Below are 144,179 nucleotides of genomic sequence, written 5' to 3' on the forward strand. Positions count from 1 at the left end.
CTAAACAACAATTAGTATGATGTATGTGTTTTTCTACACCCCAGCTGCAAGTCACTCCAGCGTGTTTATAATCCTCCTCACCAGTCTTCTGCTATTATCCACGTTGGTTCTTCACATCACAATAAAAACATTGTGCTAGCAGGAGCTAGGGAGGGGAGGGAAGAGCTTGAACAGTTTGCAAATGTGAAGGAAACAAACGGAATCCCACATTCCAGTATCTCCCCAGAGTTACAGACTGCTAAAAAGTGGAATTGAAGACTACCAGGTAAAATTTAAGATTAATATCCAGTGTTCCAAATCAGGCCCTATTTGATGGAATTCTGCTTTTGTGGTAGAGTCTCTCAGGACATCAGGCTCTTAACAAGTGCAAATCAAGGTGTGCAGCCAGTTATCTTACCAATTTATCTGGCCAGTCTGTTCACTGAATTGTTGTTAAATATTTGCTGTCTTCTGTCCTAAGGGCCACCTGTTTTCCAAAAGACATACCAGGATCACAGCTTGATGCTAGCAAGATGTTCCAAGCAGGATGAGGAAACACCTGTTGAAAGGGTACTGCTAAGGCACTCTACAAGAATTAATAGATGACATGAGACCTGGTTTATCCAAAGAAGAAAAAGTCCAACAAAGAAGAGCAACAACCAGAATAACTTTTGAGAAAGGCATTTCAGTTTATTGTCAAGACACTTCCCTCTTTTCTCAGCAAGTATTTTAGATAATTTCTAACATGGACTTCCAGTTCAAAGAGGTCACAATTTCCCAGACCCTGGTGATCATTTGAGAGAGGAAGTCTGTGGCACAGAAAGTAAATTTTTAGATTCTTTGTTCCCAAAATCCAACATGGCTCCACATGAGATTGTCACATCATCAAGAAACTCATCCCATGAATTTGATGACTAATTTGTTGCAGTCAATCCCGGACTTCAAAGCTGCACTTCAAAAAAAAAACTTTTATGTTACACAGCTTGCTTGCCTTGGGTTGTGCTTAACAGTCGAAAACCAGAGTACTGCTTGTGGTTTTTTAAACTCAGAAATAGTCTAACTACTTTCCATGTTTCCACATGCCCCAATCTTAAATTCTGACAAATTTTGCAAGAAAATGCATCAGTAAATGGAGAAATCAGGCTTAATGTTCTGTGTTGGAATAAATAAAGGGCAGTCTCTTGAATATTACATTGAGGTACTTTTTTTTCTCTGTGTATCTCATCACAAGAGACCTTTCTGAGAAATTTGTTTGATCTTTGCCCTAGAAGATCCAAGTGTGCTGTGTATGGGAATATGCCAACCTCATTTGGGATCACCAGTGGTTTGATACTGTCTATCCATGGCCTTAAGCTACCTTAGACTCAAACTTGGACTTCTGTGCAACTCTGCATGACCTCTGCTCACAGCCACGTGCTCCCTGTGCATGCATTTTCCTTCGGATCTCCTTTCTGTAATGTACTTTTGTAAGGCTCTATAAAAATGTAAATACATTAAAATCATTATCATTTCCTAGTCTCTGACTGCTGTACTGGCTCTATAAACCTGGCCTTTGCTTTTTAAGTCTTTTGGACTACACTGCAGCTCCCAGTTGGCATAGCAATTTGCAAAATCACCATTTCCAGGCAGCACATTACAACACCCACATTAAGGCAAGAAGGATGGGACCATCTCTTACTAAGGCAGCTTCTCAGCTGGTGATGCTGCACTTGGCACTGAATTCTTGTGTCATTGGAATGCTCTTCCCCTGTTTTAAACCGACCTAGAAATCAGGGGTTTCCCCCAAATTTAACTCCCAAAGGCAGGAATTTGTGTCCATTTTCTGCAACCCAGTGTGAAGAGACTGCTGGAAATAGCCTGTAATTTCTTCTGGAAAAAGTACATTGAACAGATACTTCAGTTTTAAAAAAGAAAAAAATAGTGTACTACCAAGATGCACATGAACAACATTCCTCTTCAGATAGCAGATAGTTAATTTAGTTTCTTCTATTTCTTGTTTCCAGGATATAATCTTGTGGTGTTTTAGAATTTGTTTGTTTTCTGGAGATTTTTGTTTTGTTTTGGGTTTGGGTTTTTTTTCATAATTTATGTATTTTTTTCCTCACAAATTAGTTTTTACCATCTAAACACAGAACTTAAATTTTTGCTGTTTGCTTTCTAGAGGAAGTGAAAATGCAGAAATTTCTGCTAACTTATGCATCCTGACAATTTTTATTTTTTTTCCTTCAGCAGCTAACAATTCTGGTTTTATACTGAAGGCTGATGCACAAATAGACCAGTGTGCTACAGACAGAAGCAACTCAGCTACACTGGGACTGGACTTTCTTCTCTATATACCTCCCCACATGCTTATACACACACATTTGGATTCACTATTAACAGATAATTTCCTACTAAAATCAATGACATTTTCCATTAGCATTGTTGGGAGAAGCATTGATTGGCCCTTAAAAGGTTGGCTGCACATTATGTGAAAGAACCCAACTGCAAAGAGCTAAATTTGCAACACAAAATGTACTCAACATTCTGCTATGGAAGCACTATCAAGGCTTCTACCCAGTTTTTCAGGATAATATATGACACAGCACATCTTTATCCAAAATTTCTGCATTTTACTCTGTTGAGTGTTTATTAATTCACACCAGTTATAACCACAGTCACAATCCAGCACTGAGTAGTTGCCAGATTTTCATGCTGTACTCTGATTTGATAACACCCCTTTAGAACCAATAAAGTTATCAATTTTGCCCGAAGATTTTTCTCGTCTTAACCATGCAAGAAATAATTTCCAAAAGTTATTCAGAAAATTAAGTGTAAGGGGGGAATTCACACAGCTACTAAGGGCATTATAAAGCTATTGTGCTCCTTTTTGTGAGTACTGAAGTTATTTTAAATAAAACAGATAAAATGATTCCTCATTGCCACTGTAAGTTACGTAACACTTTGTTTTACCATTGAAGCCCATCCTTTTAATTCTCTCCTGGAAAAGCAAACAGTGCATCATTTTTAATCACTCAAATGTACTGTGGCAATGGCTTTGTTTCAACAGTGACTGCTGCTATAAATGACTTTTCCAAAACTTTGTGGTATCCAAAGAATACCTAACAAGATCTATTTGCTTGCAGTGGTATTAACACATCCATCTGTGTGCATGCATGAGTGGCCTCTCTTTGCTTCAGGAAATGACTCAAGGTTTAGCAAGTTACCCCAATGCAAGTGTCTGGAGACCTGTACCCAGTACATTGGAAGCACTGGATGCAGAGTTATTAGTAGAAAGTAGACAAGATCAACCTGAGCTTTGATCTTCCCCATCCCCTTTATTCTTTCCAGACTTCAGGCACAGTAGTTCTATAGAATCCTCCCAAAAGCTGTGCTTGAGCCACCTACCCAGTGATTGCTGAGGCCTCCCAGAGCAGTCCTCACTCCCGCCTATTACTGCTTCTCTAAGCTCACACAATTTTGTTCATTTTCCTCTTCTAAATTGTTAGGGGTTTTGGGTTTTTCCCCCCACATTTGACTGACTTCAGCCTTCTACACCCTTTGAATTAGGATGAAACACACAGGCTACAATTTTTCTTTCTCCTTGCTGTGGCTATTCCATTGTTCCTTTGCCTTTTTCTCTCTTCTGTACTTGCTGAAACTTCTTTATCATCTAGAATCTCCACTAGCCTGCCCACCCCATACCTTAATCTGTGCATTCACTGTACTTCTCAGTAATCTCCTTGCTTCACCTTTTCTGCCAGTACCTTCTTTCAGGCCGAGCCTTATGCAGGAACCAGCGTCCCAGTCCTGGCTTCTCAAAGTCCCGTCTTCATCGAATCCACTTCTTATCCAAATCTTTTAACTGATATCCAGCAGCCTTCCAAACCTCCTCTCACCAAGCTATTGCTCCTTGCATAACCTCCATCATTTCAATTAAGGTAGTAAGTTCTCCTTTCCAGTGTACAAACAGCAGTGAAGGCTTGTAAATGCCCCAGGGCCTTGTGAATGTATTAACAGAGTAACTGGAGGGCTCTGATTCACAGCGTTACTGGGGCTGCCTACATCTGACAGCAGAACGTTGAACATAAAGGAACAAAACATGAAATGAGTTAATATAGGGCAGAATTTAGAAAAAGACTGAAGCTGAAAACCATTCCCAGTGAAACAGACACCAGAAATTATTCTCTCATCTAGCTTCAATAAAGATTCTTGTTTTACATGCAAACTGTAGACCAGCTGTAAACTCCAAACAAGCTCTGTGACACTATGATGCATTAAGCATCAGGATGACAAGTCTGCTTTTCCTCTTCAGCTCAACCAAGTTTGCATATGCGCCCTCCTCTCCTCCTGCTCTGGATGTCTTTAGAAGAAGTTTGCTAAATTTAATCTACAGTTGTAGACCAATAAAACCTCAACTGCAAAACCTCCCTATGGGGGAATACTACTGTCTAAGAAACTTTGAAGTTTTAAGTGTGACAAAAAAATTAACCAGTTCTGCCTGTGGGGAGATGACATGGTGACACCTCTGTAAGAAAGTTACATTGGCTACCAAAGTAAATGGTATAAGCACCATTAAACATATTTCAGCACACCTAAGGTATTTCACTGCACCTTGTATTGTGTAAAATGTAGCCCTGTAATAACATCAGTAGGGCTGCATAAACACTGCCTTCTGCATGTTAGCCAAAACATGAGCTTCAGCCCAAGTTCACCAGATGTGGGTTTTAGAGGAGCATCAAGGCTGTCTGTGGCCAGAGAGGAAATTCAGCCTACATTCAGTTTCAAGTTTAATCTCATCTCCCTGCACTGACACCGTGCATTTAAGCCAGGCTTTCCCAAGAGCTCCCCACATAGCCGATAAACACAACTGGCAGCATCAGCTGTTCATCACCAGGGAACAAGCTGGCCAAGCTCACCCATACAGGCACTTGATGCAAAGGGCTGCAGAAGCTGCAGGCACCAGAGCTACAATTTTGCCCAGTGCATTCATTTTTCACTTAGATGATTCATCTTAGATTTCATCTGTAAACAATAAACAAAGCCTGAGTGTTATTTATGACACACTACCATGTCAGGATGGTGGCACGAGGACTGGTTAGCATTTAGCATGGCTTTCTAAGGGACAGCACCTGCTGTGAAAAGGACTTGGTCCTTTCATGTTTCATGAGATCAGCTGAGCAAGACAGACCAAAGCAACACTGGCAAGATGTTTAGTGCAAAACATTCTGCCACTGCTATCTCTTTGTAACAGAATATAGTTCAATACTAACAACATCTGAAACAATCTGCTTTATCCAATTAGGGTTTATTTTAATTTTTAAAAATTGAATGGTTCTTTCAATATAGTTATCATATGAAAATGGTAGAAAGTTTGCTGCGCACCAGTTGATACCACCCTCGTTCCACTGAGTGCAGCTAGATTCAACTTGTCCATTTCACTTCGCACTCACTCTGCTTATAATCTGGTTCTCCAAGAGTTTTAGTTTTCTGGGACAGGTTGCAAGTAGTACAGAAGTAATAGAAACATCCACACAATACTGGAAAATTCTTAGGATTATTTAAATTTTTTTAGTCTCAAAACTGAGATACCAAAATGGGATGGATGTGTGAGTACACTTTAGTTGTGTCTAATGTGAATTAGTAAATTTTGCAATGAAAACTGGAAATTAGTAGCTGGATGCATGGATGATGGCATTCAGTGGGTTGCCATACACTGTGGGACACATCTTTTGAAGGAGATTTTAATCGACTCAAAAGACAATATGGCAACTGGCAGGCTTTTACTTTATTGAAGCGAAGTCACAGCATTTTCAGCACTATTCCCCTCTTGTGAAGGGAAGAGTTAAACGAAGGCCCCTGAAATTTACATAACTAACAAGTAAAGGATTGAAGAAAGAGATTACAAGCATATTTCTCTAAAATAAATAATCTACAAAGAGTGCTTTTTCTTCTTAAAAGCAATCTAAAAATGTAAAAATTCTACGGTAAGGAGATCAAAAGATATTTTAACAACTTTCAATATTTACAAACAATACAAAAACTGCGCATGCCATCAAATGATGCAAAATTCGTATTAAAAATTAAAAGCTTCATTCCTACCAAGAACCAAAAACTCCAGCCAATATTTCAGTTTTAATTAATGTCTTCTTTACAATTGGAAAAACGTTAAATGTTCTTATTATCTGTAAAATATACAATAAAAACGAACCTCACTAAATTATTAAGGTTAAAAAAGAAGAGCAATACTGCAGGCAAATCAAAAAGGAAAGTAACTGAAACTTATTCTTTGGTAACAAAAAGTTAGCAAGTATCTGTATTTCAAGTGATGCAAAGTAATAGTCTCCCCATTCTGACAAATGAAAGACAGATTTCCAGCAAAACACAATTCCCAAGTTTCAGTTTTGAAAGACCGGCTCCACCTACAGCTTTGTAGTGCAAGTCAAATTTCTCTTTCTAATTCAGAAACACAGCCGTCCTGGTTCCGGCCAGGACAGGGTTCATTTTCTGCAGCAGCCAGGAGGGACTGTGGCCAGGACACAGAGGTTGTTCTACACCACCTCACAACACTGCTGGGAACAAGGAAGAGGGGCAGCAGGTCACACCTTAACAGGTTCTGTCACCTGTGAGCCATTCACCTTTTTCGTGTACACTCTAAGTCTTGTTGATGTTACTGCCCATTTTCTTACTTCACTGCTGTTTCCAGTAAATTTTTCTTTTATCAGCCCCCATCCTTCACCTTTTGTGCCTCCAGTTCTCCTCCCCAGCCACCCGCAGAGGTAAGAGGAGAGGGGAATGAGTGAAAGGGTACATGGTTTGGAGTGTTTTGGTGGGAACACTAAATTGGGGACTACCGTTCCTAAACCATGACAGTAACCCTTCCAAATTCTGGCTTCATTCATCTCCCACTTTCCTGATGTCTGCTTGCACCCTCCACACACATCCAGCTATTCTAGTTCTCTAAGGGAATACTCCAGTCAAGGAAGCAATTCACCTGGAAATATGTGTTTCACCAAGTGAAGGTGTGTGGCTGCATAGCAGCTAGTAGTGTGTTATAAAATCAGCTCCCTTTTCCACCTTAACTACATAGTTCATTTTCCCTCAGGAAAAAGAATTAAAAGTACAGTACCCTGGACCAATCCATAACCTGGTGAGCTCACTGCTCAAGCAGGACACACTTCATCAAACGCTGGGCCATGCCCCTCTAAGGAGCCATGTAACCCCAGCACCAACCCTGCTACCTTCTCTCAGAGGTGAATGTGCCTCATTGTGCCTCCCTCTGCTTAACTAATGCACTATGCTGCATCACTACAATGCTTTTGAACCAAACCTCCAGCTTGTACCACAGGAGCCTTCCCATTTCAGGCTTATTCCTAAATTTTGCTTGCACAATTGCAGTCTCAAGAAAAAGAAAAACTTCACACCCCTACAGACTCTGAGAAAACTTCCCCACCCCACCCCACAAAAGGACTTCTAAGGCTTTACACAAAAAATTCAACTGTTAACATTCTTCAAGCCACAGACCACTCATTCAAAGCAAGTGCTCCCCACCCCAACCCAACCATGCAGAACCATCATCGCTTTAGCATTTAAACACACACATACAGTTCGTGGAATAAATGCTCAGCAAAGTAACCTTGTCCTGGTCTGGGCTTTCTTCTGGAATCTAGTCCCTGTGATTTTCTAGACTAATATCCAAAGCCTTTTGTCACACTGCCTTTTAACTTTCTTCAGCTGAAGAGTTTAGATACTTCCTTGAAGCACCTGGTTGAGTCATTAAGTCTACATGGGCTGGATCCAAGGTCTCCTTGCAGCCTGCCTCCTCAGCATACGGGAAGTCATTCACGTCCATTTCATCACTGTTAAACATATCAAGCTGCCCCTCTTGCTGCTCTTCCAAAGTCCTCCGGACCCTGCCCTCGGACTGTTCCACCACTTCCCCATCTCCTTCACTAATGACAGTCATGGGGCTGCTCTGGATGCGGTTGCGGACGTTGTACTTGCTGCTGGCAGCAGACGGGGGTGTCCGTGACCGGCCATACCTTGTGCCAGAGAACGACATGCTCCTTGGCATCAGGCCCTCACTCTTGGCCCACTCCTCCTGGGCCCGTTTGCTCTTGCTGGGCGAGCAGCTGGCAGGGCTGTCGGAAAGGTCCGGGGGGGCGTCCGTCTTTGGCCGGTGGAACCGCGGGTCCGTGTTCTTCAACATCTCTGCTGCGGACATACGGGAACTGGTGTCACAGCGACTCCCTTTCTTCAGCAGCAGGGCTTTGAAGTTGTCATTGCTGGTGCTGCTCTTGCGAATGCTTCTCTGGATAGATCCAGCTTGTTTGAGGGTAGCTAGGTTTGGGGAAGCACCAGTGGGAGTTACGGGGGGCGACGGAGAATGGTTGCGGGTACGGTCATCTTCAGAATCTTTACGGCCAAGGACTTTCCTTTTGGATCTGAGTTTGAAACACACACACAAAAAAAGAGGATGACACAAAAATGAAAATTTTTACCTCCCCTAATTAAACTCAGTTTAGAGGGATGACAATGAATTTAAGCTAAAGCAGAGACAGGGAAAAGGCAGAAGTGATCTAAATCTAAAGCATGAGTAAGAACACCACCAGAACTGTACAGGCACTAATGCAGGTATTGGAGGGATAAGGTAAGTTTATTACTCTTTTTCTGCATATCTGGAACAATGAAACTACTAAAACTGGCAATACTGATGTTCAAAACACTTTAGTAAATTTAGTGAATCGGGTTTTCTGGAGTCAGTATTTAACTGCTCAGACTAATGTGCCATGAAGATTTATATTCCATGCTGTTTTTCTGTCAATTTGGGGACTTGATTCAAAATATGTCATCTAGAGCATATGGTTTGTTTTGTTTCATTTTACAATTTGACACTCTCTGGAGAATTAGAGTTGTAGTTTAGTGCACTTTCCTTCAGAAAAAAGGACACAGCAAAGCACTGCTGCTGAAGATGGAGAAAAGGGAGCCACATGTAACAACTCTACATTAAATTACTGAAAAACCCCCTCCCTAATCCAAATATTATATAAATAGAGAAAAACCTTTCCAGCTCCTCTCAATATGCACAGACAAAATTCACAGTTATGTTGGTGCTCTGTCATTGCAACTTTCAACTAAATGAAAAAGAGACCAACTTCCTGACAAGAAAGTTATCTTTCCAAATGAAAGAGCGGAGCGTTTGTCTATTTAGATGCGAAGTGCAGGGACAACACAAAAAAAAAAAAAAAAATTAAGAGATAACCATGGAACTGGGAATATGTGGAAACTGGACTTTTACTGCCTCATTTTCACATTTCTAGAAATCTTAAAGAAATGTACATGCCTGGCAGCTGTAATACAGCTGCTTTGTTTCTTTGCTGACTGAGCAAGAATTAATTAAAATGGATTGTATAAAGCCTAATTTTAAATATGGTATTTTGGCAGAAGTTTAAAACAAGCCAACAGATTTCTTAGAGATATAAAATTATCATCCTATAAACTTCGTATTAATTTTTATCAAGCATGTGTTCAACCCAGACCATTCCCTTTGTAAAACAGATTTCTACTTAATGTGATCTTTAGCTTTACTTTCTTAAAAGCCTTGAGATTTAGCCAAGGCAAGCTCAAATGTATTCATGCATCACAGCCTACTGATAATTAAAAAACTCCTCAAAAAAAAGAAGCAGGACCCATCAGCTGAGTAGGTGGCAGCAACAAACACTGCTATAGGCTGTGCCAAGACTTTGGAGCAATCCTTCCCCTAAGTGGTGAAGTTTATGCATAGCTCACTTGTGATGCCCCCACAGGCAGCTGTACCAGCATGTTATTTTCAGCAGCTGCTGCTGCCTCCACCTGTCCTTCTGGAATAAGAATGTAATCCCAATGTCCATTCAGCGTGAGGGTGAATGCACACAGAGGAGCCTCATCTAGATTTAACTGTGGGTTAGCACTGTAGGCAGCAGATGATTTCGGTGCTTGGATGCTCTGCGAGTCTGTGTGTGAACACTTGTGTGCATTTGTTACAGAGAAAAGATTTTCCTTCATTAGGATTTTGGCTGCCTATGGATATCTTTAAACACTGCAGAGCTGGGATTGTACTGTTACCAATCCCCAAAATAAATTGGAAAAAAAAATCAGTTGCAAAGATCTGCATTGAAAGACTGTTATCTTAGCTTGGAGTGATCTGGTAAGACTGTGAATGCAGCACAGAGCAGTCAGTTTGCTGTCAGCACCTAGCCAGCTTTTCTCAATATGTATGAATTATGGAAGAAACTTGAAATTAAGAACCAAATTTGGTTTTGGTGGCTTTTCAGACACATATAGGGTGCATGTTCAAACAAAACTATGACTTAAAACTTCAGACTGCTCTTCCTGGTCTTAATGCATATACCACTAAATTTCTTATCTTGCTCCAAATTATATATATTCAAAAGTGCCAATTACTGAAGTAATATCTCTTAGAAACAGTGGGGGAAAACCAAAACCTTTTTTATTAATTAGCAACCAAGGAAGAAAGTGGCTCAAGTCCAAAGCCAGCAAAAGCAAGATCATAACAAAAAAATGTGTCAAGCAGTTCTAATTATGTCACATCCAGTTCCTTTGTCCATTTTCCCAAAAACTCATGAATTACAGATATGTGCATATACACAGAATTCACTCTCTATCTGCATACATAAAGGAGAATGGCTACTGGCCAGAATACCTCATTCTAAAGCCAGATTTGACATAGTTCTAGAGAGTGCCATGCAACATGAATGCAACAGACCGTTTTCAGAATGACTCATACAGGCCAAGTTCTAAGGGCTAACAGTAAATTATAAAATTCAGTATCATATATATGTCGTTTTTGTAATGTCTGGAAAAGACTTGTTTCAAAAATTGAACAAAAAATAGTATTTGCATACAAAATGCTGCAGCCTCTCAGCCGCTCTCTTCCCCTCCCTCATTCCCGATGCACAGACGTGCAGACTGACTGAGCACCTGGATAATTCCCCACTCCCAGGCAGAGAGGCGGTCCCTCTGCGGCTTGCAGCGCGCGGCGCAGCCACGCGATGGCGCTGGCGCCACGCCCAGCCCGGGCGGCTCCGGGAGCGCCGCTTCAAGGGACCCGCGCTCCGGGCTCTGCCTTTGGGCGTTCCTGTCCTTGGGGCCCTCTTGGGCTTTCTGCTTTCTGAGCACCTAACGTGAACAGCACATAAATCTAGCTGCCATTCGGCATGATTTTGTTTTCAAGGGAAATGAATAATGCCATTAACAATAGAGCCAGTATTGCACACTCCATTCATGAACCAGTTTGACACAAAATACCCGACCTCAGGCTGGATTATGGCAAACTATAATCCAGCGTTTGCCATATGTTTTGCCATATGACTGACATGTTGTGTTACTTGCCAGTTTCAGCCACGCTTGCCATGAAGCATTAGCGTTGAGCCTCTGTCCCAAACTGCACCATATAAGCAGCGAAGAGAGTAAAAAGAGATGGAGAAGAACAAGAATGAAAACAAAAAGATACACAGAAAAAGTAACAGTAGAGTTAATATGGCAGATTGAGAACAGTACAATAAATACTAGACATAAATTGATATTTTAAAGGGCAAGGTATTTATAATATAATCTACATCTATTTAATCTGGTTGGGTTTAGTTCAGAATGGATTAAATACATTTATAAAACAATAATATGCAAGTCCTTTTCCTCATCTTTTTCACATATATCCTTAGTAGAAAGTTGATAAATATGTGCTTTCTATTAAAGCCATGACTATTGTAATTGGGTGTTCAAAAAAGTGTTAAATTCATTTCTGAGAGACCTACCGGACCTGACAGTACAGGAAGGGCAGTTTCTACAGTACCTGTGAATGGCTGCAAAAAGATCCTCAGTAGTCCTTGGTCTTGCTGGTGTTGCCACTCCGTCTGTCTCTTCCCCATAACTACTGCTTGGCAGGAATGAAGTACTGGCTGTGTCTGATTCAAACACCTCCACTATGCAAAGAGAACGAACAACACAGTCAGTCTGTGTGCGAACCCCACGGGCACATAGTCCTGAAACCAGCCCTTGCTGCCTCCAGGGAGAAGCATCCGATGGACTGAGTGCAGCGCTGTCATTATTGTGATTTCAGATCAACGCTTGCTTAGGGAACTGCAGTGCATGAAATACATGCCTGTGCTTGCTCACGCGTAACAGGAGGAGAACAGTAACAAAAGAAAATTTGTAGCATTTCCACTAAAATGCAAAGCCAGTATTAACAAATTAACTGTTTTCATAGCATGCTTTAATGCTAGCATGGTTAAATAAAGCATCATTTTCTTTCCGTGTCTGCAACAATGAGAAGTCAGAAAGGAATTGCATGAAATGCCATACAGTATTAATCAGATCCCTACAACTTTCTTTTTTTGTTTTAGTTGTAACAATCACAAGAAGATCTACCCTCTACAGAATGCCACCTCAATCCTAGGATCCCCACCTTCTTCAAAATAGCTACGGCTGCATCTGAATTAGTCAGAGAAAAGAGACTCACCACTTTCGTTCTCTTGAGATGCGTGCCCGTCAGTGTTACTGCCACTGTCTTGGCTGCTGCCTGAACTGCTTCCTTCATCAAAAGCAGACTGCTCCTCCTGCCTGGGTTCCTCTTGAACTGGTGATGCAGCAGGCTGTACCACAAAGGCATTCGCTCCCACTGTCTCAGAGAAGGTGAATCCAGCAGCTCCTCCCTCAGGAACCAGGCTGCCAGAGTCCATCTCGCTAGAACCGAGTCCATCTGTAAGACAATTTCTCGCCTCCTCAGAGGGTGCAAGCACAGCGTCTCTCTTAGTTGGGCTTCTGGCAGTATCACCCACTTCAGCTGCTTTCTCCACTGTAAGGTCTAACTGTGGAGGTGGTACCAGAAGGAACAGTTTGGGTTTCTTTGAAATAGGAGGTGGTTTCTTGCTTGGCAATACACCCTGAGTCTTGTCAGGAGATGCTGGTGACCCCTGAAGTGACATGCCAGAAGGGAAGTCTTCACTCTGCACTGAGGACTCAGGTGTGTCATCAGTGGCTGACCCCAGAGCATCATCTTCAGAAGATTTCTTTGCACCTACTGCACTCATAGGCTTTTGATCACTGTCAAGTACAGGTGTGTTATCAGAGAGAATGAGAGGAGAACCCCGAGACAGTGTCTGAACTGCATTTTTAAATGAGGTGCCTTGAGTTTTCGTTTCCTCATCACCTAAGTTGGTACTGAGTTTTAGTGAGAGAGATGGCTTTAGCAAAGACTGTGATGATGAATTTACAGTACCCTTTTCCTGAGAGGTGGTTTCAGAAGCAGATTCAGTTGATGATTCACCTTCTGTCGATTTTTTCACAGACCTCAACTGCACCATTTGCAGTGCTTTGGTGGTTACTAATGGCATCACAGGTCTGGATGAATCTTGCCTGTTGAGTGGCTGTTTCACTGGACTGTAGCAAGAATCCTCCTGGTTGCGTTTCTTAAAAGAATACTGTGGGTGTATTGCTGCACCTTTTGTTATTTTGGGATCAAGCGGTGGTGCTGGTGGTGGGACAGCCAAGGGGAAAGAAGGAGGAGTAGGAACAGGGGAAGAGAATGAACTGATGGACGCTTCTTGTGGAAACCATGGGACAGTCTGGGCAAAGGTAGAACTTACACCAGCTTCTGGCGGAGGAGGGGGGAATGTGGGAGAGGTCGACAATGGTGACAGATCCATTACTTCTGCTGGAGGAGGAGGAGAAGGAGGAGAAAGCTCAGGGCAATGCTGACATGCTGGAAGAGGAGGTGGTGGAGGAGGTGCACCAGAATCCACAGGAGGGCTCAGGGCGGGGTCCAGTTTCTTCACACTCACACTCCCTTCAGTAGATGTATTTGAAGAAAGAGAAGTGGACGACGAAGACATGGAGACTGATGACAGAAGAGAGGACTTCCTTTCAGGCACTTTAGGCTTCAGCTTGGATTTCCCATTTCCTGATGATGCAGACTTTACAAGTACAGGCACTGGAGTAAGCGCAGTGGGTGTATTGGACTGGCTGGAGTACCCACTCGATGGCGATGTGACTCGGTGGGATTTCTCCGGAGAAGTACTCTTTGGTTTGGCCAGTCCACTGGGCACTTGTGGCACAGAAGCCCTTGAGCCATCACTGAAGTGGCTGATGCTGTAATCGCTGAGAGCAGACGAAGTACTGGCAGAATGGGTCACTGGAGATTTCACCTGGTCATCTGCCACCGCAGCATAGTCGCTGTAGTAACCCCACTGGTCAGCATACTCCGACTTGATGCTACTTGTTTCACTCTGGGAAGGAGTGACTGTGCAGATGGAGTACAGGTTTGGAGCAGTGGTGGACATCATGCTGCTACTCGCACTGACCGAGCTCTGGCTGCGTGAGCGCAACACCCAGGGATCCTCATAATCACTGCAGGGGCTCTGGGAAGGGGAGCTGCCATTTTTGCACTTGAGATTCAGCTGCAGAGAATGCTGGAGAGTGGCAATGAGGGTTTCATCAAGTATCTGTCCATTGGATTGGGCTTTTTTCTTAGGCATCCTTCTGAGTGAGTCTGTTCTGGATGGCGGCAAAGGTGGCTTCTTTGCCTTTTTCAGTGAGATGTTTCTTGCAAGGGATTTGTCGCCTTGGCCTGAGTGGTCATCCTGAAGTTTCTTCTCCTTTCCTTCAAAGACATTTATCACGCTGTCTCTGGGGTTCTCAAAACCATTAGTACTGTTGCATGGCATGTCTGCCTTCAGTCCAGAGTCCATATGCATGGAGCCATAATAGCCATCATGGTCCACAGAATACAGGGAAGCAGAATCATCCCTGACTGATGTCCTCTCCAGGCTACTGCTGCTCAGGTTGCTACGGGGCGTGGCACAGCCTGGTGGTGTACAAACCACCTTGCGTGAAGGGGTCTCACTGCTCTCTGAAGACTTGTACAACCAGTGCTCTGTGCTACTCACTGCTGCCTGTGCTCGCTCCCCAGAATAGCTGGATTCGCTCCGACCATCGCTGTCCTGGGAAGGGCTTGCTAAAGCAGCGGTGTTCCTACAGCTGTAGCTCATGCTCTGCGACCCAGCCTCTGCATTCCCAGGAGTGCTTAGAGAGACAGCGGAGTCACCGAGAGAAAGCATCATGACAGTGTTAGATGGGATGGTATCTGAAGTCTGTGAGTGACGTGTGGAGCTACTCTCACTCCAGTTACCACTTGAAGAATGGTGATCTTCTTTCCCACTTACTGCACTGCTGGCAGCAGGATTGTCTCTTGGATTTGGAAAGGCAGTGGAGCTTGACATTTTACTATCCAATGATCCAACACTCTGGGCAGCATGAATAAGGATAACTTCCGAGGAGGATGACAGTGTTGCATTGGGTATGATGCTTGTTGAGTAAGTGGCATGAGGAGAGACCACACATGCTGGGCTTGAGGACTTCTCGCTGTCACAGCTTCTCACCTCTTGGGACTTTGGTCTTGACAGGGTCCCTATTGTGGGATTACTCCTCAGATGCACAACACTATCATCCACTTGCAATTTACTTATCTGGTGGGGTAAAGTGCCAGCAATGTCGTCTGTCTGTCTCGACATCATGCTCTGTGTCTGATCTAGGGACTGCAGAGACACTCTCGCACCAACCCGAGGCAAGCTGTGAAAACCCATGTCACTATTTTGGCGAGAAGCAAATATAACTGCAGCAGAATCACTCATCACCGACATGTTTCCAGATGAGCTGGAGAACTGAGACATCTGGGCTGCAATGCCTTGTCCTTTCTGTGCTCGTATTCTTCTCATTGAAGGTGGCACAACTTTAACTTCCTCTGTCTGGCAGCTGGTGTCCTTGGTTTCAGAGCGCTGCATGGCAGAACGATAGCTGTCTAGTCTCCCTAGCGTGGAACAGTGATCTGGGACATACATGGAATGCCCTCGGAAATCACTTTGGCCAGTACCAACTGCTGGAGTCAAAAATAAAATAATTATTTCCTGAAGCGCAAATTCACATTTATCTTCTCATTCATTTAAAAAATATAGCAACCTAGCAAACTGCTCCATCCCCATGCTCCTGCAGGTTTATGCCCCCTGAAGAAGAATCTGAAACAATGGATTTTGCAGAGGCATCATCTGTTTTCTGCATTTCTCTTCCCTTTTTCCTTATTACCAGGAACCTTCTGCTTACAGAATCATCTGTGTTCCAGCCGCACATTCGACACATGAAATCCTCTGTTTATGACATGGTAATAATTTCCATAGTAATCAGTTGTGTCAGAAACCAAGTAGTACTGTTTGACTTCCAGTAGGCAACGCAGCAGGAACAGACAAAAGCTTGAGAAATGTGAAGTGTATTCCCATGCTAATGCCTCATGCAATAAAGAAAAGGGGAAGGAAATCTGGAGACTAATATGAATAAAAGGATCTACTTTTTACCAGCATTACACTTCAGAAAAAAATATTTCAGGAGACACAGATAGCTCTCCAAGTCCTGCAATTTGTCTGAAAGAATGCTAATACATGGAAAGATGCATTGTTTTACCACAAGTAATACATACGCTATAACAGCAGTCATTATCCAACACTGCAAAGAAAACCATTAGGTAACATTTCTCCATACAAGTACTTTCTGTTTATCATAAGGAAAACTGATAAGAAATGAGGAAAAGAAACAGCTGGTGTTGATGGTTGTCTCATCCTCAGCACCATCAGGAAATAAAAAAAAAAACCCTTTTTCTAAAAGAAGGAATGATCACATATCGACATAACTCCCCCCAACGCCCAACTTTGAAGACAATGGAAAATCAATTTTAGTTCAATATATAGTTATCACTGGGTCAACAGGAAGGATTTTAGGGCTGTTTTAAATTTACAGTTTTATTGGTAGCTGGCTTTTAAAATCACAAACCAAAGGACTGTTTTAAAATTAGTCTGTGTAAGGCTGTTGCTTTTGAATTCAGTTGCATTGCTGTATAAATAGCAAGAGTGAGGCAAGCATGCTGCTGGAGATGCTGGTAAGGATGCTACACATATGTCACTGTGGGGGAGAACTGGTTATTTCAAGTCTCTGCCTTAGTGAGTCTCAGGAGCAATAAAGTAGCATGCCTGAAAGGAATGTTCTCCTTTCATATTTACTATATGAAACTGCATTGGGAGGATAGGTATTCTTATCATGCAGCTTTAAAAACACCACTTAAAAGGACATTTAATCATCTTCATTCTTGGCAGGCAAAAGAGGCATTTAGGGTAAGGAAAAGAGGGCTCTGAAAAGGCTACCGTTAAAGCAGCACACACAAAAAAGATTGTTTACTTCTTTTCCTCAGGCATGTAAGTAGTCTTTCAGCAGCTTGAAGCCTAGTTAGCTTGCTTTGTGAAAATTCTCTTGCTCTCACAAAAAATGCAGCCTCTTTCTGCTTCTGGTAGATGCTTGCTGCAAAGCTAGATACTCAAGATCCTGGCAAATGTCTTGGATAATCTAATATGAGATACTGTCAGAACAGATGGACTACTGCAGCCAACCAAGAGAGAGATTTGCATATTCTGTATACAGTTATTAAGAACCGTACAGTAAGAAAAATAATCATCCTTTCCAGGTGTATTTTTTCTATGGAATCAGTGCATCCCTTTGGTTAAGACAAAGAAAAACATCAAAATAGACATTACAAATGTTTCTGGAACCATGACATAACCAATTTTAACTGTTGGTCAATTAAAAATATCTGGTAACAAAAATCTGCATGCCAAGATACGTAAATAACGAAAGAGATGGGATATTTTTCTTCTTCTGCCACTGTGAAAACACACACACACACACACACACACACACACACACACACACACGCAGATGAGATAAAAGGATTGGTGGAGAATAAAGCTGTCAGCATCACAGCAAGTATCTAATACTGTCACACACTGACCTGTGGCTGAGAGCATTTTTATGTGTTATGTCTATACTGTATTCACAGAGGAAGCTAAATGCACCCTCTTTCACAAGTAGTGTAATGCAGATGGGTGTTTTATGTCTGTTCAAAATGTTACTGCTAGAGAAGGTAAATGGCGAAGTGAATCAATGCTGGACTTGCTAACCTCACCTTCCCCTTCCAAAACAAGGAGAGTTAGAATCATTTATTGGGACATACTGTTCACAGCAAATGCACAGTGATATCTGAAAAAGAAAATTAATGGCACTGAATAAAAAAGCCACTGAATAGAGGAGGCCACTGATGGCTATACCAAAATGCCTGGTGCAGCAGCTCCTGCCCCTTCCCTTGGGACACACCCCAACAGAGCCTGGGCACTGCTGGCTGCCCCAGTCAGAGCAGCACACTAACAAGAGGGCAGCATCAACAACGAGCTGCAGGATGCTGCTGAGAACCAGTGCTTACCCTGGGTTTCTTACCAGAATAGATGTCATTTATGGTCCAGCCTAATATGCTATGGGAAACTGCATAAATTAAGTCAACAGCAGCAAAGGTTCCCAACCTCAATACTGCAGGGAAGCCCACTGCAGGGAAGCCCATCAGGGCAAGTCTTTGCACTGGTGTGAAGACTGGTCTCTTCCAGTTTGAATGATTCAGAGCCCAAATAAACATAGGATTATGGAGGGCAAGACTGCCCAGCTTCAGACATATAAACTACAGGGCTACATCCTTCAAGTGTTCCATGGGCTATGGTCAGGGAAGGAATTTTCCATTCTTGTTACTATTACAGGAACATAACTTTGAGGTTTCAAATTGTGGGTTTTTTTTAGAAAAGTAGCATATTCTGAAACTCTATCAGCTTTGGTTTTGGCTTTACATGTATGCACAATCTCATGCAAAGCTGTGAGGATTTACTCTTTTTATAGTTCTGTTTTCTGAAGAGGGACAACAGAAATCTGCAGGGAAAATGGTTCAAAAAACCAACCAGAGGAACATTTAAGACTCAGGTATACTGGTAAAATGCTGAGGTGTTTATGATTTTGGTAAAATTCAGAGGAGGGTAGCAAGGAGTATTTTATTTGCAACTTACAAATGCACTGTAAAACCCTCAATCACTTCCAGAGTAATACTGGAAAGTAAGGACTTTCAAACCCCCTTAAAATCTTTGTTGGTACTACAGATAGAAGACAATCCCATTCTAAGGGACAGCTCAAACCTCTGACTAAGTACACTGATAATGCTAGGTTTGTCAGAAAATACCTACTTTAATAGCAATCAAAAGATAGAAGATATCTGCAACACCAAAATCCTTGAACAGAATGAGATCTCGTAAAGAATACCATCTGTAAGTCCATCTAGTTGCAGGGACAATGTGTGAGCAGACAGCAGCAAAAAATGCTGCAGAACCAGACATCAGGTTACAGATGCTGAACATTATGAAGTCAGAAGCAGCTGCAAACTGGGTGCATGATAGATGTGGCTGAAAGTAACAATTATCCTGTCTGCCTTTTGCATTATTCTGTGTCCAGCAGCACTGCAGTCAGTGCTATGTCCACCATAGGAGACCTGTAACTATGCTCTTTTCTTTTTCATTACCCTATTACGCTGCAGCAAATCTCTCCTAATTAGGGCAAATGCTCTTCACTCATGTGCATGTTTAGTGCAGGCTCCAGCAGCTAGTAAAGAACGCCCACTCTGTGGATTCTGGTAGTCACTGGTGTTTCTCATTAGTGAGGACAGGGATCAAGAATGACGAATTTGGCAAATTTGATGGGGAAGAAAGTGTGTCTGCATATAATCCCTGGGGCCTAGCTACTAGCAGCCCTGCTGTGACTCCAGCTGATCTGGTGGCACCAGCAGTTTGTTGCAGAGAATCACATGAAAGGTCCTCTGCATTGAAATGAGAGTGGAAAACTGAGGGTTTGAAAAGATAAACAGCGTGTGTTGGTGTCACAAAGCAGATGCCTGTTTCAACGAGAACAAAGAAGTTCTCTTCTGACTAACCATTTCTGATGTAAGCACTTGTCTCTTAAGCCACAGGCACATTCCTAAGGTGTGTTGCTCCCACTGCCTCCTCATGCCCCACCTAGCAATCCTCCTGCAAACCTGGTAAACTGGCTAGAGTCACTGTGCAGGCATCACAGTTCAGTGTTACAAAAAAACCCCCAGAGATTCTTATTTTGTTTTACTCTAGCAATTAGAAACTGAGTGATTTTAACAGATACTCAACAAGAAACAGACAAGTACACTGGGCTTAGGGCAATTTTAAGGAATTTTCACTGTGCTCCATGAAGCATCTGCAATCTCTCATGGGGGAAGAAAAATATTGCAGTGAGTGAATCCTGTGAAACTTTTCAGTACTGCCAGCTAAAAAAATTCCTGAATACTTGCCCATATCATTGCCACCCTGAGAGGGAGAATTCTGATGTAAATATCAGGAATTCAAGTTTTCTTGATTCTGTTAATTTCTCTAACCCAACAGCCTCTGGTGAAGTTTATATTCTTGGCATCTGTGTTTTTCATCCTCCCAATATCAAAAAGCAGATTATACCTGCTTTCTAACATCTGATATATAGGCAGGTAGTGAGTGCTGGAAACGTACAATCATGAAAAACTACAGGTGGAAACCCAGTGTTAGTCAAAAGGCACAGTAACTTTGAAACAGAGATATTCTCTCCAAAGACTGCTGAAGTTCCAAACAGAAGCAGGTGCAGAATTACTTGGCTGGAACAGCTGTGTATTTGTGTGGTATTTGTGTAGGACCAGTGGGTATCTGGGACTTTTGTTACCCATGGGACCTGTAACTTGAGTGACTGCTAGCCCTGGAGGGAACTAATTGGAGAAGAGTATCAATTAAGACCGTTTTTAATAGAACAGCTGAGTTTCCAAAGATCAGAAGGACTCATTTGCCCCCAGGTTGCTGAGATGGAATTGCTCCCTCTCAGTCATGTCAACGGAGATCTTCAACAGTCCCAAATGACAGCTGAGACACCAACTGAGGTGAGGTACCACGAGGAGTCTGAGCTGCACAGCAAGAAAGCAAATGAAGGACTGACACTTAATGTGTCAGTCGTTTCCATCCCAATGACTGACATGAGATCCTACAGGTGAGAGTGAGCTACTGAAAAAGTGAGGTAGGAAAATAAGCTGAAAAAACTGTATGAGGTCATTCTGACCCTTTGAACCTTTAGGTCAAGAAGGGGAAAATAAAGTACATAGGGCAAGAAAATCACAGAACCAAAAAGACTATGAATTGCATCTGTAAGATGTAAAAAAAGGATTGGATCTGTAAGATAGAAAAAAAAATTTAAGTAATCCAAAGGAAGTACACAAAAAGCATAAAATTAGAAGACATTTTTGGAAACCAAGAGGACAGAAACTTTGTTGGAATAAAAAAAACCATCAAAATGCCTGTCAGAAGAGGGAGGAAAAAAAAGGTGGAAAAATTGAAGATGTTTTCCTGTCCTCTGTTTTGGTGAGGAATGTTTATTAGGAACTGTGGTGGAACTGACAGTGAGGTCTGAGACCTGCTCTTCCTGCAAGACAGAGAAGGAGTCTGGGACACCTGAAGCTGCCCACTGGTGTCTGGGACTGCACTGGTGCAGAGCTCTGCAGAAACACTCACAACCAGGTAACTTGGAACTTCCACAAAAACAAAGTCAGTCTGAGCCAAACCCTAGAGCACTGACACAAAGAAGGGACCATAGAAAGGTGGAAACAATTTTGCTGCCTTTACTTCATCTGGAGAGTTGGAATGCGTGAAGGGAGCTGATGATAACCAGCTAACAAGAGCCAACAAATGAGCAAGGCCAGTAACAGGTTCTTCCAGAGAGGTGCTCATCTCTACCAAACTTCTGTTTGGGAATCATCTTGTCTGAGGAAAGAATACAGGTTTGCATATAAGGTACCATCTGAAGAAGACATCTAGAGACAATGGATAATGGCAACAGAGCAGAGAAACCAAGAGCACTTGAAGTAAAACGTCTCAAAGTTTCTTGCTCCTTCTGCTGTTTTGACCCAACACTGACTCCATTAAATATGTATGTAATATTTATGTTCTGTAAGACAAGGAAGGTAATTCAGAAGTATGCAGAACTAATTCTTCTTCATTGCTGTGTTTGGCAGAGAGAAGAATGCTTTGCCTTCTCCTGTTACTTTGGTGTCTCTGCTAAATAGTATTGAAAGGGTGCTGCAGTTAAAAAGCAACTTCAAAAAGGAACTGCCACCTCTAAACTGGTAGACACTTCACATTCTTACTACGTCTCAGAATCCCATCTATCACGTTGCATTTTATTAATGCAGAATTTTCCAGTCTGCACAGAGAGTCTGGTTCATCACAGGAAGACACCTGTGAAAACACAAGAGCATTTCAATGCTAAAAAGCAGGAATGTTTAAAGATACTTTGAGCACATGGGTGAAGTTAATGTTTCCTTTCAGTATGTCTGGCTAAGTTCTATGAGGGCACCACATCCAGTGAGCTCAGGCCAGCAGCCAGTGCAGGCTTTCTCTTCTGCTTGGTCTCCTGTTCCAAGGACCCAAAGCAGCCAAGGGAGAACCCCAGCAGCTTGGCCTCACAAAAGTTCTTCCAGGCTCTCTCACAAGAAATGAAAATAGTCCAAGCCTGGTTGAAGCTTTGAGATTCTCTCAAGTTTCTGTTCCCTTCTGAAGGATAAACAAGAGGTTACAAGAATCTGCTGTATATGTTGATTATTTAGCCTGCACGCAGCAACTCTAGTGTACCAAGGGATTTTAATCTTTGTGCAAATATTATAGCCATTCACAGCAATGCTTTAGGGGAGAAACAAAGAGATTTATTCAGCTGAAACCACAGGGAGAATGTCAATAGGCATAATGCAATTGCTTGATTTGGAGTTCAGTCCGGATACTTGTTCCGATCAAATGAACTGTGGAATGTCTTAAAACAACTCCTTGTTTGTTTTGGGACAGCGTAAGAGAAATAGGGAACAGACTGCTACAGAAATATTTGCGGAGTGACAGAGGAGAAAAGGCAGAAAGTGCACTGAACAGGGATGGGGAGACTTGCAGCTATTCCCAGCCCTGCCAGCAGCCTGGTGGCTGAAGGTTGCTTCACTGCAGCATGTCTGGTTTCCCCAGGTGTAAGATGAAGACACTATCACTCTTTTCTAGTTCACCTTCTGTCTTGTGACGGAAACCAATATGCTAAGAGGATGGATACTGCTGTCACAGAGTTCTCCTGGCATACAATTTGCTCCCTGGAAGAGATACAACCATGGAAGTAACATGGAGCTCCTCAGACAAGTTATGCCCTAAGGCAGATGGCTAAAGCCCTATGTGCCTGCAGGTTAGGGGCAAGGGAACCATCCAGAGAGACCTACTACAGTGGGATACTGCCAGTCCACAATTTAAAATAGGAGCCAAGGAAAACTTTCAAGCAGTGCAACATGAAATGCGCTCAGCACAGACATGAAAGATGAAAATCAAGGTAAAACTTGTCACCTTTAGTGAACAGATTGGCAAAGGTCATAAACTTCTTTGAAGGTATTAATTGAAGAATTCTTTTTACGATAGATGCCAACTGCATTCTCAGTTTACTCCACCAAATACAACTACAGTCAATGTTTTCAAGTATGAAACATCTTTTTTGAAGTGTTCACAAATGTAACCTTAACATTTTGTAAATGCTTTCTTGAAGCAGAGGATTCCCATGGCAGGAAACTGTTTCTTTACAGATGCTGAAGGAGCACAGTTCCACTCACAAATTTCTCTGCACGTAGTTGTCTCTTTCTTGGCTTTCTCTGTGCCTAACCCTCTAGCTCATTTCAAACCCATCCAAACAAGCCACAGATTTTTGCTTCTGTTTCTGAAAAATCCAGAAAAATAACCAAGAACTGAAAACATAATCAAAAAAGAAAGAGCTGCAACATGCAAGGTGGTACAACTTACTGAAATCATCAATATGTGAGATGATTTCACATGTAAAGCACCAAAATTAAGTTCTGCCAGACTATTTTAAAACATATTCTTCCTCTACGGAGAGAAAAAAAAGGCAGGGAAGAATATTTTTATCTGTGAAGTTATAATCTGGGAAGAACTGAAATAATTTTTTAAAAAATAAAATAACATAATTTAAATCAAAGAATTCTGCAATAAGTGTCTGAAAGATCTGCCAAAATTCAGATTGCTTCATCAGCTTTGAATTCACATCTGCTACCAAGTGGGAAGGAGATAAGTCACATTTACACTACCTCAGGCAGTCCTCCTTCTTAATAAGCGCAACTTACCTGGGTTTATTAGCTTTTCCATATATTCTAAAGGAAGTTCCCTTTCCTTTAGAATATATGGAATAGCTAATAAACCCAGGTAAGTTACTACCAATCATGTAACACTGACACTTAAGGGGTTGCCAACGCTGAACTGGAAAAAAGGTTTTTCACTCTTGATGCAATCCTTGGCAGGTTCAGGGAGGCATCCATGAATTGATTTACTCCACTAAGTAATTACTCATAAGCCAATAGGTCTGCCCACTTTAGTTTTGCTTTGGTGAACATCCTGGAGAAGATGACCAAATATGAAGGAAAGGATTAAAGTCCAGACACCTTATATCCCTGCAGATTTTCATTGTACCAGTACACCATTTTCCAAACACCTTGTTCCCTTTAACAGATGGAAGTGAACAGATTAAAGGTCCCAGCTTCCCAATGCAAGAGGTGGTAAGGAGGCACACACATATTTGGAACTGAAATAGGCTATCAGACTGTATTTGGTTTCATGAGCACTGGTGATGATATTAGTCGAGTAATGATAAGCAGTGACAATGAACAGTGGATGGAATACAGTTCTGATGAGCCATACCTAGCTCCTTTTGTATGTTGTCAGGGATTCCTGTAATAGTCTTTCTCCTTTTGACTTTCTTCGGCCGTCTTACCACCGTGTCTGTGTAAATTAGAGACCGCCGAATGCTGGCCTGGCGGTCGAAATTCTCCCCTAATACATGGTAGAACAAGCAAAGCAACATTACTTCCAAGCACACTGACATCATGCACTTTCTTCCACTAGTTTTGTTGTAGAAATGGAAAAAAAGGCATTAATAAATGGTGTTAGCTTGGTCTTACAATGAAGGTTTACACTGAAGGAAGATACAGCACACTGTCACAGTAAGGCTTTAGACAAAAATATCCATTACACAATACTGGATGTTTTAAAAGGAATTTTGACCTCCTGAGCCCAATTCATATTTGGTGAGAGCAGCTCTAATTCCACAAGCAAAGAGAATCCTTGCTTTTATTTGGCCCTTCATAGCTTTTTCTGTGGTTTTTTATTAATTTATTTTTAAGTAATGAGCTGCAGAAAAAGCAAATCTGCTCATGAAAATGAAGGATCACAATGGTTTATGCAGGAACAGACACTGCTATTGGCAACAGCTATTACGATGCCTTTGCACAGCTCCATCATTAATTCGCATGAGGCCCTTTTTTTCATTCCAAGTTCCTCTGAACCTGTCAAGTGTACTGCATTTCTGGTGTTGATCTTTTAGCACGAATACAAATAAGAACTACAGAGCACACAGAGATCAAACTGATCTCGTGGACTCATAAATATTTCAGGGTGAAAGCTGCTTAAAATTGAAACTTTACAGATGATTGTAAAAATATACAATGCCAAGAGCTAAAAAACGTAAGCGCACTTTGCCAGACAAAGCCTTATGATGACCATGTGCTGTATCATAATGGGACCCAGAAGCACCACTATCATAAAGAAGCTTTTCTTTAGGAATTCACTTTTGTTTAGAGGTTTATAATTTGGCCATTTCACTAGCAGTAAGATAAAGATTGTACTATAGATCGTGAGCTAATTCTCTACCACTTCTAAAACTTTAACAGCTACCCCCTGTAGGTCACATGTAAGTTCCCTTTTTACAAGTTTAAGCATTTTAAAGCACTGCTCAATGTCCTTTAGATGATCCATTTAAAACTTAAAGGCAGGAAAACCTTGATATACATTGCACATGTTTTTTTCCATTTTATACTTTTTTTTGAAAGTTGATGACCAAATTATTTACCTCTAAAAAGTGATTTATGCACGATAACTAATACATCATAAAAATTACCCCTGGCTGACTGCACATCAGTACGATGTGTGTCGTGCAAGTAGCATAGAAAACCTCATTACCTCTATAACAGCTAAAGACACAGTCATTTATTGAAGTACAGCATGTGGACTTGTGAAAATGCAAGGAAAAAAATGCAGCATTTTCATTTACCATGTTGTAAATATAAAGACTCTGACTCTGTTTGACCAGAGCCTTGACCACGGGCCGCACTCTACTTTTGCTGAGTAGAATCCTTGCAGTTACAAAATGCCAGTTTTGTCCAACTTTTGGATTGACTGAAGTCAGATTAAGGTAGGAGGGGAAGCCCATGGGAACTATAAAATTGAGAGCTATGGATCCCACTGGCTTAGAAGTCCTGAAATATTGAGACAGACTATCCACTGTCTTGGGCAGCACCACTATTAGGATGTTAGGACCCGTATAGGCAAAAGTCAGGACATTAGGCTATCCTGTCCTGCAGGATGATAAAAATAATTCTAACCACGTTATATAAATCCAACAGATTTGAAGCAGAAAGTTTTGCATCTCTGAACATATCTTTATCAACTCAAAGGCTGACAATCATGCCCAAGATGGTGCGTTACAAGAAAATTGTAATGTAGCTTTGAATAAAGCCTTGGAATAAAACATAAGTGGTAAGCAGAGGGTGCAAACAATGAGAGAGTCTTTCACATGAAGGCTCAGACAGCACAAACAGGATGACCGTGGAGAAATATTACTGTGCCAAATGATCCACAGTAACTTGTTCCAAATGAGCTACCTAGAAGCTAACTCAACCAATCCATCTTTAATGGCTTTTAATACACAAAGGCCATGATACAAATCTGGAGAATTTCAAAATAGCAACTTCAGTGAAATCCAACAAGCAAAATCAGAATGTCTCAGTCTTTTTTTCTTTCTTCACTGTCATCTTTTTCATTTTAGAAAATATCAGTATCAAGAGTAAATTTATTTTACAGATTTAAGAATATTTTTCTCCTTCTCTTACAGGTTTGTAATAAATCATCTAGGTATTCCTTATAAACTTTATTCAGTTGTCTCTCATGCAGTATACTCAGTTTCCCAGTTTCCTTGGATACACAGAAAATTTTTAAGTATGCACTTAAATCTCACTGAAGTCAATCAAGCTGGACTCAAGTAAATGCTTAAATATTTTGCAGGATCCAGCCTGGCACTGATCACCTCCACCATTACCAGACTCCTCCATCTGGAAAGAAAGTTAGTTCCAGAAAGCCCATGAGAAGAGACACCATTATATATACGTATGTATCTTTTAACCCACAGGATATGTAAATTTAAAGACTGGCCACCACAGAAAACTTCAGCCCAACCCCTTCCAGAATAAAGCTCAGCCCAGGCACTCCAAGACCAAAACTGCTTCCAAATCTGCATGTCTAGTCAGCAGCTTGTAAGCCTAATGCAATGCCCCTGCACCTTCAGGCTATCCAACAGATTTTTATGACTACTGTATTAGTTGCAATCTGTTCACCAAAGAGCCCTGAAAGCTGAACTCATGGAGCATTTATTGCACAGCCACGTGAGAGGCCTTTGTAGCAGAATCACCGCTAATGCACTGCTGAAAACGTTATCAATTGCCAGCAGCCTCTTCAGAGGTTAACCTTTTATTTCATGCCAGGAGTAATAAAACAGAAGTTTTTTGACCTCTCTTCTGGGAGAGTAAGAAAGAGAGTGTGTGAAGGAAAAAGCCAAATCAAAACAAAAATCCTCAGTGGTTTGTTCTGTGTTATGTTGAACAAACGTCACCGGATTTCTTGTCAGTTTTTTTCCTGCCTCGTGCAGTAACATAAGGAACTTCACAAAACAAAATTACACGGTGAGTGGGAGAGAAGAGGAGGGGAGCAGATTGTGACTTTTTATAAGGAACAAGGACAGCAGCTTTTTCTGTATGTTGTGTGTGCCTCACAAGCTTGCCTTGTTTCACAGTAGCAATACAATTATTTCAAGGAATGGTGGATCCTGGAGACCAGATCACATGATGCAAAAGCCATCTTTCCTTTAATGCCCTCCCTTTCTATCTCTTCCAATTACCATGTTTAAAAGGGAGTAAGTGCTCAATCACACACTCCAGGAAAAGTGAGATATAATATGCATGTGCATCATTTCTATCACAAAAGTTGAGAATTGCTGAGTTTCCTGAGTCCTGGCTAAACAATCCAGCGGACACAAGCTTTGCTACACCAATCAAATTATGCAGGTTGAAGTCACAAGCATAATTTATCCAAACAAGGTAATGTTCCACATGATGCTGAATTAATTCTGAGTCATTTGATCCCTTTACCTAATTTTTCTTCTCATCTATTGACTTCTCCTATATCTTCCGCAGTATGCAGGGTCATTAAATCAAACAACAGATTACTGTTTCTCTAAGTAAACTTGTTCCTGCTGTCACAGTATCTAAGCCCTACTCAAGCTTATTGATTATGTCAGATTATCTGTTGTTCCCGTAACTTGGCCTTCTGCATCTGTACCCTAAATTCCAGATAATACCAACTGGCCTAGTAACATTTCAGGATTGCATGTATTTTCCTTTTATTAGTTTTCCAGAGGTGGGGTATTCATAATTTCATGTTGTCTTCATCTGTTTACTTCAAATACTTTCTACTATTTAAGGAATAATTTGTTATTGGTTTCTCAGAGCTTGCTGATGTTTGCTACAGCTGTCCTGTTCCTATAATACTAGAATATTTAAATACTATTAAATAATACTAATTAAAATACTAGTTTATAAAAATACAGGTGAAAAAAGCATTGGTAGTCATGAAGGGAAAGAGAACCCAATTTACTTTCAAAACAAAACCAAACATTGCAAGCTATTGATTGTCAGAGTAAGCATGGAGTCAGAGCACGCCATATGGCATTTGAAATAAACTGGATATTGAATATCATCCTGGCTTTGGCAGGAAAGCAGTCAGTTATTTGAATTAACTAATAAGTGACAATCTTGATACTATGCAGAAAAAAAGAGGTTATTAAACTGAAGTGATAATTCCATCTTTGACAGAAATTCTATTTTACGCATAATGAAGTATCTATTCAGCATTAGGCTTTAAGGTAATTTAACTTCCACAGAGTGAGAGTTCTGCAACTGTAAAATCAAAGAGCATTTTCAAAATGAAGAGTTAATACACAGTTCATAACAAGAAGATGTGGACTATGGTCATGGAAGTGGAATGTCTTACACAGAGTATTACTCAAAGTGCTACCATCATTAATGTTTGCTGTTCTAACCCTACTCTCCCTTGACACCTAAAACTTTTGTTGTTGATAAAAATTAGACCCTAGAGCTTTTTTTCTTGATTTTTGTAACATTTAGTCTTTGGAAAACAGAAGTTCCTGACTACCCTCCTTAAATAAAATTCCTAGAAGAAAATCTTACAATATCATCAACAGTGGATGAACATGATTTTCAATTACATATCCTCAGTGCAGTCCACAGCAAAACACTGCTATTTATCAGCCATCTTCTTGCACTTTGTGAATATTTAATGCTGTTTCAAGCCCATATATTTTAACTATCTCCATTATTGACAATTTCAAGGGATTTTGATATTTTCTACTTAAGTTCAGATTTAGACTATTAAATACAAAATGGTCTGCATAGAAAGGTGTGGTAAGTAATTTAAAATTCACGCATTGAATAAATGAGTGTCGAAAGACTAGCCAACTGTACGGATCCCCTTTCATCTCTGCCCTCCCTCATCAGTGTAATGCAATTACTGAAATTAAAAGCCTACCAGTCACATTAATAGGAACCACATCTGTTTGGATGGCTTGTGCTTGTTGTCGCATTTTCTCTTCTGGCGTTGGCAGTGGAAGAGACTTAGTCCAGTTGGTTTGGGTGTTGATATCCGGTAACTCATTTGTAGCTGGACTTTTAGGCCTTTTGATGGTGGTAATAAGCTTTTCTTCTTCAGGGGGAGAGACAGGACACTACAAACAGAAATATACACAACACTGTGAGTTTACTACTAAAAAAATTAGGTAGGACTGTGGTATTACTAAGGTGTTGCTGCTGCAGTCAGCACTGATTGCTTGTGGAGCAAAACACACCCTCACAAATACCACACTTTGACCTACATAAAGAGAAGTTTTAAACATACACAAAAAATGCACAATAAAACATCTATTTTGCATTTTTTCAAGCCATTTGATTAGTCTAAGGAATATACACCAATGAAGGAGAAAGGAGTGGTGTTGCACATAGCAAAGCACAGTAACTAATTACACCTTACACACTGACACTGCAGCGATTAACCCCTCTCTCCCTGCACCAAGGTTTGCCTTCCCTTCCCCTCTCACTTCCCCATGCCCTGTTAGAAGATGAGATTTGAGCACTGCTTTGTTCCAGCTGCACTAGGTTGTATGAATGTGTAAGGTCTCAGCAAGAATCCTGTTACCAAAAGACAGATTTTAGCTGAGCTCAGTAAAAGAACCAATCAGCACACTCCACAGAATCATCACCCATGGATCAGTGAGGTAAGCAAGTAATTTTGCTTTAGTCTTGGAGAAACTCATGCCACAGTTCAAGGCGTTACTCATTTTTCAGGGGTAAAGCACTAAATGTTATTTGTAGCCACAGAGCAATAATTTTAGAAGTCAGTTCTTTTCAAAGTGGCACTTTGAGCTGCACTCAATTCCATGAAGTGTTTTATTTAGAAAAAAAAAAAGAAACAAACCACAAAACCAAAAAAAAGAAACAAACCACAAAAATAAAAATCTTTCTGCACGAGAAAAACAGGCTGCAGCAGCTTGTGCAAATCCCTCCACCAAAGTTGTAAGCCAAAAAAACCATTTCCCTTCGGGGAGCAAATCTGTTTTCATTACTAGGTCTTTGCCTGCATGACAACAATGGCAAAGAAAGTCATGGAGCAGCTTTTTACTGACTGGACAGTACTTGTCCATCACTGGGGCTTCTAGCAGGTGGTCACAAACCCAAGTGAACCCGAGAGAAGCAGCAAGGCACTCCAGGGAAACCCAGAAATAGGAGAGGAAGGAAAACCTGGAGGAAAACCAACCACAGTCTCCTTCTGCCCCCAGACAAAACAAAAAAGAGAACATGGAAGAGGAGTTGCACAGCATTTGCAGCACTAGCAGAGATTTCCCTGCAACCTGCCAACTCCTCTGCTTCAGGGGAGTTTGCTTTGAGACCTTCCTCCCTACCACCAGACCAGAATTATATCCCTCTTTTCTGTATTACTCACTCCCTCTGGAAAGTCAAATACTACTCAGAACAGGGTTGTCAGTAGTGGGCCACTGCCTCTTCCCCCCTCACTGCTGCACAGGCATGGAAGGAAACATCACAGCTATTTATAACAGATGGATTTTTTATTCTTGTGGGTGTTCAGAATAAGTGATCTGTTTTCTCTTGCAGCTGACTGCTATACAAAAGACATGCCCAAACACTGTGCTGCAACCTCTGTTTATCATTTCTGATTTTAATTTTCTTCCTGTTACTATGAGGAGTTCCCACTCCTCTATATTTATAAATAAATAACCATTTATTTATTCTGTTATGCTTTGACTCTATATTCTTTAGGACAGAGTCCAACACTTTATTAAATAGGAAATAAAAATAAAAGCCACTTCCAGGCAAAAAGTAAGAGAAAAGTAGAAACTGTTCAAGCAACACTAAAAAAACATTTCAGGCAATGAAACCATTATTAATATTATTCTGTGGTTTGGAACCACACTTCAAAACATGGGAGCTTTTCTTCAAGGAAATAAGAAATTTCTGACAGCCCTGAATTTTCTTCCTAGAGAGGCTGTGGAAGGGACAGATACTGCTCTGTAGGTAAGGGCTCAGCCCAGTGAAAGCCCTGGCAGTTCTATCAATACAACCTTCTTGGAGGACACCAGTACTTTTTCAGGCCTCTGCTGTTTCTAAAAGGCTCTAAACCCAAGTAATAATATGATGTGCTCATCTCTTTTCGAGAGTGTGTCCATACACTGTTTACATACGTACATATATAGTGTGGGCACATATATATGTACTTACAAACACAAGGACTTTCCCACCTCAAATTACCCAGATTCATAAACTCCTTCATTAACTTAAGAAATTTGGGACAGGAATGCCATTGAAGAAGGGAAAGCTGCCTCCATGCCATGCTTCCCCCCGTCAGGTTTAAAAAGTGATAAGAGATAAAGGGTTTGTAAGGAACATGGCAGGGGGGTGAGAGCCCATCTGCCACAGCCAGCATGTGTATATACTCAAAGGAGTAAGCTAGGGTTGAGGCAAAGAAGTGTTGCTTTCCCTGGTCCACAATGGGCTGTTGTCCACCTGAATCAGAGAGCCCAAGAGAGACGCCTCAAGCATAATTTTGCAGTTTGTCTGGGGCAAGGATGAGCACCAGTGACCTTCAAATACACTGCTTGCTTGATACTGTCAGCATCAGTGTCACCTTCAGACTGCACTTCAGTGCCAGGTCTCAGCTGTCATGCAGCAGTCTCCAAGGGCTACTCCAGTCCATTAAGTGGCAGAGATACTGGTTACAAAGCCATGTTTCCTTTCCAAAGAAATTACCCAAGCCAAGCAGAACAGGTTTTTTATTATAGTACAGGAACAGAAAAACTGAAGAAGTGAAGCATCTGCTACAAGGGAATCCTATTTTTTCAAAGAATGTGAAACATCAATCAGAAATTTTGTAGAATTAGAAGCTGAGAAAATTTGGGACAGATGGAGGAAGACAGACAGAAATAAGTCAGGTTATATGAGCACATAACCAATGAAAAGCAACTGAAAACTCAGTGGTGCAGTTGAGTTCAAAGCAGTGTCAGTGAGAACAACCTACTGACACAGGACACACACACATACTTCTACAAAATAATTCAGTAGAAGAGATAGAAGTGGTTTTGGGTGTAGGAATAAGTGTTCATATTTCTACTGTAGGTACATTTTCCATGGATCCTGAAGAAACATGACTGTCTCTACTTTTATCCTTTCTTCCAAAGTACTCTCAGTGATAATGGTATAGGCATGACAAAGTGTTATTACACATAGAGGAAGGCAGCAACTCATCTTTCAGCCTTCTTCAGACAGAAATTATTCACCTCTTTAATCAGGATGAAAATGAGATTCACATATTTTTAGCAAATATTCCCAGATTTACAGCACGGAAGCTTGCTGGAAGATGCAGTGAATTGCTCCTGTGTGACAGGAATGTCTTCTCTAGTCAGGTCTGCTACACTGGAAGTAGAACCAGGCATAGCTGATCATAAACTCTATGTTCATAAACTGTCCCATTTTAAAGCATCTCTGAGTCATAATAATTTTACTGCTAGTCTTAATGCCCAAATCCCTGGAATGCGTTGTTACACTCATCTCCACAGGAAAATCTGTTAGAATCCATTCTTTTTCATGGACATGGTAAGGGGTAAAGGTAGGATGTGAATGCAGCAGCTTTGGACCTTGCAGTGTTTCCACAAACATGCACCGGGGGGAAAAAGCATGAACCTTCACATGGGAGTTAAAATAAGAATCCAGGAGGAATTTAGGCCTATAAATATCCTATAGACAAGCTATATATGGGGCTCAGTGAGCTGGAGCCTCTCCGACGCCTTGTTGACATATTGTCCCCCAGCCAACTCAGCTGCTGAGATACAACAAAAGTTTCACTATCTCAGCACTTTCATGCTATTTGAGAGGTCCCAGATGACAAATGAGTTTATGCTATGTATCTTGCAGCACTCTCTGCCTAAATAATCTGTTTATTTTAAATCCTTTTTATATAACAGGCGTTTATACTACAGTATCTAAAAAAAATGGAACCTCCAGGAGAACTTAATCCATACAAATTTTACTTTTCAGCAAAGAGACTTCAAACTTCTATCATGCCATTTATCCTACTGTCTACTAAAATCACTTCTAAAATCATAATTTATCAGAAAAACAAAATAAATGAAAAAAAATCAGTTTTGCAGACAGCAGCCATACGAGTTCAGCTGTCTATTCTATTTGCCAACATCCTATTTCTGCCTCCTGTGTTTTACTAGGCTTGATGGCTTCAAGAGCCATTTTTCCAACACCAAGGGATCCAGACAACCAATAACAGGGAAAAGAAACCCAAGACCCAAACCTAGCCAACTGAGAATGGCACTTCACATGCCTAATTCCACCCATGGGGTTTCACACTGTCTCATGGAACACTGCCACATTATAAATTTACACGAATTTACACTTTAGATGAATTAGTCATTAGACTCTATTTGGTGTCCTCTAGACCAAGGTCACCAGTCTAGTTCCCTCAGTTTTCACAGACAATTCCATTTTGTTACTTCTACACACAGATCTCCAGTTGCACTAGCCAGCACTGCTATCCCTACTAAATTCTTCACTTCATAACCTTCATTGTGTCTCGTTAAGGAAAGAAGTTTTTTGTCAGTGAAATTACTGACTACCAAAACAATTATCACTGATAAAATGTTCTTTTCTTCTTCCTCTACTCTGTTGTAATGGGATAAAAGCCACAAGAAGATCTGTACTGTTTGGAGCTCTAAAATCGTATCTAGTATTTGCCTTAAGATAAAGACCAATGAATTGTATCAAGGTAAAATTTAAATCTGAGGACACACAGAGCAGATACATTTTCCCTGAATATTCTCTCAGCATTGGATAGAGTCCTTGCTCTGCAAGAAAGTACCCAGCTATTTCTAAACTTATGTAAACTTTCAGCATCCACAATTTACCCCTTACCATGCACAGTCTGAGTATGCGAAGAATTGCCCTCTTTTCTTTGTTCAAAATTTTCTGTACTCACTTCCTTATGCTTTGGCATTTCATGTATTATGAGCAGCTGTTTCAGCTCAGTAAATGGCACAGTATTTTAAAAAACCAAGCCCCTGTAAATGGTATAAAATACATGTGCTGCTTATAAGAGCAGTGCCATGCAACTGCAGCAGAGGGGCAGAGAGGCCACCTGAGGACACACCATCACCCAGAGGCATCTTCAGCTCTGCCAGACCTTACACCTCAGGGCTTTTTAGGCATTCCCACCTCCAAAACTGAAGTGCCCAACTTTACCTCCTCTTAGCAGCATATAGAGTTTTGCATTAGACTTCCTCAAATCAATACAGTTAGTGTACTTGCTTTCACTTAAGATACTAAACAGTTTTGTTCAGATATTGGAGAGATAACTAACAGTTCAGATGATCACAGTGGTAAAAAATATACTCTCACCCCATCGACACCCCCTCCCCCCCAATAAAGGAAGCGTTTCTTCACCCAAAGCATAACTATCAAAGCAAAGTTCATAAGCCAAATGACATGATGTAGGGAAAAACACCATGAGTTTTGGGTGCACAAACATTCTCATAAATGTAATAAAGAAATTATATATGCAATACTGCATGCTTGGGAGCAGGTATTCTCTGTAGTTCACATTTATCATTCAAGAAAGACACATTCCTCCAAATTAGTAGAGTTTTTCCTTGGCTAATTAAAAGCCAATGAAGCAGCCAATTAAATAAAACACAATGTCCATTTGGGGAGGGGTTTCAAAGGAGACAAATGTTAATAGACAAAAAAGGGAATAAAAAACTCTGCGAACCAAGTAAATACAGGATACTGTACTGCAGACAAAAAGGAGTACAGAGGAACACAGAAGAAGCAAACCCGGAATGGGATTCTTCTTTTTTTAATTGTTTTTTTTTTCTAAGCAGAAAAAACCAGCAGGTAACGACTCAAGGCTAAGAGCAGAAAAAGATTGCATATATGCTAAATACTACAGGTAACATCAAGCTGCAGGTATGGCAGCTGGATGGTCCCACTTGTGCGTAAAGTACCTTGTTTTTCCAGGGAACCAAGTTACAGCAGGCGCTAATGCAAGACTGAGAGATGCAGTCTAACAGACTAGACTGTTGAGTGAGGCAAAAAGAAACAAAGAGAATGAGTGGTAAAAAGGGAAGAAAAAAGAGTAAGAAAAAAAACACACAAAAGACAAATACAGTTAATATACACATGCATACATTTCAGAACATAAGGAGAAGCGGAGTTTGAACGTGACATTCCGAAACATCCTTCACACTGGTAAAACAGAGTCATACTGAAAGACAGGAATAGCTCCCAAGTTGTGTCACCAACATGTAAGATACAAGAAAGGAGAAGACTGGTCACAGTATTGAGATGTAAAATCCAGGTAAACCAATTTAATCACCAACAAACTCAATTAGGATCAGTACTACAGTGGAGCTTGGCCTGTGCTCCATTAATCTAACTTGTAAGAATCAACATTAAAAGGGCAGATCCAAACACTTTATTTTATATCAACTTCCACTCAGAGACTACAGCTTTCTATGTTTTTTAATTTTGTTCATTCATTTTTGAGTTGGGCCTGCTTCTCCTTAGTGGTTTTCCTTTGGAACGGCACATGTTCTGCTTATCTTATTTGCTAAGACATTGCTAGACATTGCTGAACCAACGTCCTTGGTGGCGTGACTATTACCCTCTGCTGACAGACATCCACCTCCACAAAACCTGAAAATGCTTGTGGATCGACACCTAACAATGGTTCCATATTGTCTCCATTGTAGACAAATAAGCAGAATATCTGGCTATGGTTTTTATTTTTAGAAGCAGACTAAAAATAACAGGGAAAGCTGGTTTCCTTTGTGATATCACCCACTCTTTTTTGCTGTAAGTTGGCAATTATATCAACCAAGAAGTTTGTGAACAGTAAAGAGGTATCCATCCACACACATTATTTCGCTGTTCTCAAATTTCAATTATTAAATACTGCATACACAGAATTTAAATGTTGGCTTTTTTTGCTTTGAATAGACAACAAAGCTTTCATCTAGTGATAAGGAGTTCACATTTTGAATCACAGGATTTTTGGCGACCCCAGTTCCACACTGTTACTGAAGAACTCTCCTGACAGCTGAAATATGACCCCCTCAAGGCATAAGACTTAGTAGAATTACTTGGCTCTTTACCAGTAGGATAATAATTCAAGATCAGAAATTTGTTGTCGTAAACATTCTAAAGAAAGTAAACAATCTTCTAAAGAAAGATTAAACATTTACAGCATTAGAAAAAATAAAGTGCCAATTAAACAGAGATACTGGTCAAAAAATTCTACAAAAGAAAGTTATACAATATTAATGGAGAATCACGCTACAATTTACAAGAAATTTATATCTTTGTGAGCTGGAAATAAGAGTGGCAGGGTTAAGGCTAGGTTCTCAGATAATCAGTAACAGCCAAGACTGTCAGTTTGCCAGCTATCTTTCTCCACAGCTCTGAATCATCCTTTCAGCTACAATATTTAAAGGAACCTATTCCAATTTGAAATGGAAGTGCTATCCTATATTTAAAGCATACTTAGTTGCATTAATTTTCTCCAGAATGCACAGAAATTGTTAGTAACACATTATGTTAACACTCAAAAAACCCTTAACCAAGAAAGGATGACAGCTCTCAGTCTCCAAGAATCCCAACCCATGCTTATATATTTTCATGCAAATTGTTTAAAGAAAAGTGTATTTATATTTTTAAATGTTACTTTCGTTTTACATGTGCAGATGGTTATATGCTGCACAGCACTGGCCAGGACAAGTCGATGGCATGTATGTAAGCTTTTATGTGCAGTACATTAATAGCAACAAACAAGGTGTTAATACTTTCCCCATTGGAAATCATAATTCCAATGATCTCAGCACGGTTTTGCAAATTACCATTATAATGTATTCCACAGTATGAATGTGCTTTACATTCTCGGCTCACTGCCACTACATACCACACACAGCTAAACAAGATGCTCTGACATTCCCTGCCAATACCAGATAAAATGCAATCACCACCTGGACAAGAGACTCTACATATTCCACAATACCTCTTATTATGTGACTAAAACCCATGCAGGATAAAACTCAAAACACTGTACCTATTAAAGTGCATTTTCAGGGTCTGCACATTTTGCTGATAAAAGTTATTTGGTCCATACTACCAGAGGGACATATGGTTTAGTAACAATTCAAAGAAATTAAACTGTGTTACAATCAAGGATATCCTCCCACTCTTGAAGCAAGAGCTGTTTTTGGCTAAGTATTCTAGAATATCTATCTTGAAAATGCTAGGAGCTCTGGCATTTCAGTTTTAGGCAGGCACACACCCCAGCAGTAACATCCTAAACCACTACACCACAGTCAGCTTTTCCTTCAGAGCCTACAGGCACAACAGACAAAGGCAGGAGAGCAGAACTTTTCTTCTTCAGAACAGTAACACAACTTACTAGTTCTGTAATTGAAATCCATATAAATTGATGTACAAAGCAATATGGCTTCATAACTTCCTTAAAACTTGTGATCAACTGTTCCTTCTCTTTATTTTATTTATTTCTAGATTCTAAGAGTTGAGATGTGGGGATATAAGCATGAAAATCATGAAGAAAACTCAAAGAAAGGCAATAAACCCAACTTAGTGGACAATCTTCATTTTCTGGATGCCTTTACCAAACAGCTGTGATGCATTAGGACAAAGCCCCTACCTAAATGAATAACCACCTCCATTAGCAATTCGAAGTGTGCACTTATCCAGGTTAAAATTCAAGTATGCTGATGGCTGCTGAATAGCTCTTCCTGCAACTTAGCAGCTACCCTTGCTGGGGTCTTCCCTCCAGAACATTACCAAACCCCTTCTTTCACACTCTGAACATGCCAGTGGGAGCTGTGTATCACTGCATGGGTAAAACTGGGAGTTTTGAGACACTATGAAAGTCAGATGAACTACTGTCACGGCAATTCAAAGAAATAAAACATCTTTGTGATCCTCTAAAAATCCTGCCTTAGCTGAGCAGTGTTATGGCAGGCAATTAAACTGCACCACACAAGTATTTTTCCAGCGCTTTTCCCCTTACCATTACCTTTTGTTCAATTTCTTCATAATCATCCTGGTAACTTCCACAGATTGCACTGGAGGATGAGGAGAAGGTGGGGCCCTGAGAGTAATACTGCGAGCTCCGGTAGCCATCCCGCCGCAGCTTGTCACACTCTGCCAAAAGGAAGAGAAACAGGAGGTTAAATGACAGCAAGAGCCATTACTGCTTATGCTTGGTGTTCAATGGCTTATAAGTACTGAATGTTTTTCTGAAAAGGTTTACCATGCATTAACATTGCCTGCCCCAAGCGACAGAACCCAAGGGCGCGTCCCTCATATTTGTTCCTATGTTTCCTCCTCCCTCACATGTGTGACATACGTAAGCCCACACAGAGCGTATTAACCCAGGCGATGGCAAGTGCTTCGGAAAGAAGGGGGAAAGAGATTTCTTTATTTATTTAAGTGAGGCCTGGCTCAGTGTCTTGACAGATGGCAGCATCTCTCAGGATGGGAGACGGATGCATGCGAGTAACTCCAGGGGTCTCATCTGCCAGGCCGGTAGACATCCATTATGTGCCTTACACTTGAAATGATGATGATGTTGCTCACTGCTCAAGCACCATCTGCTAAATAACTTTGGCACTGACCACTTGTCTTGTCTTCCTGTCCGTGAAAGAGACCATTTACTGTGATTTTGGAGAGAGGAATGCAAATCACTGGGATCTCAAAATCTTGTGTTGCTGCAGAGCACACGCAGTTCAATACTACAGAGTTTCTAAAGTTCAGAAAGCATTCAGAGCAGACATGCATCCCCACTCACAACAGCCAAAATTTCAGTCAGCATAGCATCCCCCTCACCAAGTTTTCCACAATCATCCTCCTGTCTCCTAATTGATATTCAGTGTGATTGTGCTAAAGAATAACAGACGCCAGAGCATAAGGAAAAATTAAATGTTCAAGATGCAGCAACTAAACTAATTCGACCAGTTAGCTTTACACTTTCAAATACAGATATCTGAATCTGCTGAAAGATTATGAAAGCAAGAGAAAAATTAAGTATTTGGTGTATTTCCATTTAATGAACTGAAATTTCTGCACAATACATAGGCATTATCACAACACAAAGCACTTCTATCATCACTAGCTGGAGAAGGCCTTTCTGTGATTATATTATCTGTCTGCCTATCCTGATCTTCTGAATACTCCTTAAAATAGAAAAGATGCAGTGCTTATACCAAGGGCAAGGTTTTAGAGAGGCTTTTGCCTGGCAAATGATTAGGTGGAGTTACAATGTGCAGCTCCAGCATACATGTCCTCTGTTATGCCCAGATGCTTCTGAGACTGAGGTCTGGAGGACTTGTGCTGACAGGTTAACTGACCTACAGCAACCACAGATCTGTGAGGATCAACAAGGACTCTCCTGTATCTGCACATGGACACTGAGGAGGCAAGCTTACACTCGGACAACCAGCCACTTCCATTGGTGCAGGACATATGTCCTTGCCTATGTATCCCTAATGTGCCCAAAAGGGCAGTATGGCAGGAACCTTTCCTTCTCTCTCAATTCAAGGACCAACAGCAGCAGTGTGGGTTTTGAGATCCAAATCAATGGCTGTAACTCAGGATCAGAGGGCTGGAAACCCTGTTTACACCTGTTCCACATGTGTGAGCATGCTAACATTGTGCACATCTGGCAAACTGTTGCTGTACTTCAGGAGGGGGCTGAAAAATGACTGTCAGCAACCACAGCAAAGCAAATTCCTCCACCGCTGTTCCAAATCTGGTACTGGATCCAGCCAGATCCGGCACATAACACTCACAGATGTGAGCACCCTGATGGGTTGTTTGTTGGTTTCAGCTACAAATGAACAGGCTAAGCGGACTGTGGCAGAGCAAGACAGCCCAAAGACTTGCATCAACTTGTAGCACGGTTAACACGCAAAGTTGTCAACTTAGACACTGCAACTTTTACCTTCAGAGGAATCATTAATCACTGCCAACAAACGTGAATACAACCTAAGGGGTGCACAAGAATGCAGTTATTTTTCCTCACATTTTTGGACTAAGGCTTAGGGTCTTTGCTGGCCACTCCTGAGACTCTCTGACATCAGACATCATGGCATGCCCCCAAAAAAATCCTGTGGTGGTCTGACCTGGGCTAGATGCCAGATGCCTGCCAAAACTGCTCTATCACTCTTTTCCTCTGAAGAGAGCTGGGCAGGAGAGAGAAAATATAATAAAAGACTCATGAGCTGAGAAAAGGACAGGGAGAGATCACTCACCAGCTAAAACCACAGGCAAAACAGTCTTGATTTAGGAGACTTAGTTGAATTTATTACCAATCAAAATAAGAGCATGATAATGAGAAGTAAAGCAAATCTGAAAAAAACCACTCCACCCACTCCTCCCCTCATTCCCACGCTTAACTTTTTTCCTAATTTTCTACCTCCTCCCCACTCAGCAGTGCAGGGAGATGGGGAATAGGGGTTATGGTCAGTTGATCATGTTGTTCCTGCTGCTACTTCCTCCTCAGGGAGGTAATTCTCCTGCTTCAGTGTGGAGTTCCTCCCTTGGGAGACAGTCCTCTAAAAACTCTCCAATGTGAGCCCTTCCCATGAGCTACAATTCTTTACAAACTGCTCCAGCACTGGTTCTCCCATGGTGCAGTCCTTCAGGAACAGTCTGCTTCAGTGGGGGTTCCCCACAGGGTCAGAAGTCCTGCAGCAGATCTGCTCTTGCTTGGGCTTCTCTATCCATGGATTCCCAGGGCCTGTAAGGAGCCTGATCCAGTGTGGGCTTCCCATGGAGTCACAGTGGTCACAGGACTCTTCCAGAGGCGGCAGGCTCTTCTGGAGCATGATAGATGAATGCTCTAGTATTAACTGCTTGACCTTATTTATTTTCCTAACCAAGAAGGTGAAGATGATGAATAGTGCACCTCACGAAGCCCAGAAAACTCCAAAAACTTAAGGAAATCAATGCTAAAGGTCTCAAGTCCATCAGAAGTTCAAGTGGACTGCCAATAACAACCTGTCAGCTTATCAAGCTCACAAATCCCACTGCCCACAACACAAAATCCATGTAACTTCAGAAGTTATTGCAGCAACATTGCTGATGAAGCCAAAACTGCCAAAAACTGCTAGGTGCAACCAAGAAAAAGGTGGTTTGCCCCTAAGAACAGCTTTTCTAGTTATGTACTGTAACTGTACATATTGCAGCACAGTAGGAAACACACTGTGGATGGCACCCAAGGCCAACAAACCTCACCAGAGGCTTTAGGCAGACATGGTTTACTTCATGTTGCAACAGCCTACAAGTGCAACACAAGGTCACACATTGCACCTGACTGAAGGTACTGTCGCTGCCAAACCAAGGGTGGCAAATGCTGTCTAAAAACTGTTCTAGCTAGAGGCTCCTCCCCTCCATCTCCTTACTCTTATTAGAGGTGCACACGGTGTTCTGTAAGCAATGAGGTTCATATTTTTCAGATATAGGGGTTTTCTTTTTGTTAAAAAAAAAAACAATGAAGAAGCTAGAAATACTTACTCTAGGAAATACTCCAGATACTTGGAAAGCCTCCCTTCTTCCCAAAGGAGCAATACATTGTGCTAGTCTGACAGCCCGAAACAGAGAAGAGCGCTATACACTAAGTGAAAAAGTTCTTACAGTTATGCATGTTATTTCAGAGATGTCTGTACTGAAGCTGACAAGGTAACAGAAGGATCCATCCAGTTCCAGTTATTAAAAATCTCCATTTTAAAGAATGACAATACATTAGCACCAGTTGAATCGGGGACACACACTCTCTTGGCTGCCATTTCCCACATTATACAACACTCAAAACCGTGCGCAGCGTTTCCATATTTCCACCGAAGAACTGCCAGGTGGAATCCCAGGACACTGCATCAGGCAGGACACAAACACCTGCTCCTGAGGGTGTGCTCACCAGCCCAAATCTGCAGCACATGCTGCAGGAAAGCTCCAAGTCATCATTTTCACATGAATCTGATCTGAAATTGCAACAATATGATTATGCCCCAGATGAAGCAATTTTGCTCACACAAAAATTAATTCCAGGTAAATCAGGAAAGTGTTAGTGCCTTGGCAATTGCAGTTGGTGGCTGCACAGGGTACTGCCACAACTCGAAAGTCTGAAGCTACCTCCCTCCCTTTCATCTCCTGACTGATTGCTTCTGGAGCTAAGTGCACAGGGACATTGCTTGTCACCTTCTGCTGCCGGGCAAGTGCTTTTCTGGCTGGGTAAAACCATACATTAGTTCTTGTTTTCCTTCTATACTAGTAATACATTAAATTTCAGAACCTCCTCTGTATTAGAAGTATTGCTCAAAAATTACTGCCATTAGATCATATAGTAATTTCTTTCCACTTACGTGGTACAAGTGAAACCCTTCCTAAAAAATGAAATATTTCCTGAAAATTTTCCTTGTGTTTTGCTGTTCACAGGGTGGTTTTTGCTAAGCATGAAGAAAGTGCATGGGAAATGCAGTCGAAGCCCTTTTAAGGGCCCCTTCATCACTTCCACAGTTATTAGAACAGGCTTTGGGAGACACAACCAAAGCAAATGTGTTAAAGCTGTCAGCGGCCAATACAATCATGCCCAAGTCTCTGCTATATACGCAGATACTAATATATTTCCTTAGGATGGCAGTATTGCAGCCTTTGCTAAATCTTGGCATCAGACAGAAGCGTGCTGGGGAATGTCCTGTGCTCATCTCTGCTCTCTTCCCTCCTGCTAAATAAGCTGGGGAACAGGCAGGTACCTGCCGCAGCAAACTGAGAGCAAAGCCTCCACCAGCCATATGCAATTCTGCACCAGAGTTTTGAGCCATGGCACTGAATTCAGCACTGTTGTGAATAACTCCACCTCTCCATATAAAAGCTTACAGCCTTTGTGACATACTGTCAGGCCAAGTGCATGAAAATACCTCCGAGGCCTCTCAGCCCAGATCTATTACATACTAGGAACTTGTATGTGTCCCTGAGTCAGTAACACACACAAGTCTCAAACACAGAGGCAATTTCCTGCTTTTCCAACAACTGAAATCATATTCTTGCATGGTAATTTGAGGCACAAATCACAGGAGTGAACAGAAGGCACAGCACTGATACCTCAGTAATTCGTCTGACATGGAATTACCATGGTAAAGCAGGATTAATGTTTACCTTGTCAGACCTACACGCCACACCGTGCCACGACAGATGGAAGGCTGGGTTTGCTGGGAGGGGACTGGATGCACTGGCTCTTTTCCTCTCCTTTAACCAACTTTGGTAACATTTTGTACCTACTGAGCTTCCTACCCATAAAACTTGTTGCCATATCTTGAGTTTTTATGAAGGAAAATGCATTACCCTGTCAGAAGCAGAACTGGTCAGAGCGACATGGATTCAGTTATTTTCAGAAGTTGGGCTTTGTATTTTCCTTATTGTAAATGAACTGTGCAAAAGTGTTATTTATAACAAGTCTCTTCCTAAAACAATTATTTTGCCTGTCAGTGTTAGTGTGCCCCATATGTACCTGTCTGCAGGGAGAAAAGTCTCCAGGTGCCGGCTTCCACAGCTAGAGCCCGTCTGAGCCTGAGACCTCTCCCTAAGGCAAAGCCCCAGCAAGAGCACAGAGCCACAGCTTCATGCCACCATCCTGGACCAGTCCTTCACATCTCAGGCCTGAAAATGCACCCATCACTCATTAAATTAGCCCTAATGAGATTACTCTGATTACTCCTGTAAGCAAACACTGCTCACATGACTGCTGCAGGATCAGGCCTTAAGCTCTGTAGCTATCTACATCCACATGTACACACTCAGGAACACTCTCACAGGCATATATTGAAGAGGCTAATATTAAAACACTAAAATCCACATTTTTAAATACTTATTAGTAACCAGCAAAGGCACTAGTTAAAGAATTTAAGTACCATGATATTGACTAGTATAAACTTAGAAACTTGGCATCAAAGTTATTCAGACATCTTAATAGCTCCAATTAGTTTCAAATAACTACCCATCCAATTGCATGGGTCAAGCAATGAAAAGACAGGAAAATCATATCCTGGAAACATCTAATTTGTCCTGTAGGCAAGAACAGGACCTGGAGCTCAAGACTAACTGCTAAAATCCAAAGAGATTAAAATAACTCGTAAGTTGGACCAGGAGCAGATGCACTGCCTGCCTGGCTTAGCTGCTGAACAAAAACTCCTAGGTACAGACGTAGAAAGGGGAAAGACCAGCACACGCATCAATTACTTTTATATCACCTCTTGCTGTCTCCTTGTCAGCAAGAAGGGACATGTGACAAGCTGACAGCTTCATCTGCATGCTTAAAAAACTATCTCAGCTGAAGTCTGGGTGACTTCTTGGCAGAGCCTTTCATGTTGTAACTTGTATTTTTCTTTTTCTTTTTTCTTTTTCTTACAGTGGAGAGGCTATTAACTGCTCAAGTCATCTAAACTGTCAACTAGAGAAATAAATCTGCTGACTACTATATTAAAACACATTTATCCATTCACTGCACATATCACTGGAAAACCACTCTACTCCCCAGGATCAGAAACCTTTTTTTTTTCAGTCTTCAAACACTGTAGTTAAATTCTTCTGTAAATATCCCCAAACCATGTTCCTCCCTAATTCACAACTACAAACACTGTCTTACAAGTAGCCTTTCAAAATTTCACCTAAAACCAGACAAACTGTAGTACAGTATACATTTGTCTTGTAAACTCAAACTGTTTAAAATTACCTCTTACTTTACAGGTGACACTGCATGTTAATAATGAAAGTATCAATACTTTTGGTTTTAAAAGAAATTACTTTCACGACTGGTAAGTAACTGCATATAATTTTAATTTACTTGCTAGAGACTTTGAATTTGTTTTTCCAGTTGAGTTGAGACAACTAAAATCTTGTGGGCTTGTGACAGACAGGTGTGGGTGTCGAAGACCAGGATTTCTGAGCCAGCATTGCTGCATCTGAGCAAATCACGTTGGGTTAGATCCAGTCAAGGACTTACTTCCTGCAGTCAGACAAGGCATGAGATAAATTTCACGTATGTGCCTTCTAAATTCAGAGTCCAAACAGGTATGAATACCCAGAAAAGCGTCTCAGGATAAAGCCAACTAAGGAAGAACTTGAGATGCCTTAACTCTCATCATCACGATGCCAGTAATGGCTGGTGCTGGGTCCAATGCTGCAAGGCCTTCTCATGAGGGGCAAGAGAACCCAAAAGGGCTCTATGGATGATATGCTTTTGCAAGTTAAAAGTATTTTTCATTTACATACAAATTTAAGTTTTTTACAGATGAGGTGGGCACAGGCTAATCTCCAGCTTCCTAATGGTCTCAGAACACTAAGCAAAAGGCTGTCCCCTGTAAAAGCCAGAGTGGTGCTTTGTTTGGGACTGTCGTATGGTGTGGCGCTTAGTACCAACACACACCCTGAGCACTGAACCAGGACCTCTTCAAAGGGCATGGCTGCCTTTCTGCTTACTCACAGCACTGTGGTAAGATGTGGATAAAACCAAGGTAACATTCGACTATGCAGTTAAATGGGGAATTTCAGGGAGGTAACTTTTCAAGATAAAGAGCTTGTTGAGAATTATTATGCCTGGGATTGTAATTAAAACAGACAGCTTAGTTCAAAGGTTTCTTTGGTTAGTAAATCTAACTGAAATTACTACCTTTCACTCTGTGCCTCTTTATGGTTCCCTCATTTGTAAACTGGGGTTAAGAATGCAGAGTTCTCTGTGTGTAGATGAGAGAGGCTATATAAAATCTCAGCTGTACAAAGGCAATCTTGTTTCTCACAAATATCTCAAGTTAAACATGACTTCAAAAAAAGCAGCTCAATTTAACTCCAATACAGCACCTATTTTTGTCCCTGGATCTAAATATGCAGCAGACAGCTTGCCTCTACCACTTTACATTCCTCCCAAAAATTCACTCAGCTTGGATCATGTCCCATTTTCTTTAAATGTATAAATCCCCATATCATCTGCAGAACTTGACTATCACAGAGACTGCTTCTATATCAAAGCTTTAAAATATGTTGTAAAGCCACAGCAATGATGCACTTGTGCAACCACTGAACTGTAACCAATGCTGACTGCAAAGCAAGTTCATGAACTTCAGCTGTGATATATTCAGGGCACCATTTTGTTCAGACTCCCAGTTAAATGGGTCAGGGATTTCAAGAGATGGAGTACTGTTGCCACCCAGCTGAAAAAACTCCTGCTCAACAGCTCAATTAGGTGCTCTGGCTAGTACCAGCCTTTGTCAATCCAGCCAACTTCCTTATTATTCCCACCCTTTGCCCCAGAATGCTGTTTTATACTGATATTTCTGTATCTTTTATCAGAAAAGCCCAAAACAAATCCAGAGACTGAACACCGATACCAACATATTTCTTCCACAAGCACCATTTCAAGTGGCAAGCGGCCAAACAAACAGAAAGATTGCCAGCAAAACTTAGTTGTTTTCTTCAAAGATGTCTTACTTGATGAGTAAGAACTTGAAAGATCCATGAGACTTTTTAAAAGACTATTTTGCATATTCTCTCTCATGAGTAAGTAGCCATGCCCAGCCACACAGGTAGCTTTTAAGGACAGATGCTGTCCAGAGATACCCAGAAACAAAGATGTCCTGGGCTCCAGCGGGATGAAGGTAATGCGAACACAGGGCTGCTGGACTGTGACAGAGAAGAATGTTACACAGTGACTTTCCAAGAAGTCTTACTGAAAGTGAACAAATGTATTAATGTTAGGTCTATTTCCCCACACACACAAATGTTGGGAAGCATGTCCTGCCATGTAACTGGAGGCCTGTGGGGCCGGGAATCCCACCCTTCCAAGTAGCTTCAGGGCTCAGCTGTGCAAACACTTAAAGCAGCACAAGGATGGGGCATGGAAGTGCAACATTACAGGAAAGTAATTGCACAGATTTATTTTTCAAGGGTCTAAATCAGATGCAAGTGTTTAAGAAGGATCCAAATTAAAATGAACTCTTAAATGTCAAAATACTATTAACAGGGTCAAGTAAATGCAAACACGTTGATCTTTCCCTTCTTTCTTGGAGCTTTTAAAAAACAAATACATTTAATACCAACCTTTAATTCCCCAGGTGATCTGTATGATTTAGCGATAGAGAAACCCTTTCTAATGGCACCAAAATGCAACAGCCATGACAAATTATATTTGTTAACAAGCTGTCACTAGGGAGTGCTCAAAATAATTATCACTGTTTGTCTCGAGTTAATTTGAATTTCTGCAAGTGCCTTATACGACTGCATTTAGTGGTGACAAGATGTCTGAAGTGTAACAGTGTATTTGCTTCCTTTTCTATCTTTGATGCTTGCATTAAAATAACACTCCCTGCTTTTTCTCTAGTGTTTTTTATGGATATTTGCTGTTTCTTAGACAACTGAACAGAGCAAATGTAAAAATATGAAGGAATTTTTCACTGTTTTTTCTCCTAGGACATTTTAAATGTAAAGCTATCTCAAACACTGGCAACAAGCACATAACATCCTAAATCTAAGAGAGTAAGGAGGAAGAAAAGCAAAAAGGAAAACAACTGAAAGTTCAATATTCCTTGTCATGGAAGTTGCTTTACCTAGTACTTAAATAACTGCTACAGAGAGTTAACAGCTTCAATTTATTCTTTTTACTAAAGGCATGGATCTAAAATGGGTTCAACAATCCGTCAGGTATAGCTGCCTAAAAAACACATTCATCTAGTTTAGGAAAAAACCCTGTATTATTTTGAAACAAATGTTATCTTCTTTAAGCCCTTTCACTGGAATTGCTTTCACTGCTCATGTGTATCATGCAATCTACATACAACCACTCTTTATGTTTTTACACTCAGCACTGCACTATATAAACGAAACCTAAAAACAGGCCACCTAGATGCTTCCAAGTAGCTCAATTTTGCAGCACAAGACCAGCTTTCACACACATGCAGCGCAGCCTCTTGGTCTAGTTCTGTTTTGTTTCATTTGAGTATTTCCTTTTTGAAATTCCTTATTAGAAAGGGCAGTTGGAGTATGGAACTTGGCCAAAACCATCAACAGATGTGCAGTGAATTAATTCAGTAACAGTAAAAAAAGCAGGATACATGAGCAGAAGCTCTGATAGTAACTTGACAACTGAAACCAAAATAATGAAAAATAGGTTGATTTCTATTTTTTTTATTTTATAGCTCCACGGCCTTTCAGGAACATATGGTCTATTCCTAGCCTTTAATGGCCTTGTACTTCATTAAAGTTTCCAGTTGGTAGGGAGTTTACATCTTGACATCTCTCTGAACCTGAACCAGAGCTATTATCAATATGAAGCGGTTTCTCCTTATTTTGCAGCTCTTTAATGAAACATAAGATTATTTTAAGTCCATAATCTTCTCAGGAGGATTATCGACTAGTAGGTCTGACCCTAATATTGCTCATCTGAACAGTGATCTGCCAGATGCACTGAGAAAACAAAGGCTAAATACATACCTGTCTGGAGGGTCTTGAAGAAAGACATAATAGAGGCTTTATGACTAACTACTTAAATCCTGTTTTATTTGACAATGCTAACCAGATGTCTTCTGGAAAACAAATCAAGTGTTTCAATCACTGCTGCTTAAATACATTCCTTGAATTTGGCCAACAAAGCTAAACAGAAGCTAGAGTCAGCCTAATCCAGCTCTTCTGAAGATGAGATAATAAATGAATCATCGCAGGCATTGGAACAACGAGCCCTATATTATGTACATAGCCTGAATCAACACAATTACCCTGGGGGGAGGGCACAAAGTACAGGCAGTTGTGCGGGAAGTTTCAGCAGTTACAGACTGAAAAGGGGTATGAAAGTCAGAGTGTGGACTGTTCCCACTACTTACAGCAACACCTTCCTCAGTACATACCCGACACCTTGTTATCTGCTGGAAAGGACAACCAGTCTGGGCAAAGACCAGCAAGTGTGTGACAAGACGAGTTGCCCTCATCTGCAACTTCAACAGTGCAGAGAGTGTCCACAACACTCTTCAGGAGCTGGATATCTCCTAACAGCCTGGTATCTTTTCAGTCTAGCTGTGTCTGACCTTTAACATTAATACAGTTATTCCATCCCTGTCCTTTATGCCTGTTGTCTCACACCTCATGAAAAAATGACAACACACAGCAGTGGAGATTGCATTCCCCCATTTATTTTTTTTTAATCAAAAGTGCTCTACATTGCTAATTGCAGGAACTGGAAGAAAAGTGCCCCTTGGAAATTCCACTATACATGCCCTGCTCTGGTTCCCATCATTGCAACTGACATATATCCACAATTGAGGGAGAATTTAGAAGAGTTCAAAAATAATAGGAACTCAGAGTTCAGGTACATGATAAGAATTCTTTTTTCTCTTCCTTCTCTCCATCGTAGCTTGCAAGATTATCCAAAGCCAATGCATTCCAGATTAAACTTTAGGCTTTCCTTTTAGGACATTGGACCTCCACCTGTAACACACTTGTTACAACTTGTGTTGTCACAAACCTGCTCAGAAGGCAAACAGGCTCACTTAAAATACACCCCAAGCAGTTAAGTAAAGCAACACTGAGAACAGCGCTGCGTCTCCTCCCCATCTTCATGCTTCATGCCTTATTGCTGGTCAATTTTAGAGTCTAACACACTTCACAAAATGAGGATTAGTCTCAATTTACTTTTACTGCCAAATATTTGTGTCATTGCTATGTACTGCAGCTGTTCTATCTGCGTCTACCGTAAGACCACTGCACTTCAGAGAGTTCCTCAGATACTGGTTCCTCAAACAGGACCATGCAAGGAGCCAGATCTGTCAATGCAGGGATGGGAGCTGTTTTACAGTGCTACCCTCCCCACTGAACCTCTCAGCCTTATGGACCAAGAATACCACAGAAAAAACACTGCAGTATGTAGCACTGGGCCCTTCAGCACAAACAACAGCCTGCCTTAAGAAACAATGCCAGACAACAGCCTGTCTTAACAAACAATGGCACTCTGAACATCAAACTCACAGCTCTGCTACTGCCCAGACCAGACTCTCAGGGCTAGTCCAGACACTCAGCAAACATTAGCAACATGAGACTGGCCAAGTCTAGTAGTCCTTCAGCCTTGGAGCAGAGCACACAGCAAGAAACAGGATTGATTTGAGGATCCTGGCCCCATGCAGAGCCTCAGCTCTTCCTTCCCATCTGTCGTCTTCATCTCCTGTTTTCATGACTTCCTAGGACACAACAGTGACACAAAGCACAGAGTCACGTTAAGACTCCTCAGTGGTTAATACTGTTTTGTTTCTGTCTGAACACCTGTATTTTGGGAGACACCTTTCATGAAGTGTCTGTGAAAACTTTAGAAAGAGGCCATATAGGACAGGGTTTCAGGAAAGGCCAGCCAGAGCAGCTTGGCCCTGAGGGTAAGAAAACATGCACCTTGCATGCACGTGTCACTCCATTTGCGTCAGCAGGCACTCCAAGGTCCTGGCTCCTTCCCCAAAGAAAACGAGGGTCTGCTTTATCCAATGCAAACAAAACACTAAGAAGAAATACTGTATCTATCACCACAACCCAAGAACTGCATAAAACATTTAAATGCAATGGTACCATGACTGCAAAGTGCAGCTGAAGTTACTCTTCCTCCCTAGACATCACAGTAAGCCACAGAGACCTTTCATTTAAAATGAAGTAACACAGCCTGGATTTAATATATCAAGCCATTGGTTTTAGTCAATAACAACCCCAAATTTCACTACAGGTTACACATAGGTTATATGTCTCAAGAATAGACAGACTAGCCTCACAAACTTTCCAGTTCCAGGCACTTCATTTTCTAATTCAGGTTATTGGACAATACTGCATTTTAAAACTTCAGAGGGCAGCAGAGCACCTGCATGCCTAAAATAGCTTTACCTCAGTTATGAACACATTTGAATGAAAGATCTCACCACTTACACTTGAAAGTAGCTTCATAAAGGAAAAGCACAGTATTTCCCCTTAATTTCAAAAGGATAAAAGCCTAGTTCATAGGTAAAAACCTAAAATATCTCTCTATGCAACATCTACTATCACATACAGCATCCATTTCCATAGTGTTGATAAGCAGGGGACATACCAATATATAATATACAAAGTAAAATAATCAGCTGCACAAAAATTAATTAAGATCTCTTCCTCCTACAAACACAACACTGCTTCCTGAAAAAGTATGCAGAGATCAGCACATGGTGTACTTAATTCTCTCAAGACACATTAAATACTAATTATTTTAATATCTCTAACTTTTTATCCTTAAACCAATTTAAGTAGCAACATTAGCTTCTGCTTCTTAAGTGGTACTTAGAAGTTTATTCTAAGTAACAGACAACTTCTTATTTATTCCCATAGATTTTTTTTTATTAGGCCCACATTGTAAAGAATTTGCTATTAAAATCATACCAGAACAGTTTGCCCTTGCACTGTCTTAAAAGCTAGCCAGGATTCCATCTGGTTACCATTAGATGGGTGAAAATATCTTGATAGAAATACTTTGCTTGAATTATCTTGAAAGATTTTATACACTTGATACTTTAACAGGTGATTTAAATTGCTCTACATGTGAATTACTATTTGTTACCTAAGTTTTATACCTTTTCCATTTACAGGGGAGCCACGTGTGTAGAAACAAAAAGTCTTCAATCAAGCTGCTATAGCTGCTATCTACCAACAGCATCAGCTCTCCTAATGTGAACAAGAACAGGACTGGAAAGCTTTCAAATCTGTCTTTTGATGGTCTGAACAATAGCTGCTAACTTAGTCCTCATGACTTTGTTATCAGGTTCAAGGGGACCACCAGAGGTTCTTTCTTCCTTTCCAACCTCCTCTAAAGACAGGATTAAATATACACAAATGATTTTTAGAGTAGTGCTTGTTTGACCTATTCTTAAAAACTTTAAATTATTTCATAACCCCAAAAATGTACCGGGGGGTATTTAAATACCTTTGCCCTCATATTTCTCCATTGCTGTACATGCTTCATTTCTGACAGCATAAAGCAAAAACTATATTTGCTTTAGTTCTACTTCCTTCCAGTTTCCCTTTGCTGTCACCATTTTTTGGAGACAGAAGTGATTCATCCCACTTTCCGCACAGAATACAGTGCCTTTTGTCATCCAGTGTCATTCTTTCCCTACTACCCCATACAGCATGTCAGGTCACACACAGCTGTCCTACTGCTCCAGGTTTACCTCAGCCAAAGAATCTGAAACACCAAAAGGATGGCAAACTGCAAGCTTTATCATGAGGCCAAGACAAGCAGAACTGAAGTCCCCATGCTAGCCCAATGGTGCTTCTTGTAAGACTACTTCAAGCTCTTCTGCCTTATGGTCACATAATTCCTTTCTACCTATTAAAGAAGCTTTAGAAAACTTTTGTTTTTTCTAAAGAAACAGGTGGAAAATCAGTTCAGCAGTTCTCAAAATTATGTCACAATTCTGACAGTGCTTTTACACTGAATGAAACTCTGCTCTGGATACAGAACTTTTAACTCAAATCTCCAAGGCACCAGTGCCTTCCTGATTTCACACTGCTGGTTGAAGCAACAGCACAGTAAAATGGATAAAACTTTACTCAGTGCCTCTCTTAACACTGCTGATGCTGTAGCTTCTCAGGACAGTTCCAGGCAACAGCAAGGAGTTATTTTAAAACTGCACTTAGGGAAAAAAAAACCAAAACATGGCTCAAGGAAAGAGCTTGAGGTTAAACAAATAAGTAAATAAATAAATAACAGAGTTGCATTCACTAAGTCAGCAGTTTGATGTCTGATGAAGGTATCATCAGTTTCTCCTCTCAGTTACTATCCTGAAAGCAGGTACACAAGCCAGGCTATTTAACACAAATGGCTAACTAGCAAACTGTAGTAGTAATCAATAGCTTCTTTTTTATAATGAGCTGCACCTCCAGAGAAAAATTCCACCAGACCAAAACAACGCCAGGTGTGTAAGAAGGGGAAGCAGCATAAATTACTTAGTTACAGACAAATATGTTAGATATAAATGTGTTTAAACAGAACATGAAACTGCAATAGTTACATTTCTGATAAAACTCAAGAAAATCAGTGCATTTTAGCCTGTGCAGGTTTTTGGGTTTTTTTTTTAACAGTCCAAAACAGAGAACAGGAAAAAATATTAGAATGAGTGGTTAAAGTTCACAAAAAGCTAACCACCATCAGTATTCTTTTTAATCTAAAGCAGGCAAATATTTTTATTTTGTAAAGGACTGATAAATATTTTCATTTTGCAAAGGACTGGTAAGCGTGCCTGCAAGAGAACAATAAATGTTTCAAGGCTAAGGAACTGCACAAATGTATTAAACCAGTAATAAGTATAGAGGGCACACAGGCTATCTGCTGATCCATGCAGGAGACAGTAACACTGGCTGTCAAGACTTCCCTATTAAATGACAACAAAAAGCACCTAGTAAGAGACAGTGAAAATCAATTAACTGGGGAAATGGCAAGAGAACTCAAATATGGCTGTCAAACACTTCTCTATTCAGACATACAAAATCAAGCTTTCTTCAAGTCTAAAAAGCAGAAATGTCATGTTAATCAAATAAAAAAATACAGTATTCTTTTAAATCAGGTTAACTTTTCAAGGTATCAAGTACCTGCAGTTCCTGTTGAAACAAAAAGGGACTTGAACAAGTTGGGTCTTTGCAGGGTAACCCCCTTTGTTAAACAGCCAGTGTAAAGAAAAATCTAGGTAACCGTTTCCAGAACACGAACATTATTCTGTTATTTTAAACTTTATGTCTGGCCCAGGGACAGACATTCTGCAGGCCTCCTTGCTGGCTGCACGTCTTTGTTCTCATGGCTGCACTGACACAACACAATGCCTAGCACAACAGACTGCATAGGTACAGCCCCAGCAAAGGTACTAGGGGTAAAATCTGCACCTTAAAAACATGCTGAACACTTCTGCAAGCAAGCATTTTTATTACTGAAGGAGTCCTTGTGAGTGCCCTGTTCCCCATTTCCCTTTTCTGCCCTCAGCACCTTTTCCAGCTTCTCACAAGCAGCCACAACCCTGGAAACAACACTGTGCAACAACAAAAGAAATCACCAAACGAAACACCTCTGATGTGTTTTTTCTCCACAAATGGACTAATTCAGGACTTAGTGAAATTGAAGGTATCATTTTGGAAACACTCCAGAGACTAAACAGATAGGCCAAGAGACACTTTTCTGTTTTAGAGAGCTCTGTCAGATAACACACTTACTCACGCTCTTCATAGGAAAGTAATTTTCCCCTGTCCCTTCATCTGAGCAGGAAAACCTCATTAATGTTCTACATGTGATACAGAAAAACAAGTAATTCTTGCGAAGCCTGCAATTTGGATATGTTTGCAAAGACTGGCAAAAAGTATTATTCTTTTAGGACGTGTCTGTGTCAGTAGCAGCGTCTTACCTCTCAGCACTGACTTGAGGTTCAGCTTGGCTTGTCTGTGCAGGTCCTCCACACAAGGTGGTCTTGAGGAGGGTAGGAAGACATTTTCCTGCTGATGCCACGGAGCAGTGTAGTGCACAGTCCATCTACTCTCTTCATCTAGGTTGGAAACAGCTGCAGAGAGACATAATAGTAAGAAAATGAGATGTTATTGCAGATAGCTGCAATATCACAAAATCCCACATGTAAGTTTGCCCCTTGTCATCTAAAAATGAAAGAGGCACTGTTTGCCACCACAGACCCATCAAAACACTCCTTAGAACCTCACTTCCACGACAGTTAAACCCCTCCCCTTAAATTTCTGTAGGAAACACCTTTTGCTCTTCCCATTTTTATACTTGCTGTTTTATTCACTCTAAACTTGAAACTCTGTTTTCCCCCCCTCTAGCTCCCACTCTTCAAAAAGGAATCAGTTTTCCACTCCCTGATCATGGCAGGTGCTGTGCAGTGCAGAATAGCTTGGCTCAAAGGTGCCCCTGGGAATATGACAGCCTTCATGAAAGATGACAACAGGTTCATTTTTATTGGGAAACAACCTTGTCTGACCTCCTGCTTCCTCACACCAGAAACAAGATTCCAATGAAGCAAATAAATTTGCTATGTTCCTTTGTCATGAGTGGAAAGCAGATAAAAACAAAAGCAACTCCGTGGACAAATACTGCTCAGAGCACAACAGCACTGAAGAGGGCTATCTCTGGCCACCTCTTTGCACTCAATACAAACGTGAAAATAAAACACAGACCTTGTTCAAGCTCAGAAAATCTAGCAATGAAACAGCCAAAGCACACACTGCCAAGCTTTGTTTATCATTTATGCTTCCCAAGAGACAGCCACTGCATCTTGTTTCAAGTTTATCATCAATAAAAACTTAAACAGTTGAATAGCCTTATCCCTCTACCCTGCTGTAAACAGAAGAAGGGCAGGTGGGGGTCATATTTTATGATCCCCCAGGCACCCTTTGGCCTTCAGTCAGTATGCTGCACATCCTTGCTTTTTAGCTCTCCAAAGCAGAAAAAGCCACTACAGATGTGTTGCCTTCCAAGCACCTGCCCTGCTGCCACAGCTCCATTGCCCCCAGCCTCACTGTCAGCTCTGCATCTCCCTATGCCCCCTTTGCTGCTGCACTGCCTGGGGCATCACTTTGTGGTTTGTCTGATGCCCTTGCGGTAGCAGAGGTGGCATGTAAAACTGAGAAGCAAAAAGGATGCAACAGCCTCCTGTCATCTGAAAAATTACCCTTTCCTTAACACTACTGTGTATCTGCTGGGATCATTTCAGATGGAAACAACTGGGATTCGTAAGGAAAATAAGCTCTGCCTCTCGCTTCAAAACAGCTACAGCCTCATCCTCAATGTCTGTTCTTTCCTAAAAGGACTTGAGGTGGAGGGGGAGGTTCTTAACTTCTTCCCTCTTAGTTTCAGACCTCGAAATGTCTGAAAATGGGTATCCTCATGTCTGTGTCTTGGTCTTGCATCCCACCCCCTTCTCGCAAGACATACTGGTTTCAACAAGGCAAATACACACTCAGCCTGTGCCCACTCTCCCCGTTCTTGCTCACCAGCGGTCAAATCTAAACTACAAAAAACGGGGAAGTCATCACATACCTGGTTAGAGCATCAATCACCCCCATCTAACAGACAACGTGACACCTAAAGTCAGTGAAAGACGCCCACGCCATTCCCTGGCTGAGCCGGCGGGTGGGGAGCGGGTAAGGTTGCAGGAGGAAGAGGAGGAGGGAAACACCTGCCGCCAAGCCCATTGTCTGGCTGCAGCCCTGCCGCAGCAAAATTAAGGTTTACTGCTCGTCAGATCGATAATGGTCATCAAAATTAGTCAAGAGAAGGGGTGCGCACATTTGCCAACCTCTCTCTCTGGTGTGATTTGTCTGTCCTTCATGGCTTAAAGGAAGATCAACATGATTTTAAAAGCCACCCTGAAACCAGAACATCTTTAAAAACAAAACCTGGCTCAGAACAAACTTTACATAGATACCTCAGTGATACAAGCCGACAGCTGCACAAGCGGAGACAGATGTCTGACAAACCATCAGGACACCAGCACACACCGGCACACCCTGCCTTGTCACCGAACTGCCCATTTCCCACCGAGAACTTTGGCTCCTTCAGTATCACCGTGACAAAGCACTTCCAAGGCCACTGAGTCCTAAAGCAGAGGTCCTAAAGACCCTCACAAGGCTGCTTCCATACACTCCACAACGATAAACGATTAAAAGAGTGAGAAAAGCTTAAAAAGAGGCTGCAGGAAGGAGAAGTGAAGCCGACGGGACCTGCGCTTTCCTTCAGAACTGGGCTGCCTTCTGAAAGCACAGTGAGCACACAGAACTATACTTACTCTTTCTCTTGAAAAGTTTCATGAGAGATTTAAGTTTTGTGTTGATGAAAACCACCATTTTCAAGGTGCTGAACTGCGATCCTGAAGTTGAAATCCCATAGAAAGGAGGAGTTGCAGAAAGGTGATTGCCAGACTTGAACCTGTTCAAACTCTGTACACCAAATCTCTCTTCTCCACGTTTCTCCCCTCTGCCTTTTCTTTTTCTGAAATCACTTTAAATATGTCCAGATCTTTCTGACAGACGAAATAATTTACAATTCTTTAGCCTGAGTTTCTCCTCCTCGAATGTGCGCTCGAAACAGCCACTTCCAACAGGAGGAAAAAGCACCCCAGCTGTTATTCTCCTTTGCGCAGGACGAAAAAGGTTTTCTTGCTGTCCACAGTAGTTACTCCGCTCTTGTTCCCCTCCTTTCCTGCGCTCTCCAAGTTAGGCTGCTCCAGAAAGTGCCGAGCCGGCAGGTGCCTGCTCTCCCTGCCATGCCTCCAGCCGGCTGTGCCGGCGGAGCAGCAGGAGCTCCCGGCACCTTCCCTGCCCCCGCCCTCTCCCGCCGCACCTCCCCGGCGGCCCCGGCCTCCTTCCAGTTGCAAATGAGTGCTGCATTTTCGTGCTAATCAGGATGCTCCGCTTTCCCACCGCTCCCATCCTTCCCCCATCTCCCCCCAGCCACCCCTTTTTTTATTTTCACCCTCTTGCTCCCACTTTATTAAGGATCTAGAGCTGCGCCTTAGCTGGCTGCAACACGCAGTCTCGGCTCTGCACTGCCTCCCCTTCCAGTCCGACTGCTCCCCCCGTAGCCACTGTCACTGCCTGAGACATCAGCACACAAATTTTACATATTGAATTTTATCCAGTTGCACTCCTAATTTATTCTTATTAGCGTCATCTCAGACCAGATACATGGAAAACAAAATCGAGTTACTTCCGGCTAATAAGAGATTCTGTTATTCATCAAACGAACTTGTGCACGGAGATGAAACAGCCCAGCTTTTTGAGATGCGCATTTTATCCTCATGTGTTAAAAAATGCATCTGTACAGAGGTCCACAGCCATCCTTCCTCGGAATGAACTGCAATTTTGCAGAAGTTAAAGAGAAAATTCTAAGCACCAAATGAATGTGCTCAGCAGGGCATGCCCTTCGCACAATGTTCAGGCTCAAGAAGCAAGCCCTCCCTCACAAAGCAAGCTTAGGAAACCCCCTCGAGTTAACAATGAAAAGGATTTTTTTCCTCAGGAAAAAGAGAAATGCCAGCAGCAGGGGGCTCAGGCTGACCCCAAAGCTGCAGCAGGCTGCAGCCTCTGGAGCACAGCATGTAAAAAGCAGATGCTCCACAGGAACTTCTAAGTTTCACCAAACAGTCGAGACTCAGCACTGCGAAGAGCAGACTGTAAATGAAATCTGTTCATCATTGTCTGAACACAGTACCGTCAACATTTTATCAGGATTTTCCAAATCCAGAGATTTTGCAATTGCAACATGGGCTTGACATCAAAACTACCATGAGCAGCAGGTTTTCTTCAGCAGCTGCTGGTCCAAGAGGCATTTTGACCGGCTCAGCTCTGCCAAAGGGACAGAAGATCATGGTGCCATGGCAGCAATGGCAGGGAAGGCATCTCTGCTTTTTGCATTGATTTCCATCAAGTACTCTACACAAAAAATGACTCTGGTATTGAACTCTGATAACAAGGTAACTATTTAGTGCTGGTTTTGAATTAAATGTACAGTAATACCCCTGTCAGACATTTGCCATCCATGAACCATAAAATGCGTGCTTGCTGGACCTGCACCAAAAGTGAGTTTCAAGTAATTTCATTTCTAACTCCAGTGACATTGCCATCTGAAGACAAACCAAGGAGATGGTGACTCTTTTTCCAATGTGGTGTCAATCGTTTTTACGATGAAGGAAGTGCCTCTTCCTACACGTGCCACTACCTTAGCATGTAGGAAGTAGAGCACAGGGTAAGTAGAGAGTTTCAGGAGTCTGGACTGCTGAAGTGAGACAGTCTCTTCCAAAGGTCTTTATGGAACCTCAGAGGAGCCTTGCAAGCCCTCAGAAGCAAGACTTTGTTATCTTTTCATGGTCAAGCCACTGTGAATCATCAACATGATCCTGGGTACTTTGAGCGGCGGCATTTCACCCCCGGCTACAATGTGCGCCAAGTGCAGTGCGGTTTTTATTACTGGATCCTCAACCCACCCTGGAGCATTTCTCCTGCCTTAGAACAAGCACTTGACCACTGTCCTCTACCCCGGGTCTCAGCACGGAGGCAGACATTCAAACCCAGCAACAAACAATACCTTAATTGATGTCTGCCTTTCATCCCCCTCCCCACCCCGACCTTGCTTCCACCTACCCTCGGGTCATGCTGTTAAAGAGGTCAGACATCAAAAATGGCTATCATGAGGGACTACCCCAAAGGAAACACCCTCTGGCTACTCCTATCTGCACCTCTGAGACTCTGCACTAGTCCAACAACAAACAAAACCTCTTCTCCACCTGAGACAAACCCACTGACTTCCATAAAATTCATCACATTGTCTCAACCCAGTTCTTTGTAAAGGCTTTTCATTTCTCAAGAAACTCTCATCTAATAGCAATTCTCTGAGAACTCAAAGCATGAAATGCCTGCCCTCCTCTGCACTTAGCTTCCCTACACTGAAAAGAGAAGGAAAAGATGGGGCAGTTGGAGAAAATTTATATCGTAGCCAGTACGCAAACAAATAAAGGACTTCAGCCTCAAACATTGCCAATCCAGCAGACAAACTCACAAGAATCCCCACAAATAACAAGAACAAAAAACCTAAAAGTAACTTGACAGAATGAAATTTAAAAGCTTGTTAAAGCCAGATAAACCCAGCATGAACAGTAGGTGTGCACACTGATATCAGTTCTTTACATGCAAATGACTCAGACACAAGCAGCAGACTGGGGAGACCTTGCTCTGTGACACACTTGCTACTCCACCTTGGACAAGTTAATATTAACCCGCTACCTGAGATACCACATCCTTAGAAGCAAGGATCGCACTCGCTGCCACATAAGGATCACAGAAATACAGAGCAATCAGGAGTATCACAAGGAATACAAAAAACATGGAGAAGATGTTCAGCAAATATTAATTTTCACTTCACAATGGATGGGACTGGTCACAAAGTCTGGCTCAGAAGAATCTTCCTAAAAAGCCAGGGACCAGAGCAAAGAAACTGAGAGGCACAAATCGCAGCGTCAAACAACATCCTCAGAATCACAACTGTGCAATGAACTCATTAGCAAAACGCTTTTTTTAGTCCAACTATAATAGTTTTTAATCCCTGAGTGGTTAAATTGATTTTAATTTTCTAGTAGAGGCCAAATACATGCAGAAGAGAAGTAGAGTGGCTGCTTGCATGGCATGCCTGAAACACTGTAGCCATTCCTTCACTCTCCTCCCTGCTCTATCTCCTCTTCAGAGGGGCTTTCCAGCTGACCTGCTCCACGACAGCCATCTGGGACAGACACCCCTCCACATTCACAGCAGCATAAAACATCGGCGCCAGTGAAACAATCTGGAAATATTCAGCTTCCACGGAAACATTTCCAGCCAGCCCCTGGGGGAGAGGGGCTCTTGTGTCTAGCCCCCATCCACAACCCAGTGCCCTGAATCTTAGCACCAATTCACAAAATCCACTGAAAAAGCTGAAGCTTTATAAAAAGGCAAATGTTGAAAAGTGACATTCTTGGGTTCTTCGTAACCACAGCCAGAGCAGCAGCCAGGCAGCAGTCCCAGGGGCAGCTGTCCACAGGGACACTGGAATCACTGAGAATCAGCATTCTCTTCCTAATCACCAGCCCATGCATATATGCACAATTTAGGAAGTATCTAAGTTAAAAAAAAAAACCAAACCCCAAACAAAACAAAAAAAAAACCCCAAAAAACCCAAACTTAAGAGCTTAAGAGTAGCTAAAGCAATGCTTTCCATCTCCCTGCCACAAATGAAAACAACTTTTACCACTTTATTTTAATGAAGGAGAGGGAAGCCCAACACATGATATATCAAGTTCATTAACGGAATGATGCATCAAACTACTAAAATGTACCATCATCTCAAAACCTAAACTTCAAGTTGCAGGCCTTAGCAACTTCATCTGGCCAATGGAAAATCCTCCATTAAACACCTCTGTAGCATTTCTGACATTTTAAGAGGAAAGAAATAGTAAAACTGTCCAACTGAGCTGGGTACTAACTGCATTGTGGGAGCTCTTCCAGTGAGTCTCTGTTCAATGCACAACAGGGAAAGTGGAAACGCTGGCAAGCAGATGTACTCAAAACAATTAAATCGATGCCTTTGCTTTTACAGACACGTCACTCGGTCGCTGTAAGTAAGTTTCCACTGGGCCATCCTACAGCAGCTCGCAGGGAAGAAGCTGTTGAAGGGCAGTTGTTTCCAGCAGGTCTGCAGGAATGTGTCTGTGTAGGACATGCTCAGGATTGCTCCCTGCCGCCCCCAGCCACCCACTCTGAGCAGCTGTGGTGTCCAGAGGGGCGCAGCTATGGAAGGGACCCCCAGGCACGCCCTCCCCAGGCTGCACAGAGCACCCAGGCATCTGCAGGGCAAGCCTGAAACTGAGGAGGGCTATTAAACTCCTTCCTGCAGGTCACAAGGCTCCTGCCTGCCTCAGACAAAAGACCACCCAGCTTTGAAATGTGCACCTTTACTTCTAAGTGAGACTTCTGTCATGAAGAAACATCAGAAATGTCAAATGTCTCAGGTATTTTCAAAACTCACACCCAAGCCTTGTGCTTGTTCTGGACACCTTCCCCCGTGCTGTTAACCATTTGCTGGTGCCTAAATGGACTCCTTGCAGAGCACAGGAGTCAGTAATTTATGGTCAGAACGGGTTTCTCCCTCCCTGAGATCCCATTCCGGCTGGCCCTCTCCCGGCATCTTTCAGGAGAACAAAAGTGCTCCCTCCACAAAGGCCGTCCCAGGCGGCACCGCATTCAGCTGCCCTCCAGTCTCGGCTCCCCTCGCTCACAATGGCCCCTTTCAAGGCAACCTCAGCCTTGGGGAAGCGCGATACTGCCCTGGCTACTGAGAAATTACAATCCATTAAACCTGCGATCAGGAGGAAGAGGAGGAGGAGAATGCACAGGGGACGGGAACAAAGACGAAAAATTATTTTATCCTAAAGCCACCACAACAGCACATCAAGAAGGAGCCGTGCCCCAGTGCAGGGGCAGGGGAGCCAGGGCTGAGCCTGGGCCTGGGCAGGCAATCACGGGGCAGGTATTGCTGGAAAAGAGGGTACCCGGCTGCGCCCTCCTTTATCCAAGGTCCTAAAGGATTATGCCTGCAGGCTCTGGGAAAGGGGTTGCCCGGCGGGGGCAGAGGGAAGAGGGAGCAAGATGAGAAGGAGAAGCAACACAACCCAAGCCAGAGAGGACAGAAAAGCAGCAGACTGATTGATCTGATGATCCTATTTAGGTCACAGCACAATAAAGCTAATTCATTCCTTTAACAATTCAAAACATCTTTCCACAGGATCCTCTATCATGCAAACACATCGGCAGAGAGAAAAGGCAGCATTTGGGCAGGGCTGCCGGCAGACAAAGAAGCAGTTTCTTTTGGTTAGAGCATCTCCCCACACAGTAATGGCACTCAAGAGAATAGAAAACGTTTTATGAATGTGCAATTTTATTTTATTTTAAATTGCAGGGCACAAACCTTTTTCCTATGGCCATTTCTGAAACCCAGTTAAGGCAACTTGATGAGAACTTTTCTCATTCCCTAGGGAATAATACCCTTTTAGGTTGTTACCAGGAAATATTCTCAATTTAAATACCAAATCCACCTGAATGCTCCTGTGCTATGGCTTATCCTAAAGAACTGATCAAAACTGGCTGAGGCAAGTAAATTAGTCTACAAAATCTTGACTCTTACTTGCCCTAATAATGCACAACAGTGAAAATAATTCTCTTCTGAATTAGTGATGGAAAAAATACCAGGCAGAGAAGCTTGAAAGTCTTTTCATTCGAATCATCCTATAGGACAAGGAGCAAAACCAACAAAACCAGACAGCAAAAATTCCATTTCTGAACTTCTGTCCCGAACAATCTCCCAGTAATTCCATCTTTGGCAGCTGTGTTCTTGGGCATCCACACTAATATCCAACAGACATCTCCAACTAATCTCAGTCTGCATTCTCCTTATGGGTTTTCTGAAGGGGACATACTCCCCACTCATTCCACTTATTTAAAGGTCACAAGAAAGAATTTTTGTAGCCTGCCTTGGCCTCCCTGCCCAACACTGCTCTTCGGCATGCTTTTATTTATATATGCATTATCCCTTTAGTATAAAGGGTTACAAATGCTTCCCTTTTTTTGGCTTTCTGCTGACTCTCAATAAATTCTGGGTGGGTCTCATTTAAGCTTGGAGGCACACTCTCTTAAAATTAGGCATGTACATTCTCTAGTTGCCTAAGAACTATTACAACCTATAAATGAAAAAAGTTCAGCTCCTTGGAAAATACCAACCTGCATGGAATCATACAACTGCTCATGCTAAAATCAAGCATCAAGCACCCCTTTACTGCTTTCCACAGCAACTTGAAATTAGAAACTTTCAAAAATTTTACCTGAAAAATGTTATCTGCACAACACAATACTAAAATGATGAGTAAAAGTAAAGGCTCACAAATAATAAATGGACATTTGCTATTGCTCCTAAAGCCCTAAGATTTCTGACAAAATCTAAAAACCCAGGTGTGCTCCAATTAAAGACACAATCTGCCCTGAAATAAAAGTCTCCAAACTAAAGTAAGGCATGGAGTTCCTGTAAAGTGACCTAATAATAATTACTGCTGATTCAGCAATGTGTAAGGAAACAACTGCACCAAAATCTGTACCACAGAATCTCCAGAGATGGTCTTTGGCTGACCATGGGCATATGGACCTCAGATGTGATCAAACACCAAAAGATTTCGAAAATTATTTTTAAAATTGTATTTGTGTGGTCAGCATCTTCTTATCAGAAATCCTCAATAAAACCAAATGAAAGGACTAATACTGTTAAGTGGTTGAACTTTCAAAATTTCTAATGTGAATACCAACATAAGCTTTTATTAGCACTTGTTTGATTAAAAGTTTCAGAGATCTGTTATTAATCATACACAATCTAGAGGCCCAAACCCCATTACATGCCATGGTGGATCAGCACTAATTACTGAATAATAGTTGTGTTTCTTTGAGTAGCTAGCAAAATGCATCTAACAGTTTAAGTGATGCTAAAGTGCTAAAGGCGCCTTGCCACCAAGCATCTTCAGGAAGCACTACTGAGCACATTGTCTATTGTGTATTTTAGTATTGTGGCAATGGTTTCTATAAATAAGTATGTACGGGCAACAGGCAAACAACAGGAATCACAATGTGCTTCATCAAAATGTATTCCACAAAATATTTTAAAATGCAGATTCTCTCTCCTCCCACTTTTACTCTTCAATTTCTGCCTCCATTTCCTGCCAGACAGAAAAGGAGTAGATCCCTTGCTTTTCCTTCAGGATCCCCACCGCAGATACCTACATTTCTTCTTGGTTTAGAAAAACTAGTTATTCCCTGCTGTGTTAATCCTTGTGTGCTTCATAAAACCAACCAAACAGAAAAGCTGTAACACAACAAGGGGTTTAACATACACTATTTAAAATGAAAGATACCATTCTTAAATGCAAAAATGTCTCTTTTGATATCTTTGGTTTCCCCACTAAGCACAAAACATAAACTGCAGTAAAGTTTGCATTTTGTCAGAAGAGCTGAAGTAGAAGTTGAAGAAATGTAAATATAAAACTTGAGACAGCTGAGGCTAGTTTTAAAATTATTTCTCTGAGTATGTTCACTATTTGTACCTGAAAACCTCTGAAAGTGAGCAGCTTTGGTACCATCACAGCCTCTTCAGCTCTGAACTGACCTCAGGCTGTGTAACCTGACATCAGGTCTTCAGAGTAACTTGCTCCCAGTGGAGAACTCTCATGCAAAGACAACTGATTGCAAGCACGGATCCACAATTCAGATCAGCACCACTTAAACTAAAACTACCAATTTTTTTCTGGAAGAGCTTCTGAACGTATCATCCCACTAATAAGAGGTACACTACAAATCAGATTTCCAATACTTAGCTGGAGACAATACAGAAATACAGCGGCAACTACGCAGACCCTAAAAATAAATTTCGCTGTAGAAATACCATAGGTTTTCCCACACAGAAAATAAGCTGAGTAAGTTTCATTCCTGAAACTTTCCAGTAGCTGGAACAAGGCAAAGAAATATCAGTAGTCAGCTACTACTAGGCAAACAACCCTGCCACCCCAAGATAATTGATAAAACTACTGTGTATCCCAGCAGCTGCATTTTAACACTGCGCACAATATTCCAAATTCAACTGTGAGGTAAAGATTGATTCAGAAGACTGTTAATTACTGACATCTGTGCTACTACAGAATTGAAACAGGAGAGCATTTTTCATTATTAGTCAGTCAGAAAAGAGAAGAAGCATGGAATTACAAGTCTGGAAGAATCAGGTGTGAAATTTTACACCAACTCCTGGGCAGGGCTGGAGCAGAAGATTCCATTTAAACATAAAAGAGATAGGAGATCATGGTCAGTGTGAACAAACCTTCACGAAAAGTAGTCAATAAAACCACAGCAGTATTTTCCCAAAACTGATATGCGATGTGCATGAAAAGGCAATTCCTTCCCCCCGATGGATAATGACACAAGTAGTCTTGATTTTGGCAACCATTTAGGATGCTTTGATGCAGCATTAAAAAACTTCAATCCCAATTCCCCAATTCACCACAGACAAAAGCACCACTTAACAGGATCCCTGCTTTGCCATCACACAAGGAATTGTCTAAGCTGATGCACACCAAAACTCAATTTACATCTTTGTTTTTCAGCTATGGCTGGTTTGAAGAACATACTTGAAACTACAGCTATTAAAAGTACCTGACACATCCACAACATCTAATATTCTGTACAGAGCACACACCCAGCTCCAGGAAGCAATAAATTAAAACACTGCATTCTTATAAGGCATTGAAAACACTCCTTTTAAAATCAGGGTAATTAGCATCTTTCTTCTCTTTGGATTAATCAAACCTATCAGGAACAGGTTAGCATCATACCCAGGAAAAAAACACTGCTCACCTTCAACTACTGGACATAAAGGAGTGTCTTTTCCTTTGATGTTATTAATTATTTATCCTAACATGGCCACCAGCACCTGCTTGGGGACCTGCTTGCTCCCCCGAAACAGCAGCCCACTGTTCTTGGTCTAGCCATAGCATCGTGTTTGTGGCAATTGCATCATGTCTGACAAACAGAAGGAGAGCCACGTTGGTTAAAAGACACTGAGAACAACTTTGAGATATCATTCATGAGGTGTGCCAAACCTATTCTGAAGATGCTACCCAGCCCCAAGTTTAATTAGCCCTTCCTGGAGCACATCACAAAACCACACAGAAATGGTTTTATAAACTTCTGTTGATGCCTTTGGGCAATGACAAATGTGCTCTGCAACCCTTGTGTGGGAAACTTCACTGTTCTTAAATTCCTTGTCAAACCATATAAAGGACAATGAACAAACAACAGCATTAAACCAGAGCAGGAAAAGATTTCTGATTTCAGTCATTGTGGCTGAAATCAGAAATCAGTCAGACAGGGGATGACACCTTTGGGATGAGCAGCACATGGCCACTGACCCCATACAGAGCAGCTAGCTGAGCACTGCCACGGAAAAGGCATCACAGACAGATAAGTTGTCTTTCAACTATAGCATTTACAAGTTTTTTGTATCTTCTCCAGCAACACCAGTCTGTGCTCAGCTGGTGGGATCAGTGGTAATCTAGTCAGTCCCCAGTACACTGAGATATGGTATCCAAGCACATGCCAGGAGCTGCAGCCTAACAGCCACAAGCAGAGCATTGGGGAATTCAGCCTCTAAATTAGTAATGGCCAGGCCCCAGCCTGCCTGCCCGAGTGGAGAAGACACAGGGAGGCTGATTAAGCACCCTAATGCTGGGACTGGAGAGCTGGCATCATGGGGTTTCACATTTATTCTCTTCCAATGACTCCAAGACAGAACTGGTCATGTCACACATCAGGCACTGCTTCTGTAACTGCTATAATGGCAGGCACTGCTTGCAATCCAAAATTCAAGCTGTGCCTTTCCAATCATGCTTTATCTCTATAATCCAGACTCCACACTGCTGTGTATTACAGCACCAATTGAGACATAATTGCGATGAGCCACCTAAAGCATTTTTCTTATTTTAAAAAACCCCCACAACAACCCCTCTGCCCCAATTTCTGCTTAGGCATAAGAAAGTCACCATTATTGTTTGGTTTGCACTGGTTCTTAGGATAGATCAGATCCAATCTACCTCTCAACTGCTTATGAGCAATTCCTTAACTCTGCGACTCTTTGTGTCTCCTTTCGTGCCTTCCAATACAGTTTGAAAAATGGTTTTTAGGGAGGTTTTTTGGAACAATATGTCAATTAAAACAAAGGCTCCGACCCTCTCCCTTTCTTTTTAACTAGGCAATCTCTCTCAATCCCAGCTCTTCTGAAAGATAGAGGAAATGTAAGCAAAATGCCATCTGTTGGCAATAAGGTGGGACTAAGCCTTTAACATTGAAATATTCATTTTAGAAAAGCCAAGCAAAAATATTCAATCGACTGACAAAACTGAGTTCTCTAAATCACTGTCGATTCCAGGTCCAGTCCTGCACTTTATTTCACAGTAGATATATATTTCTATTTGATCTGCCATTAACTCATTATTTCTTTTATACGAAAGCAAAGAGTTGCCCTTGGGCCTTCCTCCTACCAAACCTGCTGCTCCTCTGGCTTACAAATTGCAACATGGGTCTTTGCTTTCCTTTCTGAAGAGAAATGAAGGGGAAGACAGGGAAAATAAACTCAAGGTAGACCCTGATGACTTTTTTAGGTCTCAGTCAACTCAGTTTTCTTTACATGTATCATATAATTTGTCCCTGCTGCATTTACCCGCCTGCAGGACAGTGCTGCTCGGAGGCAGGAGACAGCCACCCCACAGCCCTGCTGAAGGATATGCTCTACAGACCGTGATAATGTTAGTCTGGGGGTGACAGGACAGAAATCACTTCATGTCTACTCCAGCCTGCACCTGCTGCCTGACAGAACTGCTGCGCATCTGCTGAGGGTGGCTGCTGCCTCCACAGAGCAAAAAGAAAAAAAAATAAGTTGAGGGTATTTTTCTCAAGTCTCACTTTCAAGAAGATAAATTAAATATCATTAAATATCCTACTAGGTAATCTGATGCCAGATAAATGCAGTGGGCCAGGCCATTTGCTTTTTGCTGTAGGTTATTTTACACCAGTTAATGCACCTAGGTCAAGGTTTTTATTTTTCATTCTAAGAAATCCAGCTCTATTCAAGACTTACTACCATCATCTGAAAAGGCTACATACTTGGAGCAAAACTGCATAAAATATAAAACCCAGCAAGTTTTGTACTCCTCTTGGATCTTCCAGCCTTGCTCCTATGAGAAGTGATTCCAGTCAGCGCAGGTGCATCCATCGGCACAGCAGGCAGACAAAGGCAGACAGCCACGTGCCAGCAGGGCTGCCTTCTGCAAATTACTAAATTCAATACCAACTTGCACAGTAGTATTTTCACAAATATGCAGTCACCATGCAAGATGCAATCCTTTCTACTCAAATACCTCTCACTTTTAAATACAGCAATTTAGATGGGTGAAAAAAACCCCAGATTTACTGTAAAAATCAGATCACATCAACAAGCTCCAGGCACCCTATCATTCTAAGATTTGTCCCCTGCAGACACTACTCTGCCAGTTCATTTTCTCTTTTCCATCAGTAAGTAGCCTTCACTCTACTCCACTGTCTCCCATATGGTTAACATGAATGTGGCAATTAATATGCAATTAATAAAATGGTGTGATCAACTGCTTTTGTTCACAGCAGCAGCTGGCCTGCATGTTAGAGTGTAATTAGACAAATTAAGATGTAATGCTTTTGTTTGGGGATGGACTGACAGCATCACTCATGCTTAAATGTCACTAAGCCTATTGGCATTTGGCATTATTTTAAACGCGTCTTTTTTTATTAACACTACAAGGTATGAATAAAACAGATTTATATGCTACTAGCTCCAAGGGCAGCAAAGTGCAAGTTTGCTTTACCTCCGAGATGTTTGCACAAGCAACTGAGAGGGGAGGACAGAAGTGATGTATTTCAGAGAATGAGCATCTTTTAACTATCACAGCCCATAGGATGGAGCATGTGGCTCTGGACAGGTGAAAAAAGCAGAGCTGATCTATAACTGCATCTAAGCAGAGGTTTGAAAATCTTGAAAATCAAGCAACACAGGCATCTGTCAATGACTGGATCAGGGCAGGAAAACAAGAGGGCTAAAATCTATTGTAATCTATCATCAGACTTTTAACAACCATTTCCTTTAAAGGATGCCCTTTCTGTGCAGTTTCACATTCTCCTTACCATGTTTCCACGATAATCTGATCTGATTTTCTTACAGCACTCAAAACCATTTACTGACTTCACAAGCAACTTGCAGTAAGACCTGGAAACATACTGTACCCAGCATCCATGAACCCCAGAAGCTTTCATCAAATTAAGCACTGAAGAACCTACTCAGTGTACCATTAACCACTATCCTCAGCCATGGGCTTTCCAATCTCTTACTTATTTCACATGTGAATTTGCATTTACATTGCTCTACCTCCTTAACTACAGCAAATGCTCCCTTGCCCCAGTGATAAAAAACACTACCCAGAATATGTCTCTGAGCTCTCTATTTTTTCACACTCCTCCAGATGCACTTGACGGGTGTTAATGAGCTCCATACCAAAACCTCACCACCTCTTCCTTGTGCTCCTGACTACCATACACAGCTTTTTCACTGCTCACAGGCAGAGAGGAATGAAATGTCCACCACCAGCGCCTCCTTGTAACAGCAAGCTCTGGTTCACACCCAACAGTGAGCAGTCAGGCTAGCCAAGTGTTTTCTTTCAGCCAGGAAACTCAGGAAGACCTTCATATTCATGTTAGTGATTCACCTGAGTGTTTTACAACAACCCAACATTAACATCTTTTGAACCATCATATTCCTCTTCTTCGTCCCTCCCTTCATCCACATCACTCTTGCATTTGAAGCATGAAAAGGCATAGGAGACCCAGTGCTGTACCTCCATGGCCCGTCCAGAAGAGGAGAGGCAGGGAGGCTTGTTTTCTATGGAACATGCAGAGAATGTGGGTATATATGCGCAATATACATATAGAAACACACACCAGAAGAGCTGTCATTTATCCAAGACCTGAAGTAATTTTGTCCAAACGGAGTTCCCCTGCTTTGCAACATTACTGTGGCTTATTTTAGCCAAATGAACAAAACCTCCAAAAAAGCTCAGCCATAAGACAAGACATTAAAAACACATAGAGAAAATGAAGGAGGGAGAGGGGAATTCCTCCATCTTTTAGACATGCAATAAAAATTATATCAAATTTACTTTTTCTTTTCAAAACAAACCAGTTCCTGGCTTTTTCTGGTGCAATCCACTATGTCAGCTGTTATGGTATGAGCTGGATGCAGCAGATAAAACTGGGAATGAGGGTGGCCAGTCACTTGCACAAGGCTCTGTAAGTAGCTGTCCCAGCCATTCACCACAGAGACTGAGTCCTTGTGTCACTTAGGGCACGAAAGGCCACAAAGGCTTGCTCAGTGCTCCGCACAGCCCACAATTTGCAGAGATGGAAAGCAATTCAGCCTTTGTTTCAAACTGCTGAATGAGAAAGCAAAGAATAAATCCTCCCAGTTTGCAAGGATTCTGGCATCTTTTTAGTGTAACACTCTTACATAGGGAAATTTAAACCTCATAGCTATTGGAAGAGAAACCTGGAAAAAAGCATAGCAAACAGTAGATAATTAAATACCCAACTTGGTTCACAACATCCTATTAATGTATAACTAGATGTAGTTATTATTTCGAATTTTATGTTTTTCACAAAATACAAATCACACAGACAATTCTCAACTTTACAGATATGAATAAAGAAGAAGAAAGCATTCTTTCATGAGCTAGCAGGCAACAAAACACTGAGAAAAAAATCCCAGTAACTGAAGCTACTTGTTTAACAAACATTAAAAGTAATCTGATATTGCCACTGGCTTGCTCCTGCATCTGTAAAAGACAGAAAAAACTCCCAACTCCTTATCAAAACTTTATCATCACAAAAAGCTGGCAAGAGCATACTACACCTTTAAACTTTGCAAATTTGATAAAATATCAAGTGGCAATGGGAACTACAAGAGGCAGGTGATGCTCTAACCAGGAGGAGGTGACAGCCTTGCACAGCAGCCGTCACTGCCAGCAGTGTCTCACTGCCTCGTGTTTCAATTCAGCAGGCATTTAAACCAAACTAAACCAAGCCCCTGACATTTCTGCCAAACCTGGCCAGTGGAGTATCTCAGTTTAACTTTGCTGCACGAAAACCAGTTACCAAACACTCAGCTCCACTGGAGTTTGTAATTGTGAATGAACATGTGATGGTGACAGCCCCAGCACCACTGTAATACAGGTTTTCTGGCAGGCAAACAGACTGTTAAAGGATGTACTGCTACACTCTGATTTTAATCCTATATTGTCGATTTGCACTCAGTCTGGCAGCAAAGAACAGCAGAAGAACAGCATCACAGATGCTGGAACAAGGCAGAGCTGGTAGTGCACAACTTTCACTTCACAACATGACTGATTTAACAGTTTTATCAGAATAATCGCAACAGCTTAAAAAACCTTCCAACCCTAAAATGGTAACCTGATTATTATGGCTGCTACATCACACCACAAGTATTTTGATTACTGATTATTTGGTAGCAGAAGTGCAAGGACTACTGCTGCAAACTACTGAGACCCCCTCAGTGAGGATGCCCCCCCCCAGCCCATGAGGAGTTCAAGTAATTTGACTGTATTATGTTTTCAAACAACCCTAACACTACTGGGAGCATTTTCTGTGTAGTGTATCAGCACTGTGAAAGCTCTCCAAGTGCAGTTCTCATGATGCTGGATAAGGACCCCAGAGGGAGGCCTTTATCAAAAGAGATAAAGCACAGCCAATAATCCCCTGCTGTGCTCTGCAGTTATCACTTGACCTGGTCCCAGAAAGCACTTCCACTCTTAAACACTTTTGTTCCTTAAAATAAACATTAACAGAGTTTAAAGTGACAGTCTCCCTACCCAAAGAGAAATAGTACCTGCCCCACCCATAACACTTTTAACTGATGGCTTAATTACTCTGCTATTCTTTTGTTTCTATGAACTGGGAACGAGTAAGAAAGGAGCCAATGAGGCCAATGAGGCAGAGCTGGTGTCCCACAGTCTACACACGTGTACTGTGCTGGGACACCACCACGGAAGCACCAGAGTTTCTGGGAAAAGTCAGGCCAGAAAGCAGGGTGACTGATTTTTGTCATTCACTGTCTCAATGAAAAAATTTAATTGGAACTGTGATGATTTGGAATTCAGAAAGAACAAATAAAATGTATTGGGTCATACCAGATATTAGCGAAATTCAACATAAGGAATACCGCAATATTGGTAAGGACCAAAAATTGCATTAAATAGCTTTGTTGGATCACAAGTCAAATAATTCAATTGCTTATGTAAGTGTTGTACTATAAATCAGTGAAATTACACACATGGACACAATTGTCAAAAGTCTTCTGGAAAGTTTTAATTTCAATTCAGGCACATTTTAGAGAGAAGGGGATGCTTTCCCTATGGACAGCACAAGGAGAAAAAGGAGGGAGGCTGCAGTAAGGGAGCAGGGATTTCTTAGTTCCTTGCCCATGCTCCTCAATCACATTCCCACACACTGGAGAAGCAGATTCAAACAGAGCAGTTGCTCACAACGCTCTGAGCAACACCTCTGAGGGCAGTACGAGAGCCAGCTCTGAAAGTCAGCTTACAACTTTGTAGGAATGAACTAACCTGTCATCCAGCAAGAGAGACAAATCCCAGAAGGCACATACACACACCCCAGGCTGTCTGGGGCAAGAAGGGCCATATCCTCCTCCCTAAGAGCATCCCTAGAAGCTGCTTCCTAGTCCCTAACTTCAGGGCTTCCCTAGGTCTGACAGCGACTATATAGTTTTACATAAAGGAAGAATTTTCATTTTTCCTCTGAATGAACCAGAATTGACCCTGTGCTCAAAAATACCAAAATTCAGCAGAAGACGTGGATTTTTCTTTGCATGCAGTATAAAAAATTACCTGCTCTTGAAAAAGGCCTGAAACAATCATGTGATTCACACTCCTCCTACAGGAGGGGACATCAAATGAAGCTTGCTTAGTAATGAATGGAGAATATGGTAATTCAGAAAACAACATACAGGTGGTTTTGCTAATCAGTGTTAGCATCATGTGGCAAGATGGGGATTTTTCAATTCCTGGAAATAACGAACCATTGTCAGATAGTCAGTGTGAGACTAATGAGAAAAAGAAAAATCAATACAGTTGTAAACATACTCATGTACCTTTTTTTTTTTTTCCAAAAGACCTGGCACAAGATAGCCAGCCAGCTGGCTTTTGCAGGAAAAGCTTTCTTTGTCTTGTGAAATTTCTCCCCCATCACCCTTAAATAGACTTTTCTGCCATAGAAATAGACAACCATTCCACAAACAGCTGGGTGCCTTTGCTTAGGTGGCCAGAAAAGAAGAGAAGGCAAGCATTAAGGCTAAAAACAAAATAGCTGAACATTACCATTGTCTGTCCTCTTCTCTCCTTATTTCCCATCTGTATTTGCCAGTGAAACTTGAAACTATTCAGATCAAAAAAGGAGAGTCATCACAATTCAGGAATTCTTTCTTCTCACGTTCAGAGGGAAAATAACCTTAGACCAGAGGTTATTCAAAAGCTGTTTTTTTTAAATAAGTACTCATCAACTGCATTAAGGACCTTTTGAGTCTGTTAGACCTTTTTTCGTATTTTTCCTGGCCTTTTCATCCACTGATTGTTCCTATGGCTTTCAATTAGAGTGCTACGTCAACAGTTCCACTCATCTAAAACAATCATTTTGCTGAAAAGGAGCATTATTGAACTGAAAGCCGAGTGCTCAAGACCTCTCAAACACAGACATATCACATGCACAAAACAGTACCATTATGTATCAATTTAGCAGCCCCATCAGATACAATATTTACATGCACTGTCCTGAAGGGCAAATACATTACTTTTGTAAGAAAATTGTTCCCAATGCCTTCATCCTCCAAAAGAGAAATAAGAGTATTTTCCTTGTTTATGTTTGTTTTGTTTAGTTGTTTTTTCAGCGATGACAATGCAATACTAAATGACCAAAATAGCTAAGGAACAGCAACTGATCTTACTTGGCCAAAAGGAGTTGTCGTCTTTGCTCAGAAACTTTTTCTTGAGGCGCCCAGGCAGCTTGGTGTGAGCGTTGCCCATTTTGCTGGAATAGAGCGGGATGAGTTCCTCCTCCTCCTCATCGTTGCAGCTGGGCTGCCACTTGCTCCTGCCGAGGCACCCGACCATCGGCTCGGCGGGCAGGCAGTGCACATAGGCGATCATTGTGAGATGCTGCTCTCAAGGATGTCCGTGCTGTCCCCAATGGCTAGCTCCCAGCAGAAGGGAGTGGCCTGCTTATAACCCTTGAGCGGATGCATTCAAAGGCTGGGGAGGAAAAGATTTTCTCCTCCTTCGCACTTAGACAAGCTGAGCTATTTGGATACCCCGAAAACTGTCTGGAATAGAATTCTGTAAGTCCTTGAAAAAGAAGGAAAACAGCAACAAAAAAAATCAAGCACCTGTTTAAGCAGCCCACCGTAGCTGCTGGCTGCCCTGTCCTGCCCTCCTCCCGCCCACGGCTCACAGCCAAAGCAGGAAAACAGCCTGCCGAGAGCTGGGAAACCCAGTCACCTGCCACAGACCTCGGCCTACTCCCTTTCTGCTGCCTCTCCAGTCTGTGGCTTCTCTTAAGCCTTATCCCCGATTATTCACCGCTCTGAACAACAGGTACTACAGCCACACACAGATGGCCACGTCCAAGAAGCTTATTTAAAGCTAAGTTACTATAATTGCCCTGACACTGGCAGCTACAGAACTGTAACTGGACAGGAACCTGCCAAGAACAAGAACGTATACCTTCTTCAAGAACGCAAAAGCAGGAAAAAACATACAGACCAAAGAAAAAACGGCAAAGTGTCATGATTTCAGTATTTGGATTTTATTAAAGAAGCTCCCTTTCAAAGTTAGAACTATAATATTTGATACCGAAAGACGATGGTATTTTCTAGGTTAGACTGTAACTGGATTGATGCTGAACACAAAGCATAAGCAGTTATCAGCTTGCCTGAAGTACTGCATAAATGCATGTATCCTCGCAATGCCTCTACAGGGTAGCTATTATTCCTATTTAAAGATGAAGACATAGTCTCAAAGGGATTTAGTAACCTGCCCACACAATGGAAAAGCCAGGATTAAAGTCAAGGTATTCTCGGTTCTTTAGCCTCATTCACAAGTCACTAGTCCATGGCACCTCTCCCAAATCCTGCACTAGTAAGCAAGTTTCCATGCTGCTAACACTGTCAATCCTAATCTACTCTTCTCTGGGATTCAGGAAGAGTGCCCTTCCTAGGCATTTAAATTGGCTGTAACAGCACAGCCAGACTGGGACAGCAAGGAAGATGTCACATGAAGAGAGCACACCGCATGAACTGCTGTCTTCAGCAATTTTAAAAGGTTTATGTTGTTTGAAAGATTATATTGGAGAATATTTGTTTTTTAAAAAGGGAAGTTATCAAAACCCTGAGTAAAGTCCGCTTTCTTAACTGTTCTTTATAAATGCTTTGGTCGCAGCCCATACCACTCATAGAAGTGGCTGCTCTATATATAGGAGCACAACAGCAAAATGTAAGTATTTACATATATTTAAAAAGGCTTTGTGTGCTGTCTGGTCGAGAGCTACAATAAACTTTTGGTCAGGAAGAAAAAACAAGCCAAGGCCACTGTTTAACAACAGCACCACCACAGACGCACATCTCCTCTTTCCCCCGACACACACACATGCATCTCCTGCTGCCGGGGCACTGCTGCCGCCGGCGCTGGCAGCCGCAGCCGGGAGCAGGGCGTACACACCAGCTGCCCGCAGGCACTGCAGCAGCGTGGCATCAGCCTCCAGACACACACACCACAGAGCAACAGCCAGCACAAGCTGTCTGCAGCGCTGACTCAACACTGCTGGCAAAGCATAGAAAGTTTACCAAAAACTGGCTAGTTTGGTGGGGGGAGGTTGTTTGTTTGGGTTTTTCCATTTAACATCCTGTTACTTTGCACAGCAGTCTGAGCAAATAATTTTCACTATAAAGCCTTTCATACACATCTCACATGACTGAATCTCAGCAAATTTGCAAATAGATGAAAACAGGTCATATAACGAACTGTGCCAGATACCTTTAATAAATAGGGATGAAACAAGCCCTGCCTGCAATTTTATTTTTTTGATAACAATTTCAAGTATCTGCAAAAATATGGATGGAAAGGGGAAAATATGCCAACAGTAAGGGCAATAGCTGTTGGTACCATTGCCTTGTCCATACAGATAGCAGAAACTCACTGGCAAACACTGAATGCTGGCGAACAGGCCTTTGAGGCAAATACAAATTTACAAAGCCAAGTACATTTACTCATCAGACTATGAGAAAGACAAACTGTGATTAACATTAGCAGAGCTCAATTCACTCATCAACCATGCTGATATTCTTGTGTCTGCCAGAATAAATGAATGTCTAGACAGTCATCCTGGGTGGAATGAAACCCCAAGAGTGCTGTCAGTGAAGCAGTTCATAAGGAGGCCCTGTTACCGCCTCCCTAAGGGGACCTCTGCAACCAACTTTGTCTAGCCACCATGCCTGCTGTCTCACCCTTTCAATTCCCTGTGATTATCAGGGTCCTGGGAAGAGTCACTGTCAGAGATGTGATGCACAAAACTTCAGAGCATTACCAGGCTATTGATAGAAGTGTATACTGGAACTTGCATTTATTTTTCCTGCAGACAGGAACAGTATCTTTTCTTACATAAGAAGACAGGTGGATTTCAGTTATAGGTTTTTTTTTTTTTTTTTTTTTAATAACTCAAAATCACACTATCAAATTACATTTTCTAAAGGATACTGGCTGATGTTTGCATGCAGTCTTTCTATTCTACACAATCATGTTATCTGACATAAAAGTTCAGTGTTGATCTACACACCAAGCCAGTATTATTAGGTAACATTCAGTACAAACACAAGAGCAAGAAGACAGGGGATACCAACAACTCAGTGTTCAGCAGACTCCCATGCTCCCAAACACTTAGCAAGATGACACAGGATAACATATTGCCCTGGAGTCCCCATGACATTTACCATGCACTTCTCTAGAGTACAGACATACTCAATTATCCATGTTTCCAATGCATGCTCACGAAGTAAGGCTGAAGCACAATAATGGGATCATGGCTGAAATCCAGTTTAACAAGTATATTTACCATATGGTAGGCATTTATGTCCCCACAAGTTTTTTACTTGAAGAATAAATCTGTTTTTCCCTGAAGCCAGGAAGACCTTGGTAACATAATAAATGATTTGGTGATGGTTATGGTCTCAGCTATTAGTAGATGTAAAACCATAAGGGCTGCCAAGATGTACCATTATCATGTGAGAAAGACACTGCGTATATTGCCTCTTCATCTCCCCCCAAAAATCCTATTAAAAAACCCCAATTTCTTTATGCTATGTTTATATGGAGCAAAAGCCTCTCTAAGTTTGATAAAGTCAAAATTTTATCACAAAACTTCTCATTAATCTTCACTTATTCTACTGCAGCTGTAGCACAGCTTTATGTTTTCAAATACAAAAAAGTGAGGCTGTTCATTTTTCTCAGCCTTGAGCTATCATTTATAGAAAGATTTCCCAAAAGTAACATTTTATTTCCTTTATTATTCTTTTTCATGCCGTTTAAATTTGAACTATTAGCAATGCTAGTATGAATGCTCTGGAGCAGGCTGTTATACATGCATATTAACCTTCATTAGCATATTTCATTTTTGCTAAACCAACTCCTTACACTCAGACTCTATTAGAGAGAGCTTGAATAATTAGGAATAATTGCAGAAAATGCAATCAATATTGCATTATATTGGAAATGCTTGGTTAAACAAAAAAGATCTTTAAGAGTCTGACAGACTCACAAAACTGTGACTAACTCAGGGATTGCAAGAAACAAAATTATAAAGAAAAAAAAAACAACAAAGAAAACATTATCCCTTTTATCAGACAAGCATATATGGTCCTGAGCTCTGAGAATAGCAATGATACTGATGAGTATTACATGAAGGAGTTTTAAAAATATATAGGATACATCTATTGGGAACTCAGGGAATATGGAATCACAAAGGATTGTCATGTCAGCCCTACTCAGGCATTAAGATAATCTTTGTAAGTTTAACATAAGGAATTATATCATCAGCCTTTATGTACAACTTCTAGATCCTCTGGATAGAAGGTAATATGCACAATGTCATAAAATAACAGCAATTTTATGGACACTTTGCACAACAAAACCATCAAATGAAGTAACTCCCAGCAGCCAAACTGGAAATTAAAGACAGCTCATGGAAATCCACAGGGATAAACTCTGCCCTAATTAGACATGGATTCTATTTTTAGCAGCGATGAATTGATGAATTGTTCTGGGCTTTTTGAATGAGCAGCTGGAGCTTTTAAATTGTACTTAAATAGTTATTTTTAAAACAAACGGGGAAAAATGTATATACTAAACATATTTAATTGGACCATATAGCATTAACTAATCCTCAAAATAACACTCTCAAAGAGAAGTATCCTCCTTTTACAGATGGACAGCTCAAGACACAGCAAGAATCAGGACATGTCCGTCACGGTGAAGCACCCCAGCATCCTTTGGTGGAAATGCCAGATTGGACATGGGATGTCCTGCTCTCCTGGCCTGTGCCTGTACTTTCCTCTTTCCTGTACATATAGTGTGTGTGGAGTCTTAACTCATGTTCCTTAAACACAAATACAGCAGACAAAAGCTAAAGAATTTCAAAACAAAGAGAAAAAAGCCCCACTTGAGGTATTGTAAATCTGCTTTTAAACTGAACATGAATCTCTCAAACAGGAAGTGAGCAGGAGGTATCAGCTTTACAGCGTTTAAAGCACGCCCAGCATTTGAGGAGCTTGTACAATACCAACAGACATCAGGGTGCAAGGGAGATGAAAGGGACCCAGGGCGGCAGAAATGCACACAAAGGTTTGTGATGTTCCAGAAAGATCTCTCCATTTGCCATATTCACATTCTCCGGCATTAGCTCTGTCCCCTACTACTTTCAATGGATTTATTTTTATCATATGCTTGTGATCATACAGCACCTATGAGCTTTTAGCTCTTAATTTTTTTAAAGGGATGTAAGTAGTAAGTCATGTGCAGCTTAAAGAGCTTGACTGGCATGGCAGCTAAAAGCAGTCCTAACAAGCAAATATGATTTGTAAAAAGGTACAGCAAGTGTCACTGGCAACTGTGTACCCAACAAACTGAAGGCAAATCCCTGAATGATGGGGCATTTGGCTAGCTTGATTCCTGGTACCCGCATAGTCAGATTCAAGGTGTCACCCCTAGGCAACCTCAGCCCTCTGCAAGGACACCGAATCTGCAAACCATCGTATAGCAGGCACCTGTGAAACACAACAAAAACCAACAACAATAAAACCAAACATAATGTACAAGGATCATTAGGAATCTGCATGCCTGTATTTCCTCCGCTGCACCAACTCTGAACATACCCATTACTCTCTCCTTCATATCTTAATTTAATTTTTCCTTTGCTGTTATGTAATAGCCCTCTGTAAGTATTTTTAATTCAATAAGTATTTTGATATACAGGTCATAAGACACTAGACATGTAAAACATACTTTGTATTATATTATTGGTAGTCTTAAATATTTTAAAATACACTTCTGTGTTCTAATTATTCATCTCTACTTTCAATTAAAAAGCCTTCTTAAGAGCAACAGGCAATACTGTATGTTTGATATTAACACTGGATCACTGCTTTGCAATATTTAAACAAGAAAGCAATTAAAGCCAGCCATATAAGGAGCAGAGAAGCCTTTCTGGTTTAGTTCTGCTGCCATACAAAAATAAAGTACTTTGGTCAGTGCATTCTGTGAACTGGACCACCTTTGGGAAGGGGATGACACATGTTTGGGGCAGAAGATAGGGCTACTGGTGAAACAGAAGCAATTAGATATTACTACTGATAGTTAAAACAAGCTATTCTTGCTGCCTTGCTCTAGCAGTTGAGTCCCACACATCTCTGATCCTTCTGAAAACAGAACAAAAGATTATGCTGCTAGGAGCCGGGGGAGAAGGTGGTTTCCAGTCTGGGGCCACAATGGATGGCAGTGTCAGCAACACTGGTACTGTGAGCAAAGGAGTCACATTCTACCAGCTTATTTTACACTTCATATTAAACAGCAATGCAGATAGGGTTGGGTAGGATTACCAGGTTCAGGTCTGCTCATTAAACTTATTACCATGGTAACAGGAAGAGAAAGAAGTCATCTCCCCACTCCTATTATCTCGCACAATTCTATTTAATGGATTAAAAAGCCCGAAGAGGGAAGCACCTTCCTGATACAGAGCACCAGCGACCTCTCTGCCACCTGCACAGCCCACTGGAAGAGTTCACATGCAGTGGGGTTTTCAAATCAAAAGCCAAAGCAACCTACACTGCTTGATAAAAGCCACTGTTAGAAAGCAGCCTTTAGTCAGAAGGCTGCAGCCTCCTCGCCCTCCTCCTTCTGGAAGAAATGGTCTGACAACGCTGCCTCCTGTTCATGTACTCCACCACTGCTGTCAAAAACGCAGTGCCACCTCCTGGACACGCATGTTCCCAGGAAGGTCTGCTTTGGCCAGCTGTGCCATGGAGAGTCAGGAAGGCTTTCAAGATTAAAACAACAAAAATGGCAAAACAAATGCAAATCTGTACTGAGATGATTCATTATTTTTAGTGAGTACTTCTAAAACATTTTGGTTCTACATGGTCAGTGTTTCAATAAATACCGCATAAAGAACTGCTTTTAAGCTCTATGTAAGATGAGGCAAAGGCTGTGGATATTGTCTGCTTGGACTTAAGTAAAGTCTTTAAGAATTTCCAACAGCATTCTCCTGGAGAAATGGGCAGCCCATGATTTGGCTGGGTGCAGAGCTGGCTGGGTAGAAACCTGGCTGGATGGCTGGGCCCAGAGAGTGGTGGTGAATGCAGTTACGTCCAGCTGGCAGCTGGCTGCTAGTGCTGCTCCCCAGGGATCAGTGCTGGGGCCAGTCCTGTTTATCAGTGATCCAGGGGATCAAGAGCACCCTCATTCAGTTTGCAGAGACCAAGGTGGGCAGAACTCTTGGTCTGCTGGAGGGCAGGAGGGCTCTTGCAGAGGGGATCTGGACAGGCTGGATCAGTGGTACGAGGCCAACTGTGAGGTTCAACAACGCCAAGTGCCTGGTCTTGTTATTGGGTCACAACAAACGCATGCAGCAGGGGAAAGAACAGCTGGAAAGCCACCTGGCAAAGAAGGACCTGGAAGTGCTGGTCAGCAGTGTCTGAACATGATCCAGCGTGTGCCTGGGTGGCCAAGGCAGCCAGTGGCATCCTCGCCTGTATAAGGAACAGTATGGCCAGCAGGTCCAGGGCAGTGATTGTCCCCCTGCACTCAGCACTGCTGAGGTCACACCTTGAGTCCTCACTACAATAAAGTCACTGAGGTGCTGGAGCGTGTCCAGAGAAGGACAACCAAGCTGGTCTGGACAACAAGTCATGAGGAGCAGCTGAGGGAGTTGGGAGTGTTTAGCTTGGTGAAAAGGAGGCTCAGGGGACAACTTGCTGGTCTCCAGAGCTCCCTAAAAGCAGGCTGTAGCCAGGTGGGGGTTGGCCTCGTCTCCCAGGCAATCAGCAACAGGACAAGAGGAAATGCCCTCAAGTTGCACCGGGGGAAGTTTAAATTGGGTATTCGGAAAAATTTCTTCACTGAAAGGGCTGTGAAACATTGGACCATGCTGCCCAGGGAAGTGGTTGAGTCCTTATCACTGAAAGTATTTAAAAAACCTGTGGTATTTGGGGACACGGTTCAGTGAGGGACTTGGCACTTGGTAGTGCTGGGTTAACACTGGACTGAATTATTTTAGCCATTGGATTGAATTATTTTAGCCTAAATGATTCTATGAATCTAGGCAAGGAAAAAAAGCAAAACTCAGTTTTATTAACAGAGTGGTGCTTCAGTATATAGTAAAAAAAACCTCAGGATGTCAAAAGATGAGCTGATCTTCTGTTCATCCGTTTTAAATAGAAACTGGTAGGTAATACGCAGACCCACAGGGCAGGATTTTCTATTCTGTAGGGCACAACATTCAACACTAAAGAGCATCATTCAGCTCTGCTGGGCAGAGCATTCATTCACTGTTTTACAGACAACAGAGCAGCAGCTAATACGTTGGGCACACTACAATAAATGCAACAACATTAAAACACCAGTAAAGGAGCAAGAATGGAAGAATGGCAAACCTAATTGTCTAAAAGTTAAAAATTAAATAGTCATGTTATTCAATTTTCAGCCTGAAGGGGTTTTCCTGCCTATTGGTGCACATTTCAGCCACATGTTGGTTCCACCCAGAGATGCTCTTCCACATGCCATGCCACTGGTTTGCATTGCAGGCACAAGGATGTCACACCTACTCCATGCTACAGATCCCTCTCCTGTCATGGTAAATTGCCAATGTAGACATAGCTTCTCATAATCATTGCATATGCTCAAGGTAAAATAGTTCTATTATTTTTAAAAGCACAACCAACCAAAAAAAAAACCAAAAAAACCCCAAAAAAACCCCTTTTCACATGCTTCTGTCAGCAGCCTAAGGAATGGTCATAACTCAGCAAAGATAATTATTACATTAAAAGAACTAAAACAAGACTTTGTATCAAATATAATCCCATTAACCTGGAATGGTTCAGTAGTAAATTTTTAATCTGAAGTGTCACATTTACTTGCAAATCATATCTAGGCAAGATAAGCCAGTTAGCACTAGCTTCTTATGAACTCTGACTAAATACAGCCCACCTACTTTCCAACAGGTCACATAAAGGCTTTCTGAAAAGAGTAAGTAAACTCTTGGGTTTACACATCAGGCTAGAGGAATGCATCAAATTCCACTAGAAAGAGTAATGACAAAAATATGCACTCCTTGCCAAAGAAAAGATTAAGCTAATGAGGAGCAGTACAAATTAGCAGTATTTCAATTCAAAACCAAGTCACACCCTAAGAAGAGCATTCTTGTCAAATCCCAGTCAATAATGTAACTGTGTGATGTGTGAACATTTTACTATCAATTACACAGTCTTGATGTTTTTTACAGAAAATTCATATTGACTTGTCATTTTTGCATCTTTAACAGCAAACTTGCTGGACTGCTTTTTCATGTGGAATATGAAGTTACCAAGCCAACAGTCAACTGTTCTTAAAACAACTGATTTTTCAATTAAATTACTGAATGCAGATGCTATTGCTACGCAGCCCACCAGGCTGTTCGTTCTTGTATCTGGAGTTGCTGCTCTGTAAAAAAAAAGGAGTCAAATGGTTCAGCTTCACAAAATGAAGTGGAAAGAGCAGCCATCTGTATGTATACAAGTCCACAAATTAACAGACCCACTTGTCTATTGGTTTCATTTTCAGTCTGCTTACTGGCAAAAAAACCACCCCAAAAACAAAAGAAAACAAAACAAAAAAAAAAAAAAAAAACACAAAAACCAACAACAACAAAAAAAACCACCTAAATTTTTAAAAATTTTGAATAGAATTTCAAGGAATACTCTTGAAAATAAGTCTCCTTTCTGATAATCCTCCCTATATGCCAAACTTCGGTTAGAGAAGGATCTTCTCTGCAACGACTCACTGAGCAATGCATATCCCTTGGTTATGACAAGGCCCATGTCAAATCCACAAACTAAGACATGAAAAATTTACATAATTCTTCAAGTCTATGCTTCAGGTAATTTCAAAATTATGTATTCTTAAAATTCCATATTTTGACAGACTATAAGGCACTGAATCAAGGTTAATCTGAAACTGAACAGATTATAAACCTTTTTGTTCTTAAAAAGTCACTCAGCCTTTATATGTATTATGCATTAGACTTCAAAAAAAGAGAGTAAAGCCACAGAACTTAGCATGATAATTCAAGAACAGGTTTAAAAATTTTAGCAGAAAAGTAAAATTATTTTTAATTGTCTTGAAAATGATCCTTTAAGATGAGAAGCAATAAGACAAGAGCAACCTCTGCATGAGAAACCCTTCAAGATCTTCAGACTGGAGCTACAAGCTGTGTGACCTGACAGAGTGGGATGTCTCTCACCACAGCAATCTCCTGGACCACTGTCCTAACCAGCAATGCTGCTCCAGAGCATGAACTGACTCATGACAATACACATGGATGTACTGAAGATTGAGTAAAAAAAAGGCTTTGAAAAGAATCAAAAGCTGTCTTCCAAATATCCATTAGGCAGGAAACACAGCTTTGCATTTTCTTCTGTTCTCCTAATTTGTCTGCCACATTTACACCAGCACTCTACCTGTAAGGAGAGAAGTTAACACTAATCCTTGTTCCCACCTTCAGTTTTCCAGCATGGTTTGCATGAGGAAGGGCACCTCTCCAGAAGGTGCTGTACAAACAATGGCTCCTGGTTGCTCCCAACTACAAAAACCTCCTTGTGATCTTGGATTCATCTGAGGTATGAAACTAGGACAACAAAACCTGAATGACTGAAGAGCGTCCACTTGTGCATTCAGATGGTGGAAAGATTTTCTCCTGTTTTAACACAAGCTTCCCTGAAAACTGAGCCTTCGGGCAAGAGTTGGCAACTTGTTGGCCTTAATAATGAATGGAGGAAAAAGGTGGGTTTTCCTCATTACTTAAGTATCATGCTTCTTTATCCCACATAAGCATGTTAAAGATGCAGCAATTCTCTTAAGGCTGAAAGTCACGCAAAATAATCCAAGACTTCATGACTGAGATGCAGAGATGTAGACAGAAAGCACATTACTCTCCTGAAAAGCAGGATCAGCCGATGCTGGAGATGCCTCTGCTTGAATGACATGGGTATTAGTCCTTAACTATGGGATGTGGCTAAAATTCCTGGCTTGTATTTCTGTTTCAGCACTACTGATGGGTTTCAACTGAAGTGGAGACGGATTAAAAGTCAGAAAGAGAAAGGGGCCAGGATGCTATGCTCCAAAGAGCAGATTTTCAACATGTCTCTGGATTTAAAGGTTTCACGGGCCAAGAAGACCTTATCAACAAGCGGCCTGAAGTATGACACTGCAGTATCTCACTACGTATGTAAAAATAGTGTGTCACAGGAAAAGAGCAAGAGAAAACTGAAAGGTGTCAGCAAGGTCTGGAGACTTCGAAAGTAGGAGATCTGTAAGATAAAACTTCTAAGGAGACCACAGCACACCTGGCACTAGAAAAGAACAGGAAAAGTCCAGCAATCCTGACCAGGTTGAGCTTTTGGGGAAACTTCCACCTCAGCAGTACCTGTTTCTGAGTCTAAAGCAAAGAATGGGATGAGCAGGGCACATCTGAGAGATGGTTTGATGCCATGAGAACCTGCAGCACACCCTGCTCCTCATCCAGCCTTTTCCTGTAGCCAGCCTCCAGTGAAGTAGAACAACGAGAAACTTCAGAAGATGCAATCACATATTTAAAGGGATAATTCTTCCTGGTCTTCACAGGAGGACAAACAGAAGCATTTAAACATGGGACAACCATAACATATGCAAAGTGCAAATGCAATCCTGTCCCCAAGTTTCCATGTAGCTCTCTGTCACAAACTTCCCTCAACAGCTCCAGAAACTCTGACTTAAATCTCTCCACAACATTATCAAGAACCATCTTAAAAACATTCTTTGTCCACATTATCCTGTTTGGATGTCTGTTTCACAACTTCCCTCCTCAGATGGTTTGGAACCTTTTAATGTCTGACTTCAATTAATTCAGAACACAGTCATACCCATTTATCTTGTGCCAATACTCTCCTTGGACTTCAACAGGTTTCCTCCCTCCTTGTGGTATTTACCTCCCAAGCTACCAGCTAGACTAAATAAGCTGTGCTTTTATAATCTGCATATGGCCAGCAATAAAGTTTAAAATATTTTAAAGTCTAAAAGTCCAGATAACTTATACAAGAACTTCAAATGCCAAAAACATTTTCTAAATTTTTTTTAAATATAGCTAGAAAAACTGGGATGCTCTGGATGACTGGGCTAGTATTAGAAAGAGATCCCTGAGGTAATTATAGACTGTTTTGCCAGCCATTAACCACAAGCAAGATCACAGCTGTGACAGGACTCTGAATAAAAGAATTAACAAAATTTCCATTTCTTAATACCAGGCAAAGTGCTTTCACAGGGAACAGGTCTCCCATTTGACAAAGGTTTATGGCATTTCCCTGGAAGTAACAGCAGCCTTCTGCAAAAATGCTGTTGTGGGGGGATGGGGCTAGGGGAGAAGGCCAATGAGAAGAAAGACAAGCATAGACAATACAAATCTGGTAACACAATACTTAGACAACGTGCAATCATTACTATGCTTAAAGCACTGAAAAATTCATGAAGATATTAATAGATTTTGAGTATGTGCATGCTGTCTCAAAGACCACTTCAACATGGAATTCTTTCAGTGCTTTTGAATCCAATCAGCTGTGCATGTTACTTCTACATCTAGTTCAATGTTCTCTAGCCTGCATGCATTTCACTGCTTAATTTTAAGTGCTGGCTTCTTGCTGCAATTGGACAGAAATTCACTGCCCTCTATTATTGCTTTGCACAGTGATGGCCAAATTCATTGTACTGCAGGCCTCCAGACAAAGGAGGGGGTTAACAGATATTGCTTAAAAGCAAACATTAACAGGTCAAGGAAAACAGCAGATGATCTTTCTGCCTATGATTCATTTACCAACAGGCGCTCCTCAGGACTGCAGCGCTGCGTGAATTGTGCAAATGGCTCCTGTTGCAGCCTGCAATAAAGACCCAGATGTGGAGCAAAAATGTGCATTAAATGCACATGTGAAGGAAAAGCTGTGTCTTAATTATACAGTTGTGACAGTAAAGGAGTCAATTTCCATAGTCTTAAGAATAATACCACCTGAGTCAACAAAGGGACTACAAACATCAAGTATTTTTTCTGTATGTGTTTATACTGTGCAGTGTTTGAAAAGCACAAGCTGAGTTCAAGTACTGAGGGCCAGGCACATACAGCAGTCTGCCCTGACTCCACATTTCCAATCATCACCTCAAGATTTACTGATGGAGAGCTTCAATACTAACGGATTTCACAGCTCAATCTGTCTGGCTTGTGTTGTCGCCATCCCAGGGTGAAAGCCCATGTGCCCTGGGAAAGGCCGCTGGACCTGCTGGAAGAGATTTTTATCCAGTGCCTGAACATGCTCACCCTGCTTCACCCACTGCCACTGACCTTCTTAAAAATTTAACGGAAAAAATAGGCACCCACACCCTGTTCTATGAGCAAAAAAAAGCAAAGCAAAACAATAGGCATTCATTCTGCAGGTTCTGCACCCGTGCCATTTGGTGGGCTCCTCAGAGGCGGTCAAATGAAACAGCTCCAAGGAGTGGAGCAACATGCCTCCACAATGAGGTGATTAAATGTATTTACAGGCAACTTCTGAATTGCAGAAGCAAGAGCTGGGGTACTCCACTCTCCCCCAGTGGGTCAGCATGGCACAAATGCTCCCTGGGATTTGCATCTGTGCTGCAAACAGAGCCAAGAAAGAAGCAGGGTAGGCACTGCAGGCACGGCTGCAGCTCTGCCACCAAGGCATTCCAGTACCTTTGGAAATTCACTTTGTTTTTATATACACTGCTCCTTCCCATGCATTGAGATTGTAAACAAATCCAAGCAGAAACAGTGTTTTGTTGGTGTTCAAGTACATTCCACAACAGGACTGTAGCCATAGGTGAAGGACCTGAATGATACGTAAAAGCAGAAGAATATATTCAGTATTTCTGAGCATAGACTAACTTCAGCAAGAACAATATTATCCAGATTTGTAATCTTCCTTTTGTTATGTTCAATTTCATTCCATACTTCCAGGCGCAGTTAGAAGCCATTCCCATTCACTGCCACATAACAGACAAAGGTTGTCCTGTACCAGATGCTGTCACCCACAGCCATGAACATATCCTTCCCTACCTCCAATCCTCTCCTTTCTTCAGTGTGAATTAAAAAAGCTGTCATTTAATGACCAAAACCTTCAAACTTTATGCAGTCTTAAACAGTAAAATCTTGCTAGCAGCTAAGCTGAAACTGATTTTTCCCCCCAAATCATGAGAACACAACATGACTGACAGAGCTCGTGGTGGTGCAGCTGACAGAGCCAACTGGTATGTCCAAGGTTCACACAGGTGTAACCTGTGAGAATTGAGAAGTAGGGGTTTTTTAATCTTATACGCTTAATTGTCTATCTGTACTTATTCTGTGTTTGTTCAAACTGCTTTTATCCATCAAAGAACTGCAGATAGTAAGTGTCCCCAAAGTTACTTGCCCTAATAAAATAATGCATATGATATAAAAAACAACTACAAAAATAATGGATCCCGTTGTGATTATGCATAACCAAAACAGAAATAAAAAAATTAAATGAATACCGGGGAAGAAATGTCACAAGATCAATCTAGGCTTAAACTAGACTCATTTAATTCTGCCATAAATCTTCACTTTGATAGATTCCTTCATTTAGATTATTTTAAGTCCCCTTCCTCATTTTGGCCTGGCGTTATACGTACAAAAAAGTGAAACTCAAAAAAACCAACCAACCAACCAAACAAAAAAAACCCAAAAAACACTAGTACAAATTTTTTCTTGTCTAGTTCAACTTGGAAAACACATTTACTTAGAGAAAATCTGTTTCTGATTTCAAACATTGGATATTTCACGAGAAAATTGCCAAGAAAGGAATCCAAGGAATGTCCTTACATACACACAACACGAGACAACTGGTAAGCAGCCCTGTGATCTTAAAAAAAAAATTTAAAAAATTCCACATTTCTATTATGGAACTCTTCTCCAGAGAGCAAGCAGCACATGCCTGGGATTTTTCATGGATAGCTTCTATCATAACTTCTTGCTATTATTAGTATAAAAGACTTCCCTCCCAAATGCACAGCTGTAAGAAAAGCAAGGACGGAAAATACTGCCCAAGTGCAGGCAGTGAGCACATGTGCCTACTTTACAGCATTTCTTGGCACTATTCTTTCTGCCTTTACAAGAGCTACGAAGGAAAGAGAAACTCCAGGCTGTTATCACAGAAATGTGAGCTCATTTTTCACCATGTGCCAATGAACAGTTCATGATGTTCCTAGGAATTAATTCTTTGCCAGGGAAATTTATTTAAATACTCCATTTCTACTCCTTCAGACCAATAACCAGCACTTCAGATCAATACCTAGCACCCAGATTGCCTCTGCTGCAGGTGCCCAACTTAGCTCAAACTCCAATATATGTTTCAGGAGATGGGGGCACCTGAAGGCTGTGAAGAGAAGCCCTTAGATGGGCATTTGTCTTGGAACTAGCAACTTATTCACAAATAAAACCCGAAAATGTTGAAAAGTTTTTTCAACGTTAAATGCATTCTCCTATGCATTCAACTTAGGATTTAAAAGAAAAAAGCTAGAGCAATTCAATTTAATTACATAAGGCAAAAATATTTTGCTTCTGTACATGCTCATTTGCTGCACATAGGACAATCTCTGAAAACTTCACTCCTAGGTCCATTTCCAGCCAGGTGATCTAGATTACAGAAGTCTCAGTGTTTTTAGCTGCCTCAACAGGCTTGAAAACCTTTTACCTATTATACTTTTCATTGAAACAATTTCTGTCCTGTAACATTAATGCTGCAGCAAAAGTTTCATCTTTATTGCTTTGTAATTCCAGTGATCTGCTGAATTGTTGTGCATTGAAAACCTCTTGTTGGGGAGTTTCAGATTTTAAACTGTGCAGTTTTTTTGTACACAAGAACAATTTCATTTCAGATAAACCACTGCATAGCAAATTGTGTTGTGCAATTCACTAAGGTTTTCCCTAGAAACACTGGATCTCTACTCTGAAATTTACAGGAAAGGAACTATTGTTCTTGGTTGTACCAAGATCCTTTAGTGGGAACTTTGCATTAATAGAAGATTAGTAGAATAAAAGTAGTCAATGGTTTATAGAATCATAGAACCATTTACTTTGGAAAAGACCTCTCAGATCATGGAATCCAACTATTAACTCAGCACTGCCAAGTCCACCACTAAACCACGTCCCTAACTAGCTTAGAAAAACACTCTGAGCAAGCACTGATAAGTACTTAAGTAATTAACGTAATTGTTATTCTTTCCCAGGGAAATTGTTGGTTTTTTTAATAAAAACTCCTAAACCCTTCCTTACAACGGCTCTCCGGTATCAGCTTTCACCTTACTTCAGTACGAAAAGTAGCAGTAATATCAATTTAAAAAAACAAAACAACAAAAAAACAGAAATATGGACGTGAAACAAAACGAGTAAGCTTTTCCTAGTCTTTTAGTTTCAGAACCACGTGCTTAAGAAGTTCAATTAAAAAGATGAAATAAGACTATATCATTGGACGTAAAAACTCTTGTTGTTCCGATGGTGTGCACGGTCTCTGAATGAGAGGAAGCATCACCCAGCAGAGCAGCGGAGTTTCTATCAAGCACCTGCAGTAACACAGCATACCTCTCTGCTCTTCTCGGGGTGCCCCGTGGCATCTCACCCGTGCGGGGGAAAAACCAAATGAAGGCAAATCCGCCCCTGGTGCTGTGTCACCGGGAGCGACGCTCCCCACACGGAGCCTTGCGGCGGCTCCGGCGCCGGCCGCGCTCCTGCCCTCGCACCGCGCCAGCCTTTTGTCTGCGGGCCGCCCGGCACCTTCCCTCAGGATCGGGACAACAAAAGGAGCCACAAAGCCACGGGCCGTCCCCCAGGCCGAGCGGCCCCGCTGGGCACGCCGGCAGCCGCTCCCCACCCCGCACGGCAGCCTCACCTTTCAGGCAGAACATCCTGCGGCCCGGCGGGCAGCGGCGAGGCGGGGCCCGGCCTCCCTCCTTCCCTCCCTCCCTCCGCCCGGCCCGCGGGGAAAGGCGGCCGAAGGAGCGCGGCCACTGACGGGACGGGCCGCAGCTCCTGGGGAGGGACAGTCCGGATCATCTGTCAGCGTTTGTCACTGCCCTCCTGCAGCTCGTGGGCATCCAGGGGTCAGCGCTAGGGAAGGAAGTCACTGTAATCCAGCGCGCCTGTTCCTCACAAATTACTGACTCGACTCTGGGTGATCCTCCCCCCACGCCTGCTCTCCAGAAAGTGCTTTGAGCAGTTTTCTACTTCTTCTATAAATATAGAGTTTATTCATAAGCCAAATATCTGAACAGTCAAGCTAGAGAAAGTGTTTATTTTTGCAATACTGCATGTGCCTGTGTGCTTTAAGGCTGCAGGTGGATGGATGCCCCATCTCTGAAGCGTTCAAAAGCAAGGCTGGATGGGGCTTTGAGCAACCTGGTCTGCTGGGAGATATTCCTGGCCAGAGCAGGGGGGTTGGAACTACAAGGTCCTTAAGGTCCCTTCCAGCCCAAGCCATTCTATGATTCCTCTGCTCAGTACCAGAGATGTTGTGGCTAAAAAGATTTATTACATTATTCCCTGTTTTTGCAGAGGACACCTTCCATAATAGAAGGACACAACCTTGTAAGCATTTTATTTTATAAGGGTCACAAAGAGCTGCCACTAGCACTGTGCTTATCCATAGTATTTAGGTCTAAATTAAGCTGTGTTGCGTTGACTAACCTGGCTTGGCCTTGTACAGCAAAGAAATACAAGAACCAGGGAACAAGGTAAGGGTCAGAATAGCCTATCTTGCTGAACAAACAAGAATTGCAACTGTCTCCAAAAGCACAAATCCTAAAATCCTCAAGGAAAAGCCAAATGAAAATAAAGAACACATGCAAACACATGTTATCTTTAGGTGGAGCTCCAAAAAAAGCCCTGGCCCAGACACCTTGAAAACAGCAATTCAGACCCCAGATGAAGCAGTGTTGATGAGATGCTGAGTACCATTAACTGGGCTTCATATTAAAGAATAACATTTCAAGTATCTGTCCTCGTATAAGAAAAGTTACTTCACTTTAGAGTGGACTATGAGCAGGCTGCTGTGGCAGAAAAATTGAGACACTACATTGAAATAATTTGAAATCAAAAAAGAACATTTATATAGCTTAGGGTGCCCTTTCTCTTTCAAATCCTGCTAGAAATGGTACAGGCTAATGTCAAGATTTCCTTATGCTCTGAGAAGCAAAGGGGCCCTTTCCCCTTAATTCCGTTTTCTGGTGCTCCAGGCGTGCATGTGCTCTTTCCTACCCTCACTTTCAGAGGGCTCTGGGAGTAAACAGTTTATGGAAGCAAAATAAACAAAAACATATTGTAGCTGGAGGAAGGTTACTTGGATACCAGAGGGATTTTAAGGTCCAATCTTGTTAAATCTACTCATTAATTACCTGCAAGGGGAAGTAAGAAGCGCATCAGTGATAATCACTGGGGACTGAGAGCAGCTGCCAACAATCGACTGGGAACTAAGAAAGGACACAGCAGATTCTAGGGGAACCACAAACACAAGTAGAAAATACAAAAAATATACAAAAATAAATATTTTATAAATAAACCACCAAAAAAAACTACCAAAAAAATCCCCAACCCAGCAGTCTGTTCTGTACATGGGCAGTGGGGAAGACTGTGTCAATAAAACGAAGAAGAGGAAGCCAACTGTGGAATAATAATAGTGTCTGAGAAATTAGACACAGCTCAGAGACAATTGCTGAAAAGTCTGCCTTGCTCTGGGCCATAACACCAGTGGCACACACTCCTCTGGCAAGGTTTGGGCCCTTGGGGAAGTGTATCTTCTTTGGAGGATATACTCTGTCCTGTTCACCAGCTTCCCCTTCCCACCCTCACCAGGAGCAGAGCAAAAAAGCGTGAAAGGGATCCTCCTTTTAACACTTCTGATATAACTTTTCTGATGTCCATGGGAAAAACAATTTTTTGTTTGCTTAAAACAAAAAATAAATTAAATAAAAATGCACATATTTTGGAAGAGGGCAGAATTATCAGCCCCCCAGACAGGTCTAAAGCAGTTTAGCATCTATTTTACTTTTTTTAGTGTGCCAAGACTCTGTGAGTGATCCAAGGATATGTGCAGCTTTACAGCAGCAAAACCAAGGAGGCCTGATATCCCCCTGACTGCCTCAAAGGTAGTGGACCTTGCCCTCTAGGAAGCTGGCAGCTCCTTGCTCCAGGTCTTCTCTTGCCTGGCCATTTGCAGTATGAAATCAAATTCCCATCAGGGAACCAGTTCTCCTACACCCTACAGCTCATTTTGCAGTCTGTGACTGTAGGCAACCAAATTTCCCCACCATACCTGGGTGAACTCTATGGAAATAACATGGAAATATCTTCCAACAGCCATATTACAAAATATGCTGACTCTGCAAAGCATTACATGTTGTGCTGGATACCAAGAGACAGCTACAAATATGAAAGAACATATCCCACCACATCTATCCTAGGACAGGAGAAGTGCCTCTCCCAGCTGCCACAATGCCATCTGCCATTGCCACCTCTCAGGGGAGCACTGCTCCCCTCAAATGGATGCTAAATAGACTGGCTCCATAGAGGAGACCACAACTGACATGGAGAACTGTGCATTATATCCATGTTTAATAGGTAATGGTCATGATTTTTAAAATAGAAATGTTTTAACCACATGAAACACCAAACCACATCTTTCATCCTCTCCCTTACCCTCAACTCACTGAAACATCTATCAGCTCTCTGAGCACAACTAGAAGAAAAGCTGCAGTGTCATATTTCCCTTGTTGAAACGTAACATTGCTAAGTGCCACTTCTCTTAGCTGCCCTAATCTGAAAATGCAACAGGATGGGAGGCAAATAAATTCAAGAAAAATGTGTACATACTTTCACCACTTTTTGGATACTAAAGCTTGTACCATTAAAATGAGCATGGAAGAAAATCCAGCTCAGATCTGCCCAACTCACTGAAAAAAATTGATGCGGATTTAGGCTCTTTCTGTCCTGCTTCACGTGTTGCTGCACATGAAGGTGCATCCCAGTTTGACTGCCAGCTGACTAGCAGGGCTGTTGGGACATCTAAATAAGGCCTGTTCCCTTTTACAACCAAAGCAAGCCTTGGAGACATCCATTTCTGATACCCTGGGTGGGTGCCAACTATCATTTTTCTAAAGCCTGAACGCTTCTTACATGTTTGTCTTTCAAGCTGTGCATAACAAAACCAAAAGCAACAGAACAAAACACCCCCCCAAAAAAAAACCAAAACCAAACAAAACAAACAACAACAACAACAACAAAATCAACAAAAAGAAAAAAAACACCACTCTGAAAAGCTATCCAAAGAAAACAGCTGGAGTAAAAACAAAATTTTCAATTTGAGGGTTGACACAAGCCACACTATCTAGTGTGCAGGCAGCTCAAGCACTAAGGAAAGCCAGACCCAGAGCCCACCCGGCCCTGTGCTCCCACTGATGATAAGAGACGGGAGATAAAGAGAGGTTAGGTCAGCCCCAGCATATCTTTAAAAAGTCAGCACTGACTCGGAAGCCAAGCACTGGAAAAAAATATATTAAACATTATTTTGATAAGTAAAACCAAATATTCTTACAACTCTGAAGCAAGAGAAAAATATTTTGCCATTATCTCTTGCAGTTGATAGCGCATATTATATTACCTATTCTACTTGAGGACTAAGGGTGGAGTTTCCTCATTCAGTGAGGAAGGAAAGAAATATTTCAAAAATTATTTAAGATTAAGAAAATCGTTTGGGGAAAGCCACAGCAAACATAATGAAGCAAGTAATAACTTACTGAAACGATCAGGCAGAAAGTATGTCCTTTAAAGTAGTAACTCAAAGTAACTCAAATTGCTAAGTATTCACCATAGCAGGAGCTAAAAGGATGTATCCTATCCTGGAAAAAGTAATGCAGGCAGGTGACTTGTGATGAATGGACCTTTCCAAAATTATCAGTGCAACAATTACTACAGAGCTACTCTTGCACTCCAGATTTGCAGCTGCAGGGCCTTGTCCCGCCCTTCAAGACTGGCATGAGAAACAGAATTTTCCAAACTGTCAAACGTAAAAGAAAAAATGGAATTTTTCTTACCTTTAAGGAGCAGGAATGAACAGAACCAATATAAACATTTGGGGAAAAAAATGTATGCCCGTAATTACAACAACTTTGTTCCAATAAAACCTCTGACAAAATTGTTTTCCTAGAGAATTAAATCTAAAGCAGTGACCTTTTACTTGAAGGAGGGACACAGTTCCACGTTAATCCTATGTAAACTCAGGAGCCAAAGTAAAATCCTTTATCTATGTGGGTTTTTTTCATCAAAATACGATTTTCAATGAAAAACCTTTGTTTTTATTTCTACCCTAGCTGCAGCTATACTGGTGGAGTTTTCAATCAGATACTGCAGACAGCATTTGTTAAATCCTGTTGTGGTTTCTGATGATTGCAAACAAAAAGTTTTTCTGTAATAAACCCAGCAGTGTTTGCAGGTGCAGACACTAAGTGCATGGCCTTAAAATTAATAAAATAAATGGTTTTAGGAATGGGCTGGCTTCTGCCTTAAGTGAGGAAGAAAACAAACACAATGAAGTAATGAATTAGTTCGCCTTATCTTTTGTTTGCCTTACTCTTCAGACAAAGGGCACAGAAAGGGCAAAATCTTTTAAAGAGCTGCTGTAGGTCAAGAAAGGAATCTGTAACCAACTTCTCCAAATTCATTCAGGAATTTCTTTGCCACAGAATTTGAACAAAGAGGGCATTCCTGGTTTTGCGGGTAGGACCAGAGTTTACAGAGCCTTAACACATGACCAGAAGAACACACTAATTATATGGAAACAGTGGCTGATGGTTCTAAATTTAAAGAGAGGCTAGAGCAGAAATTCTGAAGGAAAAACCACAGGCAATCCAGTAATTTCAATCTGCAGCTAAAAGACCCGCTTCTCAATAAAAAAAAGATTCATTGTTTTGCAAGGGTTGTGTGCCAAATTAGCTTTGATTAATGGATGCAACAGGGCTTTATTGATAATGTTTACTACTAAAACAAAACAAAAATGTTCCTCGCGGGCACTTTGATTTACCCAGTCATCTGTGCATTGCTCCAGAAAATTGCCACAGGTTGGCAAGGGCTTGTTCCCTCAGATTGATGTCATCAGTGTTTCGCTAATCCTGGTAACAACAAGCCACTGGGGAATGCTCTGAGGCCACCTTTGGGTAATCAGGAATACAAAAGCACAGGCAGCATGAAGAACACGTGAATTCCCCCACTATCGCCCTGGCACATAAAGACAGCTGCACCATCCTACAAGGATGAGGAGAAAAGAACAGGTTGTTTCCTGAAATACGCACAATTATGGCATGTTGTAACCAAACAGAGCAATGTCTTTAAAAAAAACCAAGAAACTCTTCAATGCTGACACAAATGCCAGACCAACACAAAGCAGCAAAGAGAAAAATCAGTTTCTTCTGCCCTAATTGTGCCCTGAGTGTGCAGACACACCATCCATACTGCCTGGGGAGCTGTCTTCATTCCCATCACCGCAATGCTTACCTAACAAAAAATAGTTCACTAAAAAACTGAGGTAAAACCAGCAGCACTTTATACAGTTCTCTTCTGATTTAAAGCTATGGGCCAAAATACACTCAAGTCCTTGACAAAAAACTACAAAAATTGGCACTTCAGCATGAGCTGTCCTTGGGCAGCAAATTGGGCCAGTACTCTTATCAGTAACCGTGCTAGGGCAGGGTGACAGAGCCATATGTAGGTTGTTACAGCTTCACTTGAGTAGTGCAATGGGAAGTATTTCTACATTCCCACCTGTTCTGATTCATTCCTTGCTACAAAGCTGAGACAGGCCCAAGGTGTTTTCTGCCCTTGTCCCCGGGACAGAAACACCACTGCTTCTTCACTGAGAGGTGTCAGCACAGAGCAGCCAGAACAAAATGCGTTATTCCTTCTTTGACCTGTTTAATTTAATACATTTGCTGCCTTCCTCACAGTCCCAGCTGAATGACAATCTGACAGAGACCATGGAAGAGCTGCAGCCTCCTTGCTATTGACAGCTCCGCTGTCAGAGCCAGCTGGCACCCCGGGGGGAAAGGAGATGTGGTGCTGCATGCAGGGCATCTTCCCCCTTTGCAAAACCAGGTCAAGCTGGCAACAAGTCAAACATAGAATTTAATACCTGATTCTGGCACTGCATGTCACAATACCTCATTTCATTCTGAAATGAAAATGCCATATTTACCATATATGGTATTACGTGCATGACTCAAGGTTAATAAAACTGAGTTAGTACCTCCTGGATGAGAGTTTCCACGTAAGTGTACAGTAGGCTGTAATCAGTCACCCTTACTCACCACCTCTTTGGCATCTGGATTACAAAGGAGAAAAAGATACTAAAGACTCAATGGAAATTACAAGTAAGTACAAACACATTTCAGTTTCTAAAAGGCAACAGCCTCCACTATTCATTAGTTTCTGTCCCTAATTCAGACATTAAAATTAGACATGAATGACAGAATCAAAATTAAGAGCCTGTTTCTTCCAAAGGTCCCTCTTTAATTAATGTAGTCATTAGCAAGGTGCCTGCAAGAGTGTGATTCAGAGTATTAAACCTAATCCATAAACTGTGAGCACCCCCACTGCATTAGGGAGCAAACACCTGCATATGCAAAACAAAGCTATGGGGAAGAAAAAAAATCAAATTCAGACATGCAAACAAGCAAAAGGAAAGAGAGGTAGCAGGTACAGGAGCAGGTCTGATGGGACGTGACTGATGGGGACGTGCTGCACGAACCAAGGCACAGAGCGTGTGGAGGGAGGGCAGGTGCCCCTCCAAGGCAGTCAGGAGGCGAAGCTGTCCCTCGCTCCAAGAACTGCTCCTATCAAAGCTGACCTGCTAACTGGCAAGCACGGCTTCTTGTGCCGTGATTCATGGACATGGCCCCCAGCTGAAGTAAGAAGTGAGAAGAGGTGCGGCCAGAAACGTCCCCCATCCCCTCCAATATCCACAATTTCCACTGGTGCACTGTTACTATGGACCTGTTTTACCCTGGAGAAAGTGTGACCAGGAATAACTTCTATTCAACATCCCCACGTGCCACTCTCAAGCAAAAGGCAGCCCTGTCACTCCCTCTGCTTCGGTGTTTGATCTGACAGCTTCTGAGCAGCTTTATATGGAAACCTTCTACGGTGCTTCTCAGATCTCTTATTTCGGAGTGAATGGCTAAGCAAGTGACGCACCAGTTGCAAAGCACCTAATTCACAGCCCATAATTGCCTTCCAAACACTGAGAGTTCACCACGACTCAAAGTCCAGGGAACCCATCTGCTTCAGGGAGATAAAGTACCAGGCAGAAGCTGCCAGGCCATATGTAAGGGAAGCTCTAGGAGGAGCAGAGGGTGTACATATTAATGACCTTTTCCTGGGATGGAAAATGTGCCATTCTCTTAAGTGTCCAACATACATGCTCACATGCTCACAGTACACCTTGCTTAGTTATCAAAAGCACCTAGGCCTTACATTTTACCCACTTCAGCTCAGGCTTTGGAACAATAAGCTACAGATTCGAGTTGCTACAGCATTTACACTTCAATTCTCCAGGAAAAAAAAAAACCAACAACACAGCGGTTTCCACTTACAAATGGGAGGGGCTGGTAGATAAATTATATTAATACACAAATATAAGCAAAACCAAACAAACACCCAAATGAACCCCCAACAAATAAGGTGGATGGCAAACCTAGAGTTTAATTTCTTTATTTTTATTGAAGTTCTGCAGCTAAAAGACAAGAAGAAAATGTATTTTGCAGTTTAAATCACAAACTGTCAAATCCACCCTATTTAATTGTTCCAAATATTATAACAGAAGCTAAATACGCTCTTTCAGAATTCATCAACTTTATTAACTTAACCACATTCTTAACCTTCACCTTCACTTTCTTTTCATTTGTAACAGATTGGAGGGAAAACAAGAAGTTGTTACAATTGCAATGTTCTGCCAAAATGGCGAGCTATGACCCTGCTGGAGACAAAGGTCCCCTCAGTTTTAGAGGACAATTCCTGAAACAGTTGGCTAACAACTGCATAGAAATAGAATATTTCATGTACTCTATTACTCGATGAGCAGTGCAGGGGAAAGCACATACAGCACATTGTTTCAGCTCAAAGAGTGCATCCAATCACTGGAAAGCATCCAGTCTGCTTTATAAAATATAGCTACTTAAGAGTAAAATATGAAGGTCAGCAGGAATCAGTTTTAACCCCTAGTGAGGGGAAACATTTGCCCCACGTTTTCAGCCTAAGGATAAGCTGGACATTAGAGGGTACCCTGGGAACAAGAGAAAGAGTACAAAGCGTATAAAAGCATAGAGAAGTTTATATATCATGAAGTAAAATTGGAAACCTTTCAAAGCAGTACAGTCTCAGAAGGAAAACCACAGCACCTCGTGTGTTTCATCATGGCCACAAAGAAGCAAGACAAGGGGGGCTGCACCAGCGAGCCTGCTAATCCAAACAGCACAGAAACTGTGGGACAAATTGGGTTGCAGTGCCCCTGTAACTTTGGAAACACAGGGTTAAGTCAGGTGCTGCTCCATTCGTTTGTGTTTCCCACCACTGTGGTCTTCTACAGGGCAACCAGCCAAGAGAACTCTGGCTGGAGCTACTCTGCACCTGAAATTCAAGGTGTCCAAGTGAAGGCAAGCACAGTCAGGGTCTCACCTGACAGCAGCACAGTGCTGCCCAGAGGAACTGGGATCTGCCCCTGGAGCTCTCAAGCACCAGGGGTTAACTTCCCATCTGCCTGAGAAAAGCACGCTTCTGACACAGCGGCTCAAAACACGGATTCAGCAACACCACACAAGCCTGTTCTTCCCTTCAGCTCCTCCATCCTAACGAAAAACATTCCACAATCCCCTGAGAGATTAAGACTCTTCAACATAGTTAGCTTCCATTAGTTATGGCTCTTGGAGTAGGCAGTGAAACCAGCTACAACTCTTCATAAAAAAAACCCACTGGGAAATGTCCTTTAGCACTGACTGCTGTTCTCCTGCCACTACTTCCTGGAGAGGCACAGACGTGCTGGGATAGCAGCCGGGAAAAAAGGAAGGACTGCAGCAAGTTTTATACAATTATAGAATTTTTTTTTTCATTTCTATTTTTACTTAGAACACTTTTGATCAAATAAAAAATTATATTGTTTTTTAAATAAAAGATATTTGTACTTTCAAAATAGCAAAGAATTGGAATTCGGCAAGGATTTCATAGAATAAATAAATAACCATGTCTGGATCCATAATTTTTTTGATAAAGCAGAAGTAGAGATGTGGGTTTAAACAAAAGGTTCTGTGATATCAATGTAGATATTCTGTGATACCAGCATTTCTTATTTAAACTTGTTTCAGTAGGTTACAATTTTTTGCTTAGCAAACCCATTTTCAGATTCCCATCTGCGGCAATATTTGCCAGAAGACATAGGAACACAGCAAAGTTTTGACTAAATTTTTCTGTATGTACAAGCACACAAAAGTTGGTACTTAAGTTATAGTTAAATACAGAACTTGTGACTGTCCCCAGCTGTTTTACCAGCATGAAAACTTTTGTTTGCCACTGTATATCATGAAAGCTTTACAGAACCCTCTGCTGTGCCATGATAAAATATGTTAAGACAAATTGTACATACATCAGTAATTGAAGTAGTACCTCTGCTCCCAGCTGTGTTTCCATAAAAGCACATCCAACAGTTCAACCACAAAAATTTGATATAAACTTGACCAAATGTTACAAATGCATAGAACTATATCCAATTTTATCTTTGCACACCAAACCTATAACATGTAAAAGGTAGTAGAAGACAGAAAATGGACTTTTATATCAAGTCTCTCATTATTTTTCCTTTCAAACATTTATATTTGCATATGTATCCTTATACTTACTAAATAAACATTAATTTATTTTTTTTTAAAAACAAAAAAAATCCCCCCAGAAAACATACAAAACAAAAACAAACAAAACCCACAACCCAAAAAGCCTTTCACAAAAAGGTATATATATTTAATATAATATTTGTTTTGGTCTTACTCCAGCCTCTTACACAAATGCTTTTTGAGGTTTCCATAAATGATTATTTATGGACTTGTCCCAGCTTCAAGAATCCTTTTCACAGACACACATGCCCCAACACTACCATCCATCACATGTTATGACTTCTGCAAATGCTAACAGCTCCCTTTGGGTTTATAGGCCTTTATCTATGTAGTAACTGGCATGACTTTTTCCCACTTTGAACACAAGATCTTGTGTAATAACATACAGGGAAAAAACCCAATAAAATGATTTTATATTGGAATAGCAACAAGAACTCTGGATTTGGTAATCTTGTTTATAGAAACCTTAATAGTTATTGGTACTCTTGCATCTCATTACTAAAAAAATGTGATTACTTGTCTGTTCCTGAAACCCCCTTGTAAACTATATTCTTGACTTAGAAACCTACAATTTAAAAATTATTTGTACTGAAGACTGGGGTGATAGTCTGGTGCTGCAGTTAGGTGAGATCAGGAGTTGCCTATCTCTAGCCTGAGTTTCTACAGGAAACACTGAAAATACAAGCTCCAAAAACCAAAAGGTCTTGAGTCTCAACACTGCCTCTGGAACACGAGAAAAAACTCATCTGATAGTATTAAACTTATATGATGCAAATTTAACCAACCACAGGTAGTACAGGCATAACTAAAGGGCATCATTTTTATCATGACACTGACATAATGAGGCAGCATTATGCTACAAACTGCTACTGTGACAATTCAGTAATTGTTCAGTTTATGGAAATCTGACCCCTTGATAAGTGTGATGTTCTCAGACCATGATAAGTCATTAGCAACTTAACTGACAGCTTTGGTCAGAGCTGTCATCAGGATGTTAGGATTGCTTCCATCAGACACACTGCAAGGACACAAAAGGCTCAGCCCATAAAGATTTGTGAATTTAAACTTCTTTGCCATTAAAACAAATTCTCATTTAGACTGGTTTTGCAAGGAAAAAAATGGGCATTTCACACATTTTGTATTAAAGACTGAGAGTTGGCCAGCAAACAGCAGAAAGCCAGTGGCTGCCACCTTCTGAACTGGGTTTAATCAGTCATTAAAATACAGCAGTTACCTGAGAAACAAGGTTTCTCTAATGACTCTAAATAAATTTTCCAGGTAATATAACCTGCAGTAAAATGGAGGGAGTGGGTAAAACATCAGAGCAATAAACAGGGACAGGAGCTGGGGAGAGCTTGGAAAACCTCTTTGTGTAAGAGCTTCTTCTGATGCATTGTCACCTGTGGCCAGACCTGATTGATAGTTGTGTTTCTCCAGCACCTGGCCAGAAAAACTCAGTTAAGTTGTTTTGATTCTGCCATGTGACTCATTTCCTTTCCAAAAAAATTAAAGTAAATATGGTGAAGCCTGTGCCATGAACTAACTCATGTGTTATCTCTATTCAGAGTTACTTGCTATGTTGTACTTGTGATAAACAGCACAAGCACACATGAACCACTGTCCCATTCTTCCAACCATCAGAAATCCTTTGCAACACATGCACTTTCATTTCAAAGAATACTCCTCTCAGTCTTTTTCCAATGAAGTGTTTTTTAAAGGAAAAAAATGCTCTGGGCTCCAGTCTGAAAATACGCGCTCCCCCAGAAAGTAAAACGTGAACTAAAACCTCTGATTAAAGAAGAAACATGGGAGTTACAGTGTGCCCTCATTTCAAAGGGCCTCCAGCTAACTCAGGAGGAAGAGGGCTGAGCAAAAAATGCTTCAAAAACCAAACCTTTATTTTACTGTCAACTTTTACCATCTCTTCTACTAGAGCTTTATCAAATGCGAAGTCAGATTGGTGCTACCAGCTCCAAAACACTCTGCATTACTGTGTACATTTTAAAACGAAAAAAGAAGCAGCAGCCCCTGACTTCCAGGTGCGCTGGGATCAGCCCTGCAGGACACCGGGGAGTGCCCCAGGTTTGCAGTTCCCGTTTACTTCTGTTCTTGGTGCTCATTTCAAACTGACAAATCCAGCCAATCTCTGTGCTCGCTACTGTGTGCGAGCTCGGGTTTGCAGCCAAGGCAGATTAGCCACTTTGCTGGTGAAATACCACGCAACACATGCTGCCTTGTGCCTGTCACCCAGCAGCCTCGTGGGAATGCAACCCGAGCCTGGAGGAGCAATGGAGCGGCAAAAGAAGAGGTTTAAAAAGACAGGAAGAGAAACAGCTCAGAAAGAACAACAATTCCGTCATTTCCAGCTTCTGTTATTAACACTCCTGTCTTTACACGTACAGTTAGGAGATGGAGAGGCTGTGATTTGTCAGACTTACGTTTTTTACCAATTTACCTGAGCAAGAACTGGAGGGAAAACTATTCTGATAGGTGAAAAACTATTAAAATTTCATCTAGCTTAAAATACTCTGGTTTTCTATATAACACTTGCTATGTCTGCTGTGCCTCTCATTTCTTTCTAGCTTGTGTTAATTTAGTAATGTAGTTAATTTGAGCACCAAAGACAATATGGTTTTGAGCCCTCAGTTTTGCAAAGGCTGGCAAGCAGTAATGCAACGGAGCAGTGGAACAAATTAATTCAAGAACACAAGTGGCCATTTATCACACACGGTTTTGCCTTTGAACACAAACCTAAGACGAGCACTCTGCCAGGTATGGATTCTCAAACTCTTCCAAACACCGTGCAAGCCTGACTCGCAGCCCAGGGTGAAAGACTTGCAGCTGTGACAAGTTTCTCCTGCCCAAATACATAACCCCACACTCCCTTCAGCCCTGGCAATCCCTGTCAGTCTGGCAGAGGATCCTGGTCAGATAGAAATGCGCAGTTAGATTTATGATCCAGGCCGATTTTACAGGTTGAGTCAAATTGTTCCCTGCAAAGAGGAAATAAACCCTGCATAATCTACATCTCCCCACACCTTCCCTTCCAAAATGACGTATTGTCATCTCCTCTATAGGCAGGCAGGGAGGCTTTCATAGCTTGCTGCCCAATTACAGGAGGAATTCTCCCTCCCCCTCCAGTCGGTACAATGGGTTCTTTATGTAAATCACTCAGAAAAATTAATACACCATTAATCCATCAGCAAAGCTTCCTTTCCCATCTCTGCCTGCAGCGTGAGCGCAGGCTAAGGAAGGCAGCACAAGAAACTTTATGGAAGTTACATAGAAGCCAGCAGCAGGGCTCAATGGTTCTTCTGATCCATGCAAGATCCCATCCCACAGGCATTAGAAGCTAATCTGGCACCGCTGTACAATATCAATACACCCACAGTCAAAAGTAAAAATCACTGGTTGCAAACGCAAACTCCCTTTTTAGAAATTTTTCAGCAGCAAAGCAGGTTAAAAAACAATCTTCAAAGCACAGATTAAAGTTGTGCCCTAGCATGCAAGGAGCAAAGCACACACATATACATCCTGCGTTCCTGCATACAAAGCATTTACTAAAGCCACAATCTGTTCTGACACGGAAGTGAAATTCTGGTCAAACAGCTATTAACTGCTCCGAGAAATGAAAAGAAATAAAAGGCCCTTTGAAGATCAAATGCCCTTCTAGAGCCTGCTTGCTTTTACAAAAGTGACCTTACAGCACAACAGAATCAACCTTACACTTTCTATTAACAAACTACTGCTCTGGCAGCACTAGAGAAATTACAACCAAATCATTCACTTTACTGAGTATTTTCAACCTTGCGTGCACACATGCTCCACTGCCTGCCAGCCAAATGCTGGTCCTGCTCACCAACTCATATGTGAGCAAACTTCTGAAATTTGTTTTGATTTATGGCAAATATGAGGTAATTGTTTACTTAGTGACCTGACAAACTTCATTCAAAACAGAACACAACAAAATAAAAGTCTTTTTAGAAGTCCAGGTCTGAACATTTTAAGGGTTCAGTCCAAGCTGCTTATCTCGTATCCTAGATGTCCCTCCTCTCTGTGGAGCAATTCCCATCACTTTCTCATCATCTCTTTTATTTTGCATCTGGGACCTCTTCTCAGTCTGCCCTCATAAAACAAAAGTACGCTTAAATTTTTCCCAGCAGGACCCTGAGGCAGTCATCCAAGAAAAGCCACCCAGACGTTTAGAAGCGGAGTCTTAAAATAGCTTTCGGTTCCACATTTTGAAGAGAGATTCTAGCTGCACCTGCCCTAAGACTCTGGCACCAATGACTAGTGGCTACAAGAAGCATAAACAAAACTTACCTATATCCCACACAGTCAGTACCCAGATGGAAAATTAAAGCTTTTTCCTGTTAATTACTATAAGCTTTCACAGATTTAACCCGCCAATAAACTTGGCAAGGCTGTTCTGCACCTCAGCTTTTGTGCTGCCCTCCTCTTCCCCCCCCCACCTGCGGCTCCTGGCCCGCGGTGGGACGCGAGCAGCTGGACAGAGCCGCATGGAGCGGGGCTGGCACTTCAGCAGCAATCGCAAGGGTTAAAGAGAAAGCAAATCACCTTTCCTCTGCTGGCTCCGGTATGTCCAGGTCTCGTCGTCCTCGTCTACCTGCTGCACGCACATGGAGGAGAGTTCCCCATCGCTGCGAAACAATCTCTTTGTCTGCCTTGACAAGGACGAGAAATTTATCCAGCTGACAGCACGCGAGAGGGAGCCTGGGTTTTGTTTGAGTTTGAAAGATCTCGAAACACACTCCTTTTTCATTTTCTTTCAAGCCAGCCACTGGCGTCAGTTCCAAAGAGACCTCTCTGAAAATGTTCCCGTCCCCTTTCTCAGCGGTTTTCGCGGGAGGCTGAACAAACTCAATCCGACTTCAGTCCAGGTTTCTCCTCGCTGCCTTTAGACCAGCACCAGTATGGACGTAGGTGGCTGTGCCAGCGCAGCTCCCCCGAAGCTGTTTTGATACAGCACTTAGGGAGCTGCCAAAGAAAACAAAGGGGAGAAAAGAAGCAGAAAGTGGCACCTTGCAGCAGCTCAGCCGAGCATGTAAGGGCTGAGCAGAGCATAGCACCGAGGCAAGTGTTTCCCCCATTCTCCACTCAACAGCAAAAACTGTAGCTCCATTCTTCTCCCTGGCATCGCTGCCCAGGAGCGTGCAGGCAATTCAGTCCTCTTCTGGCTCATCAGGAGCAGCCCACGAGGAGGAAGAGCAGGCAGGGATCACGCCTTGGCATGGCACTGCTCACGAGGGACAATAAAGCGGCTGCACTTCTGCCGCCTCATTCCGGCTGCCCTGCTCTCTTAGAGAAAAGCCTGCTGAAGGAGCTCCAGGAAGGCTCTTCTAACAATAAAACCGACTGCGTGGCTATCGCTTAGGATTAGAGTGAAATATGATAGGCTCGCTCTCCTAAAAGCAAAACTCCTCCTTTCCTCAGCCAGCTCAGCGGCAGCACAAACTTCTGAACTCTGCGTGCAGAAATAGGAAAACTCTTGCACACCTCTGCGGAGTTGGAGAGGAGGAAAATAAAATCATGGAGCTTTTCCACACCAAAAGCATCCTGAACAGTGTGCTGAAAACGTTAGTGCCCCCGTAACTGGTGGCATATTTGAAAAGAAACTAAATAAAAGTGCATAGACATAAACAAAATCTGAGCAGATATTTAGTGATCAGGCTCTCACTGGGGTCACTACAGCTCCTAAAGCAGGTTTTGCTCCCAGCTATTACATTCTGCTGCCTTCTCTTTAAACCAGCAGCTAGGAAAAGCACTCCACAGTGAAAGTTTTAAAAAGTCAGGCACTACTGAAAGCTGCAGTGCTTGCCCTGCATGCCAATACCAGTGCTGCTCCCAGAAGGGAATAAGCCTGCAAGATGGAGGGGCAAAGGGAGCATTTTAAAGGAGACAGGAGTTGGTTATACCAAGGCACCCCAATACCCAAGGGTTTTGCTGGAATTGTCACCAAGACAAAAGTTGACCAAAAAAACCCCAGAAACCAAACAAACAAACACAAGTTTCTATCTTGCAATAAAAAAAAAAACAAAAAAACATAGTTGAATGTGAGAGATAGCCGGTAAGGTCAGCTCAGTGAATCCTCAAGGAGATGGTGGTAGTGAAGAATCTGGGGGGCGAAGAGGAAAAAGAACACAAAACCAAACCCTTTATCTGAAGACCAGCATTAATGTCTTAACGTCGTAACGGCTGCAGATGATGTTATCAAAAGGACAAGGATCGTAAGAAAAGACAGGTGAAGCTTCGGGCTCCGGAGCTGCCTGTCAGATTTACACTATTGCAGAACACGCCCCAACCCCTTGGCAGATGCTACCGCAGCCCTCTGGATTCTGCTGCACAGCCTCTTCAAAACCATTAAAAACAAAGGCTCTGGCTTTTTCTGAAACTTATGGCTCTCTGACTCATAATAAGAGGATAAGGTTTAACCCACTGACTGGGAGGTAAAAAGCTAAGTACTGTATCAGATTACCCTATGAATTAAGCAGGCACACCAAAGTGACCTTTGGCTCCCACTAACACAGCACAATGGGTCGGCCAACTGTCTTCTGTAAATAATTTAATAGGCTGCATTTAAACTGACCTCACTCCAACAAGGCAATGCATATGTACATACACAGGTCTCCCACCACTTCCCAAAGCCAGCGGTGCTGTAGTGGGGCTGAAGGGGGGGAGTGCACGCTGAGTGTGTGCTGAGTGTGAGTGGGAGCTAACACACTGCTAACACTCGCTTTTCTCACTGTGCTTTTAGTTGGGGCTTTTTTGTCTTTGTTCACAGACACCACTCCCCACCCCTGATGAGACAAGAGAGCTGTGTGGGGTTGGGAGGTTTCCTTTGTTTTGCTTCCTTTTGCTTACAAGAAGACTTGAGAATGTGGAGTGAGGTACCCCTAGAGACCCAAGCACTGAAATATCCCTTTTGGAGCAGCTCGTGTACAAATAGGCAGGATTTAATACAAAAATAAAAAAAAATCAAAGACCATGCTTAAAGTCAACTTAGTTCTTTTGACAGAAAGCAAACATTTGGAATTGCCAGTACTGAAAAGTACAGAGCTACCACAGCTATTACTGGCTAAATTATACAGAGCCAGATGTATAAAATCCCTGGTAGGATCTGCAGAATCACAGTCATCTCTGTTCTACTGTACTACTTAAAAACAGAAGATCAGAGGAACCAACAAGAAGGAAACCCTTTCAGGTTAACCCAAAATGCCAGGGTAAATCCCAGAGGCCTGCCCAGAATCTAGGCAGCAATTTAATTTCAGGAATTTTCCTGACCTGTTTGTACTTCTGCCTTTTTAACACGGTGCTGAGTCACAACTTGGTGATGCAAGAGCAAAAGCACCGTGACTGACCATAACATTTCCATTGTTACTGTACACAGAGTAGTGCAATGCTTTGCTCAGAGTTTGGTATCATTCGATTTCATTGCAGGAAAAGATCCATTGCTATACACTTCAACACTGTCACTACCACTCTTCTTTCTAGGTGACAAGCCTAATATCAGCATACAGCGTTATACGTGTGGATCAAAAATTTCCCAAGATCAAGAGAAAACAGGAATTACCATTTGATAAACAATACATGTCGAGTAACTGATTAAAGTTAAGCCGTTCTTTAATCACTAGCCAAATACAAGGCCACGGAGTTGGAAATCCGTCCAGAGGAGAGCAGCAAGGCTGGTGAGGGGCTTGGAACACAAGCCCTGTGAGGAGGGACTGAGGGAGCTGGGGGTGTTTAGCCTGCAGAAAAAGAGACGCAGGGGTGACCGTATCACTCTCTACAAGTTCCAGAAGGGTGGCTGTAGCCACGTGGGGGTTGGTCACTTCCTCCAGGCAGCAGCTGACAGACCCAGAGGACACAGTCTGGAGCTGGGCCAAGGGAAATATACGTTGTATATTAGGAAAAAAAAATTCACAGAAAGAGTGATAAAGTACTGGAATTGTCTGCCCGGGGAGGTGGTGGAGTCATCCTCCCTGGATGTGTTTGAAAACAAGACTGGGTGTGGCACTCAGGGCCAGGTTTTAGTTGAGCTGTTAGGGCATGGGTTGGGCTTGGTGATCTTTAAGGTCTCTTTCAACCCGGTGATTCTGTGAAATTTTAGCATCTGAAACACTGTAGAGGCTTAAATTTAATTACTTAAAACACTCTACAAAGCCATATGAAAGAGACAAGTACATTTCTAATAAGCTAAGCCAATTTTCCAACCTATTTTCTCCCTTATGAAGACGTCATACAAGTATATAGGCTTCATATTTTCCAGGTTATGTATGTAAAGGTTAAGGCATTCTTTTTGGTACATTTTTTAAATACAAATCCATCTCAATAAAAAACATGAAGGTCTCACAGAAGAAGAAACACAGGGCTTGAAGTAGAAAGCTAAACTTGTTCCTTCCTCTGCTCTTTTTTATGTATTTCTTTTTAGAAGTGAACAAGACCATAGTCTCACATACCATCAGGATTTTTACCATGAATCACAATCTGATGGTCTAAGAATTCTCTTAACGTTGTTAAGCAAACACATGTACATAGTCCACAGCCACTGTGTTCTCCTAATGCCAGACAAAACAGCAAAAGAAAAGTTTCACAGCAAAGGTTTTGGATCAGTGTAAAAAATCAACAAAGCAAAAAGACAAAAACCCCAAAACACCACAGACATGCTCCGTTTTTTTTGCTTTTGGCATAATCTGTATGTTAATTTAATTCCTACATTTCCTAATCTATCATTTCTCATGACTCCATGAGACAGCAACATGGATGATTCACAATCACAGCTTGCTGGGACAGCTCATGCTCCAACAGCTGAGAGGACTCCTCTCAGGCTTCCTGGGTGTTTTCCTTCAGGTGATAACAACTCATCATCATCAGCCAGTCATAAAGGCATTTGGATTAAGCACCGGCAAAAAGCCATTGAAAACACCTTCCCTGCAGTCTCATCCCATCCTTACAAAGATATTGCTGCAGCCAGCCAAAGGGGAGGGGTGCTTCAGCAGCCCTGGAAACACCTCCATCCCAGAAACCACCCCAACACCACCAGATCAGCTGCATAAGGTCACCTCCCCAGTGCACTCGTCATCTCCAGGCAGATGTGTGGGAATTTCAGTCAGTTTTGAAACTTTGTCAACCTGACCTCCGTTGGAAGTCTTTATCTACAACGTGCCTGTTCTTTTACAGGTACCCTATGAAATGCTGACATAGCAAACCCACAAAGTAATCCATATTCCTGCATGATTATTTACAGCAAAGCAGCCACGGAGAGCATTCTGGTATAAGAGGGCCTCAAACTTCCAGTTAAGGTTGTGTCCCTTTTTATGTGCAGGGCACATAAGTGAGAAACTCTTTCCCTCCCAGTGTGAATGGACCAGCGAGGGGGAAAAATAGTAAAGAAATAAAGGAATAAAAAAGAAATTACTTGCCTAAGATCACAGAATGGATAAGCAGCAAAGCTAAGAAAAGAAAGTAGGTCTCCTGGCTACCAGCCTTGCAACCTACTTAAGTAGGCCCTGTTTCACACAAAAGCAATGCCTATTAATTGTTTCTATCACAACCCTTACAGAACCTTTGAATGCCCTAATTATAAAGAAAAACTTCCTTTCTGTTTGTACCCTTTTGGTTTTGTGGTTGGTTTTTTTTTCAATTTAAAAAGAAATACACCATATCCAAACTAAAGGAGGAGGGAGTTTTATACTGTAGGACTGCTTTGAAGCAGCCCATCTGCATTTCCAACTTTATTAGATCCACAGCGAAAACAAAAGAAAAAAAAAGAAATCAGACTGCAGACAACTATTTTATCCTACAGAGAATAAACCAGCTTTTGGACAGGTCAGTATGATGTACCTGCCACCAGTCTCTCTTCCTCCTTTCAGCTTCTTTGTTCCAGAAGGATTCACTGCATCAAGGCAATGTTTTCTCTGATTCAACAGCTCCACTTGCTTTGATAGGGAAATTCTGCAAAACCAGGGGTACAGTTTCCATAAAGTGCTAGGCTAACCTGGAGCTGGTTCTCCCCTCAACAGCAGCTGTATGTAGGGATAATGATGGCTCTTACTGAGAGAAAGAGAGAGAGAAATCGAGCAAGGAACATGAACAGTACAAGCTGGTTGTCAGCCAAAAAGATATTTGTAAGAGGGGTGGACCCAATGCCAGAATTGCCCAGAAAAAAATACTGTTCTTCTCTAAAATACTTTGATGCCAAAAGAGCGGGCAAGTTAATTGCCCATAGAGACACCCACCTGCTTCAGCCGTATACAAATGCATTCACAAGCTTTTGTCTTTCTTCATCAGCTTAATTCCAGAACTGATGCAAACCCCAAATTTCATAGAAAATATGCTTGCAAGTATGCAAGGAGTAGGGCAATTACTGAGGGCAGGAGCAGTTTCAAGCACTGAGCTCTGCTAGGTAAGAGTGTGATGGATAGATACCCTTAAGGCCTTTAAAGACCTGGCGGTGTGACACCCGGACACATGGTTCAGTGGTGGGCATGGCAGTGCTGGGCCAACAGTTGGACCCAATGATCTTAGAGTTCCTTTCCAACTTAAACAATTCTATGATATTCTGAGGGATTGGAAGGAAAGGGCTTGATCTGCGTTAAGTTTCAGCATTGCCTACATACGGATGAGCTTTTCCTTCGTGAGGTTTGGTGCTGTCGTACAGCTTAAGGGGACGAAAATAACGGGGCTTTGGTGACTTCGGGCAATGTGCAAACATTTGGGTGCTTCACGGGCAGCCCTCCCGCCCAGCAGCCGGGACCGAGCCCGGCCGGAGGCGCGCAGCGGGTGCCGGCAGGTGGCAGCAGGGGTCCAGCCGGGATCCAGCCGGGATCCAGCCGGGATCCGCGCTCCCGCCGCCCGAGGGACCTCAGCAGCCCCGCAGTCACGGTGACACACGGTAGTGACTTATCTTTCAGCAGTTTGCCTCTGTAGTAAGCTGTTACTATCTCTGCTTGAAACGCAGTTAACAATTTTAGTGGTTTTTCATTGGGGCACGACAAGTCACTAATTGAGACAGCTCTGCTAAAAGCTCCGTCTCTAGCTGTAGTCACCCCTCGATTCCTACACACGTTCTCCTAGGCTGTGGGGCTCTTGCTTTCAAAATCCCCTAACTGCAGGGTCACCTCTTTTCCAAAGCTGAGGCTTGGCCAGGGAAGTGCTGTGCTCACAACTGTTAGCCAACACATCCCAAGTGCTGATAGACTGGGAAGATTAACTATCTTAGTATGGATTTTTTTCGGACAAAGTTTTCCGTCTGAAGGGAAGATTGTGGGTTTTTTCCCCTCAGGCACTCAGCTCTTCGCTGAATCACCAGAATTTATCAACAGCAGTTCTGATCAACACTTCCAGAGTCACTTACAGAGAGTGTGGGAGAGAAACTGGAGAGGTGCTCCACAGCATTCAGCACCTGGGTACTCCTCTGCCTCACTGCAGTGACCCTGACTCCAGCAGCAGGCACCCGCTCCAAGCCGCCGGCACAGCTGGCACGAAGGATGCTCTGAATGAAACCGCCCCGTATCTCACGGGGTGACTCCAACCTCCCAGGAAAGCTGTGTGCTTTTGTAGTATCCTGTATGCACAGGTACTCTTTGCTCTGGACTGCTCCACAATGAACATATGAGTTTATAAACTCACCTTGCACTGCTTTAATGTAAATTGTAAGATCAGTTTAGTCTCTCCTGCTACTTGACTCAGCATATTCTGTGTTCATACTAAGAAGGGGCTCAAAACACTTTTAATATCTGACTGCACAGAAACTTTGCAACACACCAGTTACATTTGAAATTTAGAAATAGGAGGCTTTGGTGAAGCACAAGAAACTTCTACAAAATCGTCAAAGTTTCCTGTGGAAATGCTGACAGCCGTATTGAAAGTAACTGGAAGCCAGTTGAAAACAAACAGTTTTTTATACAAACTGTATAAAAAAATTAGTTAACATGTAATTGAAGATCGTTCTGCCAACAGGAAAGGACCCTAAAACAACTAAATAAATGTCTGTTTCCCACTTCTCTGATTAAGAGGATACCGGGGAAACTGCAGAAGGGATAAGGCTGTTTGCTTTGAGGTGGAAGCCCTCTGCTGGTTAACATAAACTAATTAGCACGCTAATCTAAATGTTTTTGTAGATAAGAGAACCACAAAGAACAAGAAAAGAGACAGTGGCTAAAGGAAAAGCAGAGAAGAACCATCAGCGTCTCAGAAATCCTTATTTTTAATTTTTTTTACTTTTTTCCTCTTTGTATTTACATACCCTTTGAATTACAAAATACGCAATTTAATAAATCTTACCAGGTCTTTGCAATAATAAAATGCTAAAAAGGAATTTTAGAGCCCTTTGAGACGCTTGGGCAGACCTGACCATTCCAACACTGAAAACACGGCTCATGAGTGTGTTTTAAACAGGTCTCACTGTTTGATATATAAACCACAGGAAAGTAATTCTTCCTATAGATACAAATGCTGCTTGTGCACATCTTTTTGTCTCGAGTCCTGTAGTCCTGTATCTTTAAACCACATTTCAAAATTACTTCACAGTCAAATCAGCAAAATTATTTACCTTACTTAAACTGTATGTAAGTCTCTCCTAGGAACCAATCTAAGCATGTGCAGTTTCTGTAAACCATGAACTTCAGAAGACAGACAAAGGGCTTGCATTTGCATGTGTGTGCACAGGTACAGGACTGCAGCCGTGCTTTTTCAGTTTATTGCTGTGTTTACATGCCAGTTAAGCCTGGCACTTGGTAAGTACAAAGGAGTGTGTTGCAACTCTAGACAAAATTTGTAAATGAGACTCAGCCCCACCACACCTGGAAGAATGCTGCAATCTTCTCTCTTCCTGACAACAGGCCCTAGGTTAAAAGAAACTCATTTCTGGGCGGAGGATGAGCACAAGGAATGTTGCTGACACACAGAGGGTGAGGAGGAAAATATTGAATTTGTGTCTTAGTTACTGTCCTACATAGTTATATTTAATCCCAATTAAAATAGCTCTGTTAAAAGCTTGATGAAAATGCAAGAGAAAACAAAACTTCTAAAAGAGTGAACATATGGCCTATGTGTGTGCTCTCTCTGTATGGAGTGCCTGTGCATGTGCTCACTCCATATGTACACATCCACATATTCAGCAGGAGCACTGTGACCAACAAGAAAAAATTTCTCCCTCCCTGCAATTTCCCCTTCTGCCATATATAGGTCTGAAATCAACTTTGATTTTTATTGGTTTTTTTCAATCTGAAACACTTAAATACTTTCCCCTACCAACAGAAGTTCCTAGGTTGAAAAAACCCTGAGAATACAGAAGAATAGTATGCAGGGTCAATCCTGCAGAGCCTCTGGTCCCCCCTAAATAAAACATTTGAGACACAAGAAATGTTCACCTTCATCAGCTGTGAAAATAAGGTGAGAACAGGAGGTAAAATTGAAGTCCAAGTTGTCCTCAGTGGAAGAGAACACAGGATAAATAAGAACATTCACACAAGCAGCAGGAATAATCTGATGCTGCCTCTCAACCACTGGAATGTGAAATAATCAGCCTCAACAAAACAGTTGCTTAGTCACAGTTCAAAACCCAAGAGTATCAATTCTTAAATCACAGAGAAATTAAATCAAGGGTTTGCAATCTTCTGTAATTTGCACCACATCATCTTGTTTATGTATCTAAAGAAAGCTCATCTTCTGGCACTCACTGAAATACAGGGTGGGAAGGGTAGAAAGTGAAAGAGAAGTCACATACTATTGAAATTACAGTGTAAAAAATGTTTGTTCATCAGATACTAATCTGTTGGGAGCCCAGTGGATGTCTCCCACAATAGTAACACCCCAAACCCACTTCTCCCAAGCAGGAGAGTTTAGAAAGCAGACTCACTGCCTTCTCACAGGCAATGCCAACCACCAATCATTATTTCAGGTGGTTTCATTAGGGCAAAAAAGATTCACACCTTGACAGTCATTGTTAAATGAAGTCATCCAGACATTTCACTATTAACCAGTGAACTAAATTACAGGCCTGGTCTTCACTTAGTGCTTTTGCCTGCCCACAAGACAACCTGCTTGGATTACCCTGCCAGGCTGAAAGCAGCTCTAAAGGTACTCATCACCCAGGTTCTTCAACATCTTCCTTTTCAGATGCTTGGAAACCAAGCATCAGTCCTGATGTATCCTTCAGCTTGACTTCTCCTATGGCCAAGGCCAAAATACTGCTCCAGCCTACACCGTTGTTTTTTTTCATCTTTTGGCACAACTGCCGGCTCACATGCTCAATCCAGTATTTCATGAGGTCTTTTACCTTCTCCTTGTCAGAAACAAGGAACATGGCTAGAGCTGGGTATCCAAGCTTCCACACTTACACAAAAAGAAGTGGAGCATCAGATGTGCAGGAGAACATGCCCAGGTCCCAGGGCAGCACAGCACCACAGCAATAATATGTCTTTACATCTTTCAGAAGGTGATTGGTGAGAAAAAGAAGGACCCAAAATGGAAGCGAACCCCTTTCTTACTGTATTTTCTGTGTAAGTAAAGGCCACTAGAGATAACAGGATATGTCATATCAATTTAAATGAAACACCTCCCCCAAAGGAAAATATTCACCTCTGTACTGTAAAAGATAGATTTTTATTGTAATGAAATCAAAATAAAGATTTAACTGCTGTGTTTTTCATGTAATTCTGCCTGTAAAGTCAAGCCAAAATCAGTTCTCCCCAACAAGAACACTACATCACTAAATGCTAATGGCAAACAAATCACATTGTGAAGTAAGAGATACGTATTATTTCACTTGCAGTAGACATTCCTTATTTACAAGGCATCTGGCAAATTGCCTGCAATAGAAAGAGATGCCATGTAGATATTCCTAAAGAAATAAGAACACAGACACATGGGATTAGATACAAAATAAATTTATGCAGAGATACTTATTATCTAATCATGTACTCTATCCATCACATACCACATTCTTGTTGTGCAACCAAGTTTATTCACCCAGGGGAATCCACCAAAAATGAGAATGCTTCATATGTATTTTTTAATCAAATAAAAATAACAATGCTTTCTAGATGGGAACTACCACCTTCTTTTGATTCACATGCCTCCCATGCTACACCTGTTCTAAACTCATCAAGTTGACGAGATTATCAAGATTGCTTAGAGAGCCAATATTTGTCAGGAGTACTTTTTTCCCCCCGACATAGTGAAGTGGAAAATATGTTGGCTCTCTCAGCCAGCTTTGGCATAGAGATAATGCCATGCTCTGTGGTTAACTGCTGGCTCTTCTTCCTCCAAGGCACTGTGAGTCATCTCTGCTTTCCACACTGGTATCTTCCGAACAATTCTGGGTAAAACTCTGCTAGCTCATTCTCACCAAAGACATTGTATGAGAGCACAATTACACAGAAGGATCACATATTAAACAAGTTTTTTTTTTAAAGCATTCCATTAAAAAAATATGCAAGGCAAATATTGCAGTAACTATTAATCAAGTCTAAAATTAAATTAAAACTAGCTTCATGAAAGATGCCTGGCCATTTTCTGGCGTTTAAGGCTTTCCCTTCAAGCACAAGCACAGTCACAGCAGGATTTGCTACTCCCATCCAATGGCACCTTTTCCCAGGCTTAGACAAACAGATGTGAGGAGACGCTTTCAATCCCTACTTGCAGACAGTATTGTTTTTTCATTATGACAAAGTGTTGCTGAGCTTGGCAGTAGAAACCACCCACTTTCAGGAACTCCCAGTGTAGTTAATATTCCTCTGGTTAACAAAAGATGCCTTGGTCTGAGGCTGTTGCTACAGGCTGTTGTTACAGCACTGCACCCAGCTGACCTTAATTTATGAAGGGCTGCTCTGGTTACAGGATCCTGAGTTATTCTGCTTAGTTTAGGGCCAGCAAAATGCAGCAGATTGGCAGCTCTAAACATCACTCTGGAGGGGAATGAATAAATAAATAATATCACATTCTGGCTAAAATATTTGGTACCTGATAGCATCCTTCAGCAGTGATTAAAAGACATCTTAAAATTCAGATTGCCAACTTAGCATCCTACATGTTTTGTCTTAAAAGAAAAAAAAAAAGAAAAAGTGTGCCACTTTTTAGACAATTAATAAGGAAACTAAATGACAATGCAGTTCCTTAACAGCTCCCAAATTCTGGGTGCTCTGGGGGTCACTGTGAGAATCTCAAAAAAAAAAAACCCTTACAACATTCACCAGGAGGGTGCTTGCAGCCCACCCTCCTGGGTATCAATGGGATCTGCCCTGAGATGAGGGCATTACGTTTTCTCTTGCTCTCAAGTAAAGCCAGGAAAGCAAGCTCCTGTCCTTCCCTTCCCACCCTCTGCGTGCACCTCAGCTGGGCTCATCCTGCGCTGTGACACTGCAACCCCAGCCTCCCAGAAATGCTGGGATTTCATCTAAATCCCTGCAGCCAGCCAGCTCATGGCCCCAAACCAGATCCAAATCCCTGCAGCCAGCCAGCTCATGGCCCCAAACCAGATGTGTAAGCACAGCCGAGGTCTCCAAAGCCTGAAGGAGAAGGGTGGACATGAGCACTGAAAGAACAGGACCTCCTTCTAGGCAGGTTAAGTTGCTGTAGCCCCAAGGCTACAACTGTCCAGGAGTTCTGCAAACTCTCTTTTATGTTCTCTGGTGAACAAATTCAGGGTATTGATAAGGAAAAGAAGAAGGTCTGACCATAGTACTTCCCTGGATGTCTATTCAGCTTGTACTTCAAAGAAAAAAAAACAACAGAAAACCAAACCAAACCACCACTTTGATTTTCAAACAGAACTCTTCTTTTGGAGGAAAATCTGTTTGGAGTGGTGTTTCTTGAGTGTGGGGTTTCTTTTTAAAAAGTGCTTTATTTTCACTGTGTGTGGGAAAATGATGTCTGAAGTCTTTGGCAGTTTTCAACACAGGAAAAAATAAAAAAACCTCTATAGAGGTGAGGTCAGGGTTAAGCAAAGAGAGCACTCAAAACATTCATGTGAATTATATCACCAAAATAGACTGAAAACACTTCATAAAAATATGTGGAAATTTCATTGAGACAGGAGAAAAGAAATATGGCATCCAGGATCTCCAGAATGTCATCACTGGATGCAGACTTTCTTTTTTTTTTTAGGTTTGGCAAACAGTTTTGCCATGTTGGAAGTTCCCTCCTATGCTAAGAATTATATCCAAAAGCATCTCAGCAACCAGCCAAGACAGAGATCAAGAGAGGGAAACATTATTATGTTCTCCCCAGTTTAGGGAAGGACGAAGCCAAGGTAAATAATTTGAGAGCCGTCTTCCGAAGTAAACTTTTCTTTTGGTTCATGAGTTATTTCTACATTGTCAGCCAACTATAAACATTACAATTTGTTAGACCACTGAAATTAAGTGGAAGTGTATTTCCACCTTAATTCCAGGGAAACTTGTTTCCCTTACAAATTGTTTAACTCCAGGCCTCCTTGACAACGCTGTTGCCTGCTACTTGGCTTTCAGCACTGATTTTGCTTTGATTTTTCATGGAAACCTTCAGCTTCAGACCGTACTGTAGAAAGCCAGTACAACAAGACAGGGCAGAAATACATTTCTGTGCTGGAGTGGTAAGCAGGGAGAGAAAAAACCAAGAAGACAAGTCAGTCATGTGAGTTAGGGTAGGACAGGCATCCCTGGCATTCCAGCCCTGATGGAAAAGAGATGTCACTGCCTTGCAGCTGAGATGCTCACACGAACTCACTCCTGAACCAAAGCACAGAACATGCACATGCCTCTGCTCAGAAAAACACCTCAAGATGCACCCTAAAATACCCTCCCCCTGCCTTCAGCAGCAGGTCCACTGGGTAGACACTCATCCTTTAGGCACTACCAGCTAGTTTTAAGCTTAGAGAGAGCTGTTGCATTTGCATGTCTTCACTGAGGTTCATCTGCAGTTGTCCTACAGGTTCTGCCTGTAAAACTGGGTCTGCCGTCTCCTTGCAGGGAGGCTGGCCTCCTCCTACCTTCCCTTCTCATCCCACAGCTTCTCCATAATGACTGCTTTCTTCTCCACTCAGGGACACTGTTAGTCAGAGCCACAAACAGACACAGGAGAGAATATCTTTACCTTCATCAAACACTCTCTCCAATATCCCTCCCTCTCCTTACGCAGCTTCCCGGGATAGCGCAAGTGGGAAACTAAGCCAAGGAAGGCAAGATGGCACAGAGCAACCAGTGAGCTTCTCTGCATGCAGGGTGTGGGGGAGCAGCATCCATGTGCACCCTTCCCTCAATGCCTTTCACAGCGCTGCCAATTCCTGCAAAATTCAGGGTGAATCACATTTGTGCTGCTTCTTCCCACATCCCAGTTCTTGGGAGTCGCGTATCTGGGCAAGACTCACATCTTTTGTCTTCAAAGGAAAGTGAAAATTTCTAAATTTAATTTGGGGGATGCAGAAATTCACGCAACCTAAACATGATAAAAGTTCAAATCTCAAGAGGTATTAAAAACACTTTTTGTTTCCATATTTCATGATTTTTGGGGGGGTAAGCTCAAGATCCTGAGTGCTTTGCTTAAACCCAGTTCTACAGGTGTGAAAATCTTAGCCAGATTCTCTGCAATGGAAGGAGTTAGACTGCAGGAATGCAGCTAGAGCAGGATAAGGGATGCTTTTCTGGGGAGGGTGCTGAATGCTTGCATGCAATAATTTTAACTCCTGTCGAGGTAATGCCCCATCAGGGTGGATGCAAGATGAAAATACAGGCTTTTCATTATTGGATAATTGGATGCACACCCTTAGCAGTGAAAGTAGTTTGTTAAGTAGCTAATTCATCTCCAGGTAGTGAGAACAAACACATTAACAAAAATACTGCAAGGTCCCAAGGGTTAGAAGAGAAGCAAGAACTGAAGCAGCAGCTGTATGAAAGTAAGAAATCTTGCCATATGGCTGAAAAGGGTTTAGCCAGTACAAACCAATAACACACTCTCTTCCCCCCCAAAAAAAAACAAAGTCAAAAATTAGCGCAAGTGGTTAAAATTATTTCACTCAATAATTAATGAAACTTAAAATCTTATCCTACAATGCTTCTTTTATTCAGAGAGTTTACTGAAAATCTGATCTCAATTTTTAAAAAATTTAATCACTGGGGACACTCAGATTTTATTCAGACTTTAAAAAACCCCCAAACTTTAAAAAGCTCTCATTCTGAAAAGAGCAATTCCAAAGTTGGGTTTTTTTTAAGCACCAAGTAAGCAACATCTCAGATAACCAGAGTGAGACTGTCACTAGCAAGTCCAACCCCCTCCCTTTATCAGCTCTGTGTAAAATCTTTCTCAATCTCACTAAACTGGGTGTGTATAAAGGCAAGCAGGCAGCTCTGGATGGATGCCTCCACCTAGCTATCAATTACTGTCACAAGATTTGTACTTCATCTATTTTCTGCCTCTCCCATTTCATTTTCCCTGCATCAGCAGTAAATTTAGGACAAAACCACAAGACTAAAAATTCAATCACTGCCACCTACTCAAGACAATTCACCAATAAACGAGCTTACCAATTTTATATTGCATGATGTGAAAGACTAAACTGTAAGGTCCTATAAAAATTTTCCTAATTTTATTTCCTTATTTTCTTCTAAGAGACAAGTCACTACACTGAATTCATAGATCAACTTCAAAAAAAAAAAGCCACTTTGTTCTCAGAAAAAGCAAGTGACTAAATTCAACATTTAACACTTTATATCTAAAGATGAAACATGCCTTCAAATTTTGTCAAGGGACCTTTGTTTGCTCTACATTGACATTTTCTTTTCTCCCTTCTTAGAGAAAATTAAGACAATATATTTAGGGGTGAGAAAGAAGCAACATTAATGACTGATTATATACATCACTATATAAATCAGACTATATACTGAAAATGTTTTAATTTACATTTAATAAACTAAGCCCTTAATTGATAAGTTTGCCTTGAAAACAAGAGGTGTAGCCCAGACAACTTTTCTGTTGTGATCAAATGAACAGACAGCTGGCAAGAGATAAGTAGTGCAGAAGAGTCAGTTACTCAAAACAAATCATAATTCCTTTAAACCAAAATAATGTTTTGGAATTAGAACTCAACAACAGTTTAGAACATTTCCCAAAAAAAAATCACATGCTTATGCTATGCAAAGGAAGACAATTATGAGAGTGCTGGACAACGTACGGGTCTGCTAATAAAGACTTGGAAGAAAAAAAGATAATCAGCAGAACGAGAGCTGGTGTTTCCATCAAAAAGATGATCTCCTGCCCACATGAAAGATGAGACAATTTGGGGACAGAAGAGAGAGGTATTCCCCTCACCCACGTAAGGCATCTGACCTAAAGCTTCATTGCCTTCAGAGATCTTACAAGTTTGGGGAATTTGAACATGGGTTGGGTTTGTTTCGCGATTTTTTTCTCTGTATTGGGTAGGGGTTTTTTTTGTTTATTTTGTTGTTGGTGAGGGGTTTTTGAGAACTCAGCACAGCCTTCATATGACAAAAAATTGAAAACTTCTTCCATTTTATTGATCTCTTTTAGTGCTCTGAAACACAAATCATGGCTAAAGAAACACCAGCTACGCTCTACCGTCAATCTGTTGGTCCACAGCTGAAGCAGTCTGCTACCATCTCCACTGTTTCTATATTACTGCTTAATTTCCTCTTCTCAATTTATGGCATTTCTGAATCATCAACACAAAAGACCAAAATAGGGTCCTGGTCTTGGGAACTGGGAAGCTCTCAGGAAACCTGGGGGTAGTATTAAGGAACAGGAACTTTGGCAAACAAGAGAAAAGACATCCAAGGAAAAATAAACTCCATTTAGTAGGATTATATAGTCAAACTGAAAAACGATTTTTTGATCTGATATATAGCTTGCTGGCCCTTTGTTAAAGCAGACACACATATGTTGAATGTCTGTTTAAAAGCAGAATACTTCACTAAAGTATACTGAAGCTAAAAAAAAATATTTGTAATGGAGACCATAAAAGGGAGAAAACTATGGAATGTGTTACGTTCATCTAGCAAAGCTGTTCCCTAGCAATCAGCAGTTTCAAGCAGCCTATATCAATCCTGCTCTTAGACACAATAGAGTCTAGTCTGAAATACAAGCCTAAACTAAGGCAAACCATTAGAAAATTCTCCAGAGATTTCTTTTTCTTTTTTTTTCAGATACCAGTGGCAGGAAATCCTGATGGCAAGTAACATCATGAGTTCAAAGCTCTGACTTTTTAGCAAGAGGATGGAATCAAAACACCTCCCTACACTTTGCACTTTAAAAAAAGGAAAAACAGAAAGAAAGAAATTAAATAAAAGGAAAACATTGACAGAGGTCTTAATCATGGTAAAAAAAATGTCTGGAAACAATTAGCAACTGAAAAACGGAAGAGGAAGAGTAATAAAAATGTTAAAAAACATTAAAACATGAAGTAGTAAAGTATTCAATTTTTATCAGTAAAACATCCTAAAAATTGCAGGCATGTAACTTAAAGTTCGATACGTGCTTCAACAGAATTTAATGGAGTTCAAAACAAACCCAGCCTCTTTAGTTATCGACATTCCGAGGCCATAAACCTACACAGCAAGTCATCAAAGCAAAACATCTGTGCACTGTCCACACATGCAGCGCGTGCTTATGAAACAGAAAGAATGATGTCATTTCAGCCTGGTTTTTATTATATCCCATTTGCTAAATTCTCAGCAGTGTGGCCCTGCCTCTGCCTCTCAGAAACAGCCCAATGTTGCTTTGCCAGCACTTGGGGCTCATTTACAGTGAAAGACGCTTGCAGTGCCCCATGGTTCAAGGGCTCCCTGTCGCAAGCTAAGGAAGATGCTGCATGGTTTAATTTACCTGCTAGAGCTGCCAACAAGCCCTTGCCTATAAATGAACCTGAAGTGATACAGATTTTGTCAGCATTCCCCTTGTGCCGTCAGTGCAGCCAGCAGCCTGCTCCCCAAACACAGCTGGCCTCCAGCAAAAGTGCTCAAGTCCATGCAACACAACACAAACATGATGCTAAAATCAAGGTTCTTGTAGAGATAAAATCTGCTCTCCAGCAGAGAGCCATTGCAACCAAAGCTGAAATTCTCAGACATCTACTGTCCCCAAGGCTGACATGTGTTGAGCCCACTTGATGCAGCTAGGAGGGAAAACCATATGCAAGGGGGAATGTCAGAGGCCAAGTACATCATGGCTTTTCCAAGTCAACTGCACTCTGTCCATCAGCCTTCATCCTTCAACCTGTCCCCCTCAGAAACTTCACTTGCACAAGCCTCCTCACCACTTGTTCAAAAATTCTCCCAAACAAGTGCCCATTTTACCACCTGTCAGTTGTTTCTTGAAACCAACCATTCCCTGCATTCCCCCACCACTGTTCTCCGTCACCTGGTACTTCTCCTGAAAATGATGACTCATGTTATCAACACATTTTCTACAGAGACCATAAACAGAAGAATTACTCTTACAACCTGCAGAAACACTAGAAAGCATGGCTAGGCTAACAGAGCACTGTGCTGCATGTTTCTTCCCCTTTGGGGGCAGCTAATATAAATAAAATGAACAGATTTCTGGTACTAGGATTTGAAATATTCCTAGAAACTGTCTACAAGACCGGCTGCCTTTTTTTTTTAGATATACCATTCTAAAGAGAAAGACAGTGTTGTTGAGCAGAGCATATAGTTCTATAAACTTGGCAATTCATTTCTTGTTTTTACTGATTTGAGAAGGACTAGCACAGTTTAATGAGGGTTTTGTAAATGTGGACCCCTGGCAGTTCTGTGTAAGGATACAGAGTACATGTGTTTCTCTCAGACCAGTTCCAGGAGATGGTGGAAAAAAGCCATACCCCTTGATTCAAATGAAATCACTCCTGTGTCTCTTCCAAAAATCACAATAGCACCATGTACAAAACTCATCAGTAACTGGAGAATCTTGGACTTCATTATTTAAACCTGGATTTGATGCAATATGAATGCTTTTTCAAAAACAACTTTTCACATAAAGGCGTTAATATAAACTCAATCATATGTTTTGGGGTTTTTTTACACATACCAACACTTTCTTGTAATACTCTTGGACTGTGTAATATTGGCCTTACACACTGCATGTAAAAATAGTCTGTTCTCTTACCAAATAATAGGCTTGAGGAACCCCAGGGATTTTAAATCTGGACAGGTTCTAATGGAAACGCAGGATCTGCTTGTGGACTCTGAATGGGAAGCAAGTCCCTCTCCTAGGGCTGTGGAGGCCAGCCTCCCCACGGGATGGTCCACTTGGCTGCCTCTCCAGCCAGAGTCACTGCAGGCACACTGCCTTCTTTCCATCTCTGTCATCTCTTCTGGCCCTTACCTGCTCTGATATCAGTGTTACTAAGGCAGCAAATGCATACAGTACCTGGACAAACTGTACAACAATTCCCTCTACCCACACATTTGTCCAAACTTTCATGAGTGTTGTACTAGTCCTGAAGGGGACACAAATTTTTAAAATTCCCAAACGTATCAATTTCCTGCTTTAAAACAGTCTTTGCACATAAGGTGACCTAAGCCAGCTAAATCCACAGTCTAGTGCCTGAAAACCTGGCTGGATAACTGAGAGAAATATTTCATTTTGAGACCCTAAGTTAAACCCTAAAACTCAGGTTTACTCTGAACAAAAACATCAAGTGAAAGAGTGACTAGCAACAGATAAGGATCTTAAAATGGAACAATTTTACTGATATAAATTAAACTCCTTTAACTGCCACTGAGAAAGAAAATACTATGAGCACCTTACCATTCCTATAATTGAGGGTAAGTTCTTTAACATTCTAAAATTATATGAAAGCTATCAATAGACAGATGATTTCATTAAAGGCTTTTGATGTTCTATAAAGCACATACAAGCACAAATACACCAAAAAAAAAATTCAGGTGCAAGAATGGAGTGTGTTCAGTCAGCATCTTCTCTCTGCAGGAAATTACTCCCATCAGACATCTGCTTAAATCTATTTATACTTATACACAGTTTCCATTCCTTTTAAATATTGCAGACTATTTAAATCTACCCAATAGTTGAAGTCCCAAATACAAAGCAGCTAGCAAAAAGGTCATCCAAAAAGAGATGCTGCTCCTGGAACACGTGAAATATTAAATCCCATTTTAAAAGGCATTCCTAGTAATACTTCAATTTATAAATCTCCCCAATCTGGAGTGAGGCAGTATGAGAATACTGACACTCATTTGATTGTATTCTAAATCTGAATTTTGATGTCTTCCAGGTAAAAGTTCAGTTCACCAGTATTGCTTAGAAAACAAGGAGTTGAGAGTCTTTGCCTTTTTTTATTATTTACTTTGTTAAAGTGGTTCACTAATTTAGGTTTACTCAGCAGCACTCTGTGTTGTTATTTACGCTTGGTATAAAATGTATTGTGCACTCAAAATGACAAATACTTAGGTTAGAATCTGTGCACTTGCACTCTGACCTATTATAGACACCAAAATAAATTGTAAACTTTTCATCCATAAACCAAAACGTGGCCTTTAGCTGCATAATTATAAAGGCTGCACAGTTCTAATAAAAACCTTCAGTTGCTCCTGCTGTAGTCAATTGTCCCCTTCTAAATATAGAACAGTGCCAGGCCTAGACACTCAGGTCACCAGGTAAAGCTTTGCACAGCATAAATCTGTCACCACCTTTGCTCAAAGCATCTCTTTAATCAAAATTCATTTACTGTGACAGTGAAAAGCAGCCAATTTAGACAACACAGCCAGATAAATCTGAACCCGTTCGTCCTGTTTTCAAAGGAAGGCGATCACAGTGGAAACTCAGAGGAGTCAGCAGAAACTCTAGCAAGTTGTCAGCCTGCCAACTGACCTTTTTATTTTTTTGTTTGTTTACTTAATCTTCTTCAAAAATGCATGTTCATTGCAGTTGTTACCAAGCTCCAAAGAAACTTATGCAGGATCAGAAAACTCCATGTTTCTGTTTTGCTTCTATGCAATGATTACAGTTACTAGAGGCATGGGTAGCCAGCCAGTACCACAAATAAGATCATGTATTTCACATAATTATAGGGGAAACATTAAGACTAATATTGTTCAATTTTTCCAATGAATATAGTTACCACTGAACTCTAATTTGACTCATCTATGTCAACATGAAGAGATAATAACAAGTGCACTCGTAAAAGGAGGGCATTTCACTTAGTGATGTCTAAGGCATAAATGCATTTGTAGTAAGCAACTACAGAGCAACTCTAGGTATTTATGTATTTCTTCCCTTTTTTTTGCTTCATACATATATTTCAAAAAATCATAAATCTGCTATTTATCTACAACTAAATGAAGACATTTGCTTTAAAAATAACAGGAGATACTTTTCTAAAGCAACTTACATTTTATGAGTGACATTGAGCTTTAACAAAATAATAAAGCTGTGTTCTACCAGGATCAGTTCAAAGTACCTTAAAATATTTAAGTATTCTTATTGAAGTGCAAAGCTGAAAATTTTACTGGAAATTAACATATCTTTACAACTTCAATAAATGCTCCAGTCCAGGCTACTAGAATAGAGACGGAGCGTTAGCACAGGTTACTGAAATTCAGCATTCTTGGGGAAAATGGAATCACACAGTTCCCTGTGGCACATTGTATGGTTAATGAGAGAGGAATTAGTCAAACAATGTTATTACATTTACGTTTTCATAACAAATGGCTTTCTTCAGGGAAGTCCAAACAAATTACCCCGACTATTAGAGCAGCACAGGACACACAGAGCTGTGGTTTGACATCTCAGTGGCAGCACTACCCACCTGCAGCTCTCCCTGTGCCAGGCAAGGGATATGACTGCCCCCACACACACCTGGCCCAGGAGCTGATCTGGCTGCAAAATAACCTGGCAAAGTCAAGTAAAGCAAATCAAACCTTCTGTGGGCAAGTTTCCATCCTCTCCGCTGTCTGGTTCTCCGTGCGATCACGAACACACGTGCACCAGCACAAGGAGGGCACAACAGGCACGGGGGCCAAAGATTTGCTCAAAACAGGCCCCAAATTTTCTTCATTTCCCAACGAAGCCCATCAAGAGAAGAATACAACTGACCGGCTGCAGAGATACAGCTCCAGCTGCAGCACTCCGGGAGCTGCGCTGGCGCTGACCCCCTCCGCAGCCCCAGCCCAGGCAGCTCCTGCTGCAAAGCTGCTGCAGTGGCAGAAGGGACCAGCCAGTCACAGCTGAGAGATGAGGCAGAAGGAAGCCCCGAGGCCCCAGTTTCGTGCAGCTTAAGCTGATCTAATTGCTGTCTGCCGGCATCCCAGCCCTCCACTCCTGAGCCTATTACCCAACAGAAAATTAGCTTTTTTTTTTCTTGTGTCATCCCATGGGTTTTGTTTCCGTCTGCTTACTGAAATGGCTCAGCAAAGAATGGAGAGCAGGACCACAGTAGTGGAGGAGACACCATTCAGCTCACAGATAGGTTTTCTTAGGCTGCTGCTGACCTACAGCTTACATTAAATCATTTTGCAGCAATTCCTACTGTCTTCTTTTAGATATAACTCAGCGTTGCCACAAACCTTTGCATCACCCATACTTCCAATTTAACTTAACCTTTGCTCATAGGCTGTACATTAAAGTAAAGAGCTGTTGAAAATACTTCTCACTTCTTCCAGGACTGTAGAATATACAGGTCTCACCACAGCACTGCTCCACAATGCTGCCACAGCAAGTCATCAAAGGGATGCAAGGGCTGGCTGATGATTCCTACGGGTCTCATAACTTGTGTACCAAATCCCAGCTCTGTAAAGCAAAAATCAATCAGGACTTCCTCCACACTGCCCTCTTCAAAGCCACAGAGAAAGGCTGTGGTGAGACATGGGGTGGAGTGGTGTCTTACCACAGGTTGAGGGAAGTCCTGACTGAAGCCCAACATTTGCAGGCTCACTCAAACTCCCACGAGTGACACTGAAGCTCAGTGGAGCTCCCAGGCTGGGTGCTGAGCAAGGGGGCAGGTTACACACCCACTTCTCAGGTTCAACAGTGCACCCCTGGCAGGATAACCATGGCTGTGACTCAGCATCTTTACTGATCTTCTCCAACAGGAGAGATCCGATGCAACACAGCTGGCACAACCTGTCATCACTTGTGTGTGATAGCGTGGCATTTTCCACAAATAAACACAGCATGTACTACTACATGAATGTGCTACAGAGGCAGGGCCACAATCCTTTAATTTCCTGCAGTAGGTGGGAAAAAAAAAAACAAAAGAAAAACACCATTAAGATCATTAAGGAGGATATGCCCTTGTCTGAAATCACCATCCAGCTACAGATACCTTAAAAGAATTAATACCTGCATAAATATGCCTTTGTTTAATGAATGAGATTTCTCTCTGCTGTGTTTCCACTAGTGAATTAGTAAGCAGGGAGGAGACAACTTCATTATTTACAAGAGACTCAATAATCTATCTACACACCCACATCATGCTTCAACCAAGACAATCAACCCTCCATTAGAGACTATTAATACATGAAGCACCGTGACCCCCATGATTTGTGATAGTATTTCCTCCACTTTACAAACAGAAAAAACTACACAACAGCAGTTATTAAAAAGCTCTGTGAGGAAACCCACAATGGAAGACAGCATATTTCCATGGGGCCAGGATTATTCTCTGGTCTCTGACTCTGTGCCTGTGCTTTAACTTCACAATTCCTACCAAACTTCAGTGAAGCAAAGCTCAAATAATTAAAGAGACATAGCTTGCTTCCACTGAAGCCTGTGGCAAAGCTCTCATTATTTTTACAGAAACAAGACTAGACTAAGCATTTTTAAAGCAGTTGTGATCACTGGAAGGCATCACTGAGTTCTCAATATTATTAGCTACAAGACTGCATCTATCTAAGAGTAATATTTCTTTTAAAATCTTTAAAACCCAGTCTGAAAACCTACCAGGTTTTTAAAAGCTCTTGTTCTTCAGAAGAACATTATTGAATAAGCACTGAATGGTCATTACTTACATTGAAATTTTTTGTATGAATAATTTAAATGTGTCACTAAAGCACATACCAAAGGCCACTCCAGCAAGGGATGGAGTCCCTCTGAGGATTCTCACTTCTTTCATATTTGCTTTTGCCCCTGGTTATAACAGCTTTTCCTTCATTTTCCAATTAAAATAGTATTGTAATGAGATTTGGAGTCAACAAGGTTATTGCTGTATTCACTGAAAAAAAAAAATCATTATATACCCCAAAATAGAGGAAGGGAAGCTTTTCAAAGTCTTTTAGATCAAGTTCTTAATATGAAATTGCTTAGATTATAAGCCATGGCAGACATACAGAGTTTTTTGCACATGGCTGCCCTGGGATTTTTTTGAGTAATGAAATTTCTCTACATAAGTAGTGTCCCACTGAAACAAGCCCATCCTAAAGATCATGAAAGATAGGTTCCACCACACTTCCTTGCTCAGTTTTAAAACAAAAGTTATCTCCTGGGTACGAGATATTCCTAACACAAAGGCATACACAAGTTCTCACCAAGCCTTTTGGGCAGAAAATGAGCAAACGTGCATGACTTCATTATGCTTTAACTGTGACCAAATCATTGCAGCCAAGGGCCTTCGCATACAGAACTGTGCCAAGAGCATCAAAGGGACCTGCCTTTATTAAGTGTGAGCAAGAACTGCACTGACCAACGTGAGTACAACAGCTCTCACAGGAGAGGTCACGGGCAAATGAACTGCTGTGAGCCACACCAGGCAGCGGGGAGGGATTCAGCACAGCAGCTGAATTACTCTCCCTGCGAGGAAAGTGATAAAAAGGAGGGTCTGCTCCACTCTGATCTGGCTATAGCTCTCACAGGATTTTAAGGAGAAGGCTTCATTAAGCACCTCTAGAAGCCAGAAAAGTGTAGCTAACAGCAGCAAGTTTCACACAGGAGAAAAATGCCATGATTATTGTATCAGAGGGTTTTCCAGGAAACAGGGGATGCAACAACATCCTGAAACCACACACACCTGTATGTCAAATAAATCTCAAACAATGAAATTTTTTTGCATGAGCTTTCCTTGATTTTGCGGCACAATGTAAACATTTGTCATGTGGACAATAACTGCCATGTCAGCATAATTTTTCAGACATACTCACCCTGATTAAAGAAAATGGAAGCAAAAGCCTAGAGTGCTGATCTTAAAGGAAATTCCAACATTTCAAGTGTTCAAACTTTTCACTAAAAACATGTAAGGCCATGGGAAGGCAAAGTATGTACCTTCAACAAACACTGCTTCTGACCTACCCACAATCACAGAACAGAATTGCAGAAGACTTCAAGCACAAAAGCAGCTTAGATTGTTCTCAAACAAGGATATCTGTGAATACTCAAAGCTCTTACTTATTATTTTAAAAGGCATGAAAATATTTTTGCAAATCAGCTTTAAAGAAAAAAGAATCTTCATTCTTTGCTAGTCTTAGTCTGCACCTCCTGTAAGCTTATCAGTATAAGGAAGTTTAGGTTTTCCACAGACTTACCTGACTGTTTTAAGTAGGGCAATGTATCCTGTCATTCCAGGATTCATTAAAACAAAAGTCCCTCACAACTTCACAACATTACAGTCCTGACTGAAGATAAATCAGTGAATAAATTTATTCACTTAAAGCAAAGAATACGCATGTTTCTCTACAGCAGCAGACCTTGTGCATCGTGTATGGTTAGACAATTTTTTTTAACTAGCTTCAGTTTCAGACGAAGAGCAACAATATTCTCAACAGCAAGGACAACTTGTTTTCTTACAAGCATGAAAGCAAGTCCTTTCTTCTCTTTGGTCAACTAAGTGCAAAAAATATAATCCCCCTATTTGAATTTACTTGCAGTAAGATTTGCAAACTCAAACCACATTTACAAAAAGCACTGCCTGCTGTTTCCTTAGAGGAACATCTCCTAAGTAGCTCAGTTTTCCATAAAGGAACATGAACTGTCTCCATTCTTCACAACACAGGGGCTTCCCATATCACAAGAAAGGATTTCATCATGCTGGTGAGCGCAGTGCCATTTCAGCTGTTTAAGCCATCTGTACCACTGGATTTCTTTATTCAAACTAATCCAATTCAATCTCATTCGTGTCTTTTCAGTCGTTTACATATTTTCATCCTTGCAGATAGCTGCACATCCGTGCCAGCTACTAAATATCAGTCACTCACACGCTTTCCCTACTCTCTTGGCCCCCCTCTAAATCTCAGACACTAGCTATTTTCACTTTACTCCACGATGTGCCAGGTAAGCATTAGTCTCATTTCACAGCTGAAGACACAGATATAAAAAAATGTACTGACTTGATTAAACTGAGGGGGAAAAGAAAAAAAAAAAAGACTTGTGAGTTAACACTTGTGATCAACAGAAACAGAGTAAAGGCTAAGAACTATTTAATTTAACTATTTAGTTAAGACACTGTTAATACTGTGCTACTGAAACTTGAAGTTAATACAATACTATCATTAAGTTTGGCAAATTAATGCTTGGAAAGCACTCATTAAGCCCAACTTTGATCACAAAAAGGCCATATGCTACTAAAGCAGATTTTTAAAATATAAAAAGAGATGCATCGGACTGTCATTAATAAAAGGAGCGTACACATAGAAATAAAGAGGGGGAAAAAGCCTATAATTCTTCACACCATCTTTTATTCAATTTAAATTGTACTATTAAGCTACGCCACTAAAAAAAAAGAAGTTGGAAACCTACTTACCAAAGGGTAATCCTTTGCTTTATATACCCAGAAACAGATAGGGTGATTACAGTATGTTTAATATTTGATATGAAAAAGAATTAAAGAAGAGAAAAATAAACTGGTACCAGATCTAATTTCACACTCAGGGGATTACCATGTAGAGAATACAACACACAAGCATTCTTCACTGACAACAGCACTGTGAAATGCTCAGTAGATTGCTGGCACTCCCAGGATTTAAAAGATTTAATGTTCTGCTTCGTTACTTCACAGCATGCAAAAGTTTGAAGGCCACTGGAAGACCAAGCAGCTTAGCAAGGAAAAATAACAGAAGAAAAGGGCCTCATCAAACTTACAGGATCTTGACGGACCTTTTTTGACAGCATTTTACTGTGCTTAAATTGTGGAAATTAAAAACCAGAGTCCTTCTGTTCCCTTAGGGTAGTCAAGGCCATGTAGTAGGTGCCATTCTGACTGCCCCAAAAGTAGCCTGTACATGTACTGACATCCCATTTTTACTTAACCAAATAAAAAGAAACTTAAGTCCTTTTCTGCTGTAAGGAATAACACCTGCCTCCCTTAAAAAACATATATACTTGCAAGAGGGAAAAAAAAAAAAAACAAACCACAAAATAAGAGAAACAGATTGATCAAACTCACACCTGGAGTAGCTGACTTAGAACTTTTCTTTATACTTGAATAGAGGTCATTGCTTGTCCTGGATCTCCAGGAGTGCACACTTGGCAAATGCATGCTTTCCCATGGTCAGCACTGGGGTGGACCATTGCTCCTCAATGTAAGAATTATAATTAGGGCAAAGCATCTTTGTGAGCTGCAGTAATTTCCCCCTTTTCTCCCCTGTGCAGCCAAGCAGGAGCAACCCTGCAGGGTAGGTGACAGCACTACAATAGCTAATCCCAACAAGAGAAACTCTGAGCAAGGAAATGTGCTCTGAAAATGCAATATGTATTCTAAGAGGATGAGACTCCTGAGAAAACAGGAGGTCTCAGTAATTAGTCCTTGGGATGACAAGGTGGCTCTTTTGCCTAAGAAGTCCTTTCAAATCTTGGATATTTAGTTTAGTACAAAGAAAACAAGCTTTTTTGTTAAACAAACATCTAATCGCCTAGAAATTTTAGAGGCACACATAAAACTTACAAAAAAATAACTTCAAACAGCTGAATTTGGTGTTTAAGGTGCTCTCTGAGTTATCTGCATAACACAAAGGGATTTTCAGTTGTTTTTACACCTTTTATGAAGAAACATTTGGGAGGAAAGGTTTTGTTCCTCTTGTTCTGTTTAGAAAGAGCTAGAGGGGAAAGTCAAAATCCACACAAAATACACCTCCCCTGCCCATCCCTTCTCGTGGTGCCTCCTGGGGCCTGCCATAAGCCTCCCCCAGTGCTGAAGAGCACCCATGGGTCTGATACACCACAAGCACAGCCTGAATGCCCCCTGTCCTCCTTAAGCTTTAGTCCCCCTTCTTGGTAACCATTTCACCAAGACCTGCCCTCACACACTTCTTCCTATTTTCATCCCTAAAGAATCCCACTGGGGCCAGGAAGAGCCCATCCCAGGAGGAGGTGGCACAGTGGCTCCTCAGGGACCACACATGGGAAGCGGTTTCTGTCTTGTGCCTCTTCAAAAGTTGCAACCGGTTAGCAGAGAGCTGGTTACCGACCTCATGTGGTCCTGAGCACTCCCAACCACGTGATGAATAGGCATTAAACCAACCACATTCACTTTGTACACAAGCAGCAAAGGCATCTGAAGCTCTGCACAGGAATGTCTGAGCCAGCAGTAAGTCTCTGACACCACAGCCTCACCGCTCAGAGTGAGAGCAGCACTGAACAATTCCCATTCCTCACCATTGCATCCCTCCCCTCCCTTTCCCTGCTAGCTGTACCCAGCAAGGATGTGACACTGGCAAAAAAAGCCGGATCCTTTTTTCCTTGTCCATGCCAGCTCACACTTCAGCTCACAGGAGAGCTGCACAGCTTACAGAGCTGCAATGGCACAGCCAACCCACAGTGTGAGGCCTCATGGCCATGAGAGAAATGGATGTGCCAGGTGAAGGGACAGCAGGTGGCAAGGGAAGGACAGCCCACACATTTGAAACCACCACAATTACATGATTTTTTGGCAACGTAGGCAGCTTCACGTGTGCTCTCCTGTCATGACTCTCCCATGGATCTACAGAGCACAGAGTTCAAGGGTTGTGCGTTGCCAACTGGAATTTCTGTAGTTGACTTACTAATTTAAAATAGTGCAGGCTGCATTTCTACCACCAGAATCATATTCTCTGTGAGTTCATGATTCCCAAGTCTCGCTGAGTGCCATCACTCACCTCCTAACCTTGTCAAATTACTCCAAAAGTACTCAGAATCTGCAGCTTTCATAGGTAAAACATGGGAAGCAAAAGGAAGACAGATTTGAACAAGAAATAAACGAGGATTCCTTAAGCAGTTCTAGCTAATGCAAAGTTTGAAATAACCAGGTCTATTTTATTTTATATCCCATATGACAGCGTTTGTTACAGCAAGTACAGCACAGCATGTAAGCAATAATTGCTTCAGAAGGCACAGTAGTCTGCAAGATGAGTGCTAGTGCTGAGGCCAAAAGAGTCCAGGAAGAGCTCATTTGTAAAAGAAAGATATTTGAATTAAAAAGCCTATGTTAGTAAGTAAGGGTCACATCAGCGTATGTATTTTCATCAAATATAAGGCAGCTCTAAATGCCGTATGAAATAGCTGCTGTTTGCAGGACATTATTAGAGCCATACAATGTAGTGTTTCATTTTGAAAGCTTACTGGACTTAAACTAGACTGGATAGACAAAACAGAAGGCTGCTTATTATTTAAGCAGTACTCACCTCAGAAGGATATTAAGTTTACAGCCTGATGCTGCTTACTCATAACAAAGTCTAATTACAGCCTAACAAGCACACCCACTGGCTTCAGTGGGACTCAGCAGAGAACAAGACAGGATCCACTGTATGTCAGGTTTGGCAGCTCCCTGATGAAGTGCTCCAGAGGAAACAAACCATTTGGCCAGTTAATAGAGGAAACTATTTAACACGGAGCCGGGGAGAAGTGATGCAACTCGCTCACTACCACAGCAGTGGCTGCCAGCGCCAGAAGCAGGGCTTGGGAGCTCCGCAGCTTCCACGTGTGTGCACAAGACCATCAAATCTCCTCATGGAAAATGATCACCTTCAGCAGGGCCTTAATTTCATCATTTGTTTACAGCTTTGAAAGAAATTTACTGAATCACTTGTTTTTATTGCACTGGTAATTGCAGAGGGACTTCAGGTATACGTACATATATACATGTCACCATCTATTCTATTAGAGGAACATATTCGTCTGCAGCTACAATAAAATGTACAAAGACAATAAAGAAAAATAACTGGGGAAGAAACTGAGGACTAAATGACTGTTGTTTTCCAGCTCCACCTCCCACCTCCCCATCATGAGACAAACATCAAGTAGTAAATCAGTTCTGCATATCAGCTTGGCATACCACAACACACAAAATACACACCCATCCAACTGGTATCTCTCCTTCAAAACACTGAATATTCAATGCCAGCAGTATCAACCTAGACAGCAATTTCACTCCAAGAGCTATCTCTTGGTTTTGAGTTGGGCTCTCTGCTTTGCTCTTCAAACTATACTCCACATTGCCTGTAGACTACTCCTGATCATAGTCCCTGCTCAAAGAATGTCAATTCAATCAGACCAGACAAAGTGGCCACCAAAGAAATGGTTGTGGAGGTGCCTCTGTTACAGGGTGTCACAGCTGAGACCACTGATCACTGCAGAACTGTCCTGTGGAGAGCATCCTGGAAAGCAATGCTGCTGGTAATGCAGGGACTGCAAGACAGTGACACATCGTGGGGAAACCACGTCAAACTGACTAAATGTGGATTCCTTCCTGCATCCCTTTTATGTTCTCTATTTATATTTATAAAAAAACAGACTTTCTTGAGCTGTGCAGACTCAGGTATGGAGATGAATCTGGCTGCACTTAAGGGCTGGTAGTATATAAGGGAAAGTCTTTGCTCTGCTCATAACAAGCTATGTATAATTTGTTGCAATTGTAGAACAATGGCCTAGATAAAGTGAATATCCACAGCAGTTGTGTTCCTGATGCATCACAGCACTAGCAGTCTCAAAATATCTAGGGGACCAAATACCTGTGTTTCTGAAAAAATAACAAAAGGAAATTGTGGAAGGAGGAAGGGACGAAGGTGAGAGTAGAGCACGGCACATTGCTCCACTGGAAAAATTAAGAGTTTATATCTCTCCATTAAAACATTGAAACCAACTACATCAGCGACACCCATTTCATCTCTCACAAACACACACGTGCTTTTGGAACGCCTTGAGAGCCAATTCATCAAGGCAGAGCAGCCCAGCAGGCCATGCCCACATGTGGTCCTCCCACGCTGAGGCTCATCCCAGAGCCCAGCACCCGGCTGCAGTGGCTGGAAGGACAAGGATGGAGCAGTACAGATGCCAGCCACAGTGCAGGCAAGGGCTGGCAGCAGCTCCCTGCACACAGCACACTCCCCATCCCTTTTGCCTGGTCTCCTGAAATGCTTCATCTCCCTGCATTAAGCACAGGGGAAATTGCAGTCATGCATATACAAAACAAGCCTAACATGACAATTTTGGATGTGTACTAACTGGTGAATCAGATGTTTTTTCACCTCTCATTTCTTTACTGTGTTAAATGACGAGTCAAACTAATCCTTCCCCTTGAAACTGTAATATTCAGATGAGAAGTGTAAAAGCAGACTTAGTCTTTAATTCTAAATTCTACATGTATTTTGGTTACAAGTCTTAATAAGGGCATGCTAAAGGCCCTTCAGCCACTTCCTTTCCTCTTGATTTTATCTTGGTTCATTCAAATCACTGCATATGACTTCATACAATTTTGCTGTTTCAAGCATTGAAACCTGAATGCAGTAACAATCAGACTGCCATCAAATTCTAAGGCCTCCCCAGCAAACACAAACACAGACAGCCTGCAATTTCTTTTGCATGCCAATACTAGCAATGCTGCAGGTATCTCTACATGGTTTCAGGCATGCCTCCGTGTGCTTCTCCTCAATGAGCTGGGAGGAAGACACAGTATGAAGGAGAAGGAAAAGGATAAAAAAACAAGGTGGCCATTATGTCACCACATCCATTTTTCAGGGTGCAGTCCTAAGGAAAAGCTCTTGGGTTCACATATCAGCAGGAACAGCCAGTTGGGATTCCTGCCTCGCTCAAGAGGAAGAACTTCAAAAAGCACACACAACTGGTTCTCAGGCTCTTCAAAGAGCTCTAGAAGCAGGAAAATACCAGACTGCAATATATTCAAAGCCCAATAATAACAGTGGCAGCTTCTGCCATCTTCTCACATTAGAGATGTATCTGCAACCAACCCCAGGAGCCAAGAGAGATAACAAACCAGTATAATCAGCCCACAAGATAAAATGGAAGTCAGGAAGAGGGAAGATGGAGGCGTCTCCCAAAATATTTAAATTTAACTATTTTGGTCAACTACTGCACTGGAAGTTGTAAAGATTAACTTGAGGGGAGGTAGAGGCTAGGGTAGAAGTAGAAAAGGCAAGAAGTAGAATAATGCTTATTTTTGATCAGTGTTGTCAGATGTGCTCTTCAACTTTTAATTCTGCTTCCTTGGTGAAGAAGAAAGTGAGCTATAAAGAGGTTGCCAAGCTTCGAAGCAGGGAAGAAAAAAGGAAAATAAGCAAGCAGGTAAACGTCTCAAAGACACAGCTTCAAAAGGAACTGACAGTGCCAACACCATTAACTGGGGAGACTGCCTGCATAAATCCGACCGTATTTGAATGTGTTAATTTTCCCAAAGCTTACAACTGAATCAAAGGCTATTTCATACTTCAAGAAAAGAGAAAGGGTCTGAATGAAGCAGGGAAAGAAAACCAAAAATCAGCACGACTGTGCCAGTGAGAAGAGCACAGGCTGACCCCTACACAGACGTGCTGTAAGCTCACGATATGATTTCATCCACAAGAGCCTCCCACAGTAGCGCCCGACTGAAACGCTGCTGCCTGCACCCTACAGTGATGCCAGCATGCCTGTTTACACAGCCATGCTGACAAGCAGATCTGGCTTCACCACTCAAAACAAAAGCCGCAAAACATGTTGGGGTTTTTTTGCATTTTAAGCCAGATCCAGTCCCTGTTCTGGGTCGCATGAGAGCTGCACCAGAACAACCGGAGTGCATGTGGGGCTGACACAGGGGATGTGAATCCATCTCGTAAAAACACAGCTAAAGCCAGCTCTCCCTGCCAGGGACAGACTTATCTAGGCATAGAGGAATTTCTCAATGAGCAAGTAAAACCTATCCACGTAGGTCTTTTTGGAGACAAAGCTACATCTTGTGCATTACAATATTGTGCATCCAACAGACATTTTCAGGGGATGTATAAATAACACCGTGTTCCAAAGTTGCTGGCTCCCTGTCACTGTCTGCTGTCACTAGACTGCAGAAGGGAGTCCCCTACAGAGTGTAAGACACAAGCTGCCTGCTGAAGGGATTGCCCGTGCCTGGCACACCCAGGCTGCAGCCCCGATTTTAGGTTACAAAAGGACAACCATGACATGGCATCCCAAGAGAGGCAACTGTCCAGGGCTTGTCACCTGTGCTCCAGAGCAGGCATGTGCAAGAAAATGCACACAGCAAAGCTTTACTTGCAAACCCCAAAGCCCTTGTGTTCTAGTGCATGTAACACTGACATTCAAACAGAGTTCTGAATCCAAGGGGAAAATGCAGTTGCTAAAACACCTGTATTACAAGCAGGGTTCTGAGTGCAGTTAAATGCCTGTTTCTTTTGCTACATATCAGTTTCAAATCCCCTCTACTCAATTTACTTCAACTTTTAAAAAGATAAAATTCCTCACTCATTTGCATTACTTTTGCAATCTCTTAACGTTTTGTTTCATTCATACATTCACAACTGCTGAAATGATCTTTGATTTGAGAAGCTGAATTCTCATTTGCAAGGCAAACAGCATTCATACCCAAGGAAAATAAGATGCTCATCACTTTTATTAAAATAAAAATACCTTTCCACCTTTTCAAATCCTTCATTCCTGTTGCCCTGAGTTTTAACTCTCTGCAGAGTTATCACAGCACACTCCAACAGACCTTTTCCACTACTAGAGTGAGAAAACACTCAGACGTGAACTCTTGCTTTGAAACAGAATGGAAAATCCTGGCAGGCTCCTGTGGAATGTAAAATAAGCCTTATGTGCAGTAAAACACGTGCAACAATGCAGAGGAGAAAAGTAAAAGAGTCATTCTTGCACAGATAAATTTTGGCGAATAAAATAACCATGTAGAAAACTCATATACACTGAAAAAAGCCAGTTTGAAAATGGTAGCAGGGCTCATTTTTTTGCCCCCACTCTGTCCCAGCAAGCCTCACAATTACTTAGACAAGAAAAGGTATTTTATTCCTTTTATTAACAGAGATTCCAAGTCCACGTAATCCATATTCCATGCATAATACCAGCATCCATGTATCCATATTCCACTTAGAAGTTACTAATTTGGAAAATTAATATATACAGACCTGAAAATTTAATGAAAAAGCAACTCCAAGAAGTGTCTTAACCAAAGCTAGTACTGACACACAGAATCTTTCAGCTCCCTGAGAAATTAGGCTGCAAAGCTCTGATTTGTAGCTCTTCAGGTCTCTGGCACCATACCATGGTACACAGCTGAAAAAAATTCAAGATTTGGAAGCACGCCCTAATGATGTTTATTTATGTGAAAACTGGTGCAAGTAGTCAAACTCACACAAAATATATTTTATCATTTCTCCCCAGCTACCTTCCCCGGGTTTACTTTTACTTCTGTTTAACAGCTATTTTCTTCTTATTTGAATATTGCATTAAAATCCTCCAAAAGAAGATTATAAGTTTCTAATGCTGCATTTTTTTTCAGCTCTGAGAACAGTGAGAGAACCTTTGGTTCCCTGGAATCACAGCAGCACAAAAATACATCAGTGAGGTGCAAGAAACTTCTGCTGCTCATGAAATGTTCTCAGTGTACAGCACATACCATGTTCAGAGCAGTTACTGTGCTTTCCTAGAAAGAAGCATTTGATGTACATCTAACAAAACTAACCGATTGTAGCAGTTGGAAAACAAAAGGAGTGTAACAATAAGGTTGTTTTTCTCCTGCTTCTTAGACACCATGGGCTGACAGCATGGGCCACCTCTAAGGAAGTCCTGCCTACTTGGTAAAAAGTGTTAGCACTAGAAAATTCCCTATTATGAAGATGCAAACTCCAAAAGTTTGGTCGAGAATTGTATGACAGATACACATTAATAAAGCCACTATTTCCAGCTTTAGAGCTAAAACCACTCAGTTTTCTGTCTGTGTTAAGTTTTGGCTGAGTATGCGGCCTCTGTAAGTCCTTCTGGTGCTGTCTCTTGAAACGATGCAAATAAATTGCAAATTCAACATTTCCATGCACATGGGATTATATAAGGAATGCCAGGACAACCCAGATGTACAAAAAAAATATTACTCATGTTCAAATATTTTGTAGTTATTTTTTCCCTACTGAAAATAACTTTAACTTGCATTTCTCACATATGTTGCAGACTTCAAAGTCTTTGGGAAGAGGAACAGACTTCAAAGTATACCTTCAGAATACTTCTCTTTTAGGATGAAAAATATTTTTGTTTTATAATTTTTAGTTGTCAAACATATTTTGAAGAGAGATGATGAGCTCAGACATGCATTACTGAGCCTGGTAGAGAGATTATTGGATAAAATTCCATGGGCTGTGCAGGTCTGACTAAGCACTGCTCTGTAAAAGCTTGGTATGAAGGTACAGACTTGAGCAGAACAGAGAAACAGGCTACTCCAATTTTGCACTCAGATCATAATTTAGAGCTTATGCTCATCTAAATCTGGCCCTACCTCTTTACTTTAATGTTGGTGCCAGAACTGCTGCCTCTCACCTGTGTCACTCCCATGGAAAACTCCCACTGCCTACACTAAGAGATTCCAAGCCAAGCTATACACCCAATAAATGACCTTTTCTCAAAGTCATTTAAAGCCTTGAGAGAAAGTAAAACAAATGGGGATAAACAAATGGTGAGGCTGATGGACAGAAGGAATAGAAATAGAGAAAAGAAGACACAGCTTCACAGTAGTATTGTAAGCATGATTAATTGGAAAGAAGCCTATGGATTTGGACTGTTTATTTTGAGCTACAAAATATAAATTAAATACTGCAACTTAAACAACCATTTCCTTACTCATTAGACTCAGGTATGCATCAAGCCTTTATATATTAAAATGATGAATAATTCTGCATATATCATTCAGCAAAAGCTCATGCATGCTATATGACATGAAAGAAAAATGAAGTAACAAGTCAGGGAAAGACATTCAATGACTAAGCATCAGACCTGGCAAGGACAGCAGTGAAGCAATCCCAGCACTGACAAGTAGAGTTAATACACAATACTGACAAGGTGGGCCAAACTTCTTGTGCCTCAGAAGGCAGCAAAGCCTGGAAGAACGAGTTAGTAGCAAATAATTGTAAAGACTGACATGCCTTTTGCTTCCTGATGGAGAGCAGTGGTGGCAAGAGCACTGCTGTGCAAGGAGCTATGGTTGGCTGCTTCCCTCTCCCCTGGCCTGCCAGCTCCACAGCAGGGGCTGCAAGGAAACAGCACAGACAAAAGGGAATAGAAGGCAAAAGCACAGCAGACGGTGAACCAGAAAACAGCTGCTTCATCTGGTTATCTGGCCAAAGCTCACTCTTTCTAAAACACTTATCTCTCTAATATTACCAAAAGCTTTCTGGATATTCATCTTGATGGAAGTGGAGAGGAATTTTTTACAAGAGTGTACAGTGATAGGACATGGGGTAAATGGCTTTAAACTGAAAGTGGGCAGGTTTAGATTCCAGGCATTTGGAAGAAATTCTTTACTGTGAGGGTGGTGAGGCACTGGAAGAGGTTGTCCAGTGAAGTTGTGGATGTCCCATCCCTGGAGGTGTTCAAGGCCAGCGTGGATGGGGCTCTGAGCAACCGGTCTACTACAAGGTGTCCCTGCCCATGGCAGGAGGGTTGGATCTAGAACTTAAGGTCACCTCCAGCCCAATCCATTCTATGAAATCCAAGTGTGCAAAAACATTAAGTACCTGCACAGTGTAGTAAAGCAGTCAAAACTGCAAACGTTTAGTCACCTGCTAATTATGAAATAGAAATATAGCATTATGGACAGGTTTAATGCTTTTAAGGACATCAGATCCCCTGTGGAAAGGGCAAATTTCCAAGAGTCACATGATACCTGGTTTGAACTTTTACTCTCTTGCCATTTAGTATAATAAATTGTGGTTAAGAATTTGTGTAAAAATTGGAGCAGGTTACAGAGGAGTAAACGATTTCTGAATTTATCAAATGACCACGAAAATGTTCCACGTTAGTTACATCTCTATCATAGCGAAACCTCCAAGCAGATTGAGGGTACTTTTAAAGAAGTTTCATGATAAAGCAGCACTTGATAGAAAAGCTTTGGAAAAATCTTGCTGTCAGGGCACTAACCTGCAGCTGAGAGCTCAAGGCAGGAACTCTCTAAACTCTGTGGTAGTTCCTTCCTCAGACACCAAAACTCACATTGGGTCTCTGACAGATTTGCAGCAGTTGATAAAAGTCAGGCAATAAAGTAGCTACTATCTCCACCCACACACCCTGACCCAATGCAAAGGTTCCCAGACTGCACACGGAGCAGCTTGGGAACAAACGCAGTTTTCCTCCCAGGAACCAGAGTCTGTTTACCTTGGTACATGCCCAGGTAAAATGTGTAGATTTCTACATAGGAGCAAGTGGAATTGCTTGCCAGTTGTTGCCTCTCCCTGAAACACTGTTTCCAGCTCCCATATCATTTCCCGTCACAGGAGGCAGACAACCACACTGGGAAACGGCTCCAACAGGCCCAAGAATGACTGGGATATGAACGTACTCATCAAACCAGCTTCTGGCTGCACAGGCTATGGTCAACTGCTCCTTGCTGCTGCATCCCACAACTTGGCATAAGGAAGCGTCCAACCAAAGGACCATCTTTAGACTTGAAGAATAGCCTGCTAGAATTGTAACCTTAACTTTTAAAGGATATTCTACTATAGCTCCAATGTCCCATTGCCCTGCTTTCAATATGACACCTCCTACTAAAATTGCTCCTGTTTCAATTAATTTGCACTTTGAATCTGCTCATACAATACCAGTGTAACATTCAAATAATGTTATGGATTAACATTAATGTTTTCTTTCAGCTCTAAAGACACACAGTGAAAATTACCCTAGTAGGAAAAATGTGAAGGAAACATCTAACTAAACAAGAACCGTGAACACCGCAGTTATACCCAACCACCAGATACAAATAAAACTCTATAGGCAAAACCAACTTCCAAATTATTTGTTACCATGAAAGCAACTTCCATTGTTCTTTCCAAGTCAGCCTGTCTATATGGACTATGAGCAACAAATTATGTCCATCTCAGTGAAGGTCTTCCAGAACTCTTACCACAAATTAAACATCACACCAAAATGTATCATTTATCAAAATCATCACC

At 41.6% G+C, this 144,179-nt stretch overlaps 1 protein-coding gene across 5 annotated transcripts; it reads right to left on the reverse strand.

Annotated features, from left to right (window-relative positions):
- Positions 1 to 5,249: 5,249 nt before the first annotated feature.
- Positions 5,250 to 107,338, reverse strand: NHSL1 (NHS like 1). Of its 5 annotated transcripts, none has more exons than XM_030945617.1 (8): positions 106,447 to 107,337; positions 55,222 to 55,374; positions 38,814 to 38,941; positions 29,691 to 29,886; positions 24,678 to 24,809; positions 12,476 to 15,889; positions 11,810 to 11,939; positions 5,250 to 8,402 (listed from the first exon to the last, which is right to left on the reverse strand). In XM_030945617.1, exons 1-8 carry the CDS (start codon positions 106,649 to 106,651, stop codon positions 7,679 to 7,681), a joined length of 5,082 nt encoding a protein of 1,693 aa, XP_030801477.1. In that variant the 5' UTR covers positions 106,652 to 107,337; the 3' UTR covers positions 5,250 to 7,678. The 5 variants fall into 5 exon arrangements, with proteins under 5 accessions (XP_030801477.1, XP_030801481.1, XP_030801478.1 ...); XM_030945621.1 differs by lacking the exon at positions 106,447 to 107,337 and adding an exon at positions 91,839 to 91,880; XM_030945618.1 differs by lacking the exon at positions 106,447 to 107,337 and adding an exon at positions 75,045 to 75,714.
- Positions 107,339 to 144,179: the final 36,841 nt, after the last annotated feature.

Source organism: Camarhynchus parvulus, chromosome 3 (genome assembly GCF_901933205.1).
Source record: "Camarhynchus parvulus chromosome 3, STF_HiC, whole genome shotgun sequence".
NCBI classification, from domain to species: Eukaryota; Metazoa; Chordata; class Aves; order Passeriformes; family Thraupidae; genus Camarhynchus; species Camarhynchus parvulus.

Excerpts from the sequence above, each read along its gene's own strand:
- NHSL1 (XM_030945617.1), bottom strand. The coding sequence starts at position 106,651 with ATGAAAAAGGAGTGTGTTTCGAGATCTTTCAAACTCAAACAAAACCCA. Across the intron at positions 24,810-29,690 it reads GGTTCCTATTAATGTGACTG|GGGAGAATTTCGACCGCCAG; the intron begins GTAGGCTTTTAA and ends ACCATGTATTAG. Across the intron at positions 11,940-12,475 it reads ATCTCAAGAGAACGAAAGTG|TGGAGGTGTTTGAATCAGAC; the intron begins GTGAGTCTCTTT and ends CTCTTTGCATAG.